This window comes from Phascolarctos cinereus, unplaced genomic scaffold (genome assembly GCF_003287225.1).
Source record: "Phascolarctos cinereus isolate Bilbo 61053 unplaced genomic scaffold, phaCin_HiC Scaffold_7;HRSCAF=346, whole genome shotgun sequence".
NCBI classification, from domain to species: Eukaryota; Metazoa; Chordata; class Mammalia; order Diprotodontia; family Phascolarctidae; genus Phascolarctos; species Phascolarctos cinereus.
Window position 1 is genome coordinate 169,039,256 of NW_027556180.1, and position 114,951 is coordinate 169,154,206.

The 114,951-nt window shown below is 38.1% G+C and overlaps 1 protein-coding gene and 1 pseudogene across 1 annotated transcript; both read left to right on the forward strand.

Annotated features, from left to right (window-relative positions):
* The first annotated feature begins 12,210 nt into the window (after nucleotides 1–12,210).
* LOC144454852 (uncharacterized) lies at nucleotides 12,211–71,498 on the forward strand. Its single transcript, XM_078147628.1, has 4 exons — nucleotides 12,211–12,293; nucleotides 40,886–40,969; nucleotides 68,146–68,281; nucleotides 70,672–71,498. Exons 2-4 carry the CDS (start codon nucleotides 40,894–40,896, stop codon nucleotides 71,345–71,347), a joined length of 888 nt encoding a protein of 295 aa, XP_078003754.1. The 5' UTR covers nucleotides 12,211–12,293; nucleotides 40,886–40,893; the 3' UTR covers nucleotides 71,348–71,498.
* Nucleotides 54,860–62,942, forward strand: LOC110193421 (glycoprotein-N-acetylgalactosamine 3-beta-galactosyltransferase 1 pseudogene; annotated as a pseudogene).
* Nucleotides 71,499–114,951: the final 43,453 nt, after the last annotated feature.

Consider the following 114,951-nt stretch of genomic DNA (forward strand, 5'->3'; position numbering starts at 1 on the left):
ATAACGGATAAAGAGCTGGATTCAGAGCCAGGAAGACCTGCGTTTCAGTTAAGCCTTTCTAACTCATGCTGACCCTAGGCCAAAGGGGTCAAACTAACAGCCCTCAGGCCGCACGCTTCAACAAAACTCCCAAAATCAGGTTAAAATGTAATGAGAAATATTAAACAAAATAAATAAAATATAGTACAATACTGATAATAATAATATGCACTTTTCTAAGTCAATATTCAGTAGCTAGGTGGTATGGTACATAGAGCCTGGAAACAGGAAGACTAATCTTCCTGAGTTCAAATCTGGCCTCAGACACTCAGTAGCTATGTGACTCTGGGCAAAACACTTAAGCCTATTCACCTCAGTTTCCTCATTCGTAAAATAAGCTGGAGAAGGAAAGGACAAACCACTCTAGTATCTTTGCCAAGAAACCCCAAATGGGGTCACAAAGAGTCAGACCTCATTGGAACGACTGAACAACGACAATAACAACAAATAATTTAGTTTTGGGGGCAGCTGGATTGCACAATAGATAGACCACTGCGATTAGAGTCAGAAAGACTCATCTTCATGAATTCAAATCTGGCCTCAGACTCTTATTGGCTGTGTGACCCTGAGCAATCACTTAACTCTATTTACCTCAGTTTCCTCATCTGTAAAATGAGCTGGAGAAGGAAATGGAAAAACACTCCAGTATCTTTGCTAAGAAAAGTCCAGATGAAGTCATGAAGAGTTGAACACAACTGAATGACTAAACAACAAGAAGTCAATATTCAGTAGCCCTGGGATCTGTTTCTGTTTGAGTTTGACACTTGATGTCTAGGGAACTCCCCAAGACTCTTAAGTTCATAGAAGACACCATCCTTTGCTGTTAGAGAGAACTTCTTAATCTGAGTAATGTTGTTGTTTCTTCTTCTTCTTCTTCTTCTTCTTCTTCTTCTTCTTCTTCTTCTTCTTCTTCTTCTTCTTCTCCTCCTCCTCCTCCTCCTCCTCCTTCTTCTTCTTCTTCTCTTCTTCTCCTCCTCCTTCTCCTTCTTCTTCTTCCTCTTCTTCCTTTGTTCTCAAACAGAACCAATGACATCACCAGGGTGTAGTAACACTGGAACCATAGATTCAGTCTGCTTTCAATCTCTTTGATGCCATGGTCCTCTTCAAGAATGAAGGACAAACAACAATAACAGCAACCAGAACAACAACACATGTGCATAGTGCTTCTGAGTATTGAAGCATTCCCAAAAAATTCCAACTTAATTTCTTTTGCTGACACATGATGTGTTGAAACTGTGATGAGGAAAGTCACAATGTGGAAGGGATAACTGTAGTGTCAGCTAACTTTGAAAGAGATTACAGTTTCATCATTTAAAAAGTGGCTATAACAAAACCTGCCTTATAAGTACTAAGTTAACCCAATTTCTTATAATGTTTTTTTTCCTTTTTAACTAATCCAGAAGAGAAGGGAAATCTATCCTCCAAAGTTTCATATAGAGAGAATGCAAAAAGCTTGAAAAGTTTCTAAGAAATTGCAGGTATTTCAAAAATAAACTTTGAGCAGAAACAGAAGAAGGTAGAGGTGACTCTAAAGTAATTAGAAAATACTTGGAAATGAAAAGTACTTGACACAACTAGAAAGTACTTGTTAAAGTAATTAGTGATAAAAATATCAAACTCAAGGTGCCTCTCAGTCTCTTAGCTAGAAAAATAAACCTAGACTGAGTCAGTGTTTTTTCCCTCTGATCAAAACTACAGCTTCTCTCTAGGCTGAAATCACAGAAGGAATCGTAAACCTTTAGAAGACCATAGGCAATGACAAATAAATTGGCTGCACAGCACTCTTCATTAATCTAATCTTTAACATCCAGACAGCATATGTTGTGCTATATATTCAGTCTTTGATGTATGTATAAGGGACTCAGGATTGTCATTTTGTTTACAAAAAAAAAAGATACACAGAAGTAACTGGAAGCCACAAGGACTCCTCATCCATCCCCATTTCTGTCCCTTAAATTTGTCTTCTCTTGGGTTTGCTGTCCATTCCATTGCCTCTGACCTGAGATCTCCCTCTCTCTCCTTTTGCACTCCATCACCATTTTTCATGAAACCCCATGGCCCTCTATCCATTCAGGACAGAATGGACAACGGCAGCAGCAAGGAGGAAAGCTAGGGAGGACAGATGAAAAACTGGCTCACCTCTCTACCCCTGCTGCAGGTTTTCCCAATCTCAATTCCACTGTCTATAGCAGTATCCCCAAGTCCCATCAAATCTCCCATGTCCCTCCCATAGATCTATTCCATCTTATTCTTCATCTCAGATACCCATACCTACCAAAGATACTGTGGTGAAATGGGCAGGATACCCTGGGTCTGGTTTTCTTCTAAAATGTAGAGAAATGTTGCCGGAATCTTTTGCTCACAGACTCACCTTCAGCAACAAAATATAACTTTGCCTTTCCCCATAAGGTCCAAGTGTCTGACAAAATGGCAGTTAAGACAAGGAGTAGTATGTCAGAAAAGGGGACATAGAATCAAATATGAGACTATCTGAAAGCCAAAGTCACCAGGCGTGTGCATTACAAGCCATCTTGAAACAATGGTAGACCATTGCAAACATTCCGCAAAAACAAACCTTATGTCTCCTCCCTACAAAATGTTGTCCTCCACTTATGTTACTATTCTTCCCTGAAGGGTTTTTGAATAAATTGATTAGCAACGTGGTCAGCCATTCAGCAGTTTTTTGTGGGGGAAAGTAGTCATTGCAGCTACTGGTAGAAGAGAAGAAAGTCACATCTGAAGTTTTTTTTCCATATAAAATTTATAGTAGTTAAAATATCAACATTTAAAAAAAGAAACAACATATGCAATTGAGATTTTCATTTATCATTTAATATAGCACTTGTCATAAGCCAGTAGAAAAATACATATTTTATATAGTAACTAGCTATTTATGTTCATCAGCTAGTTAAATGCCTAAAAGTAGGAAAAGAATTTCTACCTACAAAAAAGCTTGTAACATTCTCTACCATTTCCTACCACATATTCTTGTGAGCAAGTATTTTCACTTTGTTCTTATTTTAAATTAAAATACAGAAGTAAATTTGAGATTTGAGATCAGTCTTTGATGTATGTATAAGGGACTCAGGATTGTTATTTTATATACAAAAAAAAATACACAGAAATAACTGGATGCCACAAGGACTATCAGATTTGAGACCTTCAAAATCAAGTTTATATATGATTGTTATATTGTGTTAAATAATATAATTTCAAGTTATAAATGGGAATAACATAAAAATGTAAATATAATCATAAATATATAAATAGAACATTTCAAGTTACAGCTTATTTCATTAAAATGTCATTTATATTCAACAACATTTATAAAATAAAGAAATTTTGTGTAAAGTCTTACAGATATTAGTAAGCATATAAGATCTTGCTGAATTATTTGATTCTTACAGAATTACAGAATTCATTCTTACAGTATGGCCTACATAAAATATTCATGGTAATTTTATAATTTGAGCTTTATCATTTTAAAATTGGAATTTTCATAATTATAGGTAGAATAACATTTTATGTTTGATAGTTATGATTAAAATGTAAATTTCAATTTGCAGTAAAAAGTTAATGCAGTTGTTACAAACACCTAATGAATAAATCTAAAAGAATATTATGAGTAGCATATTAAGTTATTGGTGGGGGTGGGGGGTTGGGACAGGTTAATAATACAATATTTTTTTTTTTAGAAAGGGGTTTGTGAAACAACATTTTTCCTTTAATTCTATTCTAGGTTAGGAATGTTTCTCCATAGTTTGTCTTCCAGGTGAAGGCTCGGAAAGCCTCCCCGACATTCATCTATAGATCACTCTTCTTAAATTCATTGTATTTGATAAAGTAACATACAGTCATGTTGGGTGGTTATGGGATACAGTACAATGATGTCTGCAATACCGGCTTTAATATAGTTTTATGTTCTTTTCCCAAAGGCCAAAATCAACAGCATTTGATTTCTAAACAAAGACTACTAGCAAATAAAAGAATAGGGGAAACAAAGGAAAAATCAAGCTCAGAAAAATACAAGTATTCCATCTTTGATAAGTGTATACATATCCATAGAACTATAAAAAACATGTTGTGTGGTCTTATACATCTTTAATGTCTAGAAAGTTCTTTCTTCACAACAACCCTCTGAGGTTGGCAGTACAAGTGTTATCATCCCCATTTTGTAGCTAAGGAAACAGGCTCAGAGAGATGGTGACTTACCCGTGGTCACATAGCCAACAAGCATCAGAGGCAGGATTTGAACTCAATTCTTCAGATTCTAAATCCAAGGTTCTTTCTACTATGCCATAATGTCACTTTCAATGTGTTAAATGCTATGGCATCATATATTTGGTTCTAGAAGGGACTTTGAAGACATCTAGTCTAACCTCTTCATTTTACAGATGAGAAACTGAAGCCAAGAGAGATTAATTGACTTCCTCAGGTCATATAGACAGTAATTGTCAAAATTTGAACCCAGGTTCTGACTCAGGTCCAGGTTTTTTTCCACCATACCTAGTTCACTCCACCTATATTATCTTCAGATCGGCTACTAACATATAACTATTATTCTAAATGAGATACTCAAAAAGGTGAAAAAGAAGCCATCTCTCAAAACTATATGTATAATCTCCCATTCACATGGGAGTTAAGCACAGGTAACTAATGTACAATTTTGCATCTCTCTGGAGTGAACTTTAAGATACAAGTTGGGGTAGGGGAGGGTCTGACCGTCAAATTTAATCAGTGATTGCAAAAAGAAGCTTTCCAATGGGAAAAAAAAAACAAGACCACCATAATAATTTTACAGAACAAGAAATTTATATCCAAAATATAATCCCAGATCGAAAAAAAAAGTGGAGACCATGAGAAACTAGCTAACAGGCAAAAAATGTAGGATTGAGTATAAAAAAGCCTGATCTACACATTAAATTCTATTTATTCAATGACAAAAGCATTTGATTTTATAATTTAATCATGCAGAATTAACCAAGTTATTTAGCTTTGGGGAAAAACTACCTGGGGCAAGAGAATGGTGAGGGGTAAGACTGTGGGATGGGGGCATTGCAGAGGATAATCCCATCACAAGTGTAGAGAGGAAGTAAAATACTAACAAGGGAATTAATGGAAAAAAAAAGGTGCGAAGGAAGCTGGCCTAGCCTTGCCAGATCTCAAATTGTATTATCACTTGGTAATCATCAAAACAATCTGATACTGGCTAAGAAATAAAGCAGTTGATCAGTGGAATAGATTAAGTACACAATACACAGTAGTAAGTGACCATAGAAATCTAGTGTTTGGTAAATACAAAGATCAGAACTCAGTATTTGATGAAAATTTGGGGGTAAAATGGAAGAACAGTTTGACAGAAACTAGGTATAGAGCAACATCTCATACCATCTACCAAAAGAAGGTTAAAATGGGTATATGATTTAGAAATAAAGGGTGATATCATATGCAAATTAGGGAAGCATGGAATACTTTATCTGTCATATCTATGGATAAGGAAAATATGTATGACCAAATTAGATTCTAAAAATATTACAGATACGAAATAGATAATTTTGATTATCTATCTGATTAAATTTAAAAGGTTTTGTGCAAACAAAATCAATGCAGCCATGATTAGAAGGAAATCAGGAAACTGGGGGGAAATTTTATAGCAAATTTCTTTGATAAAGGCCTCAATTCTCAAACATATAGAAAAACGAGTCAAATTTATAATTTGATTAATGGTTAAACAATCTGAACAGTCAAAGGTCAAAGGATACAAACAATTTTTAGAAGAAGAAATCAAAGCTATCTATAGTCATAAAAATGTTCTAAATCAATCTCAACTAGAAAAATGTAAATTAAAACAATTCTGAGGTACAACTTCATACCTAACAGATTGGCTAACATGACAGGAAAGGAAAATAACAAATGTTGAAGAGGATGCATACCTTTTGACCCAGCAATACCACTACTAGGTCTGTATCCCAAAGAGATCAAAGAAAAAGGAAAAGGTCTCATATGCCAAAAATATTTATAGTAGCTCTTTTTGTGGTGGCAAAGAATTGGAAATTGAAGGAATGCCCATCAATTGGGGAATGGCTAAACAAACTATGGCATATAATTGTGATAGAATGCTATTGTACTATAAAAAAAACAATGAGCAGGACGGTTTCAGAAAAACCTGAAAGGACTTTTATGAACTGATGCAAAGTAAAATGAATGGAGCCAGGAGAACGTTGTACACAGTAACAGCAATATTGTATGATGATCAACTGTGAATAACTTAGCTGTTTTCAGCCATATAACAATCTAAGATAATTCTGAAGGACTTATGATGAAAAATATTAACCACCTCCAGAGAAAGATAATAAAGTTTGAATAATAAATAAATGATAAATAATAAATAAATAATATAATATAATAGTATAATAAATAAGTAATAAAGTTTGAATGTAGATCAAAGCATACTTTTTAAGATTTTCCTTATTTTTCTTCTTTTTTGTCTTTTTTTGTCTGTTTTCTTTGCAACATGGCTAATATAAAAAATGCTTGTATGACTGCACATGTATAATCTGTATCAAAGAGCTTGCCTTTTCAAGGAGAGGGGAAAGGAAGGAGAGAATTTAGAATTCAAAAATTATTTTTAAAAATGTTAAAAATTGTTTTTATGTGTAATTAAGAAAAATAAAATAAAAACTTTTTTTTTTAAGAATTGTAGAGAGGACAGTCTTCCCCAGAGATTCTGAATGACACTCCTTAAAGCACTGTCAGAGAAGATAAACCTCAGGAAAGGGGTGCCATAGTGACAGGAGGTACTAGTCCAAGGAGAGGGAATGGTGTCATGCTATGCAGTGTAGGCCATTAAAGAACCATGAAGAACAGGGATGAAGACCAATTTATAGAAGTACCTCCACAGCCGCTGATGCCTAGGGCAAAGTCCCAGTTGCTCTGCCCTTGTTGTGGCTGGGTAGTTTTGCATGAAGATGAGAATAGTAGATAGTGACTTGGGTAAGACCACATTAGTATGAGTCCCCAAAACTCAGAATCAAGGCTGCCAGTTTAAATGCCTTCTCCGAATTTGTATATTAACTTTATAATTTACATATTCAAATACAACTGGAAAGCCATTGTAGCAATTTAACTTAAAATTTTAAATAAAGAGGCCAAAAATGTGCATAAGTATAACCAAATATATTTCACACCTTTTCATGCTGCCAATTTTCCATGTTGTTTCATCAAAAATCTAGTATAGCTAATAGAATGTAAGCTTCTTGAGGCAGGTGCTATTTCCTCTACAAAGTCCAATTCTGAGATTTCCTTGTGATACAGACATACACCAAGGTTCTCAAAAGGTATACCTATGGGACCTTAGGCAAGTCACTCAGCTCTCTGGGCCTCAGTTTCCTCAACTGTGAAATTAGAAAATTGGACTAGATTGCCTCTTACGGTCCTTTTTACTTCTAAATCAGTGAGTCTATGTTCCCATGTTAGCAAAGCACAATCAAGTCATAAAGGCTCCCAATTGCTTGGCACAATATTTTTTTTCCAACTTTTTGTTATTATAAACAAAACTGTTCTGAAATACCTACGTATATAATGCACCTTTTCTTGAGGGAAATAACTTTCTCAGGGTACAATCCCAGTAATAGGTGCCCTGGATTATATACATAATAATTTAGTCTTATTAGTTTACTTGCATAAGTCCAAATTGTTTTCCAGAATGGTGGTTGTCAATTAACAAGTGTACCAATAATGCATTAGTTTACAGTAGGCAAGCTTTTAAAAATTACTTTTTTGGTAGTAGATCACATTTTCAAAATCACACAATTGCCTGAAAGGTTTAGGGAATGTTCAATCCTACTGTGATTGATACTTACAAAAAAAAAAAAGTCAATTGGCTTAGTAAAGCAACATGCCTCCTTAAAGAATGTCATTCAATAATCCATACATACATTAAACGTATATGTAATTTCTTGATAAGTATAACCACAGAGATAATATTATGTTCAATGATCCTCCGATTAACAATATCAAGCAAGTAATAAAACAGAGGTGCATGCATGCTGAAGGCATTTCTCATTGTCTCAGGGAATATTCCATGCTGAGTATTTTAATTCCTAGCAGGAAGGAAATAATAATGATAAATGATAAATGTCTTTTTCCTCAACATACTTAAAAATAGCATAGAATCTCATTCATCTGGACTGGTTTTGATATGACCGTACCTGAACACAGGTGTGTGGGCAAGATAACTTCTTCAGGGCTCCTTGCAGCCTTGGAATTCAGTGATTAAACTTCCCTAGAGTCCCTTCTTGAAATTAATCCTTCTCAGATTTTGTAATTTGTGGAGTACATTGACTTCTGTGAGTTCCCTGGAAGTTATAAATTAAATAGAGTTGAGTATCTTTTTGGTGCCTATGCTCACATTAGGAAACATTACAGGGCGATTTCAAGACTGAATGCACTATGCATGAGATATAATGGCCCCATTAACACAACCAATTTGCATTATACCCATTGTCCTCTTTAAGCAAAACGAAGAGGAAATAAGAATAGACAGAAAATATGTTGCAGAGAGAGACAGACAGAGGGGAATGGTGAAGGAAGGTTAAGAAGGGAAAGCGAGCATAAGAGAGTGGGAAAGAAGGAAGGATAGGGTGGGGCAAATTAAGATAGTAAGAAACCTTTAGAAAATGGAGTTCAAGTCACCAGGTGGATTTCTTCCCCTTTTGTCAGTGGAAAATATGTGTGCGAGGTCAGCTAAGGAAAATCAAGCTGCTTTCAAATTCCTTTAAGATTTCTCTCCCTACCCATTTTTGCTTTCTTTATACATGAAGCAGAATCACTTGGTGCTATAGTGCATTGTGATGGCCCAGATATGCAAAGGACTCTGTCTCTTGGTCCAATATTAATGGAGGCCTAATCAAAAATTCTTGTCCCCAGGGCAAAATTAGTAGAAGGGGAAAAAGAAGGAGGAAGGAGGTTGAAGCATAGTAAACAATGTATCGTGCCACAGTTGAGTCAGGAAAATAAAGGACATTCCCTAGAAAGTCCCCAAGACAGTGTATACAGTCCTTGATCTCCCACGCCCCAGGAGAGATGGAGAGAAAGTAGACAGGGAAGGAGTTTAGTGGTAGGGGAAATCAGGCCCTGGGAGAGGAGTGCCATGGAACCATGGAGCATATCCTTTTATCTTCCTACCTTAAGGGCATCCTAGGGCAATGTCCTCTTCACCCCCACCTAGTTAGACTCTGAATTAGGACAGGGTTGATCAAGTGATCTGGGTGCTCATTACCTTGCTGATCAATTAACAGGATACTGAAAACTAAATATAGTTCCATGAGGTGCTATTATGTTCAGTTTAGTTTTCTTCTACTAGGCTTTAGTACGGATTGGCTCTCCTACAGATTTTTAGAGACCTGGCCCTATGGACCACAAGTGATCTCCCCTAACATAGTATAGTTAAAACCCTGCTTCAGATGCATACTAAGTGTATGAACCTGGGCAAGTCAGTCACCTTTCCTGGGCCTCTGTTTCCACATCTGTAAAATGAAGGGGTTGGACTTGAAGACATGTAAGCTCCTTTCCAATCTGAATCTATGATCTTATTATCCTATGGTCTCAAGCAGAACCAACAGAACACAGTTGGACTGTCTCACATGTACATCTATGACAGTAATAAAGCATGGTACAAAATGAGTCTATGTGGGAATTGAACATCTGACAATAGCATCATCATTATTTCATATCTACTGGATGCCTTTTGAAGCCCTATAGAAAACAGAATAAAGGCATTTCTGTCTCGAAGCCCAAAGGCCATGGAACCTTTCCATCTGACTTGCAGCTAGAGCTTCTATATGTGTGTTTTTCCCATTAGAATGTGACCTCCTGGACATCAACGACTATCCTGCTTTTTCATTTGTGTATCCTGTGCTTACAACATGCTTTATACATAGTAAGCACTTAGATAAATTATACCTTCCTTCCTTCATTTGTTCATTCATTCATCCTTGGAGAACTTAAAAGACAATTATACCTATGCAAAAGGAACCTGTATCTGGCGGTTTGGGATAAATATTTTGTCATTACCCTCCTCCTCCCCCCATCCCCATAAAGACATCCACACACCAGCTAAGAAAACACATTCTTAATAACCTAATGTTAAAATACACAGTTTGCTGTGAGAAATCTATTCTTGGCCTTCCAAATCAATAAATACTGTTGTATTTTCCCATATCTTTTATAGCCACACTCACACAAATGAATATTAAAGCTGGTTTAGAGCAGATGAGAGCCATGGAAAGCTCTCAAGGTTGCCAGATTGCCCTCAATTCCCTTCTCTGTGATTTATCAAGGAAGGTTTTCCTTGAATTGAATGATCAAGTAGTAGCTTTGTCTCTGAAACACCCATAGGTTGTATCATACAAAGTGCATTAAATAGTGGAAATTATATGTATATGTGGGTGTATACAAACAGACAAATATTTACTTATTTATATATACACATATGCGATTGTTGTATGGTTTACATACACAACTTTATGTAGTAGGGAAGGTCCTGTAGTAAGAAGGTCCTGGTTCAAGTCCTTATTCCTGCATATCTTTGAGCAAATCACTGTGCCTAAGGTTTCTTATCTGTAAAATAGGGATAAGAAGGGGAAGAAGAATACTGATACTTCTAGAATGCATTAGCCTTGACAAAGTTCTTTACATATAGTATAATACTCCAGTTATCATTATAGAGTGGTTGTGAAGAACACATAAGATCAGAGAAGATAATGTGTGTTAAATGTGCTTCGTAATGGTCAAGTGCTATGCAACTGTGAAGTTCTAACACTTACTAGCTGTGTGGCGGATGGCAAGTCATTTAAAAAAAAAACTCTCTGTGCCTCAGTTTCCCTAGATGTAAAATGGGACTGATAATACATATAGCACCTCCCTCATTAGGCTGCCATGAGAATCAAATAAAATCCTGTAGGTAAAGTGGGTTGCAAACATTAAAGTAGTATAGAAAATATCAGTTATCACAATGAGCTTATCATTTTCACGTGTCACAGAGGCAGTGTGTGCCTCATAGCTAAAAAAAAAAAATTAAATCTATATCCCATTGGCAATTGCCCTCTTCTCTGGAGGAGACAAACCAGGAGCTGAAATGCCTGCAGCCCCATTCCCCTCCAGGGCAGTGACTTGTTTGCTTGACAACAGGCATTTCTCTGCTACCGTTCAGTGCGTCCCAACAAAAGACAGATGGCCTCTTACTAAACACTACACATGCTCAGAAATTGATGAACAGAAAAATTTCATGAGCAGTCGGGGCCACAAGGGACAGTATTCCTTCACTGCCCTTCCCATGCCTGCACTGTGGCAGGGGCTTGCTACTCACAAGTACACAGCAGTATATTCATTCTGCCCTTCTGTTCATCTCTGGGAAATCCCCCTGCCAGAGGCTGTGGGAAGGCCCCCTCCCTTATCCAGTATAGAAACTGCCTGCTGACCTGCAGACTTGGGTGCCTCCTCTGCCTTAGGCAGCATGCAGTGTATGATTTCATTGAGTCATTTCTTTGTTGGAGGCGGTTTACATTTGCAGCTCCATCCCCATAGTGTGCAGTAGCAAGAACCATGAAATCCAATTGCAGATATTCCATGGTGCCTTCCACTTGACTGGCTATGTAATTAATCAAGACAAAAGGCATCAGGGCTTGTTTCTTTTCAGCAGCAGTGCTCTTCTTCCTGGATCTGTCTAGGACAATTAAAGTATAAACAGTGAGAGTCAGAACAATTGGCCACTGGTGTTCTTTTCATCTCCATCTATCTCTCTATCTATCTATCTATCTATCTATCTATCTATCTATCTATCTATCTATCCATCATCCATCAATCTGTCTATTTATCTGATTATTTGATCTATTTGTTTATTTATTGAATTATGTATTTGTTTAGTTATCAGATTGTTTATTTGATTGCCAATTTATTTTTTTTAATCTTTCCCCTCCCCACCCCCCAATCTAGATGCAGCAGACTCTCTTAACGATTTTTGGATTAATCAAATTTTAAATACCTTGGAGAATCTCACAGGGCAAAACGGAAGGTCAGAAATTAATATCAGAATACATTTTTACTGAAATAAACAACAAAAAAAAAGCTGCCAGCTACTAATGTGCCATTAACATTCCTGTTTACAGGTTCCCAAGCAAATGTTTCTCAAGGTGAAGATATTAGTGAACTGTATAAAGATTTTCCACAGCCCACTGACCTAGATAAAGCATATGGTAGGTGAATTTTTCTAGCTGTCATGTTTTAATCAACACAGTTCTATATTTGAAACTCATTCTATATTTGAAATCTAAACACTTAGCATGAACATTTTCATTGTATTTTATAGACACGTTGCTATGGTCAAGAAGGTAATAATAATACGTTTCATTTGTATTATGTTTTATGATTACAATATTGCTCATATGCACCATCATCTTTGATTTTCATGACAAGTGTATGTGTTAAACAGGGCAGGTATTTTATATAACAAGTTGAAACCAGCAGAGAGAATTGGTATTTCATTGCAGACCACTGACATCTGAAAGGAGAGGGTAGGGTTTACCTTGTCGCCAGGGAATTCACACAAGGTGGTTGGAGTACTTTCTTTTCAGAGTGAATGGGCCCAGGGCCTGGAAGGACCCAGAGAACCAAAATGGAAAGAAATCACATTCTTCCCTTCATGGAAGGCCACACATCAATAAGGATCCTGAACTGACCCTTTCGTAGGGTCACCTTTACCATTTTAGATGACTACATCTGACCAGGGTGGACTGTCAGCCTGGGAACCAAAACGACACAGACCTTCTGGAATCAAAGGCAACATCAATGCAAGCTGTGCTGGGGGTATCCCAGGCTCTCTTTTCATAGTTATCATAGCTCTAGAGGCCATCTAATTAAAGTCCTTCTTATTACAGATAAGGAAACAGGTACTGGGAAATAATAACTTGCCCCAGGGCCACGGAGATAGTAAACTAGGACATAGGTATCTTGACCCACTCTTTTCAGCATGCCAAGCTGCCTCTGCCTCTTTAATATAATTTGCTCCTGCTGCCCAAATCCCCAGACATGGCCTGTTGTTCATCCTTTGTTTTTTATGTTACATATGAGGAAAGGGAGACTTCAAAGAGGAGGCTCCAGTGACTTTTCCAAGGTCACACGGGTAATACTAGAAGTGTCAGGACCAAGACCCAAACCCCACTCTTCTGATTCCAACTCCAGGACCCAATTACAGCATACGCATTTTACAGAGGGCTAGGCTAAGCTAAACTTGAGCATTTGGCAATCTTCATGTTTTTTAACTGCACACCAGGTGAGCTGTGTTAGTCAGAAGTATGACAAAAACAAAACAAAACACCTTTGTAGTACAGATAAAGGCATGATGGTTTTGGATTCATAGGACCTAAGTTTGAATTTTGGCCCTGTGTCATTCAACATTTCTGTGCCTCCATTTTCTCATCTTTAAAATGAGGGGGTTAGACTAGATCAGGCCTGCATAACATAACTTGCAGCCCACAGGCGGGTATGTTATGCAGGCCTGTTTTATATTCTGTACATTTTTTGAGGGTGGCCTGAAATCCTTTCACAGGCCTCAAGTGGTGAGGGCTGAATGTTGTGCAGGCCTGGATTAGATGATCTCTGGAGCCCCTGCCATCTCAAGTCCAGTCAAGAATATATTAAGTGCCAGCTATATGCCAGGCACTATGCCAAGCAATGGGTATACAAAGGGGGAAAAAAACAGTGTCTGACCTCAAGGGAGGTCCCTTAATGGGGGAGACAACATGTACACAGCTATGTACAAATAAGTTATAATATAGGATAAACTGGACATCATTATAGAAGAAAGGCACTAGCAAGACTGAGCATAGGCTTCTTGCAAAAAATAGGACCTTAGGGGCAGCCAGGTGGCACAGTGGATAGAACACCCACCCTGGATTCAGGAGGACCTGAGTTCAAATCCAGCTTCAGCTGTGTGACCCTGGGAAAGTCACTTAACCTTATTGCCTAGCCAAAAAAAAAAAAAAATGGGACCTGAAGAAAGCCAAGGAAGTTGGAAGGTAGAAATGAAGGAGAGAATTCCAGGCACAGGGAACAACCACAAATACACAGTTGGGAGATGGAGTGTCCTGTGTAAGGAACAAGAAAGAGGCCAGCATCCCTAGGGAGGACAGTTGTGAGAATTGGTGCAGCTGAGTGCTGCAGAATTGGTGGTTTAGAATTGTGGGGCTGGAAAAGACTTTTGAGAGTCCCCTGGACAGCAAGGAGATCAAATAAGTCAACACTAAAAGAAATTAATTCAGGCTATTCACTGGAAAGTCAAATACTGAAGTTGAAGCTTAAATATTTTGGCCACATAATGAGAAGATGGGACTCATTGGAAAAGACCTTGTTGGGAATGATTGAAGGCAAAAGGAAAATGGGATAGCAGAGGGTGAGATGGATAGATCGTGTCATGGAAACCACAAACATGAGAAATAGCGGAGCATAGAAGGGCCTGGCATGCTACGGTCCATGAAGTCATGAAGAGTCTGACACGATGAAATGACTGAATAACAATAACAATAACACCAAGGTACATAAAGACTGGAAAGGTAGGAGGAGAGCAGATTATAAATGGCCAAATAGAGGATTTAATATTTGATCTTTAAGATAAAGGGAGCCACTGGAGTTTATTGAATGATGTGGGGGGAGGAGGGAATTTGACCTTTAGGAAATCTATTTTGATGGCTGAGTAGAAGATGAACTGGAGGAAGAAGGCAGGAGGACCAGCCAGAAGACTGTTACAGTCTTCCAATTGTAAGGTGATAGGGGCCTGAAATTGGGTGGTGGTAGTGTCAGACGAGAGAAACAAGGAAATATGAGACATTTCAAGAAGGTGAAATTGACAGGCTTTGTCAACATTGCATATAGGAAATGAGAAAGGGTGAGGAGTCAGGATGATACCTTAAGTGAGAGACTGGGAAGATGGTGGTGCCCTTGACAAGAATAAAGAAGTTAGTGGGGCAGCTAGGTGGCACAGTGGATAGAGCACTGGCCCTGGAGTCACGAGGGCCTGAGTCCAAATCTGGCCTCAGATACTTACTAGCTGTGTTGCCCTGGATAAGTCACTTAACCCCTATACCCTCAAATAAAAAAAAAAGATGAAGTTAGCAAAAGGGGAATGTTCGGAAGAAAGATGAGCTCACTCTTGGATATGTCAAATTTGAGATGTCTATAGGAAATCCAATTCAAAATGTCAAATAGGCAGAGTACAGGTAGGTACTAAATTAAGAAAAACTTATATAGGAAAATTTATATAAACAAACAAATAGAACAAAAAAGGCCCAGGTAAATTAAGACATTAAATCTTTTGGAGAGCAGGTGTTGGTTTGTCTTTATCTTTGTCTTTGTACCCCTACCGCAATGTACCTAGAACATATAAACAAATTAGATATGACATGTACTCTGCCCTCAAAGGTCTTAAAATCAGGGGAAATGGCATATTCATAATTGATAATGACACAAAGGAGAAAGAGATGAATGTAAAGAGGTACAAAAAGTGCCATGAGTAATTCCAGAAAGAGCAGAAACCACTTTCAGGGGGGATGAAGGGGGCTAAAGGAATTGTGATGCATGTTTCTAATCAAGGGGCCCCCTGGAAAACACTGAGGCAAATGTGGCACTAGGAAGGACCCAGTCTCAGGCATGCTCTCCAGAAGGGCTGGTCACCGTTACATTTGACTTCCTCCTCTTCCTATAATTTTCTATTTCAAATATGCTCTGTCCTCCGAACTCCCTCCATAACTACCTTTGTTCAAGTTTTCATTACAGCTAAACTGGAATATTAAAATACTCTCCTAACCAGGCTTTCCACCTTTGTTAATCTATTATTTCTCCAAGTCATCCTTCACATACAACATAGTCTTAAAAGTCTCTCAAATATGCTACTCTGAACATGTCACCCCTCTTCTAAAGAAAAAACTATCTGCAACCCCTATTGTCTACCAAATAAAACATAAATATCTATTCTTAGCATTCAAGCTTCTCAAACTTTTTCACTTTTAGCTCCTATTACTACCCTTCACATACTCTTATCTGCATTCCAGCTAAGCTGAACTATTTTTATTGATAAATTCAGCATTTCTTAGGTACCTCTATGCTGGGCACTGTGTTAGGGTATAAAAACAAAATGCCTGTACCTGAGGGAGCTAACATTCTATGTGGCAGAAACAACATTTACGTGAAAAGTTCAATACAAAGTAGATACAGCCTAGATACAGAATTTCCTGGAAGTGAGTACTAGCAACTGGGGCATCAGGGTTGTTTCCTCTAAGAAGAAGCACTTGAGTAAGCTGAGCTTTGAAGAAAGGTAAGTATTCTAAGTTGTAGAGTCATTTGAGTGCGTGTTCAATTTTTTTTGACCCCCTTTGGGGTTTTTTTGTCAGAGATACTGGAGTGGTTTGCCATTTCCTTCTCCAGTTCATTGTACAGATGAGGAAACTGAGGCAAACAGGGTTAAGTGACTGCCCAGGGTTACATAGTGTCTGAAACTAGATTCGAACTTAGGGAGATGAGTCTTCCTGATTCCAAGCCCAGTGCTTCACCCATTGTGCTGCCTAGCTGCTTGGTATTCTACAAGAAGTCTTAGGGTCACAATCTTGGGGAAAACTGTACAAAGGCAAGGAGACAGGAGATGAAATATTGTGTAAGCCATGTAACTGGAACAGAGATCTAACTCATGAAAAGGAGTAATGCACAGTAAGTTTGAAAAAGTAGCCTAGGACCAGATAGTGAAGAGCTCAAAAAGACAAATATTTTCAACTCTCCTTATTCTGTCCCCCTTCCTCTCCATACCTTTTCACCTTGTCTTCCATGTCAGGAAGGGATTCTCTGTCCCCTATCTTCACCCCCTGATGTTCCTTCCTTCAAGGTCAAAATCAGGTGCTACCTTCACCACAGAGTCTTCCCCCAACTTCAAGTAAGCTTCCTTCTGATTTCTCATAGCATTTTGCTGGACATCTCGTTTATACTCATCTCACTTTATCTTGTATCTTTGTCATTTGTCTACATTTGTCCCTCATCAGACTTAGTTCCTTGAGAACAAGGAATGTACAGATAGATAGATAGATAGATACATAGATAGATGGATGGATGGATACATACATACATACATACATACATAGATGGATGGATGGATGGATAGATAGATAGATGATAGATAGATGATGGATAGATACATAGATGGACGGACAGATGGATGGATGGATGGACGGACGGATGGATAGTTGTATGTATATGTGTATATGTATATACATATGTATGTATAGGCATGTGGATGTATTGTATGTGTGCATGTATGTATAGATGTGCACATATGTGTGTAAATGTATATTTAATAGAAATGTGTTGGGTATACTTATGCATGCATGCATATACACACATATACGTATATGTATAGATATGCCATGTGTATATAGTGCCTTCTATGTGTAACTTGTGTGTGCCTGTGTGCATATGTGCAAATGTATGTGTATGTGTAGGGGCATGTATATTTATGCATGCACGTGTACATACAATATATGTATGTGTATAGATGTATGGATATATGTGCATGTGTGTATGCATGTGTTGTATGTGTGTGTATTGTGTCGGTTGTGTATTGCACACACATATACATGTGTATATGTATGTAGCCTCATACCTCCTGAATGTAGTAGGTGCTTAATGATTAGGTGAGTCAGGGATAGATTAGGATTAAGCCTATCAGATAGGAGTGAGAGTGGAAAGGAAGGGATATATGCCAGATAAGAGAAATATTGCCAAGCAGAATCAATAAGATTTGGTGAGCTTCCTTAAGGACAGGGACTGTTTTTGCTTTTTCTTAGTTTCTCCAGCACCTAGTGCCTGGTACATATAGGTACTGAGAGGGGCTAAAATGAGGGAATAAAGTATGGAATCTATTTTTATGTTGAATTCATTGCTTTCCTATTGCCTAATATTTTAGCTCCCACTTATTTGGATTCTACTTCTCCCTCGTTTCTAAGAGTTGTCTGTAACTAGTTCGTAACTTTAACTTCCATTGGACTTGGGGTCAGAGAGATTATTATTCCTGAAAACTGAAGATATAGTGGAGACTCACTCTTCTTTTAAAAATAGATTTGTATTGTTTTTTAACCTTGCCTAGATTTCCTGTATACTTCCCTCAGCCCCAAAAGAGAGAGCTATTCCTTAAAACAAAGAATTTCTGAAACAGTCAGAGAGAGGAGAAGCAGAGACAGAGAAACAGAGAGAAGAGAAAGACAGAGAGACAGAGGAGGAGAAAGATTTTAAAAAATCAGCAAAGTTAGTTAATATATTTTTAAAAATCAGATATGATATGCAATTTTCCATACAGTGAACCCCAAACTTCTGCAGAGCAAGACAATCTTTAAAGACATTCCTTCTGAAATCCCAGTCCACCCATGACAAATGGCTAAAGAAACAGGCTGAGCCATGATAACATTTCCAAGTATTTCCCTCTGAGTACCCTATGCCTGGAAATTATTACTTTCCTTCCTTCACTTCCTCCTACAGCACTTCTATGCCAGCCTGAGTCATACCTTTAAACTTTTAGAAAAAGCTAAATTGGGAATATTAAGGCAGCTCCCAATTTAGCTTTGCTCCTAGAGAGTAAAGGATAGATTTAAAGTAGAACCCTCTCTGGAAACATAATTCTAAACTGCTATTCTAAGGTCATAGTCTCACAACTAAAGACCACCATGAGTAATTTGGAATGGAGGAACTGGAAAAGAAATCTATGATGGAAGGTTAAAGACAATGAGATAATTTAGGACTGAGGTTATTTAACATGCTTTCCCATCCTTTTCCTCTCCTCCCATTCCTTTTTTTTTCAATCAACAGGCAATTATTAAATGTCAAATGTGCAAAAAAAAAATAAAAAATAAAAAATAAAGGGGCAGCTAGATGGCGCAGTGGATAGAGCACCGGCCCTGAAGTCAGGAGGACCTGAGTTCAAATCCGGCCTCAGACCAAACACTTGATACTTACTAGCTGTGTGACCCTGGGCAAGTCACTTAACCCCAATTGCCTAAAAGCAAAAAATAAAAAATAAATGTCAAATGTGTGCTAGGCACTAAGCTAGGTACTGAGGATTAAAATACAGAAACAAAATCCTTGCCCCCTAAAAACTGGAAATTTTTCCCCTCAGTTGGGGAAAGGCTGAACAAGTTGTGCTATATGAATGTAATGGAATACTATTGTTCCATAAGAAATGATGAGCAGGAGGACTTCAGAAAAACCTGGAAACTGATATGAACTGATGCTGAGTGAAGTGAGGAGAGCCAGAACATTTCACACAGTAATAGCAACATTGTGTGATGACCAACTTTGATAGACTTAGCTCTTCTCAGCAATGCAATGATCTAAGACAATTCCAAAAGACTCATAATGGGAAATGCCATCCACATCCAGAGAAAGAACTATGGAGTTTGAATGCAGATCAAAGCATACTATTTTCTCTCTCTCTTTTTTTGGTTTTTTTGGTCTTTCTCATGGTTTTCCCCCTTTGTTGTGATTCTTCTTTCACAACATGACTAATGCAGAAATATGATTAATATGATTACACAAGTATAGCCAATGCCAGATTGCATGCTGTCTTGGGGAGGAGGGAGGGAAGGGAGAGGGAAAAATTTAGAACTCAAAATCTCATAAAAGTAAATGTTAAAAACTTTAAAAAAATCCTTGCCCCCACAGAGATTACTTTCTATTGACAGAAAACAACAGGTATGCATAACAACAGACTAGAATTGTAGACTGAGGTCTTAGAAAGGCCCTTTCTTGGTAAGAGGCTCCTCACCTCTGAGCTCACATGTCTGGTTCAGTCTTAGAGGAACCTGACCTCTAAAGAGAAAGTCAAACTCTTTCTTGCATTGTCTGGCTTATTATGCCATACCCTGGAAACCTGAGGGGAAATCCCTGAAAACTTAAGAGTCAATGATCTCCCTAAAAAGAACCAGAAAGGTTCTCGTGGTACAATGTAGGTGAGGTATAGGACAGCTATTTATTTTCTCTATGCAAAAAAAAATTCTCAAAACCCAAAAGATTTATAACAATACCATCAGTAAAGACTTAGAACATGACACCATGCTCTGTAACACCTGGAGGTGGGGCAGCAGGAAGTTTTACTCAAAATGTTAAAACATGAAACGTTTAGTGGGATTGCTTAACATCCATTTTACCTTACCCTTGACTCTGCAATCTCTGAACAACTCTCTCAAGGTCCATGTCTTTGGGAAAGCTAAACACAGTCTTGGTCTCCTCCTCTTTTCTATGACGATCTTTTCTGAGAAGTATTGTGGTAGCTGCATTGCTTCTCCATTACAGGGCTTGGAGTCAGAAAGACCTAAGTTCAAATATGACCTCAGACACTTGCTAGCTATGTGACCCTGGGCAAGTCACTTACCCTCTATTAGCCTCAGTTTCTTCATCTGTAAAATGGATATTATAATAATAGCACCTATCTCCCAGTCACTCACCATAGTGCCTGATACATAATAAGTGCTATATAAATTTTAGCTATTGTTACAGAAAGCTTTTCCCAAAGTGTAGCCGATACCAACTGTGAAAAACGGAAACTCTGGAACTTAGAGGTAGCTACTCCAAAAGAGTCAATCTCATCTGTGCACAAGGAAAGAATGCAAAGTGAAAAAAGCAACCAGGAGCCCAAGGCCCAAAGCTTTGGCCCGCTCGAGCAACACATGTGTCTGCTGTTATATAGTAACAGCCATCATAGGTTTTGGGGAGAGGGGAGGTAAGGGGATGTTCTTCCCCTCCCCCAAGGGAATCCTGAGAGAGAACCTTTTTAGAAAGCCCACATACTTGGCAGAGAGGAAAAGAGAGTCTCACTTCTTAATCTCTTACAATCTGGCTTCAGACGCTCCTACTTAAATTCTAACAGCTTTCTCCAAAGTTATCAGTGACCGTAGGGAAACTTCCATTCTGACTGTCAATTTCCTCCTGGGTCCACCATTTTAGGAAGGACCTCTGCCGTGCATTACATCACTCATGTTTAGATTCTCTCTACCACTCTCCCCCATGTACGTACCCTTTATCCCTCACTTCCAGCTTTCCCATGTGTGTCTTCTTCCATCAAAATGTAAGGTCCTAGAGGGTAGGAACTGCCTTATTTATTCGTGTTTATAATTCCAATATTTAACACAGTGCCTGGCACAATATATACGCACTTAATAAATGCTCTATGTGACCTTTAATTGCTAAATCCAATGGTCTTTTCTCAGCCTTCATCATTCCTTGACTCTTCTGCAGTTAATGATACTATTGACCAACTCCCTCCTCCAGAATGCTCTCTTTTCCTTAGCTTTCATGACCTTGCTTTCTTAATGGTCTTTCTCTTACCTCTCTGACTGGTTTCTCTCAATTTCCTTTACCAAAATCACTATCTAACTATAGCTTCGTAACTGTGGGTGTATACCCCAAGGCATTGTCCTCTCTCTCTCTCTCTCTCTCTCTCCTCTCTCTCTCTCTCAATAACCTCATCAGTTAGTTTTCGTGAGTTCAATCATGTGGGTGACTCTCAAATCTAATATAGGCAATCCTATTTTCTCTCCTGAATGTCAATCCTATACCCCCATGTGCCTGACAGACATATCCACCTGAATGTTTTATAGGCACCACAAAGTCAATACGTCCAAAACAGAATTCATTATATTTTCCTCCAAGCCCATCCTTTTTCTAAAATTCCCCATTTCTGCTGATAGCACCATAATCCTTTGAGTCACCGCAGTTCAAAGCTTTGGAGCTATTTTTGACCCTTCCTTCTCCCAGGACCACGTAGCCAATCAATTGGCCAAATCATGTTGAACCTACTTCCATGACAAACTTTATGTTCATCTTCTTCACATCTATTCACACGTCCTCTACTCTTTGTTCACAGCCTTAACACCTCTTGCCTGAACTATTGAAATACCCCCTGAAAATTGTTAGCCCTGACCCCAGTCCCATCCCTCTTCAATCCATCCTCCATAAAGCTGCCAAACTGAAATTTCTAAAAGACAGATCTGGTCATGTTACATACTTCTCAAAAAATCTTTCATGATTATTATTTTCAGAATAAAATTCTTTTTAAAAAAATCCTTAGCCTGGCATGTAAGGTCCTTCACGATTTATTTTTTCCTCCCCTATCCCAGCCTTTCCAATCCTATTTCATATTCCTCTTATTTATTCACTGAGTTCTAGTAAAACGGTCCCAGTATTCAGTCTCTATATTTGGCATTCTATCACCCTATTTCCTGCCTTTGTACAAGTGGTCCCTCATATCTGAAATACACTCTGTCTTCATCTCTTATGGCATTTACACCTTCCTTCAAAGTGCTACTTTCTCCTCTATTGTTATCACTTACTCTCTTTCACTCAAAGTTACTTTGCATAGCTTTGTCCGTAATTCTTATTTTTATCTATGTATATTTTGTATCTTCTCAATAGAATATAATTTCCTCGAGGACAGGATCTCTTTCCTTTCAGTTATGTCCATCTCTTCATGACCCTATTTGGGGTTTTCTTGGCAAAGATACTGGGGTGGTTTGCCATTTCCTTTCCCAATTCATTTTACAAATGAGGAAACTGAGGCAAATAGGGTTAAGTGACTTGACCAAGGTCATATGGCTAGTAAGTGTCTGAATCCGTATTTGAACTCAGATCTTCCTGACTTCAGGCCTATCCCACTGTACCACCTACCTTATACACAGCAGGCACATAATAAAATGTTTTAAAATTAAACTAAATTGAGATAGTAAAACTACACAATGACTATTTTAATACCCGTCTATAAAAATTGTTGAATGATTTTTTTATGTAAGAGAATGCAATGAGCAGTTTTATTCATATCTGCAAAAGGCAGATGATAAATAAATGGATTTAAGCTGTTGTAGGAGGGATTCATATCAGTGATAAGGAAACACTTCCTAGAGAATGGGTTATCAAAATAGGACAGATTCTTATCTGCCTAGACACTGTACATTAGGAGATGTGCCGGCTCACAGGACCATAAGACCCTGACACACATACACACTTAGTGAAGGTTTATTGCCCTACTTTGTTGCCTTAAATGGCATCTAATCCAAGCTTTTTTTGTACAGATTAGGAAACTGAGGCCCATAGAGAGGAAATAACTTGCCCAAAGGTCACAAGGGTAGTAAGTAGCAAAGGGAGCGATCAAACCCAGGTCCTCTGACTCTCAATCCAAGATCAGGTCATTACTTTAAGGTCCTTCTAACTTTTTACTCTGGGAGAAGAAACAAAAAGATGTGATTGGGATGAGTGACCTAGACCAAAGATCCCACAAAGCAGTTTGAACAGATTCCTGTGATTCTTCTCCATAGCTTTGTAGGCCCGTAGAGTTCAAGCTGGAAGAGCTTATCAAGTCCACCCTGCTTCATTTTACAGATGAGGAAGTGGAGGCAAAGAAGTCAATTGACTGGTGCAAGGTCCTACAGACATAAGATCTAGAGCCAAAATTCTAACCTAGTCCTCAGCCTCTAAACCTTGTCCTTAGGTGGAAACACAGGTTACCCCAAAGACTCCCAGACAATTCAATGTAGCAAATATTTATTATGCATCTACTATATCATTCAAGGCATGGTGCTAGGTGCTGGACCAGTGACCAGCTCTCCTCTGAGACAATTAAACCTAAGTTGTTTTTCTTCATTTGGAAGACATTTTCGTCAATCATCTTATTTAGTATATCCTTCCCATGCCTGACCCCTCAGGAATTGGACTGCTTTATATACTTTTTCTTGAGCAAAAACTAAATCTCAACCCTAAAACAGTAACCAGAGTGACCATCTGCCACGGAAGAAATATAAGGCAGGAAATGTTGAGTGAGATACTATCCAGAGATGTTTTCTTTTAACTGCATTTTCACAATTTCTGCCTTTTAAAAAAAAATTGTGAGAGCCATAAGAAGAATTTTACTATCACTTCTTTTATCTTTCCTTCAGTGTTATTACTCTGAAGAGGGTTTAGGTCCCTGTCATGCAAATGGAATGAGCTAGTGATGAGGGTGGTGACCTGGGTTTCCTGGGGGATTTAAACAGTAGCTTGTGGTTGTGAGAAAGGCCCCACTGGTCCATCAGGAAATCGTTTTAAAGTAATCAGTGTCCAGCGCCCCATTAGAATATCAAATCAGTCATCTGAAGCTTTGTCTGAAGGGATTGTCTTTCTGGAAGGTGAAGATTTCAGGCTTTTTTTCTTCTTCTGAGCAAATTTTGCTTCATTTTGTCAGGTATTTTCTGTGGAGCACAAACCAGAAACAGGTTGTTTCCCACTATACTGTGTTGTCTCTCAATAAGAAGTTTCAAAATTGTTCTAAAAAACCCCAGCAACATAGGAGCTATTCAGTCTTCTTTCAGGGAGCTCTCTGCCTTTTCTCTCTCCTTCTGGTCAATTGTTTTGCCTTCTATGATGAGTTTGAATGAACTAGATGACTTGAAGATCTTATAATTCCCATGAAATGAGGACAGGTCTGAGTAGTTCCTGATGGATCACTTGGTAAAAATAGTAGATCTCAAGTCTATAAAATAAGTCATTATAGGTATTTTTAATCTTAGAAAACATGGTCCACATTGGACCCCATTTTTGCATCAACCCCCCCCCATTCATTTTTATGATGCTGGCAGCTGTCCTAGCAACACATTAGTTCCATTTTGGAGGTTTAGACATGTCTTTTAGTCTTCAGTCCTGTCCCTAGTTCCGGCTTTTCCTGCTTACAGAGCATTTTATTAGAATGAGCAAGCATAATGCTGACCTCGTGTTCGAGAGATCCAGACACTCGTGTTTTCCTCCTTACCCTTTCTAATCTGGGATTCTTCTGTAAGGCCCCTATGATATAAGCTGCCCACTATAGGGTAGTACTACTGTTGGGTAGTGATACAATGCTATTAGGTACTCTACAGACCTGAAAGTGTTAATGGTGAAGAGCAGATTTTATTCCCTATGATTCACAGGAGAATCATGAGGCTTTTATCACTTTTCTGAATCTGACTGTTCATTGGAGCCTCTCAGAACTGAAACCTTTGCTCTTCTAGATAATCTAACTAATAACAACATTCATCATCTCCCACCTTCCCCACACACACACCTCCCCTAGAAAATAAATTGCTCTCTACTAACTCATTTTGAAGAGCCGCTATGGGAATTACATTTTTAAAAATATAAAACCCTGCATCTTCACAATATATACAGTACAAGAATAGCCCCTTAAAAATGAATCAAAAATACACTGAATAATCATAGACTTGAGTAAATTCCAAAGGGTAAGATTCAAATAATCATTCTAATAAAACATGTTAACGTAATTAATTCAGTATTTATGATAATGTAATAAGGTATTATTGATTTAACTGGATCCATTTTTTCCCTTTGAATCTACACGTCATGATGTCCTTTTCCTCTTTGAGCTTAGGAGACTTGCATTGTGAACTTCTAAGCAGTAAGGAGGAAGAAAAGACATCCTTTTGTCCCTTCGATATTTCTTCTTCCACCAGGATCTCAGGGAGAATAATCTTCCAAGGATAAATTGTACTTGATACTCTCTGTGGTGCCACAGGTCTAATGTATCCCAAACCCAAGGGCATGACTTGTATTTTTATTTGAGTTGTAGCTGCTGTAGCATCTCCTATTCTAGACTAAGCCCCCTTTATACATAGGTTGACCTACAGGAGAAAACATAAGTATGTGAAAATGAGTAACATGGAAAAAAAGGCAAGAAAGATAAATGGAAATTAGTAGTAGAAGGCATTAAATGCCAAGTTGAGGTGCCTATGCCCCTATTGTCAAAAGGAAGGAAGGAAGGAAGGAAGGAAGGAAGGAAGGAAGGAAGGAAGGAAGGAAGGAAGGAAGAGAGAAAGAGAGAAAGAAAGGAAGAGAGAAAGAAAGAAAGAAAGAGAGAAAGAAAGAAAGAAGGAAGGAAAGAAAGAAAGAAAGAAAGAAGAAGAAAGAAAGAAGAAGAAAGAAAGAAAGAGAGAGGGAAACAGAGAGACAGAAGGAGAGAAAGAAAGAAAAAAGAGAGTGAGAAAGAAAGAAAGAAAGAAAGAAAGAAAGGAAGGAAGGAAGAAAGAAAAAAGAGAGTGAGAAAGAAAGAAAGAAAGAAAGTGAGAGAGAAAGAAAGAAGAAAGAAAGAACATAGGATTTAGGGATACTTATTAGAAGTCTATTAAAGGAGGCTGGGTAAGAGGTAATAAGAGCCCAGACTGGAGCTGTAGCCATATTAGTGTAGAAAAGAGGAGAGATGTCAAAGATGATGTTGAGGTAAAATTCCAAGGTCTTAGAGACTGAGAGGATGTGGGGAAAACTGCAAAAGAAGCAAAAAAAAAATCATAGGGAGACAGAGATGCAGAAAGAGAGAAAGCTACTTTTAGTTCCCCTGAAGCTGCAGAGGGTAGCAGGCAAGAAGACTAATTGGGGTTATATGGGTGGGGAGGGCTTAGTGATGAATAATATTGCTGTCCTGTGAAGACTAGCCTAGCTGATGATAATGTCTGAGATATAGATAGATAGATAGACAGACAGACAGACAGACAGACAGACAGACAGACAGACATAGATAGATAGATAGATAGATAGATAGATAGATATAGATATAGATATGTATATATGTATGTGTGTACATATGTATAAATTATAAATCATATATATATATATATACATATATAAAATTTTAAAGCATCAAAGCATTTTTCACATGATATCTCATTTGAGCCTCGCAACCCTCCCATAAGGCATTACAGACACTATTGTCCTCATTTTACAGATGAAAAAACTGAGACTCTGGTAAGTGACATGCCCTTAGCTATGCAGCAAGTAAGTGTCAGAAGTGAGAATGAACCCTAGATCTTCCTGAGTCCAAGTCTGTGCTCCATCCACTGCGACATACTGCTTCATCAAGATATCATTTATTAAGGGCCTGAAATGAGCAAAGCCCTGTGCTGAGTGCTGTGGGGCCAAGGGTAGAAATTCAAATCGTAAAAGGGTCTTGCCTTCCTCGAACTTACAAAGGCTTTCCTGCTGCCTTCTATATCATACCTTATAATAGATGGCTGCCTGTTTTTTGTTGGAGGCAATCAGGATTAAGTGACTTGCCCGGAGTTATACAGGTAGTAAGTGTATGAGGTCAGATTTGAACTCAGGTCCTCCTGAGCCCAGGGCTGGCACTCAATCCATTGTTCCACCTAGCTGTCCCTAGATAGCTGCCTATTTTGCCTATTTGTAGTCGTCCTTGCCTAACTAACCTAGTTCTCCCTCAGTGTTAGAAAAAGTCCAAACTGTAGTAGCTTCGCTGTGGGATGATAATATAGAATTGAAGAAAGTCAGCCCGACCCCCTTATTTTATAAATGAAAAGATTAAGAGTTAGACAAGTGAAGCAACCTCCCATCACACATTGACCTGATGTCAGAACCTTGACTAAAACTCAGAGATTTTGACTTAGAAAGTCCACTCAGAATCACACATGGGTGACCACAGGGGCCACTCCAGATTTCTAGCATGTAGGCAACAACATTTCTATAACTCTTTAAGGTTTGCAAAGTAAAACAGATAGACAGACAGATATATAGAGATATATATACACACACACACACACACACACACACACACACACACACATATATATATATGCATGTACATACACGTGTATGTATTATCCTGTGCATATATCATATGTGTGCATACATGTATATAGTTGTATGTATGTGTGTGCATATATGTGTACATTTATATGTGTGTATGTGTTATGTATGTAGCTTCATTTCATATATATATATGTATATACACACACACACATATTTTCTTATGTGTTTTAGAGATGGATAGAGCGTTGGCCCTGGAGTTAGGAAGACTCTTCCTCCTAAGTGCCTCTGACACTAGCTGTGTGACCTTCAGCAAGTCACTTAACCCTATTTGCCTCAGATTCCTCCTCTGGAAAATGATCTGGAGATGAAAATAGCAAACCACTCCCATATCTTTGCCAAGAAAACTTCAAATGGGGTTATGGAGAGTCAGAGATGACTAAAAAATGACCAAACAACATCAGAGAGTATATAACTGCCTAAGAAAGGTAGAATTGAGAGAGTCATGAGGGAAGAGAATATTTCCTTTGGGTAGTGTTACCTTTTGGATATGAATTAACTTTTATTAGAAACATCGGAACAAAACAGAATTATAGAATGTTGAAGCTGAAAAGGGTCTTGGATATCATCTGGTCCGACTGTCTCATTTTGCAGATGAGAAGGCGTAAGCATTCTTGCCAACCAGAGTTAAGTTTTGAAAGGTAATGTTGCAGGGATGTGCTAGAGTCAGTTCTAATTGACTAGTGAGAGTCAGTTGTTAAATCTTAAGCTGGAATATTTACACCTCTGGAATAGTCAAACGCTACAAAATCAGGATTTATTAATTTGTTGATTGTCCAGACTTAAGAAAGTGATGAAGAAAATGTTGGTAATACAGATTAAATCTAAAAGTATGTCCTGTGTAATTTTTTTCCCCAGAAAACCGGTTGCTAAACATTTACCAACACAGTTACGCACAGCCAATAATGGTATACAGGGGAGAAAAAGCCAGCCTTTGAGTAAAGAATACCAGGGTTCAGGGACAGTCTCTGACACAGACTAGCTGTGTGACCCTGGGCAATGCACTTAATCTCGGAGTTTTCCTGGTAATTCTCTAAGAATGTAATTTACTGATGAGATGCTCATCTGTATCATTTGAGGTATTTTCCAGAATAGAAGTTTCATATAACAGTGAAACTACAAGTCTGGCATCCCTCACCCTCAAAAAGCAGGATTAGGCTTAGAACTGTTCAAATCAGAATAAATTGCCCAACGTATGAATCACTGGGTCTGGAGTCAGGGAGCCCTGACTTCGGATCAGTCCTCAAACATTCACTAGCTGTGTGACCCTGGGCAAATCACTTAACCTCTGTTTGCCTCAGTTTCCTCATCTGTAAAATGGGGATAGTAGGAGCACCTACCTCCCAAGGTTGTTGTGAGAATCAAATGAGATAATAATTGTAAATCATTTAGCACGATGCCTACTATATAGTATATGTATATATATACACACATATGTATTATACATGTGTATGTTATATGTACATTCTATATACATATATAACATATATATATACATGTTTAAATATATGCATACAGACACACACATTGGAGAAAGAAATGGCAAATCACTCCAGTATTCTTGCAGGAAAATTTCAAATGGGGTCATGAAGAGTCAGACACAACTGAAAATGACTAAACAAGAAAATATATAACACATAGATTACTATACTTGTACTATTATATATGCTTACATATACGTATATTACTATATGATCATATATAGTAATTACTTATATATAATTATTACTTATACTATGTAATTATACTATATATTTACTTATATGTTAATATATTACATATATACATGTGTAATATCAAACATTGTAAATATTAAGCATAAGTATTATATAAAGGATAACTTATTATTACATCCTTCCTCTCTTTACAAACATTTTTCCCCAGTCAAAACATTATCTCTTTTTTAAAGACAGACATTTTTTCACCTTTTATCCTTTGCCCATAATCATTGTTCTAGCTACTGTGTAAACTGGAACATCTATAAGCAAAAGAGTTAATAATGCTGGCAAGGGACACTTTGGTTCATTTTCTTTCAAGAAACACTAAATTTATAAATACATATATATATATAATATATGTATATATATATATATACATATATATATATGTATGTATGTATTTATGTCTCTTTGAGGGACACGTGGAACCATTAAAACCTAGAAAAATATTCCAAGTGACCCATAGTCATAACTACCCACTCCTAATGTGTGACACTGTTTTGTTTCTTAGCGGTTAATTTTTTTAAAACTCAGGATAGTTACCCAAGGTCCAGGAGGTGAAAAGTTCTTCTTATTCCTAAGCAATTTCACCTTTGGTACAACTGATTCCACCTGGACTATGAAGCCTTAAAAAAATTGCCACAGGAGAACAATGAAAGGAGTGTTTTTCCTTTCAAGTATTCACTGAACAAAATCATTTTTATCTGCAGAGACTGGGAGCAAGCTACTTCCTGCCTTCCGTGCTGCGAAATTGGAAAGTATAATGACTTCACAATACCCTGCTGAGCTGAGTTCTTCTCAAAAACGTGTGACTCCCATTTCTCAGCCATTTAGGGCAGGCCCTCAGCCAACTTAATATTGGGTTGATTTCACTGGGACTTTTGGATGTTCCCAAAAATGAAATCACATCCTCAATAAAAGGTGTCCTTCTGCAGTAAGCATTATTGCTGCTTTCTCATTTTAAGACTTTTTTGGCTATGGATTTTAACCTATATGGAAGTCACCGCCCCTTCCCTGAATCTCAGTTTCCTTATCTGAAAAATGAAGGGTTTGGCCTAGACAACTTCCAAATTCCTTTCTAGCTATAAATCTTTGGTCCTACCCAAAGAGGTACAGACACATTGGCCAGTTTGGATTGAAATTTGTAGTCAAGGTCAAAGTCTGTTTGAACAAGTGCTTACATTAAAGAAATGTCAGCGATTATCACCGTTGTTGACAACAAAGTTTCAAAATGAGGAAATAGAAAAATAAACCTTCTGAAGACTAGCCTATTTTATCAATCTCCAAAACATTCAAAATGCTGAAGCCCATCTATGTACTGATGTGCCATGTATCCTGTTTCAAACCTCTTTGCTTAAGTATTAAAGATGGAGATGGTAAAGCCTATACAAATTTAGACACAACAATCTAAGGATCATTTTCCCACCTCGATTCACTCATTAGAAATTCAATAAAAACACCAGTGACAGCAGGTTCTAAACTTTAATATTAAGATGTTAAGGTCAATGTTTCTAATGGAATCCTTCCTTCCTGAGAATTCCATTCTTCCATGAATTGGACAAACCTGAATGTGTCAAACTTCACCATTCAGGTTAAGGTTGATTTTTACAACTGCCATTATGTAAATGTAGTCTAGCCTCTGGACTTACACCCCCAATGCCACCTGGATCACCGTAGTGAGGCTAGCCAAATAAAATAACAATAACAATGACTAGCATACATGTCTAAATCTAATGGCCTTTTTTCGTTCTCCATCTTCTTTGTCTTTATGAGCCTTTGACACTTTTGACCACTTTCCTTCCCCTTTGCTACTATACTCCCTTGACTTCCTCTGTTTTCTTCTGCCTCTCTTCCCACTCAATCTCACTGCTCCTTCTCATAGTCTCACTGGTTCACCTCTCTTTTCCTGTTTCCGAGGCATGGGCATCCCTAAAGTTTGGTCTTCATCTCTCTTTACTCTCTCTCTCTCTCTCTCTCTCTCTCTCTCTCTCTCTCTCTCTCTCTGTCTCTCTCAAGCTGTTATATCTATGCAATTTATTCCCAAATCTATCTACCCAGCCCCATTTTTTTTCTTGAGCTCCAGTCCCATATTTCTAATTGCCAGAAGGACATCTCCATGCAGATGTCCTTCTACCTTTTCTAACTCAACATAGCCAAAAATGGAAATAATATTCTCTCCCTTCTAAACTTGTGGACTTTCCCTATTTATTTTGATAGCACCACCATCTTTCTTCTGATGCAAGTTTGAAATCTCAATCATCTTTGGCCCTTCACACCTCCTCCTCATCCCACATGTTACCAAGTCCTGTCAATTTAACTAACACAATATCCATCCCCTTTTCCCCACTCACACTGCCTTCACCTCAATTTGGACCATCATTACCTCTTGCATTGACTATTATTTTAGTCTCATAACTGCTTTCCTGGATTCCAGTCCCTCCTGACTTCAGTACATCTTTTATACAGCTGCTGAAATACTTTTCTTTTTTAATTTTGTTTTTAATTTATGGAATAAAACAAACATTTCCCTAACATAGCACAATAAAAAAGATGATTGTACATGAAACTGGAAATCTACTATGCACAACTTGCTATTTCTTTCAAATATGTAACAAAATTAGCAAATACATTTCTTTTTTTTTCTTCCCTCCCCCCGTCCCCCGTCCTAGAAACAGCTACTATTAGAGGCAATCAGGGTTAATTGACTTGCCAGGGTCACACAGCTAATAAATGTCAAGTGTCTGAGGGCGTATTTGAACCCAGGTCCTCTTGACTCCAAGTCCAGAGCTCTATCCACTGCGCCACCTAGTTGCTACTCAAAGCCATTCTTAAAGTAATATTGCTGCTGTGTATATAATGTTCTCTTGGTTCTATTCATTTCAGTCTTTACTATTTTATGCAAGTCCTTTCATGTTTTTCTAAAAATCATTGATCTCATCATTTCTTATAGTACAGTAGTATTCCATCACAATCATATACTACAACTTGTTTAGGCATTCCCCAATTGATGGGCATCACTGCATTTTCCAGTTCTTTGATACCACAAGAAGAGCTGCTATTAACATTTTAGAGAATATAGGTTCCTTTCCTTTTTTCTTAATCATCTTTGGAAATAGACCAAGTTATAGCATCGCTGAGTCAAAGGGTATAGGTAGTTTAATAACTCTTTGGGCATAATTTCAGATTGCTCCAAAATTGCTCTCCCATTTCCATATTCAAAACCTTTCAATGACTTCCCATGGCCTATAGGACAAAATGCAAACTCCTTAGCCCGGCATTGTCAAATAAAGATATTAGTTTTCTATAATTTGGCTTCTAACTATCTATCTAGCCCTGTTTCATTCTACTCCCATTCATATACCCCAGATTCCAGCTAAATTGGGCTCCTGTAGCATTCCTCGAACCTGAAACACATTCTTATACCTCTTCTGGATGAAGTCCTCTTCTTCCTTCAAAGGCAACTCAAATGCCATGTCTTTGTCGAAGGCTTCCCTGAAAGAGATTTCCACTTCTCCATATTTCTTTTTCTTTCTTCCTTTTTAAAAAATAAGTGTGATTAATGATTTTGTTTTTATATCACTGCCAATTTTAGATACAGCATATTCTCAGACAAATTGAATCCTCACTCACAACAAAGAAAAACAGTTAAAAACAACTCATAAAAAATCCAGTCTCAGGCACTTGACACTTACTAGCCATGTGACCCTGGGCAAGTCACTTAACCTCAATTACCTCACTAAAAAGCAAAAAAAATTAAAAACCAGCTCAAACAGTGACAGATGACAATGTACACACACACACACGCACACACGCATGCACACACGCACACACATGCACACACATACACCTCTTTGCTCAGAGTGTGTAGGTACGTTATCTGTTCTCTGGTACTAAGATTGATTATTACAATTACTCAGGGGTCAGCTTTCTTTTAGTAATCTGCTTATTTACATTGAGTCATTATGTAAAGTGTTTTGCTTCTGCTTATTTCAATTATCATCAGTAGATAAAACTTTCCTACATTTCTTTGAATTCTTCATATTTATCATCTCTTAATGCAAAATTAATGTCTGTTACATTTATAAATCATAGTTTTAGGGCAGCTAGGTGGTACAGTGGGTAGAATGCCAGGTAAGGAATCAGGAAGATTAATCTTGCTGAGTTCAAGTCTAGTCTCAGGTACTTACTAGTTGTGCAGCCCTGGGCAAGTCGCTTAACCCGATTTGCTTCAGTTTTCATCTATAAAATGAACTGCAGAAGGAAATTGCAAATCACTCCAGTATCTTTGTCAAGAAAACCCCAAATGGGACAAAGAGAGTCAGACATGAGTGAAAAAGAAGAACAAATCATAGTTTTATACATAGTCCTCTAATCATTGGGCATATGCTTTGTTTCCAGTTCTTTGACACCACACACACACACACACACACACACACACACACACACAATGCTGCTCTAAATATTTATGAATTTTTACTTTTTGTCTTTAACCTCGTTGAGGTATATGAATCATAGTGGTAACACTAGGTCAAAGCATATAGACAGTTTAGTCAGGCCCTTGTTTTCCTGAAAACTCAGATAAAATGCTACCTTTTCTACAAAGCTGTTCCTAACTCTCTCCCTCCCAGCTCTTAATCCTGCCCCCAAAACATTGTTTTTATTTTGTATATATCTATCTATATGTTGTTTCTTTCTAAAGAATATAACTTTTATAAAAATGAATGCAATGATTGTTTCTTTTCTGACCTTGTATCCCCAGAGCCTAGTACAATGCTTATATATATTGGATGTTAATAATGCTTGTTGATTAATTAATAATTCCAATTTTTTTATCCCAGAATGGTTAAATCAATTTACAGCTCTATGAATAAGTGCAATAAGGCACCTGTCTTCCCACAGCCCTTCTTGCATTATTTTTAGATATATAGAGAGCTGGACATAAGAGTCGAGTTAGACCTAAATTCAAATCTGGCTTCAGACACTTAGCAGCCGTGAAACCCTGGGCAAATCACTTAACCTCTGCCTGCGTCAGTTTCCTCAACTGTAAAATGAGGATAATAATATCACCTACCCCTCAGGATTGTTGTAAGGATAGAATAAGATAATATTTATAAAGCAATTTGCAAATGTGAATACTAGGTATTATTATTAGTAGTAGTAGTAGTAGTAGTAGTAGTATCTATCAACATATAAGGTGTGAGGTAAAACCTCAAAATTTTAAAATTTACCCTTTTCTTATTATTAATCATTTGAAACAAGTTTTCAAGCAGTTGTTAACAGTATGTAATTCTTTTTTGAAAATTTTTTTCATACTCTTTGGCCTATTACATAGTTCTTCCCTGTATTATGGTACTTTGGCTAAATACCTTCTTTGGCCTTATCACATTCTTCTTTGGATTGTACTTACTTGAAGAAATTTGTCCTATTAGATTTTAAGCTATTGTTTTTCTTCTCTATAGACCCAATGCCTAACATGATGCGCATAAAATGGATGTTTAATTGGTTTTTGATTCTGTAATCTTTTACATTTTACTGTTATATCATTTTCAGTAAGATTTTACATACCGTGACTCCAAAAATCAAATGGTACTTAGCACAGAGTAGATGCCCAAAAATGTTTTTTGGCAGATAAAAGAAAAGGAACCTTTTGTATGAACACAGCTATAATTATCTTAGGGAGATCCAACTTTACAGGAAAGCTAGTTGGGCATTAAGATACTGCATCCTCTCTGTTTGACTGTGAGTAGAAAGAAAGCTGATTGATTGTAGGACACTTCACTTGACCTTGTTCTTCCATAGACTCATAGAATATTAGGGGTGAATGGAATCTTAGAGATAATTTAATAGCGATCATTTAGTCTAACACCCTTCTGAGGCAGCTAGGCGCCACAGTGAATAGAGTGCTGGGCTTAGAGTCAGGAAGACCTGAGTTCAAATGTGACCACTAGCTGTATGACCCTGGGCACTTAACCTTTGCCTCAATTTACTCACCTGTAAAATGGAGACAATAATGGCACCTACCTCCCAGGGCTGTTATAAGATAATAATTGTAAAGTGCTTAGCACAGTGCCTGGCACGTAGTAAGAGCTAGGTAAATGTTAGCTACTATTATTTTATGTAATTGTATGCACAAATGTGTTATATATAATAATTACACATATTGTATTATATTAGTAGATGAGGACACCAAGGGTCCTATGTGCCTATTTGCCCCATGAGTCCAATCACTCACTATTTCTAGATTTCAGAAGTCACACAAGTAGTTAGTGGAAGCCAAGATCAGACTCCAGTCCTTTTAACATTTTGTACTTCAGGGTTCCCAAGGACTAAATGATGTACCCGCATCCTTCCAATCAAACTGAGAATGCAAATCACAGATGTTGATAAAGTTTCCATGTTTCTTGAATCATTTTCTAAGCAATGCTCTCTAAATTATAATTATAGTTTTATTGACTATATGCTCAACAAAATGATAAAAATCCGGCAATAGGCCGCCAATGATGCATTTCTCTTGTTTCTCTCTATGTAGCTTTGTGAGGTATCATTATCACCCATAACAACTATTCAAACCAAGTATCAGGATAAACAGAACTTAGAACCAAGCTTTTGAAACTCTCTATTGAAAAATGTTAAACCAAGATTTGCTACAAATAATGAATATTAAATAATAAATATTCAATCACACTGCTTTTACTAAGATATTATTAATCATTTTAGTGAAAGCACAGTTTTGCCCAACTAATAAAACATAATAAAATTGTTTTTAAATATTATTTCAGGTATCCCATTTTTATTTATATTTTTGTGTATCTTTACTGATATACTTAGCCTACATATTATATACATGTACAACAGTATATCTATATAAACATATATTTTATACCTACAACTTGTATACACATACAATTGTATATATATAAAATTGTGTGTGTGTGTGTGTATATATATATACACACACACACACACACACACACAATTGTAAGTATGTATAATATGTAAATAAACTAATATATATTGGGTACTTGGTCAAGAACATTTACTGATCAAAGTACACTGTAGCTGTGTGACCCTGGGCAAGTCACTTAACTCCATTGCCTAGCCAAAAAAAACAGTCACTGCGAAAAAGTTTGGAGATCACTGGTATAGACTGAGCACAAGATGTTGGACCTGGATTCAGGAAATCCTTTATTCAGATTCCATCTCTGAGACTTACTAGCTGCGTGACCTTAGGCAAGCTCCTTAACCTATCTGATCCTATCTCCCCATTAGCAAAACGGGAACACTATCTATCACACCTACCTTTACAAGGCTGTTGTAATACTAAAATGAGAAAACTATAATTAGTTATTGAAAATTTAGATAATTAGTTATATAATGAAATACTTTGCAAATGAAGTGCTATGTAAATTCCAGTTATTATTATCATCGTTGTTGGTTGCTTCTTTTTTTTGGGGGGTGGCATCTAAAACTATGTTTTCATTGGTATAAAAACCTCTCATTATGCTTCCATGATGAAATATGCTTTCATCATGGAAGTTCCCTCCATCGGGTACACCCATTAACATGGATTTATAACTCATGTTTGATGGTCAGTCTAAGAAAGCTGCCCGAACGCTAAGACGTGAAGTGTCCTGCCCACGGTCCCATAGCTAGTATGAGTCAGAGTTAGGACTTCCTGGCTCCCAAGAGGATCCTCTCTCTACTACTGCTCATGGTCTCTCACTATTGCTCCATTCCATTCAATTATATAAACACTTCCATATTAAGTTTGACTAAAGGAGATCATGGCTTCACCGAAGTATTGAGGACTGTGATTAGGTTTGTACTATCCTATGGGATTACATTTAGACCCCCCCTAAGCTAGGTGGTACCATGGATAAAGCATTGTGCCTGGAGTCAAGAAGACCTTAATTCAGATCCTGCCTCGGACAGTTACTAGCTGTGTGACCCTGAGCAAGTTGCTTAACCCTGTTGGCCTCAGTTTCCTCATCTGTAAAATGAGCTGCAGAAGGAAATGGCAAACCACTTCAGTATCTTTGCCAAGAAAACCCCAAATGGGGTTAGGGGAGAGTCAGACATGACTGAACAACAATAATACTGTACTTAAAGAACCAATATCCTAGATATAGAGTTGGGAGGGAACTTAGAGGCCATCAAATCCAACCCTTTCCTAGTCCTACCATTTTATAGATGAGTATCAGAGAGGTTCAGCGAATGAGTTAACCAAGGTCACATTGGTAGTAAGCATAATAGGCAGTATTTGAACCCAGGTCTTTTGTCTCCAAATTCAAAATCATGTGATCCCTAAAAGCTTTCTCTTAGTTTTTTGATTCTTTGATTCAGTAAAAATGAAAGCATATTTATCTAAAAAGGAAAAATGAGCCACTCCTGGATGAAAATTGTTAGTATTAATCATAATTGTAGGAAGATTCACATGAAAGTAAGTTTTAATGCTATTTTCTGCTGGCCAGAAACAACTATGAAAGAGCCCCCTACTCAAGGTCTCATCCCACCTAAATTGTAGAGTACAATTAAGTGACTTGACTCACCCAGTGAATAAATGTCTGAGGCCAGATTTGAACTCGGGAAAATGAGTCTTCCTAACTTCAGGCCCTGCATTCTATCCGTTACACTACCTAGCATACAACTACATAGTATGTGCCAGTCACTGTGCTAAGCATTGTGTCAACAATGACAGTCTCTATTCTCATGAGTTTCGCACTCAATCAAACATGATAATATATAAAATACTTTGTAAACCTTATAGCACTATAGAAATGTTACTTATCATTACCATTATCAGCATCACCATCATCATACTGGAGTACTCATTTTTAAATAAATGAAGTAGCCAAATACCTACAGAATATGATTTCTAGGGAAACAGAAAGACCATTATCTAGCCCTCAGATAGAAATTCTACTCCATCTTTTAGATGCTATAATTTCACCATTACACAGTCCCTTTAAGTTAAAGATTGAAAAATGTCAATTTTCCTGAGAGAACTAGGGTTAAGCTCTTACCAGTAATTTGTGGCTTTGTCTGAATGAGTGTTCCTTTATTAATCCAGATAGCTCACCCATACAAAGTGATTTCTATACCTTGTTTCAATTGAAACTCACAACCTGGAAGGCAGGTTATATAAATGGGACTCTTGTTTTATAAAAATGAAAAAGCCAACATGTAGAAAAGTCTAATGAATTGTCTGAGATGAAGCAGCTGGTGACATGGAGGATAGGGAGCTGGGCCTGGATTCAGGAAGAGTCAAACTCAAATACAACTTCAGCTGGATTTACTAGTCGTATGACCATTGGGCAAGTCACTTAACCTCTGATTGTCTCAGTTTCCTCAGCTATAAAATGGGGATAGTAATAGCACCTATCTCCCAGGATTGTTGTGAGGGTCAAAGGAGATATTTGCAAAAGTTCTTAGTACAGGGCCTGGCACATAGTAAGTGTTATATAAATACCTATTGCCTTCCCTCCCCAATTAAGACCTCTCAGACCATGAAGGATAGTAGCTAGTCTTGAACTCAGGTTAAACTGTACACTAAGCCCATGGTCCTACTACTACATTGTACAGCAACTCAGGAGATAAAAGTGAGATGAAAACTCTCCAACAATGGGTGGCCATAGAGGGAAGAAGGTACTCCTAAGTTGAGAAAGGGAGGTTGAAAAACTAGAAGGTTGGAATTCTGAAGTCAAACTTAGCCTACTTCACAATTTGTCCAGATGAAGTTCTAGGCCCAAGAGCTATCCTCAGATCCAAGGCATTCCTAATCATACTCAGATGAATCTGGGCCTGTGAGGCAGAGATCAGGAAGAACTCTTCCAATCTGATTACACCAAAGGCAAACATCTATCCAGTTACATGCAACAGCAAACCAGCTCCCCCAGTAAAGCATATGGCTGGGTGGAAAGAAGGGTAATGGTAAACCAGCAAATGGATAGGACCTGGGCAAGTACTTCCAGTCAATGTCCAGCTATCCTGGCTGCCTTGTTGAATCGAAGTCTGAGAGGTTGGAAGTGGGTGAGGCTCAAGTCAGAGAACATGACAAGTTGCATATCCTCCTTACTTTCAATTTTCTTACTCTTAAGGCCTTTGGAAATCAAGGATCATATATAATTAAGTAGTTAGTTTAAGGACAGAAGGTCCCAGAATTTATACACAGAGAAAAGCAGGTCAAAAGCATTCAAAAACAGTAAATTTTTTTTTGTACAACACTACTCAAAGTACTTTCACATACATTAATCCATTTCATACTCATAAGGACACAGGCAAGTACTGTGCCCATATTACAGATGAGGAGATTGAGACTAAGAAAAATAACATGACATGACTAAAGTTATCCTGTTTTTTATGCCAAGTCCAGTGCTTTATCCATCATATCCTACTGCCCTACCTACCCACCCACTACAGTATGATACAAGACCACAATTTTATAAGAAAACAAACAAAAACATTTGTATGGTGTGGGGTCCAAAATTATTCAATTTGTAAGAAAACCCACTGAGGCAGAGCTCCAAGCCAATAGCACTTTATTAAAGCATCTATGACTCCTTCCAGTGAAATGGACCTCAGATCTTCTTCATGATCTCAGATGCCCCTGGTCCCTAGGGCTTTGTTTTTATAGGGTTTGATATGTAGACAATCAAGACAGGATAAAGCAAAACATGGAATCCCGTTGGTTGATAGGCTTCTCTCTTGACCCTCCACGAAGGCCAAAAATGATGCATCAGAATGAGTGGTCACAAGATAAGCAAGGCAAGAGTCATCTCCACTGACTAAGTGGTCACGAGATGGGCAAGGCAATAGTCATCTCTGGCAACTATGAGGTCATAAGATGGTTACCTGCTCATGTTGGACAAGAAAGAATGATCCAGAGATACAAAAATAAGTTGGGGGATTTTCCAAAGTATCAAGGCATCCTACCCATGCTGGATTTGGACATGAAATTTGAGCAAAAAAAGATGGAGATATCTTTGTCAGCATTCTTATGTTTGCTCAAGTGAGCTTCCTAACTGGTAAACAAATGGTGAATGTTGGATTAAAGTTTAAGGACTACTAGAAGAAACTAATTTATCTAATTATCCCTATATGATCTATGTAAAATATCAAACTGATTAATACTGATGGGAATAGAGTAGGAATCCAAGTGAATAAAGTAGGAGTCACAACAGCCTGGGTTTGGAATTACTTTGGAATTGTTTTAAACATTTTGTGTAAAGTTAAGGATATTATTTATTCATACCATGAAATTACTTCCCATTGTGAAAAAATGATGATTGACTGTAGCCATCTCAACCTTACAGTGAGGCACTGCAGCTGGGCCTTAGCAGAGTTAATTTCTAAAGTTGAAAACAAAAGTATTTTGGAATTAAATCCTAACTACTTGTTAAGGATTGATAATTATGCTTATTTTTCCCTCACAGAAGACCATATGCCTTTACCAGAAAATTCAAAGGACAATGAATCAAATATAGTATCTATCCTTCAAACTCTTCAAAACAAACCAGGTAAATGTAAATTTAATATCAAGTTAATGATACTGTAAAGAGTGAGTATTGGTAATATGGTCTCAAAACTTTTTTTTTTCTGGAGAAGGAAGAAGGAAAGTAAATTTTCTAATTAAGTCAAAAGAACAATGAAATCTTTTTCTTTTTTTTTACAGTAATGATAAGGAACAGGGCTAAATGTAGCAGATCAGACTTTTTCTCTGAATCATTGTCAGATTTGGAGGGGAATGTGATTTGATTCATGACATCTCCAAATCCAAGCCCAGCTCTGTCATTTAACTTTTCTGAGACTCAGTGTCTCAGAAATAGGACTCAATGTCCTATTCAGTAAAATGATCAAGATGATTCTCCCAAATCTTGTCCAATTCTAAATCTTATGATTGTATGATTCTCTGAAATAAGAGGGAATGATGAAGGGCTGAACATAGATTCTTTCATTTTTGAGGACCAAAAGAGGAGAGTTTAGAAAGCCCACTTTAACTGGCCTTTTAGATGAAATAGGAGATGAAGTAATAACAACCACTACAGCAAGCATTTGTTTCCTTCAATTAATTAATTATTTGTCTTTAACCATCTTTTAAAAAAAAATTTGAGTTCTCTCCTTCTTCTTTGTCCTTCCTCCACCCACTGGGAAGGCAAAAATTGTGATATCAATTATACATGTGAAGTTATGCAAAACATATTCCCATATTAGCCATGTTACCAAAAAAAAAAAAAAGGAAAAATTTTAAAGTGAAAAAAGTATGCTTCAATCTGCACTCAGAGTACATTAGGTCTCTCTCTGGAAGTGGACAGTATTTTCCATCACAAGCTCTTTGGATTTGTCTTGGATTGCTGTCTTGATCAGAGTAGCTAAGTCTTTCACAATTGATGATTGTTACAATATTGTTGTTACTGTGTACAATATTTTGGTTCTGCTTGCTTCACTTTGCATCAGTTCATGTAAGTCTTCCCAGGGTTTTATGAAACCATCCTACCCATCATTCTTATAGCACAGTAGTATTCTAACACAATTATATACCACGACTTGTTCAGTCATTCTCCAATTAATAGGCATTTCCTCAATTTCCAATTTTTTGTCAACACAAAAAGAGCTGCTATAAATATTTTTGTATGATGAATCCTTTTCCCTTTTCTTTGATCTCTTTGGGATACAGACTTGTACTGGTATTGCTGGCTCAAAGGGAATGCCCTTAAGAATGGTTGGACCAATTCACATCTCTACCAGCTGTGAATTAGTGCACCGATTTTTCCACATCCCTTCCAGCATTTAGCATTTTCCTTTTCTGTCATGTTAGCCAATCTGATAGGTCTGAGGTGGTATCTCAGAGTTGTTTCTCATTTCTCTAATCAATAATGCAATTCTCTAATTAGAGTATGGTTTTTTTTCTTGTGACTATTGATAGCTTTGATTTCTCCTTTTGAAAACTGCCTGCTCATGTCCTTTGACCACACAAATAGCATTTATATAGAGCTTTAAGATTTACAAAGCACTCTACAAATAGTATCTCATTTTATCCTCCCAACCACACTATGAGGTAGGTGTTATTATTCCCATTTTTCAGATAAGGAAACTAATGCAGACAGAAGTCATGACTTTCTTTCTCCTTCTCTTCCTCCTCCTCACAAATAATAAGATTAGATATGAAGTCAGGTCTTTCTGACTTCAGATCGAGCATCTCATCCACTGGGCTAACTAGCAGCTGAAAATGGCTCTGAGGAACTTTTAAAAGGCCTGAAATTCACTGTGGGAACTCTGATGGGAAGTTGATGGAGCAGTGAGATTAAATATTAACCCAAAAAGATAAAAAAGATAGGAGTAAGACCTAAGTTTGAACACAGTAGCTATATGACTCTTAATAATACCTGTGATCATGAGGAACAAATGAGATAAAGAATTTAAAATGTTTTGCACAATTTAAAGTGGTATAATGTCGATTATGACGATAAGGATGACTTCTTAGCAGTCCAAGGCAGTACAGTTTCATTACTTTCTCTAGCAATATTCAGAAACATAGAAATGGATGCCAGAAAAGGGGATGGTTCTGGTTGCCCAGAGTTGAGGACTAGAGTCACTAATCTTAGGCAAATAGGTCAAGTGACGCTAACATGTGGTTAACAATTGATTTAAAAAGCTGATAAGGGAGCATGAGCTGAGTAGAGATGTAAAGACCATAACATGGATGATGGAATATGATAATAGGAAGGATAGATGTCACAATGATGATAAAGAGGTTTAGTAAATAAGAAAGACAGTGTGTTATGGAAGGGCAGGAGATTGTGGTTAACTTTCCTGGCTATTCTCCAGAGCCCAACATCAACAGACCATCCAATCCTAGATAATATTATTCCTTTGGTTTCATGGATATTACTCTTTTCTGGTTCTTCTCCTTCCTCTAAACCTGCTTTTTCTTTATCTTTGGTTTCTCATCCTCTTCCCAAACCTTCAACATGGATATTCTCAAAAGGATTCTTCTCTGTTCTTTTTACTTGGCAATAACCTTCATGACCAACAGCTTCGACTGTCACCTCTATTCAGTCAGCTCCCAGATCTAGCCCTGACCCTTCTTCTGAATTATAGACTCTTATATTTAAATCCTTAAAAGACATCTCCATCTAATGTCCCATTGGCACCTCAAGCTCAGCATTCCCAAAACTAAGGTTACTGGCTTCCTCCCAGTGTCTGAGGCACTGCTATTCACCCAGTTCCCCATGCTCAGAACTCTGGGATTACTTTTGACTCTTCCCTCTCTTTCACAAATTATAACTAATCAGTTACGCAGTCTTGTGAACTTCACTTCCAAAATATTGCCTACATCTGCCCCATCTTTTCTATTCCCATTGGCACCATCCTAGTACTGAAATTTATGTAGCAATCACCATTGTTTCCAATGGGAGTTCTCTTCCTGGTACTTGTTAATCAGTCTGTCGGGAGAGGCTCTGTTGAGGGAGATGTCAGCTTATCTATCACATGTCTTTTTGATACCCTTGTCCTACCTTCTGTTTAGCTATAGTCACATGAGCTTTCATTCCATCTCCCTTATCTCAAATTACATTTCCCTTAGACATGGTAATTGGGGAGGAGCTGAGACTCAATGGCCAATCACTTTTTAAAAGACATGTACCTATCAGAATTGTTTTTCTCTTATTACAAAAAGCTGTATTTAAAAGCTATCTGGTTCGAATCCTCAGGACTGATCCTCAGTGATCCCCCCACCAACATATTTCTACCTTGACATTTTTTAATAAACTACTTTTTAATTCTCTTTCCTGAGTTTTGCCTCTTTTATCGGGATGAAAGGCCTGAACATAAAAAATTTCCTTTTAACACTTAGTACAAGGCCTTGTTACCATTCATCTGGAAATATTATATCGTACCTCCACTTTTTTCCTTCTCTAATCTGGCTTTCATACCATTTCTAGAATATTCTTTCTCTTATGTTGATCTGGTCACATCATTCCTTTAGCCAAAAATCTTTAGTAGTCCCCTCCGTGCTTACCAATGAAAATTACTTTGCCTCACTTTCAAGGCCCTCAATGCTCTGGCAGCTTGGACTTTTAAAGTTTTTTCTTATGTTATACTCCTCTACACATTCTGTGCTATAGACAAGCTGAAACTCATAAATTCATAGACTGTCAGAGATAGGAGGGAATTTGGACTATACTGCCCCCAAACCAACAATACATTCATACACATCGGGGCTTTTCTTAGGTCATGCCCCACATCAGTAAGGTTCTCCATTCCCTATCATCTTCTGTTGAATTACTCCCTTACTCAAATACCACTTCATCCATGAAATCTTCTCTTCATGAATCTGCCTCTTTTAGGCAGCTATTGGCACAGTGGAGAGAAATGGGTCTAGGAGGCAAGAAGATCTGAGTTCAAAACTGGCCTTACTAGCCATGTGACCCTGGGCATGTCACTCTTTGCTTCAGTTTCCTCAGTTGTAAAATAATAGCACCTAGCTCACTGGGTTATTGTGAGGATCATATGAGGCAACATTTATAAAAGCACTTAGCATAGGGCCTGGCACATAGCAGGTACAATATAAATGCTTATTTCTTTGTCTTCCCCTTCTGATGATCCCTGTTGGTTGTCCATCTTCGTCCTTATGTAGTTCTTTATTTTATAACTATCTAATGCGCTTACAATGTAATATTGTATATTACAGTTCTCTGTTTATATATTAACTCTTTATTAGACTGTGATTTCCCTAAAGGAAGTAACAGTGACTAGGAGAATGCTCTGGGCCTGGTGGGCACATAATAAATTCATGAATGAATGAGATTTCAAAGTCTTTCCAGAGAATGGTTCTATTCACAGGATATAACGAAGATGAAACACCAACCTATTTCCAGTAAAGACATTTTTCATCCAAGATAGCTAAGTAAATGAGGTTCAGGTGACCAGCTCTCAATCACTAGAATTGATGTAGCTATGGCTATGGGAATCCAAAAGCATTCTTGATAGTGACTAAAGATGTTCTTTTGGTCACCAAGAAAATACCTCTTGGTCAACTCTTGATTTACTTGATGTCACCAAGTGTCACCAAAATTCTTCTGATAAACTGGAATGAATTGTTATGCATTGATAATGGCTTTAAATAACTTGGCCATAACTCAAGGTATGGAAATCATTTTTGTTATATAGGGATTTGGTTTAAAATGGAGCTTATAATGTAATTAGAGGTGCATAGTTCTTAAAACTCTCATGAAGGTGACATCCTAGGCCACACAACTCTTTCTCTTTGTGGTAGAGTGTATTTCATCTATGTGATTTAAAAAACAGCATTGGAGCGACAGGTGGCTTTCAGGACCCTTCATGGAAACTGAACTTCGATCACTAAGATCTTCCACAGAATATCTTCAACATTCATCATCTTTGGCCATATCTTCTTTTGTTGCCTCCTTTTATCAAATCCCATTAGTATAGGTTATAAAAAACTAATACTGTGATGACTTTAAACTTTTCCTCTATTTAAATTTATTTTATCTAGGTTTAAGTGAATAAAGTCATTTTCTTTTGTTTAGAATTCTAATGCTTATTTTCCTTTTTGCTAAGCATATACAATCAGTTCTGCTATAATACAACGTATGTATTCCCCCCCCAAAAAAAAGCACTGGGATATGTAAAGTCATCCAATTAAAACAATAGGCCTTCAAATCCGGCCTCAGACCAAACACCTAACACTTACTAGCTGTGTGACCCTGGGCAAGTCACTTAACCCCAATTGCCTAAATATAAATAGATAGATAGATAGATAGATAGATAGATAGATAGATAGATAGATAGATAGATATGCCTTATGGGAAAAATGGGATTGGGAGCACAATGCTCAAAAACTTCATCAGTGACTCATAAAAAAAGATAGGAACTTAGTTTAAAAACTGTAGCACACTTCTATACATGTTAAATGGTTAAGAGACACATAAATATTATGAAAATAGTGGCTGTGAAGTCCATGTTCATGGGCTGCTGCTCTGTTTGCATCTGGGTTTGCAATCTGTGAAGTCAGGAAAGTTAGACAAGCCACAACTCCAGACCTTGGGGCCAGAGGCCATAGCAGGTAGGAGGTGCCAACTAGCTCTCCTCCAGCCACAGCTCCTACTACTACAGAAGATATACAATACATACAGTTCTTTACCTCTAAAAAGACCCGAAGTTTGCTTGTGGAAGTGGGTGTCAGTAGGGTTGCAGCTAGTGAGCAATTGTGAAGTGGTGCTGTTTTCTACTCTCACTATTCCAGCAAACTGGAAACCAGAATTATTCTCAAATTATACCCAAATAGTTCCCAAATATATGTTTAGCCTTAGAACAAATTCAGTTTTCAAAATAAGCATTATAGCAGAGCTAATGATATTCCTAATGGATCATCGAGTAGGAAGAAATCTTGGTTCTTGACTTGTAGAAATCCAGAATAGGAAAATATAAAGAGCATTGGACTCAGAGTTAGGCATTTTAGCTAAATTAACAAGCAGTCCCTTCCGGCTCTGGAAGCCTGTGATCCCATAATTCATAGGTATCATCTCCAAACAACTAGCAAATAATTGAATTGTATTCTCTCCTATCTCTCTTCTCTTTGCTTAGAAGCACTCTTTCTCCCTGATTGAAAAGAAGTGATTTCTGAGAAATGGCAGGGGCACCCCTGGATCCTCCTACCAGCCAGTCCTCATATTAGCAGACCCACCACACACAGTAGTCATGCTACTCCCTGTAATATAGAAGCTTCTGACCAGCTTAAAATGTGAACTTTTCAGTAACTGTTCCTCATCCATGTGTAGCAATAGAAAAATGTTCTGAAAGTGGAGGAGATGAAAGACCTCCATTTACAGATAAACAACCTTACTTTTTGACTCTTTAGCGTTGTCATTATAAAGCACTCAGAGCTGATCAGCCAGTCAGATTGCCGGACTGACTGAACATTCTTTACCCTATAATTTTGCATTTAGAGAACATCTCATGCTGTGGCGCTAATGGTTCTTAGATTGTTCCATTGTGACTGTTGGACTCTGACCTTTGGGGGGGGGTTATCCTGAGAGAAGGCAATGCTCTGAATGCAAGGAATATTTCCAATATTTCCCTGACTCAGGTGGCTTCTTGTTTCTGTGTTCTAGGAGGTGTATGGTGCCTTAGTGGGGAGGGACTGTTGTGACTGCAATAATTCCCAATGACCAGGAGGGCAGAATGAGATAGAGGTCTCAAACTGGAGTCAGAGCTGTTGAGTGGACCACCTTCATGGCCAAAGAACTGGTAACAGGTGCTCTTATAATGGAAGAGAGGGGAGGCCTCAAAAGTTATGTGGTATCTAGGATGGAAATGCGTATTTATTTGACTATGGTACTCTTCGTTGCCAATCAAAGAATGCCAGACTTAGAAGAGGTTTCAGAGGTCATGTAGCACAACCCATAGCAATATATATATATTCAGGAGGGCTAAATGGAGACTGTACAGCTGCTGTTCTTAAACTTTTCGGTCTCAGGAAACCTTTATACTCTCAAAATTTATTGAAAACTGCAAACGTGTGTTATACCTATTAATATGTATTGTGTTAGAAATTACACTGTCTTAACATTATAATGAAAAGTTTGAAAATATCTTAGAGCCCCAGGGGTCTCTCAATCACACTTTAAGAACCACTATTGTGCAGAATCAATATCAGTTTACAATACACACATACATATAACCAACATATATTCACATGTGCACAGACACATACATGCATATATACATCATAAATATGTCCCCTTCAGAAAGTCGTATGGGGAAAAGAAAGAGGCAAAAAAATGTAAAGGTATAAATATTCCTTTCAAGTATAAATGAAAGCATCTGAAGGGATTCTGAAGACCTTGAGTAAGGTAGTTGCATATGAAAAGGACAAGAGAGGCAATGAGCTTACCCCCAGAGCACAGGCTGCCCAAGTACCTTTGTTTTGAACTACTCACTCTAAGATCCAACAGGAAACATGAAATTTCCTGGAGTGGTCAACCTAAGTTAGAGAAATGTACTTCTGTGACAGAACCTACTTTTAACCAGAAAAAATGTTGAATAGGAGAAGCTGTCTTTCCCACCTCCTTCCTGAATGTTACAAACTTCAAAGCTGAGGTCCAAAGGAAGCCTCTTTGGGGCTTCTGCCAAGCTGGGGCTAGGGGGCTCTTTTGTGAAAGAGCACAGTAGCACTCCAGGTGAAAAGAACATTGTGATACTCCAACCGAAAGAGTCTGGCCACACCCACCGGAGCCTGAAAATGGAGGTGGTGGAGACTGCAGCTGCCCATTGATGATTATGCCCTGTGAGTTGATTAGATCAATTTCCCCAGCATGGATGCCACACCCTTACAAACAAGTCCAGTGGCCAAGCAGAGCAAGCCCAGCTGAACAGTAGAACAACTCATGTACCAAAACCAATGCTCCAATCTGAAGTGAATGATGTGAGGGCTCTACAGAGAGAGAGAAAAACATCAAGGCCCTCTGGCTCTAGAGTTGTGAGTTGGCTTGGCCACATGGTTTCCCTACACATGGGCCTCACTACAATTGTATTTCATGTTTGTGCCCACTCTGCTCTACCCCCCTGGGACTATGTATGTGTGTTTATGGGAGAACGTGTCGTAGGCTTTAGGGTAGGACGTTTGGTAATTCCTGTTCTTATTATCCCATTTGAGGATCTCTTTTTAAGGAGTTAATTGAATCTTCTTGTTGTTTTTCTGTTCAGTTGTTCGTTCATGTCTCACTCTTCATGACCCCATGGACCATAGCACTCCAGGCTCTTCTATCCTCCACTGTCTCCCTCCCAAAGTCTGCCCAAGCTCATGCTCATTGCTTCTGTGATGTTATCTATCCATCTCATCTTCTTCTGTCCCTTTCTCCTTTTGCCTTCAGTCTTTCCCAACATCAGGGTCTTTTCCAATGAGTCTTGTCTTCTAATTATATGGCCAAAGCATTTAAGCTTCAGCTTCAATATTTGATTTTCTAATGAATAGTCCGAATTAATTTCCACTGATCTGATCTTCTTGTTGTCCTGGAGACTCTCAAAAGTCTTCTCCAGTGCCACAATTTGAAAGTATTGATTTGATTGTGCTCAGCTTTCTTTATAGTTCCACTTTTACAGCCATACATCACTATTGGGGAAAAAAAACATAGTTTGGCTATACAGACCTCTGTCAGCAAGGTGACATCTCTACTTTTTAGTATACCGTCCAGATTTGGCACAATTTTCCTTCCAAGAAGCAAGCATCTTTTAATTTCATGGCGGCCATTACCATCTACAGTGACCTTTGAGCCCAAGAATATTAAATCTTACTTGCTTCCATTTCTTCTCTATTGCCAGGAAGTGATGAGACCAGTTGCCATGATATTAGGCTTTGTTTTGTTTTGTTTTATTTTGATGTTAAGCATCAAGCTAGTTTTTACACTCTCTTCTTTCACCCTCATCAAGAGGCTTCTTAATTCTTCTTCATTTTCTGTCACCAGAGTGGTATCATTTGCATATCTGAGATTGTTGATATTACTCCAGACAACCTTAATTTTGGTTTTTGATTAATCCAACCTGGCATTTTGCATGATGTGCTCTGCATGCAAGTTAAATAAATAAGGTGACAATATACAGCCTTGTCTTATTCCTTTTCTAATCTTAAACCAATCAGTTGTTCCATGCTGGGTTCTAACTATTGCCTTATGACCCACATACAGGCTCCTGAGGAGAAAAGTGAAATTATCTTGTGCTCCTGTCTTTGAGTACTTGCCACATTTTGTTATGATTCACAGTCAAAGGTTTTAGTGTAGTCAATGAAGCAAAGGTAGATATTTTTCCTGGAATTCCTTGTTTTCTCCATAATTCAGTGAATGTTGGCAATTTCCTACTTCCTCTGAGTCTTTGAAAACCAACCTGCTCTTCTGATAATTCTTGCTTCACATATTGCTGAAGCCTAGTTTACAGAATTTTAAGCATAACCTTGCTGATGTGTGAAGTGGGCACAATTGTGTGGTAACTTGAATATTCTTTGGAATTGCCCTTCTTTAGGACTGAAATGTAAACTGATCTTTTCCAATGGCCAATGTAGGGTTTTCCAAATTTATGGTGTATTGAGTGCAGCACTTTAACAGTATCATCTTTTAGGATTTTAGACAACTCAGCTGGAATTTCATCATGTCCACTCGCCTTATTATTAGCCATGCTTCCTAAGACCTACTTAACTTCATTCTCTAGGACGTATGACTCTAGAGACACACCATTGTGGTTATCAGTGATGTTAAGATCTTTCTTGTATAGTTCTATATATTTTTATCATCTCTTCTGCTTCTGTTAAGTCCCTACCATTTTTGTTTTTTATCATGTCCATTTTTGCATGAGAGGCTCCCTTGATATTTCTAATTTTCTTGAGGAGACCTCTTGTCTTTCCCATTCTATTGTTTTCTTCTATTTCTTTGCATTGCTTATTTTTAAAAAAACCCTTCTCATATTTCTTTGTTATTCTCTGGAATTCTGCATTCAGTTGGGTATATCTTTCCCTTTCTCCTTCACCTTTCATTTCCCTTCTTTTCTCAACTGTTTGTAAAATCTCATCAGACAACCATTTTGCTTTCTTGCTCTTCTTTTTCTTGGGATATTTTTTGTTGCTCTCTCCTGTACAATATTGTGAATTCGTGGTTCTTTAGGCACTCTATCTACCAGATCTAATCCCTAAAATTATTCATTACCTCAACTTCATATTCATAAGGGATGTTATTTAGATCATACCTATATGGTCTGATGGTTTTCCCTACTACAATTTAAGTCTGAATTTTACAATAATAAGTAGGTGATCTGAGCCACAGTTTGCTTCAGGTCTTGTTTTAACCTACTGCATAGAGTTTCTCCACATGTGATTGCAAAGTATACAATCAATCTCATTTTGATATTGGCCATCTGGTGATTTCCATGTGTAAAATCACCTTTTGAGGGGTTGTTGAAAAAAGAGTGTTTGCTATCAGCATGAATTATCTTGACAAAACTCTATCAATCTCTGCCCTGCTTCATTCTGTATTCCAAGGCCAAACTTGCCCATTATTTCAATTATCTTCTGATTTTATACTTTAGCATTCCAATCCCCTATGATGAATGTGACATCTTTTTTTTTTGGTGTTTTTTTCTAGATGTTGTAGGTCTTCATCAAACTGATCAACTTTGGTCTCTTTGGCATCAATGATAGACTTGTATTACTGTGATGTTGAATAGTTTGCCTTGGATTCAAACAGATACCATTCTGTTATTTTTGAGATTACGCTCCAGTATTGCTTTTCTCACCCTTTTATTGACTATGAGGGCTACTCCATTTCTTCTAAGGGATTCTTACCCCCAACAGTACATATAATGATCACCTGAATTAAATTCACCCATTCCCATCCATTCAAGTTCACTGACTCCCAAGACATTGATGTTTAACCTTTCAATCTCCTCTTTGACCACATCCAGTTTACCTTGGTTTATAGATCTTATATTCCAGGTTCCTATGCAATATTGATCTTTACAGCATCAGACTTTCCTTTCATCACCAGACATATCTGCAACTGAGCTTCCTTTCGGCTTTGGCCCAGCTGCTTCATTCTTTCTGGAGCTACTTGTAGTTGTCTTCCATTCTTCCCCAGTAACATGTTGAACACCTTGTGAGCTGAGGAGCTCCTCTTTCATTGGCATATCTTTTATCATTTTAATACTATCCACGAGGCTTTCTCGACAAAGATACTGGAGGGGTTTGCCATTCCCTCCTCCAGTGGATCACCTTTTGTCAGAACTCTCCACCATGACCTGTCTATCTTGAGTAACCCTGCACAGTATAGCTCATAATTCCATTGAGCTACTCAAGCCACTATGCCCTGATAAGGCGGGGATCCAGGAGGGGATTGAATCTACTAGCTGGTGTTAATAGAAGCATGCTGGTGGAGTAAATCAGTTAATGTTACCCACAAGGTTGCCTCTAGAACTAGAAGTAGTAATGGCTCCTCTAGGGACCTGACTTGCCAGGAGCAGTGCAAGTTGGGGGACGAGCCAAGAAGAGGCATTACACTTGAATAATAGATACCTGAATGCATAATAAATACATATGTGTATCTATACACATGTGCATATGTACACATGTGTGTCTTTGTCTCTATCTGTGAACTGGGGGAGAAGAAGGAAAAACAACTACACATGTGATTTCTTTGGTACAGGGATCTCTGAGTGAAGTAACTCCCTTTACCAACATAGAGCTGCAACTGCTCTTTAACCTACTGAATTAGAGGCTTGTCCAGGACACTGAGAGTTTAAGTGATTTGCCCAGAGTAATTCAACAAGTACTGTCAGAGGTGAGATTTTAATCCAAATCTTCCTGAATTCAAGGTCAGCTTTCTATACACTATACCTCTCTCTCTTATCTATTAGAAGAAACTATTCAATTTATTTGTGTATATGTTTGCTAAGCTCCTTTGAAGGTAGGGACCATGTCATTTTTCATTTTATATCCCAGCACTTAACCTGGCACTGTGCTCTGCATTTAATAGGCACTTAATAAAGACTTGGTTGTTGAACTGAACTGAACTGAACTTCCTCTCAGGGAGAATTGTTAGATACTGGAATAAACTGTTAAAGGCGACAATGGATTCTTTCCCTGGTTATATCCTAATGCATAGTAAGTTCTCATCCACCAGGATTGATTCAAGTGTCAGAAGACAAAAAGAGGTACTGGATAAGCCCTCAAAAGTGTTTCATAACCTTGAAATTCTATGCAGAATATCTACAGTAGTCATTTGTATCTCTCATGAGGAAATCCATGGGTTTCACAGGATGAGCAGACATGGGTGGGTTGTAATCTGCCTCAATGTAGAGACCTCTTAAATCAATGAGATCCTGCTGGAATGTTTTGAGTATGAGGAAAAGAGCATAGCTATTAAGAATACAGTAAAAGCCTGGAGAGAGGAAAGAAACTCTTTACCCATCATCTGTCATAAAAATTTCACATTTTAGAAAAAACACTGCTGATTAACTTACATGCTTAATGTATGATGAATAATTTAAATGACTAGCACATGCTTTTACTCATATGTAAATAAAATATTGTGGGCCATCACCAGTCATCTTGACTTATGTTTTGCCACTGGACTCCAATGATTCTGGAGGAGAGAGTGAGGCTGATGACTTTGCCTCATTTAAATCCAATTCACTTGCAAGTCAAAATATCATCCTCATGATATTTGGGATATTCCCATCATCCTCTTTGAGAATGAAGGACAAACAACAAACAACAACAAATATAATGTTACAGGTTCACTATCACCAGGACTTTGGTTGAGCTGTTTTCCCAGTAGTGAGGATGAGATGGACATCCTTATCCACTGAGTCATCCACATTCATCCAGTTGAGCATAGATAATTGGCTCATTCTACAAATTCTCTTGGAAATTGATGCTCACTTTTTAGCGGTCTTGAAGCTGATAAAGTCAGTGTTGCAAATTAATTGCATTACAAAACTGCATTACATTGCCCAAAGAAGGGGCTGAAGGAGAAGAGAATGGTGCTGTGTGTCTTGTTTCCATATTGACAGATTACTTGGTATATGAAGCCTTTTGCCTCCTTGGGCAGGGCTCCAGAATTTAAGGAAAGAAGAAAAAGGGGAAAAGAAACATAAAGGAAGCAGAAAGTTAACTTCTAACTCATTGAGAAGCAGGGACATTTTTATTAATTAAATTTCTATTGAATATGATACATGGAGTTCATAGATAGACAGGTAAGGAATGTTTTACTCCAAAAAAGTCCTTTTTTCTAGTGTATGAATTTCTGTCTTTGTATCCCCAGTGCTACTTAATTAATGTTGAATTGAATAAGGGATGGGAGTGGGAGTGGGAGGGAGGACCAATTACAGCAATGCATATGAACTTTTTCTTCAAATTTTTTCTAAGAAATTTGAATGATTTGTCACTTGTATTCTAGAGGAAGCTATTTCCACTAAGGAAAAGAACTAGGAATTCAGAAAATGGTAATTTTCCAAGCTCTCTTTCTTGCAGAGAGGGAATAAAAGAGTTAAATGAGGAAGAGAGTGACAATGATATATATATACCACTTCAACGGTCTTAGATTTTTCAGGCTTCAAATGAATCAGAAAATGAACTTCCTACAGGTGCCATATGCCTCTGATGGTCTAGACTTCAGTGGGGTTTTTTGAGGGTTGAAGAGCAGTTATCATACCACCCAGAGGTGATTAAGGAAATCAGTATGTTAGCTTTCTTTTCACTGAATTTTTAGCAAAATAACTATGTGTTCACCTTAGATTAACTTACGTATGTGTGTGCAAGCATTTTACCTTGAACTAATGCTAGAAATTCCCTACTTACCTATAGCTGCTCATGAACCTTTGGTGTTCTTTGTAACCACGAATGAGCCATGGCCCTCACTGAGGGATCTCCCAAGGTATAGGATGACTCCAATATTCTAGTTTAACTACACTTACTTGTCTACTAACTTGTTTATCAAGCCTAGGACAGCTAACCATAGAGCATCAAGTTGCTCCTGGAGTCCAACTCTGAGGAATCGGGGGCCTGTGAACATGTGCAAAAAAAAAAATCTGGTTCAGATAGACATTTGCTGTCCAACTGTGTATACTTATCATTCATCAGTTAGATCATATCTTTTAAGAAGTACTATCCCCTCCCTAAATGTTTTCTTTGTTATTGAAGTGATAGTCCCAGTGTGCTAGCTCTATTTTCAGGAGCAACCTATGGAGATATAAATGTGTCTAAAAGATGCAAGGTAAATTTGGATTCATCTTTTCCCATAACACAATTGTTAGTGCAACTTTTATATACCACCTCACACTTATCTGATTGGCTAATATGATAGAAAAGGAAACTGACAAATGTTGGAAGGGGTATGGAAAATTTGGGATACACACACTGTTGGTGCAGTTATGAACTGATCCAACCATTCTGGAGAGCTATAAAACTGTGTATATCCTTTGACCCAGAAACTCCACTACTAAGTCTGTGTCCCAAAATGATATTAAAAGAGAGAAAAGGAAAAGGACCTATATGTGCAAAAATATTTATAGCAGCTCTTTTTGTGGTAGCAAAGAATTGGAAATTGAAGGGATGCTCATCAATTGAAGAATAGCTGAACAAGTTGTGGTGTATGAATGTAATGGAAAACTATTGTGCTGTAAGAAATGATGAGCATGAAGCTTTCAGAAAAACCTGGGAAGACTTACATGAAGTTATACAAAGTGAAATGAGCACAACCAGAAGAATGCTGTACACAGTAACAGCATTATTGTACAATGATGAACTGTGAATGACTTAGCTATTCTCAGCAATACAAAGATCCATGACAATTCTCAAGGACCTAGGATGAAAAATGCTGATTCCAAAGAAAGAACTGATATAATCTGAATGCAGATCAAAGCATACTGGTTTTTATTTTTACTTTCTTTACTTTTCTTGTGTTTTGTGTCTGTTTTCTTTCATAACTAATATGCAAATATGCTTTGCATGACTGCACATGTATAACCTTTAACAAATTGCTTGTTTTCTCAGTGAGGGGATGGGAAAGGAGGGCAGGAGAGAATTTTGGAACTCAAAATTATAAAAAACAAAGCTTAAAAATTATTTTACGTGTAATTAGAAAAAATAAAATACTAAAACTTTTTTTAAAAAGGTAGTTGTTAGTTCAAGTATTTATTTTTATTATTATTATCACTGATAATAAAGTTATTATTGTAATTATTAGTAATAATAATTATAATAGGGCATTGAGACTAGACCTGTGTTTTTATTTAGTTATTTAATTCCATGGATGAGAAAACTCTTTGCACCAGTGGATGTAGGTTCCTTTTCTGCCACATACAGATTTAGGGAGTTGCCTAGACTATAGCAGCAGGAAGTTAAGTGACTTACCCAGGATTGCAGAGACATATAACATGTACAAGACTTAAACTTAGGTCTTCCTAGTTCCAAGGCCAGCTCCCTATTCCCTACACCATGCTAGCTCATTACTGATTTAAAAAATAATAATAACATGAGGGGCATGTAGGTGGTACAGTAAATAGAGCGCTGGTCCTGGAGTCAGGAGGACCTGAGTTCAAATCTGGCTTCAGACACTTGATACCTACTTACTGTGTCACCCTGGGCAAGTCACTTAACCCTGATTGCCTCGCAAAATAAATAAATAATAACAATAATATTAACCTACAACGTCTTGCATTTCTAAAGTGCTTTATGGTTTGCAAAGCACTGTCATTTCTACCTTTGTAAAATCTGAAGTATATGATTCCTTCTCACCCCTGATACTGCAGCCATACCAGTGCAGGCCCTCATCTCTTCACACTTGGACTACTCCCATAGCCTACTGCATGATCTCCCTGCCTCAAGTTTCTTCCTACTGCAGTCCATGTTCTACTTGGCTGCCAAATTCATCTTCCTAAAGCTCAGCTTTGACCATATCATTCCCTTGTTGATAAATTCTAGTGCTCCCTTTTAATTCCAAAAGCAAATAAAAAATCCTCTATTTGGCTTTTTAAAATTAGTTCTTTCCTACCTTTCCAGTTTTCTTACACCTTATTCCCTTCTACATAACTGACAATCAGTAACATCGGCCTTTTTTGTTGTTCACATGACACTCCATCTCCTGACTCCAGACAGTTTCTCTATCTGCCCCTCATTCCTGAAATGCTTTCCCTCCTCATCTCTACCCCCTAACTTCTCTGGATTCCATCAAGGCTCAAATAAAGTCTACTTTCTGCAATAAGCCTTTCTCATTCCTCCTTAATCTCAGTGCCTTCTCTCTGAGGGAACTTAGGGTATCCTATGGTATGGCGCGTGGGCCATATGTTGCACAGGTCAGAACCCGAACTAGAATGGAAATCATCTTCTCCTTAGTCTTAGAGAGAGGTAGTTTCTCATAGATGTTGCTTAAGATGATGCTCCCAACTTATCTGGTATAGATTGTATTTATATATAGCTGCTGCAGGTTGTCTGCCCCATTTGATTGTGAGCTACTTGAGAGCAGGGACGGTTTTTTTTTTATTTTTTCTTCATACTCCCAGTATTCAGCATGTGGCACATGATAGGTGCTGAATAAACACAGGTTGACACTTAACATACATTATCTTATTTGATATCCATGACATAAGTACTGCAGATATTATTCTCTTCATTTTATGGAAGAAGTCTAGTAAGTATGTGATGTTGAAGTTAAACATAAGTCTTCCTGATTCTTTGGGAAAGATTTGGTCATCATTTTCCTTGGGAAAAGTAATGATAGAGGCTCCTCTATTGCTTTTTGTAACAACACCATGATAACAGTATAAAAAAAATGTCACCCAGGACACCATCCATTTAGTTTAATTCAGCGGCTGTCAGAAGGAAAGAATGCACATGTGGGATTCTCAGCTGATGATTCCTGCCATTGTTTGTTCTGTGAAGTCACAGGGTCTTAAAACTATAGCCTTTTAAATGTAAAAAAGCTTTTAGAGTTCTCATTCAACCCACTTATTTAATAAATGAGGAAACCTAGAAGCCTAGAGGAGAAGTTACTTACCCAAAGTCACATGAATAGTAAACAGGAGAGAAAAGTTTTGAACCTGGGTCTTCTGACTTTAGACCCATTGCTCTTCCTGTTATATTAATGATGCCCAAGGGTCTGTGTGTAGAAATTCCCCCTCACAGCTCCTGATATTGCTACAAGATTGTTAGAGGTGAGGGCCCACCAATGAGCTATTGACCAAACATGGCCACTTAGCTTCTTTCGATGATCTGGCTGGGACCAGAAGAGTCAACGGCCATGGCTTGACTCTAAGTGTGCTAGGCTGGCTTGTCTATATGAGCTATGCTTCAGCCCATAATGGTGGCCCCGTTTGCCTCTGCAGTCAGTATACAAGCTGCATTCAAGCACATTGTTCTGTGCTTTGAGATACCTCTCCTTTGAAAAGGATTGAACAAAATCAGCCTCTATTCTAACACTAATGTAGGCATTAAAAAGGTTAGAGAAACAGTTTCTGTGCGTGTACAGTGGCCAATTTTCAAACATTAACTCCTCTATCCTTAATATTTTCTGTAAGCCCCAAAGAAGGTTTGTTCCACATGACAGACTAAATGGCTGCATTTTATTTAAGAGAGAAAAATTGATTTCGAGTTTATGAGAGGGCAAAAAAAAAAGTGACAGGTCCCAGAAAACATTTTTTTAAAAGACACGATTTTTAAAATGGTCAAATAGGCTTAAAAATATTTGTAAGAAAAATGTGTTCCCAGGCTAAGATCCTACATGATGTATTTCAAACCAGAGTGCACTTTCACAGCTCAATTCTAAATCACTGATAATAGGACTTTATAAAAGGCAATTCTGACAACCCTTTAAGAAAGCAAGGCACTAAGCAGATAGTATTAGAACTCCGGGAAAGTTAATTACTATGTCAGCTGTGCCAAGGGTTTAGGAGAGCCCTGATGCTCACAACTATGATTCTAGGTCAGCTTAATTTTGCTCCTATAATCTAGCCATGCGAATTAACACATACCCACAGAGCCAGGGCCTTCCTGGAGATCGGTCCGGGGCTTAGCAAATCAGAATGACTCCAGCCTCACCTCAATGAAGCCTTTCCCAAGTAGCCTGCTCACATCCATCAGTGAATATTTCACTCAAGTATTTATTGAGCACCCACAGGGTGCATGGCGAGAAAGTACCCCAGGGTCAATATTAAGGAAGGGCAAGCATCTCTCTTCTCTCAAGAAAATTAAAATCTAATTGGAGAACCAAGACCGACAAATGTATAATTTGCAGAAATATGTCGTTGTAATATTCACAGAAGTACAGGGAGAAGAAAAGTGGGCCAAGAGCTAGCACAAGCCTACTGAGGCCACTAATTGGGGCAAGGTTGCTGTAGGATGAGCTTTGGAATTTCCATGGCAACTTAAAATAATAAAATATCATCTTAATTATTTTTTAATGAGCAAAAATCCATCTTCTCTTTTCTTCTTCCCTCCACAAATGAGAATGAAAGAAAAACAAAATTTCTGTTACAAACACGTGTAGTCAAGCAAAATAAATTTCTGCATTTGCCATATCCAAGAACAAATTATCTCTTTTCTCAAATCCCTCTCGAATCCCTCACCTCTCTTGTGAGGTGGATAGCATGTTTCATCATTGGTCCTCTGGAATCATGATTGGTCATGATGCTGATCTGAGTTTTTAATTCTTTCAAAGTCAATTAGCTTTACAATACTGTTGTCGTTGCATACATTGTTTTCCTAGTTCTAATCACTTCACTTTGTACATACATGTCTTCTCAGATTTCTCTAAAACCATCTCCCTCATCATTTCTTACAGCACGATAGGATTCTATGATATTTATTACTATACCTGGGCCAGCCATTCCCCAACTGATGGATATCCCTTCAGTTTCCAGTTCTTTGCCATTACAAAAAGAGTTATGAATATTTGTTACATATCCTTAGAGTTTGTTTTCCTTAGGACTAATCCCTCCCTTAATCTGCCCTCCTTCTACTTGCTCCCCCTTCTTTCTCCTTTTCCTTCCTATTTTCTTATTGAATGAAATGTATTTCTGTATCCAGCTTTCTGTATATGTGTGTTCTTCCTTTATTTGACCAGATCAAATGTGAGGTTCAAGTGTTAGCTACTTCTCCCAACCTTCCTTTCTTGTTTGTATAGACTTTTACTTGTGAGCAGTTATGTGCAATAATTTTCCCTAATCTTCACACCTCTTTCTTCCTCTAGTGTATTCCTCTCCCCTCTCTTTCCATTCTTCTTTTAAGATCCTCAAGACATTATAGAATCACTCCTAGGCTTTCCATCTAATTAGACCCCCCTCTATGACCCCAATGATGATAAGGTTCAGAGGGGATACATATATCATGTCCCCATATTAAAATATAAACAGTTTGTCCTTTTTGGGGACCATTGTGATTGTTCTCACATGTTTATTATATTTCTCATTACTTCTATGTTTAAAATTCAGTTTTTATGCAGCTACCACGGTCTTTTCTACAGGAATGCATGGCTGTCCTCCTTTCATTAAAGGTCTATTTTTTTCCCCTGCAGAATTATACTCAGTTTTGATAAGTAAGTTTTTCTTGGATATAAGGTTTTACCTTCTGGAATATTTAGTGTTGCAAGCTCTTCATTTCTTTCTAGTAGACATTGCTAAATTACGTGTGATCCTGACTGTGGCTCCTCAGTATTTGAATTCCTTTTTTCTGGGTTCTTGCAGTACTTTTCTTTTTCTTTGAGCAAGAACTTCTGGATTTTAACTATAATGTTCCTGGAAATTTTCTTTTAGGGGTTTCTTTCAGATGGTAACCAGTGAATTCTTTGTATTTCTGCTTTGCCTCCAGTTCAAAGAGATCTGGACAGTTTTCCTTTAAGGTTTCTGGAAATATGATGTCTCGGTTCTTTTCTGGTCATGGCTTTCAAACAGTTGAATGATTCTTACATTTTTTTCCTCCTTGATCTGTTTTCCAGGTCAGTTGTTTATCCTATAAGGTACCTTACATTTTCTTCTATTTTTTTTCAGTCTTTTGACTTTGTTTTAATATTTTTTCTGTCTAGTAGAAGTTATTAGCTTTTACTTGGCCCATTCTAATTTTCATGGAGTTTGTTGGTTGGACAAGGTTTTGTATCTCTTGTGTCAAGTTGTTATTTCCCCTTCCAATTCTTTTCTTTTCCATAGCTCTAATTTTTTTTTCATTTTTTCCTATAATGCCTTCAGTTTGTTTATTTTTAAAAATTGTAAATTCTTTTTTTCACTCTTACCTTACTTTTCCATAAATTCCAGTTCTGTTTATGCCCAATCTCTGTTTTCCTTTGAAGCTTTACTCTTAAATGTTTTCAGAGACATTCTTTTCTTCTGGATTTGTGCCTTGAGTGTCACTGTCACCATAGTAGCATTTATAATGGGATTTGGCGTATGTGTGTGTGTGTGTGTGCTCATTCTTCCAGCCTACTTCCTAACTTTAGACTTCTTTTTAAGGCCGGCGTCTGTATAGTTTTGGAGGAACTGTCTGGGTTGGTCCTACTGCTGCTTTGGTGGAAGAGAGAGGGAGTATTAAGAATTGTGTTATTCCAGGATATCAGGAATAGCTCAATCTGGAAAACTTTAAGCTTTCAATTCTCCCAACATGGTCTGAATCACAACAAAGTTTAATCATTGTCTTCTTGGTCTGAGTTCTACAAGTTTTTGACTTGGGTTCCAGCCTGAACAATAGACCTTTGGGCTTACCTATTTGGAGTTTCAATAGATGTCTGCTGGACTCAGGCAACATTAGCCAACTGGAAAGTTCTGCTGGTTGAGTGACAGAACTTCAGGCTCTCCCCTTGGTCTGAAATCCAACCTCACACTGTCCATAATGATCCACACACCAGGCACTCAGAGGATGCTAGCCATGTGCACCTTGAAGGTCAGAATGGACTTCGGTGTGGACAACTGCCAGCATAGAGATAATGACAAGCACATGGCCAAGGAGCTCTACCGTAAGGTCAGCGTTCTCTGCTATGTCATGATGGGGCCTCAGAACCTCAAGAAGAAGGCAAGACACGTCAAGGCCACATGGGGCCAGTGCTACAATAAGATCCTGTTCATGAGCCTGGAGGAGAAGAAAGACTTCACCACTGTGGGACTGGACACCTGTGAGGGCCACAACCAGCTCTACTGGAAGACTGTCAAGGCCCTTCAGTACATGTGTGATCACCATCCAGACTATGCCGACTGGTTCCTGAAGGCCGATGACAACACCTGCATCGTTCCAGTAAACTGTCCCTGAACGACCTGGCCAAGCCCGTCTACTTTGGACAGTGCTTCAAGCCTTACATGAAGCAGGCTACATGAGCGGGATCCCCGGCTACATGCTCAGCAAGGAGGCCCTCAGGAGGTTTGCGGAGGCCTTCAGGATCAAACAAGTGCTTGCACAGCTCCTCCGTGGAGGACCCGGCTCTTGGCAAGTGCACAGAGGCTATTGGTATGGAAGCCGGAGACTCACGGGACCCCAGTGGCAAGAAGACCTTCCATGCCTTTGTCCCCAAGCACCAGTGGTTACCTGCACAAGACCTTCTGGTACTGGAACTACAAGTATTACCTTCCTGTTGAGGGCCCAGGTTGCTCTTCAGACCTCACAGTTTCCTTCCCCTATGTTGACTCTACTACTATTTATTAGCTGGAGTACCCCCTGCATCACCTGCATCCCTATGGTTATTCCTACAGATATCAGCCAGTCTTTCCCAAGGTGCCAGCCAAGCAAACAAGTGAGGCCAACAAAAAAGAAGACACCCCCCCCAAAAAAAAGAAATTAGGAAACTGGTAAAGAAGGAGTCCTCCAGAGCAAAAGGAGGCAACATAAGGGCCTTACGCACCAGCAGCAGTGCAGGGATGAGAGCTCTGTGGACACTAGGAGCCTGCCAAGGAATCAGCTTTGGTTGGGATGCCTGTCCTGCTTATTCTCTTCAGGCTTCAGCTTCCTCTAGAGCCTAGAACTGAGATCTTTCTCTACTCCTGAGGCTCAAGACACAGGGTGGATGGTTGCTTCTGAATTTATTCCTTGATCAGTGCATAGCCTAGGGCCTGTGACCATTCCTCACCCTGGAATGCTACCCCTAGGTATAAGTCCCCATCTTTGTCCACTCTGGATCTATAACCTGGGACTATTAAATGACAGAGCTGCCAGCTGGCACCTGTTCCTATACCCTACACAAGTTTTGGTCCTCTATGTATGATCTAGAAACTCATCTTGTCCTGATGCTCAGCTTCTCCCAACATTGGAATTTTCCACCACTGTACTCCAGTCCAGACCCCATCCCCAGTGTCCATAGATCTGTCTGCCTCCATTTGTCAGACTGGGCTAAAAAAAATACTCATTGTAATTTGTTAAAATTGGATTTCCTAGTCCAAGTTTAGTCTGGTGCATTTTCTAGATTTAGAGGAGTTTTTAGAGTGGAGCTCACTGAACTTTTTCCCATTACTCTCTCCCTGACAATTTCAAGGCAGGTTGGGGTGCAGTGCTACTACTAGGCAGAAGGCAAAAAATGTCAGGAGTGGGGCATAGTGTGAGCAACGGTCTGGCACCAGAAGCCTGTGATTTTCTCCTTTGGGAAGATAAGAATTGCAGAAGGAAAAGAAGGCAGAGAGGAGAAGTTACCTCTTCCTTCAAAAACTGGTTCCTGTCTAACACACTCCCACAGCTCTCTCCCCATGGAGGGTCTGGAGGAATTGATGAAATCTCAGAGATCCAGGAATTTCTATACCTGAGCAGGAGCTAGGTCTAATATTTCTTTGTGCCTTCCGCAGAACTTAACATATGTTTTGGACATAGTACTCAATAAATGTTTATTGAGAAATAAGGCTTTAAACGACTGATGAGAGAAATTTCAATCAAGATAACTCTTATGTTTCAACAATTTGGCAAAGATAATGAAATATGGGAAACATCCAAGTTGGAGGGGTTGTAGAAAGATGATTCACCAATGCACCATTAGTGAAACCATGGATTGGGCTGATAACTTGGAAAGCACTTTGGAATTATGTGAAGAAATTGACTAAAGTCTCCAGTCTACGTATTTTCAAAAGGTCAATGATAAAAAGAAAGAACTCATGTAAATCAAAATATTTATAGCTGCTCCTAAGAACTAGAAACAAAAACAATCCCTATTGATTGGAGAATGGTGAAATAAGTTGTGGTGCATTTGTTACTGTTGTTACATAAATGTAATCAAACATCATTGTGCCATAAGAAACAATGAATATGATAAATACAGTGGGGTATAGAAGATTTGTATGAACTGATGCAAAATGAAGCAAGCAGAGTCAGTAAAGCAGTATACACAATGATTGCCACAATGTAAATTGAAAGAACATCAACAAAAAATTGAAATCATAATGACCAAGCTTGGCACAGAGAAGAGGTGTGAGAAGGCATCCCTCTTTCCTCTTTGCAGAGCTGTGGGAGACTATGCATATGGAACACTATAAGTTAATGCGGAACTTTCTCATTGTGTTGGTTAGCTTTGCAGAACTGTGGTTTTTTTTTCTCTTTTATTCTTTGTTACGATGGATGGCTCTCTGGGTGGGGGAAGAGATGGAAGTGGGATAAATTGGGAAATTCTGATTGATGGAATAATTTATAAAAGACAGTTGGTCCTACAAAAAGCAGTCTCTATCATATAACATGTATTTTAATGGAAAAATCTATTTTAAAAGAAATTTCCTTTATTCATGCCTTCATTCATTCATGCAACAAAATTTTATTAAGCACTTAACAATGTACAATACTCTGTATGAGGCTCTGGCCTATTTATGCAAAACTAAATAAGAAGTATTATATGGCACAGTGAGAAGAACACTGAACTAGAAGCCAAGAATCCTGAGTTCTGCCACTTACTAGCTATGTGTATGTATATACATGTATATGTATATGTGTGTATGCATACATACATACATCACAGGAGCTAGGAGTATAACCCCTTCACTATCTGAAAAATCTGTGTAAAATTTTTTGGCCTTCTCTTTGCTCCAGAGAAGAAGTCTGAATTCTTTTTTCTTTTATGGGGTATTTACAATATCTTATTGTAAAATTTAGGTTAAGTATTTGGTCATAGTCTCCGTGTCATCTACTGGCCTTCATATGTTGTCCATAACTTCCACAAAACTCCCCAAAAATTTCCATTTGATTTCTTATGCCAACCTATAATATATCAAAACTGCAATGGGGAAAGTTGTGATGTGGAAAGGATACCTCTGTGTGTGTGTGTGTGTGTGTGTGTGTGTGTAATCTACACACACATATATAAATATATACACACATATATACATATAGTTATCTATACACAAATAGATATCTATATGTCTATATATGTCCATATATATGTGTGTATATATGTATACGTGCATGTATATACATACACTTTTACACACACATAAATATAGTTGTATAGATCCAGACCTGGATATAGATAGATAGATAGATAGATAGATAGATAGATAGATAGATAGATAGATAGATCTGTACTAGGTCATGCTAGTTTTCTATGTTTTATTTCCCTAATTCCAACCTTATTTGGAGTTGTATATAAAACTTGGGCTTGAGCTTTCATGGTGTTTTTTTTTTTCGAAGGGGTCACATTCCTTTCCCAGCTCTCTGTCTACCTCGGCTCCATTAAATTGAGTATTAATCTTTGGTAAGAGAAGACATTTGTCCATCTCTCACAGCCACTACGTAGTTCCAAAATCTCATAGGTTCAACTCACAGTTTACTATGTCTGCTTCTCTTAGAGATAGAAATCACCCATGTGAAGAAATACATTAGCTGTGTCACCCTGGGCAAGTCACTTACTGGACTGCCTACCAAAAAAAGAAAGAGAAAAAGAAAAAAGAAATACATGTTTGCAAGTCAGCAAAAAAAAAATACATTTGCTACTTAATTTTCTTCCTAGAATGCTGGACTTAGAATCAAGAGAAACATTGATTCGATTCTTGCCTCTGGTACTTAACTAATTTAACTTAACTTATCTAAGCCTCAGTTTCCTCATCTGTAAAATGGGGACAATAACACCTGTAGTTACGGTGTTATTGCTAGAGTCAGCAGCAGCTAAACTTTAAAGTGCTGTATAAAATGTTAGTCATTATTGTTATTAGTAGTCCCTCCCTATCCCAGGTCCCTACACACTCTGAACTCCCCCACCCTCAACTACTCCTGCCCAAAATAAAAGGCCATCGTGGCAGCATCTTGGGGTGAAAAGATGTAAGAAATGAAATGTCATTGCAGCAGAACATCAGGGTGGTCATTTGAGTTTTGCCTGTGGCTCCAGGAAATAGACTCTCTTGCTGTCTTGTCCTGTAGTCCTTGAGTAGTACACTGACTTAGTGAGATATTGCCATGCACTCCCTATTTTTAAACCCTTGATTTATGCCTTTCTCAGATGGGTCTTATTCAGCTAAGATGTATGGTGTGTATTCAGCTGAAAGAGAGGAAACATTTTTCTATGGCTACAGCAATTTGTTTGCCTAGACCTCAATCACAAAATTAACAGGGCAGATTTTGTTGTCCTTGTTGAACTCTGAAGATTACAATAAAAAGCTCTAATGAAGTGAGACATAAGTAATAAGAACTAAAGACAATAATAACAAGAAATGGTTTGTTTATTTATTGAAGTTGATTTAGTAACCCTGCCGCATCATTTAGGTTTCAGAATCGGCAAAGAAAATAATTTCTAAATTGCTGTTCAGCCCAACACTCTGCACTCAAGCAGAGAGTGTGTGTTAGTATGTAGGGAAAGGAAGGTGTGGGAGAGGTTGGATGCTGGCTGCTTAGTCTTTGACAAAGAAGCCTTTCCTGAAATAACTAAACATATTGACTTGGGGAAAATAGTATTGCTAAGTCATCTTATGGGGTGGAACAGGGAAGAGATAGGGACAAGGAAATGATTATCAGTACTGAGAGATTTGAAAGACCCTGGGTGGCAACAAATTGACAAAGCAAACAGTGTATGTACAATTAAGACCAAGGTCCTAGCCTTCCTAAATCTTTCCTTTTTAAAGTCTCCCTTTCGGCTTCTCTGCTCTAGAGTAAATCAAATTTACTCACTGATTTAATAAACCTTTATATTAAATACTTACTGTATACAGAGCATGATAGGAGATGATAAGAACACACAGAATTAAGAAGGGGATATTGCAAAGGCATCTGGAAATCCCAAGTGGAGTCAGGAGAGGAAACAGATTTTGGAGTCAACTTCATAAAAGTGGTAGTTAAAGCTATGGGAGTGAAGGAGGTTGCCAAAGCAGGAAGAGGGCCAAGGATAGACCCTTGAGGGGCACTCATATTAATGAGTTAGAAAGGAGATGAAGAACCAGTGAAGGAAATGGAGAAGGACCTATTAGAAAGGTAAGAGGAAACTTAGGAGTATGGAGTGTCTGAAGACAAAGGAAGAGAAAATATCCAGTATGAGGGAGTCAAAAAACTGCATCAAAAGCATCAGAAAAAGTCAAGGATGATTGAATTTGGCAAGCAAAAGGCTATTTAGTGATCTTTAAGAGTAGGTGCAGTAGAAGGAGTGAGGACACCGCCTTAGATAATGAGGAAGTAGAAGCATTAAACACTGAGAACTTTTTCAAGAACTTAGTGGTGAAATGTAAGAGAACGATTCCAGGGAACAAAAAGGAAAGAAACCAAGGGTCAGAGAAGTTAAAAGAGGTTATGTGAATTGGGTAATTTTTAAGATTGAGAGATCTAAGCACATTCGCAGGTAGTTGGAAAGATGCCAGTGGAAAGGGAGAGACTGAAGATTGTGAGGGAAGAGGGGAGATGACTATTGAAAAAGGATCCCAGAGGAAGTAAGAGGAAATGGGATCTAGAGCACAGATAATGTCTGAGGCTGGACTTGAACTCAGATCCTCCTTACTCCAGGGCCAGTATTCTATCCACTACACCACCTAGCTGCCCCTAATCTAAGCCTTCTCAATCAGTCAGTCGTTCTAGTATTGATCATCTACTACGTGTCAGGCAATTATGCTAAGCACTAATGGCATAAATACAGAAAGATAGTCTCTCCCTTCAAGGAGCTTCCATTCCAATGGGAAAAAGTAATGCAAGAAGGGAGCTAGAGCGGTATTTTTCCAATCAAGAATCACTCGCCATTGTGTCTCTCCTTTTCCTTTATGGTCTCTTGCCTTTTTTTTTTAGATTTTCAACGGGTTGCACCATCAGATTCTGTGCTAAAGAAAATCGTCACAATCTGTATGATAGTGACAAGCTCACTGTCTGCCTTATCTTTGATACTATGTATATTTTCTTCACTGCTTATGAAGAGTCATCCAAGGTGAGGTGGCTTTTAGCACTCAGTTTTGCACAGGTCACATTTTGTGTCCCAAATACCATGGCTAGAGAAGTATGTGACTATATCAAATCCCATTCCCAACGCAAACTGCTTTTCTCATCGATTTCATTCTTAGCACCTCCAAAGTTTACAACTAGACCATCATGAAGACCATGCCTCTTCCTAAAAGCCAGTTCAGATTGGGCCCAAAGTGATGTCTTCTGAGGCATGGCCATCTTTGGGAAACTAGTAGGAAAAAAAAAACAGGATTTAAAGTCAGAGAGGCTGGGTTCAAATCCTAGCTCTTCTAATTTCTACCTTTGTGACTTTGCTCACAGCACTTTATGCTTCTGAGTCTCAGTTTCTTTTTTCTATAAAATGGGGGTCAGAGGAGTTAAATTAGATAACCTGTGAGGTCCCTTCCAGCCATAAATCCTGTGGTCCTGTAATCTAGAAAAGAATTACCACTGGCAAAGGAAGCCACTGAGAGCAGTTCTAGCTATAAGAACATACCCAAACTAGATAGTTCTAGAGAAGGAACTGAGCAATTAGGGGAGGAGAAGTTCAGATGTTTACCTTGTTCTCCCCTCTATGCCTGAAAACACCCATCTCTGAACAGATATGGGGATGTGATGGAAATTTTTTTCCTCATCTCCACTCAGATTTCATCCCCCTACACATATTGCCAGAGATCACAGTGGCCTTCACAGGCACAAAGAGTAGGTAGTCACCTATATTATAAGATCTGAAGGTTGTTAGTAAGGCTTCTGGGTCCCCAAAATATTTCCCTGAGCCAGGTGCTACAGTGTCTGAAAGTGCACCATAAGAATTTAATTACTATTTTCTATGTGTCCTCTTTTCAAATGTCAATGGCACTGCCTGGAAGAATTGTGGTTTGGCTTATCCTTCGTTCTGGAAGAGGACAATGACATCAGGAAGGTGATGCCATGACTTGCAAGTCAATCGGATTTAAGTGAGGGAGTGTTGTGCAAAGTCACCAGCCTCACTCCCTCCTCCAGAGTCACCCTGGGTCCAATGGCAGGACATAGATTAGGAAAGCCTGGAGATGACCCTGGGTGCAGAGAAAGACCTTGGCCTTCTTAAGCTAAGGTCTTTCAGAGTTCTCACTTTTACTGGGAAGAATAAACTATTTTGTCACTACCACATTGGTGTAACTAATAATTGGCATTTCTGTAGCACTTTAAAATTCATGGGATCATAGTTTTAGAGCTCAAAGGGACCTCAGAAGCCATCAAGGAAAATCCCTCATTTTGCAGATGGGACAGAGAGGTTAAGTATCTTGCCCAGAAACACAATAAGTTTCTGAGGAAGTATTTGAACCCAGGTCTTCCTAATTCCAAGTTCAGTGTCCTATCCACTATACCATACTACTTTTCAAGGTTTGCAAGACTCTTTTTTTACAAATACCTTATGAGGGAGGTACTAGAAGTATTATTTCCCCCATTTTACAGAAGAGGAAACTGAGGCTCAGAAAAGTCAGATGACTTGTCCATAGTCACAAAGCTAATAAGTATCAGAGCTGATGTCCAATCCAGGTCTCCTCACGCCAAGTCCAGGAGTCTTTCCACTACATGATTCTCCCTCCAAATGAGTGTAATAGTTCCATTTTATGGCTCATTGCAGAAGACATCAGGAAACGAGAATATTGAATGGCTGAGAAAAAAGAGCATGTAAAAAGTAATAATAATAATTAGCATTTATATAACACCTATTATGTACCAGGCATTAAGCTAATAAGCTTGCAAATTTTACAATTTCAAAAGCTTTACAAATATATCATTTGATCCTCACAACAACCTTAGAAAGTAGGTGCTACTATTAGTTCCATTTTACAGACGAAGAGAAAGAGGTCAAGTGACTGGCCCAAAGTGACACACCTAGTAAGTAGAGGAGGCGGGATTAGAACTCAGGTCTTCCTGACTTCAGCCCTGGTGCTCTATCATCTACATCATTTTGAGGTCACAAAGTAAAAAGGGAATAAGAAAGATGAAGTGAACAGACACTGTCTCTTTTATGATTTTTCCCAGAAATGACTACACCATGTTCCTGTACTGCCCTGAAAGGACTTATTCCTTTGGTTTATTCCATGGAAGAATGGCAGTCACAGACAACCTCTTTGCCACCTATCACAGACATGTGATGGGGTGGGGCTGGGGATGAGGATTCATAGAGAATTTCTCTGCTACCACTTTGGGGAAAGATGAATTCTACATCTTTTCTCCCCAAAACATCCAACTACTGTCTTTTTACCTGAGTTTTACAAAGATCTGTCCCTGACTGGCAAGTCAGACAGTTGGTGTGATACATAGGTGAATATGCATATTTTACTGATTGGGAAAAACGAGTCATAACTTCTATGTATTTTATCATAGGGAGCCTCCAGTAAACAACACATGCAACATTTATGTAACTAAGGAAATGAAGAAAAATCCTGATGCCATTAAGGAAATATTCTCAGATAGAACAAAAGAAGACAATGATAGCTTGAGCTCAGATACCCCAAATCTCCAGAATGAACAGTCACCAAGAAATAGTATTAAAGAATCTGACAGCAAAGGGAAATTATTCATTCAGAATTCTAACTACAATAATAGAACTATTTTACCTGGGGATTTCATGAAGGGACATATAATGCCATTGAAGGGATTCATAGTTCCAAGTTATGGAAGCAAAGATTTTGTTTTATCTTCAGAATTAAGTGACTCGGATGCCTTCCAAATCCTATCCCTACCTGATCGATTGAGTGATATTCCACACCTTCTTTTGAAAAGGGAATATATGGAGAAAAAGGGTCCCAATAAGGTCAGTGGGTCTCACAAAGAACCAGAGAGCTTGAGTCATTCACAGCACAAGTTAAATAGTCCAGACCGGAAGCATCAGAATAATGCTTCCCCTGACTCGCTGAAGTATGCTCAAGAGACTCAGTCTGATACATACCCATCTTCAAATAGTACAGAGAACCCAGAACTGGTAGACAACCCCCAAAGAAATAAGTCAGCAATAGTGGGTTCCAGTATCTCTTCTAGCTGGTCTTCCCACTCAGACTAGGAGGGAGCAATGCAAGAGTTCAGATTCTCATTTGTCAGTGTTCTTTAAGCCAGTCCTTTTACCACCTGAAATCATGGTAGAGCCCTCATGGAATCCTGGACGTTATGTTTTTCTTTTGCAATTTAGCCCCAAAATAAAAATTATTTTTATATTGGACACATACACTTTTTTGTTTTTATGCTTAAGTTGTCTTTTGATGGGCTAATGAGTTTACAATGTGTGAATCTGTATTGTTTCTATAAGCTTAAGAACAAGGACAGAACTGTGTTGCCTTTCTCCCTCCCTCTTACATGTGTATGGAGCATGGACCAGGGGCATTCTGGCTTATCCTGGGGTAGACATGACTATTGGCCCTTCCCCTCTTTCTACAAAAGACTCCCCTCAGGAAAAGAGTCAATAGCAAAGATTACCCCAGTGTGGTGGCACATCTCACCCGTACACCAGATTTACATTTGGTCTTGGGTGTGAAAAATCTCAAGAAAATGAGTCAAGAACATATCAATATTTGCTTCAACAGAAGCACCAATCTAGTTTCTAATAACAATTCGAGAAAAAAAGATATGCTGAGTCTCTCCTACACAATGGAATCAGTGCACTGATGACATGAAATGCCCTACAGTGTCTGTATTGATGGAGTCTACAAAACATAGTCTGCCAAAACATTTAGCTTCATGACCTGCTACCACTGGGGCCTAATTAAAGACTGTGCACACAGATTATACCCCAGGGAGAGTTGTGCTACATAGTTCAAAGTAACATATACATAGAGTTGGAAAGAACTTTAGAGGTCACCTACCCCAACCTCTTCATTTTATAGATTAGTGAACTAATGCTCAGGCTAAGGGACTCACCCAAGGTCATACAATATAGGTGACAGAAGAAGCCTGGGAGTGGTGGCTGACTGTAAGCTTGCTACAAATCAATAGTGTGACTTGGCTGCTTTAAAAAAAAAATTAAAACTAAATACAATTAAAAAGCTAATGTAATCAGAAGCTAGATTAAAAGAGATATTGTAATAATTCACATATATTTAAAATCTGGCTCTCTGGGGAGAAAAGTACTTATTGTACACTTTTAAGTTTCATTTGCATTATTAACATTTTCTCCATCACTTTAAGTCTAGCTAATCAATAAAACAATAAATCAAGCCCTGATTTGTAGCCTTCACCAATTTCCAAGGTATGAGTGCTCACACTGAATATTTTCTCAAGCTGGTTCAATCTGACTTCAGAGCATACCTACTAGGTCTTTTCTGATGCCTGATGGGAGACCAGAAGAAATGTTGGTTTCTTGAGAGGTAAACTAGTGAGGAAGTGGACTTCTGGGTCCATGGCCAGCAAGATGGAGAGCTAGATATTCCCTCTGATTTTCACACTCTCTCAAATTTCTCCAGAATAGAAGTTATGTACCAGACACAAAGCAATTTCACCCATCTCCATGAGCTAGGACAGGGCTTCTTAAATGTTTTCCACTCGCAACCTCTTTTTGCTTTTTGGTAGTGTTCTTTGGGTGTTGTGTGGCCTGAGTGCATGCACAATGCAAAGTGCACATGCTTTGCGTCCAAAACCAAGGCTGCAGCAAAGTTGCAAGACGCAACGTGGGCAAGTGCTGCCAGAAACACCTAGGATTCATCAGGTGTTTGATTTTGAATTAATTTGTGGTCATTGTGTGTTCAGAAATCTTTTACTGTTGCCACATTTTTTGCTCCCCCCTATGGGGTCACAACACACAATTTAAAAAGGGTTGATTAGGATACCGAGAACCCAAATGAAATAAAAACTCTAGAAACTAATGCCTAAATCAAGTTCCCTCAGTAGCCCCCTCTCTCACCATATCCCACACTGCAGACAGCAGATTTGCACAAGCCAACCCATAGGCTTTCAACAGATTTCAACCCCACACTGCCCACATCCCAAGCCATCTTCCCAGAGCCATGGAGGTCTAAACTCCATGTGCCAGAAATTTGCATAGCCAGCAATAGCCAGATGTCAGTGTTCTGTGCTGATACAAAGCCCTGTTAGAGTGGAAGGAAGGAGGGAATAGGGCAGAATGCATGTAGAGGTTTGTAACCGAGCTCATCTCTCCAAGAAGAGTTGTATTTTTGCCCAGCCTAGGGATGAGAGGAATTAACACATGATCAAGACTGGAGAATGAGATTTTCCCTCTATAGCAGAAGCTTTGAGAAGACAATAGGGAGGTGGTGGGAAAGGGAAAAAGAATGAACATTAAATGCCTACTATATGCCAGACTGGATCTTTAAAACAGCCCTGTGAGGTAGGTGCTATTATTATTATCATCTCTCAGTGAGAGGAAACTGAGGCAAGCAGAGATAAAGTGACTTGCCTAGGGCCATACATCTGGGAAGTGTCTGAGGCCTGATATGAACTTGGGTCTTCCTGACTCCCAACCCAGTACTTATCCAGTGTACAACCTAGTTCTGGGGGGAAAGGGAGAAATCTTTTCCATGTACATGGAGCAACAGTGCAACCTCATTGCCCTGTGGTAATGACATCTGCTGTTACTTTCCTTAAACCTCAGAAGCAAAAGAGGTAAGTGAGATGGTGGGGGTGCTCACTCAGATGTCTAGAGAGCTGAAAAGAAACAGACCCCTATCCATGCTGGTGCTTATCCCATCCTTGCCTTATTTCAAAGGGGATGCTATCGGCACTTTAACCCCATTAAAGATTGTATCTGATTGATCAAGTTTTATTTTTCATAAACACCTAAGATTTACCTGTCCGTGCATTTCCTTGTATGTCACTGGTGGCCCTGACAACTGAACTGGTTCTAGGAACCACGTAGGAAAGAATGGCCTTTCCTCACACAGGGCTGGGATCCCAACCCCCATTCCATTGTTTGAGAATCTTCTGCAGTCATAATTATGAGCCATTCATGTTTTTCATAACTGTACATCCAAGGCCAGAATCACTTCAGACTTGGGACCTTTCAAAATCTGCTTCATCAGACAGAAAGCTAACATAGTCATTCCATACTGTTATAGGTATGTGCTTGAACCAATAGGGTGAATCATATGCAAGAACAGAGAGAAAGTGAATACCACTTAAATCCTTGGGTGGGGGGGGGGTAGGTGTGATGTGACCTTGTGTGACAAGCTCAAGTAAAGGTTATTCTTTTTTTTTTTTGGTTGGGCAATGGGGGTTAAGTGACTTGCCCAGGGTCACACAGCTAGTAAATGTTATGTGTCTGAGGCCAGATTTGAACTCCTGAATCCAGGGCTGGTGCTCTATCCACTGCGCCACCTAGCTGCCCCCAAGTAAAGGTTATTCTTAACAAAAATTATTTCCAACTTTTTAGAGGAAAATATTCCAGCAACCATCTCAGAGTACATCTTCCTCAGCCAGGGCTTTCTAGATATATTGGATTTCTCCAAAGAAAGATTCTTGAACAGTAGCTGGTTCTTGCCTAGGCCTACCTAGTGATCGCCATCTTTTTGTAGCCATATAAACACTTAAGCTACTAAAATATCTCTAAATCAACCCCTCCTCAACATCTTACCCCAAAGCTACCCAACCATTCCAATGTGCTCTCTGGAATACCTACTCCATTGCTAATAAATTTGCTTTTATCTTAAACCTTTTCCTTTCTTCCTCCTCCCATCTCCTGGCCTTCACTGCATCCTGGCTTCCTCCTGATGACACAGCTTTCCTAGACACCCTTTCTAACACTGGTTGAACTTTCACTCCCTACTCATTGATCATGGTAGAGAAGTTATAGTAGTCCTTGTTCTCCATTGCCACTGGCAGGGTCTTCCTCTACCACCTTCATTCAGTAACATCTTTGGCATTTACTCAGCTCCATATTGACCAGCCACTCAAGTTTCTGGCCGCTTTTCTCTAAAACCATCCAGGATACTTTTCTTCTTTCTTTACCAAGTTCAGTGCCTTGATCGGTTTTTGGTTGTTGTTTTTTTCTCTCTTCCGTATCCCCCAACTTCCACCCTCTAGATTTAATGAACTGCTGTTATTATTTGCCCTTCATTCTCCAACAGGATCAGTGACATCAGGTGGGTAATGTCTTGACTTGCGCATAATACACATAAAATTTTAAAATGTATGTGCATACATACCTATTGATACTCCCTCAAACACCCTCATGTCTCACATCCTCAACATACTGATTTCCCATGACCTACATGCCACCTCACCTCCACACAGAGACAGTCCTATCCTTGATCTTGCCACCACTCACAAGTTTCCATTTCCATGTTGATGGACTCTGAAATTCCCTTATCTGATCACAATCTGTTGTCACTCCACCTCTCCCCAAATCCCTTTTTTTTGTCCTCAACGTGACTTCCTGTAACTCCACCCCTCAGGTCTTTCCCAGGCTTTCACCCTCAGGTAGGCTACATTCTCCCTTGGCACAGTGCCTGGAATATCACATGGATTTAATAAATTCTCATTGACTGATTGACATTCCATAACAGTAAATTCGACTGACAATGGGAAATGCAGGCAAAGGGCCTCATTCCATTAGAAACAGAAAGCAATCCAGGTTTGAGCTCAGCGCTATACAAGGTCCTGTGGGAAATACCAAGTTTTTAGTGTGAAGCTGAGAAGGTAAGATGTACACAGAAGAAATGCTCAGAGAACAAGAATAATAGACCCACAACTCAGTGACTTTTCTTAGTAATCAGTTAACACATGTTTGGATTTAATTTAAATTGATTTTTTAATAAAAGTAGGATGAGATAGCATGGGTAGCAGAAAGCAAACTTAGACAGGAGCAACAGACCCAGGATCCATTCTCTGTTTAGCTCCTTTTTAACAATCCTATTCAACAAAAGCTTCTTAAATGTCTATGTGTCAGGAACTATGCTATATGCTAGAGATATGAGATCAAAAACAATCCTTGCCCTCAAGTAGCTTACACTCAGACTCCCCTTCCTGTGTCAGACCTGCTCTTTAATATTCCATTCTCAAGATTGAGTTCTTGGAGGGTCTTAGTCAGGGATATGCTGGAGCCAGCTAAAACAGATTGGGAGCCATTGTTAAATTTTCACTGGGAGTATTTGCACCTCAGAAATCAGCAGGCACTACAAATGAAGATTTTATTTTTGTTTTGTTTTGGTGATTTCTAGATTTAATAAATCATTGTCATTGCTTGTCTTTCATTCTCAAAGAGGACTGATGACATCAGGAGGGTGATGTCTTGAGTTGTGCATAATACAGGTTAAACCTATTTCCCTCAGAGACCCTAGTTGTCAAATATTTACCAGCACAGTCTGAATTACTCAATAAACATTGTTTGAGCTCAGCAAGAGCACAGTTGGAGTGAAGAAAAGGAATAAGCCTTCCTCTAGCACCTATTATGTACCAGGTGCTGTGTTAAGTGCTTTACAAATATTACCTCATTTGACCCTGAGAGGGAGATGCTGTTATTATCCCTACATCGAGGAAAATGAGGTAAACAGAATGACCTATGGTCACATAGCTTGTATCTGAAGCTAGATTTGAACCCAGTTCTTCTTAACTTCAGGCTCAGTATTCAATCCCACTGTACCACATAGTTGCCTATTGTTATGTGGTTTTGTCCTTCATTCTTGAAGAGGACCATGACATCAAGCAGGTGATGACATGATTTGCCATTGACTTTGATCTGAGTGAGGAAGGGCTATGCAAAGTCACCACCCTCAGTTTCTCCTCCTGAGCCATCTGGGTACAGTGGCCCGATATCAAACACTCAAGGAAGCCTGGTAACTAAAGACTACATAATAATAAATGCAATGTAATAGGAAGGCTATAATGAAATAATAACACATCTCTGTAGCAGTGCTTTAAGGTGTATAAAGTACTTTGCATCTGCTGTCTCATCTGAGTCTCACAGTATTCCTGGTCTGCACCCAAATGATCATCACACCTCACCCTTCATAATACTCTACTCTGGATCAGCATAATCTCAATACCTTCTCCACTCTTCATTCTCTCTTACACACAGCCCTATTCTACATCATTCTCTGTAGTACCTCAGGCTTCCTCAGAAACACTCAAGGACCAGATCTCACAACACCATGCCAAACAAGAATCATGAACAGCAAAAAGAGTGTCCTGATGCTTTTTTTTTTATAATGGGAAAATTAACTATTTTGGACAGCTATGAACATTGAAGACAGAATCAGAAAGGCCCAGGTTTGTGTCCCTCCCAAAGTCTATTCCACAGATCTAAGGGACGACAGAAATCATCCAGCCCAATCCTCTCATTTTAAAAATTAGATACTGAGACCCAAGAAGGCCAACTTAATCGCTCAAGGTCCCATAGGCAGTAAGTATCTATGATGGATTTTGGTATTTTTTAAAATTTTTTTATTAATTGATTTTGATTTATCAATAATCACTTCCATATGCTTTTGAGTTTTAAATTTTTCTCCCCCTTCCTCCCCTCCACCCTCCCCAAGACGGCGCACAATCTGATATAGGCTATACATTTATATTCCTATTAAACATATTTTCACATTAATGATGTTGTAAGTAAAAATTAAAACCAATAGGAGGAACCATCAGAAAGAGGAAACAAAACTCAACAGAGGAGAAAAAAAAATAGCAATTCAACTTCCACAGTTCTTTCTTTGGATGTGGATAGCATTTTCCATCCATGATGGATTTTGAACACAAGTCCTCAGAACTAATGTTCTCCAAATATCATGCTCTGACACATTCTGACTGAGTGATCCTGGACAAACTGATTAAGCTTTCAATACCCCAGGAAATTCTCTAAGACTTCAAATTGAAGAGCAATTGCATTGGTAGAGAGTTTCCACAACAGGGTTACCTTACAACAATAAAATTGCAGGTCTGAACCAAAAAAACGTTTTTCAATTGTGAACACTGCTCTTTGCCTGAACCAGCTATCTGCCTTTCCTTTGGAGTAGCTTTAATAAGATTCAAACAATAGGATACACATAGATAAATGTGATAAAAGGTACAATGTGAGAGGGGTAAAAAGGAGCTGCAAAGTTCCTTGAGAAAATTTGAATAGAAAGAGATCACATTCAGCAGGACATATGAAAAAAGACTTCATGGAGAAGATGACATGTGAGGTGGGCTTGAATCTGAAAAGAAGATTTCAACAGGTAAAAATGAGAAGGGAGTGAATTGTAGCCATAGGTGAGCACCTCGGCAAGTGTCTGTTGACAGGAACTGTTGGCAACTCTTCACGACCTCATTTTGGGCTTTCTTGGCAAAGATACTGGAGTGGTTTGCCATTTCCTTCTCCAGCTCACTTTACAGATGAGGAAACTGAGGCAGTAGGGTTAAGTGACTTGCTTAAAGTCAGTGTCTAAGGCTAGATTTGAATTCATGAAGATAAGTCTTCCCAACTCTAGGACCAGCACTCTATCCACTACATCATCTAGCTGCCCCTGAGAGGGGAATACAGGACAAAATTGGGAAACTGCTCAAGTAAACACCAATACAGAATAACCAAATTACCAAGTACATAAGCTAGTAAATACGACCTTCAATTTCTCTATTGGCTGACTGGCAAGTAATATCTCATCTCTCAGTGAGGGTTGAGGCCTTAATTAATGGGCATTTTCAAATCCCCTGGAAATCCTGGCACAAAGGACATTATACAGTAATAGTGCCAAATATTAAACATGAACATGCAGATAAAGCAGGCAAGCTAATGACATAGTTGATAAAGCATCTGCAGTGGGACAGCCAAAAGCCATATCCTCTGTTGGAAATGAGGCAGGTTCGGCTGTTGCGTCTCCAAAGGAAATTAATAAAAATATTTGCAGATTATTATGAAAAACATATTAGCTACGGAAGTGCTGTGGTTTTCTTTAAAGGAATAAATTCTCTACGTGCACCCAGTTTACATTGGATATCAAGATGGAGTCAGCCCAGATGCTGATTCGGAGTAAAGAGATACTGTCAGCTATTAAATATTCATTCAGGATGTGCTCAAGATGAAATGGTCAGCAAATATGTCTGCTTTATGAGAGTCTCTAGTTAGCCCTTACTTGCCACTCAGAGACCCTGCTGTCTTCCATTCATTTTGCAATTGTGACTCCAAGTGGCAAGTTCTAAGGAGTTTAAAATCACGACTTACACCCACCTTATCCACTGACTTCACCTTAGTGAAATAATAAGTTTAAAATGTGAATCGGTAGAGAATTCTCCAGTTTTCTGGATCTGCATCAAAATTAGCAAATGAGAAAATCAGCAATGGCTCATATCAGGGGTGGGGAACCGGCGGCCTCGAGGCCACATGTGGCGTTTGGATTCAGTCAAAGGGCCACACTGGAGGACCTAGAGGGCCATATGTGGCCTTGAGGCTACCGGTTCCCTATCCCCGTCCCATAGGAATTGCATTTCTATTCCAGGTTCTAAGTACAGCTGTTAGGACTCTCAATACCAATGCAGTCTTTGCTACTCTAATCATACTGAGACCTAACAGGCTTGTGGAAGTATACAGACTTGGTGCAAGTGGCTTTAAGCTAAGATAGAAATATTCCTTAAACCAAGGCTCTGCTTTCATAAAAACTTTCTGTATTTTCTTTAGTTACTGTCTCAAACACAGACGCTGATAGTCAGCAAAGTTTCAGGAAAGTCTGACAAAAATCTCAAGGTAAATGGAAAATGTTAACTTCTTGATGAAAAGGGCTATTATTGGTTTTTTGTATCCACAGAACCTAATATAGTACCTGGTACCTAGCAGGTACTAAATAAATACTTGTTAAATAGATGGATGGATGGACACATGGATGCAGGGATGGACAAATGGTCTGGCCTGCAGTGATCCAGGGTGGGTGGGCTATGTGATACAGGGAACAGGTAAATCCAGAGCACATGAGACTCTTACTGTCTCCATCTTGAAAACAAATATACTTTATCCTTCTAAGAGTATGATAGCTAATTGGTCTTTGACATGTAATGAATACTTACTATTTTTCCTTTTGTCTATGGGGGCTACCTGGGTACACCCCAATTACCAACTGTCATATATATATATATATATATATATATATGAGACTAGCATTCACTCATTTCTTATATGCATAGCCAAGGACTCCCATTTTTTGACACTCTATCCTGTTCATGGGTCTTTCCTTTTTTTTCTCCCAGGACACAGATTTCTCACCCTTATTTCTCCCCACTGATAGCAATAGCCTTTTATGTTCCCATATATGAGAAATCTATAAGCTATATTCCTAAACTAAAATAATCTAAGGCCTGCAGTCAAGTAACAGATGTATTTACTGAGCTCTTTGCTGTGCTCAGAGCTAACTTCTGATGTAAAAAGTCTTTGCTCTCAAAGAACTTTGCCATCTCATTGTAAGAGAACACAACAACAAATACGAAAATGTAAACAAAATATAGAGCGATAGCCAACATTCACATGGGCAGCCAGGTGGTGAAGCAGACAGAGTGCTGGGCCTGTAATCAGGGAGATGCGTCTTCTTGAATTCCAATGTGGCATCAGACACTTCCCAGCTGTGTGACCCTGGGCAAGTCACTTAACTCTGTTTGTCTCAGTTTCCTCATCTGTAAAACAAACTAGAGAAGGAAACTGGCAAACCACTCTACTATCTTTGCCAAGAAAATCTCAAAGTGGGTTGTGAAGAGTTAGACATTACTGGACAACAATAACCGCTAATATTTACATAGCTCTGTGAAATTTGCAACATGCTTTATAAATATTCTTATTTTTATTTATTTTACTAAATATTTCCCAGTTATATGTAAAAAAAAAGTCTTTTTTTAAACTTATGAGATATAAAATATCTTTCTTCCTCCTCAAGAAGGCTAGCAGTTTGCAAATATTCTATTCCTTGATCCTCAAAACCACTTTGAGGCAGGTGTTACTACTATCTTCATTTTACAGATGAGGAAACTGAGGCTGAATGATATTAATCACATAATAATCTTCGGAAACACGTTCGAACTTGTGTCTTTCCAATTCCAAGTCTAGAACTCTACGCACTGAACCACCTCTTCATAGTACAACTATAATGGTAAATACCACTGATTTTTTTCCCTGCTAGTATGGGCACACATATAGGTGCCATCTAAGGTGCCAAAAAGTTGCATATCTACCAATTTTCATTTCAACTGTTAAACCAAGTATGGAAGACGAAGAATATTTGCCTCTACAAATTCAGATCAGTCTCCACCCCTTGACCTTGTTTAGAAATGTCTCTCCTTTCAGCAGTGACAAGATAAAATAGGCCATCAGTTCAAGTTTAGAAAAATCATGATTGTACTTCTGAAGTTTAATTTGATGCTTAATTGTACATCAGATCGTGAAACTAAACATTATGAATCCACTGAACCTATTCCAGCCCTCTCCATCTACCCTAGAGAAGTTGTAGTAGCAGGATGGAGCTGATTCAGACCCACCACCCTCACCCAAATGCAGCACTGCCCCCTAACTCTACATAGGTTAGAGTGACTTGCCCAGCAAAAACATCCCTTGAACACTGCAAATTTTATTTTTGATCCAATACCTACTACCACCCCTATGACCAATGGGTTTCTTTCCTTGTCCCTGTCTTAATCAATTATCAGCTACATAGGAGAAAATTATTCCTAACTCCTACCTCCTGCTCTCTGATTCCCAACCTCCTCAACCCTACCTCATTCATTGTCCATTTGAATCCTACCTATCCATTCATCTTTGCCCTCTAGAATTCCTATTTCATAGTGAACAAACTTCCATTCACCTTGGAACTCTTTCTCCCACATTCCTTCTGTCTACTAATCCTCACTGAGACATGACTTCCCCTTAATGATATAATATCCCTGACCCTCCCCTTCATCACTAACTCTACCTTCATCTGAACACCCAGATCCAGTGGTCCTAGAGGGGAAATTGAAATACTCTCTGCTCCCTACTGTCACTTCTAAATTCTCCTTTTACCACCACCATTCACCAAATCCTTGCCTTTTAAAGTATACTGTCAAGATTTTCTACCCAATCCTAGTTATGGTGGTGGTTGTATATTGGTACCCACGTCATTTTCCCTCCTTTTTCAAAGAGTTCAGTACCTGGCTCACTATCTTTCTCTCCTCCTCATATCCTCCCCTTGTAGTAGAGCACTTTAACAGTCATTGCTCCCCAAAACTCCCTAGATTCGCAATTGCTCATTTGTCTTAAATACCAAGGTCTACTCCACCATGTTACCTCCACCACAAAATGAGAATATCATACACTGTATATCACCATCACTCACACATATTCCATTTCCTTCATTAAAAACTCTGACATTCTTCCATCTGACCATAACTTCCTATCATGCTTTCACTCCCTGTTTTATCCTTCCTAAATCCATTCTGAACTCTCATAGAGACCTCCGTCCCTTTTAGACCTCATGTAATGTCCTCCTCAGGCAATTACCTCTGCTTAGACTTCACTTCCTTCCCTCTCTAATCTTGATCTTATACTGAGCTGATTCAACATCACACTGTCCTCTATTCTTGAATCACTTGCACTTTGTCCTATCACCACCTATCTCTTGCCAAACCTCAGCCTTGGATTACTCCTACTGACTACCACCACTCTTACTCAATTGTTGCTAAACAGAGCTGGAGAAAACCACACAACCCTTCTTATCTCGTTTGTGGAGAGGGGGTGGGGGAAACATAAAGAAAAGTTTGGAAAAGTTTTTGTGGTGAGTGAGATAAGGAATTATCAACTATGGAAGAATAAAAAGATTAGCTGGCTTCAGTGGGACCAAATGGGAGTTGGATAATTAATCTGTGTGCTGATGGAGTACATTATAAATTCAGTTGTCCAACTTTGGTTTTCCAAGCCAGTCCTGTTATTCTTCCCTAGTTGACTTGGCATCTCACTCCCCAAGAAAGTTTTTCCAAACCTTCTCTCCTCTCTTCATTCCTCCCCATACCTCTCCCTTCTCTTCTCTTTAGCTAAGAACCTTGCCTCTGAGAATTTCTGAAGAAGGAAAAAATTACTGAGAAAAGTAAGGCTATTCAATGTGGCTGTTCTCTTCATCTCCAAACCCCTAAACATCTCTCACTGTCTCCTCCTTCTTCCCAGTGTCTGACAATGAGGTGGCCCTTCTTGCTACGGCCAGCTTCTCTACATACACCCTTGATTTCCATTACTTCCTGTCTTGTCCAACAGATGGCTACCTCAATCATTCCCTGCATCAGCACTGCCTATGTTTAGAATGAATGCCTATGATCCAACCAAACTGCCCTTCTCTCTCTTCTTCACACGTTATGCTACATTTCTCCTCTCTGTGTCTTTGCACTAGCCATCCTCCATACACCATGGCCCCAAGAAAACCACTTCCTTACTCCTGCCTCATTGAATTCCTCTATTCCTTCAAGATGCAGATCAAACACCACCTTTCTACAGGAAGCCTTTTTTACACTTAACTACTTTGTATTTATTGGCATTTATTTTCTTTATATTTACTCTCTCTCTCTCTCTTCCCCATCTCCTCTTTCTCTCTCCCCCCTCTCCTCTTTCTCTCTCCATCCTTTCTCTCTCTCCTATCTCCTCTTTCTTTCTCTTCCCTCTCCCTCCTTTTTCTCTCTTTCCTCTTTCTCTTCTCTCTCCCTCCTTTCTCTTTCCTCTCATTTTTCTCTCTCTCATTCTCTCTCTGTGTGTATGTGTGTATACATATGACTTTGTTGTGTAGAAATTGTTTCATTTTATTTGTATACCCAGTGCCTAGTACAGTGTACTTAGTACGTAGTAGGAGCTTAATTAATATTTGTTAATTGAGTAACGATTACTGAGCAATTTCCAAACAATATTGCATATACTCTTGCCTCCCTCTTCCTCCTCTTCTTCCCAAAAGAACCCAGACACTGCCCCTAGGCCTGGGCCCTGACAGGTGAGTGTTTACCTTAATTCACTTAGAACCAGGCCACTATACCACTTTTCCAGACATTTCTAAACCTCCCTGTTTCCAAATCTAGCTCCCCTTTATGTACTGGCTTCCCCTACTAAAATGTAAACTTGATAAGGATAGAAATCTAAATAGTCTTTCTGTATCCCCCAGAACTTGTCATAGTGCCTGGCATGTAGTGAGCCCTTACCACTAAACATTTCATTTCATTCCAACCAAAAAAATATTTTTTTCTCTTATTCCTTAGCTACTGAGGTAATTTATGATGATGGTGATGATGATGATGAAACCATGTGACCTTGGATAAGTGCCTTAATTTCTTTAAATTTCAATTTCTTCATTGTTGAAATGAAGAGGTCAGAATATGTGATCTTTAAGGTTCCTTTCCATCCTAAATCTGCAATCCTAAATTCCTAATAACCATCAGTAATATAGTACTTTAAAATTTGCAAAACATTTTTCATTCATGATCTCATTTCAAAATAATAATAACAAAATAAATAATAATAAAATAATAAAGTAAATAATAATAATAATAATACATGTAGTGCTTTAAAGTCTAAAGAATGCTTTAAAATATTCTCTTATTTGTTCATGACAACAACCCTTATGAAGTAGGTGCTATTATTATCCCTGTTTTTCAGATGAAGAAAGTGAGGCTGAGGGGAGTTTGGCTAGGAGGAGGAAGGAAAGATATTCCAATCAGAGAAAACCATAAGAATAGCAGGAAAGAAGTATAACACTGGGCAAGTGTGGAAGACGAGGAAGAAATACTGAAGAGATTAGCCTAGAAGGGACTAGGAGATAATCTATTCTAATCTCCTGCCTCTAAGCAAAACCTAAGTAAATCATGCTAAACAGAAGAAAATTTCTTTGTTCTCTGGCAGTTCATCTTTATAATCACCTTAACTTCCAAAGGATCCAATTTCAGCCTCTTCCTTCATCTACCCTGGTATAGATGTTCACACCCTGACAAGGCAAGGCCTGCAGCTATGTCAGGTAGCCATCAGATTGAAGAGCTTAGAACATATTTTTTTGTCCCACTTGAAATATAAACCAGGGGAGCAGACAGTCAGTTCTCAAAAGAATCCATGAGGGGAGATTATATTAAAATGAGTGATCATAAGTGGACAAGGAATGTACTCCAGAGACAGAAGTTACCTTAAAGCAGGAACTCTTGATTCTATTTGGTGTCGTGGACCCCTTTGGCAGTCTGGTGAAACCTAGTCTTCTCAGAAAAATGTTTTTAGATACATAAAATAAAATATACAGAATTATGAAAGAAATCAATTATTGAAATACAATTATCAAAATATTTTTAAAATAAAAACAAGTTTACTAATCACAGGTTAAAAACCCCTTTTTTGTTGCTGTTAGAGATAACAGTAATCTTAGATATAACAATCATAATAGTAGCTAGCATTCATGTAGGGCAGTTAGGTGGCGCAGTAGAGTAATGGGATTGGAATCAGGAAGGCTCATCTTCATGGGTTCAAATCCAGCTTCAGACATTTACTGGGCAAGTCACTTAACCCTGTTTGCCTCAGTTTCCTCATCTATAAAATGAGCTGGAGAAGGAAATGGCAAACCATTCTAACATCCTTGCCAAGAAAGCCCCAAATGGAGATGCAAAGAGTTGGTCACAACCGAGCAACAACATTTATATAAAGCCTTAAGTTTTACAAAGTGCTTTCTACATGTCAACTCATTTGATCCTCACAACAGCCCTGTAAAGTAGATATGATTATTTCCCCCATTATACAGATTAAGAAACTAAAGCACAGACAAGTTAAGTGATTTGTCTGGGGGTACAGAACTGGTAAGTATTTGCGACAAGATTCAAACTCTGGTCTTCCTAACTGTTAAGTCCTATACTCTATCCACTGTACCACCCAGCTGACTGATAATCTAGCCCTACACCTTTGTATTACAAATGAGAAAACGGAATCTCTTCTAGACTCAAGGAATGTCATCACATAAATGGAATTCGATATAGCAGGACATTTTTCCGGCTTTAGTAACCAGGAAGGGATATATTCCTACACCCCTCACTTCAGACTGTTCATTCAGATTCTTACAAAACAAAACTAGGCCCAGGGTGTGTGAAGAACTGAGAGCAAAAAGGGATGGGAGGAATTTTCAGTGACCTTTTGAAATATTGAGATCCAGATTTTGACATTCATCCCTCTGTGAAAGATTTCCCCTCCCCCCCTCCCCATAGTCTCTCCCCTGATTTTGAGAGCACTTGTTCAGACAGGTTGAGAGAATTATTCATTTTACTATTGCTGTGTTCCTGGTATAGAGAAAAGAGGATTCCCTGAATTAGGAGTTAGTAACCTGATTATGATCATTGTGATTTTTATGTTCTGTGCTATGGTTATAATGATAGGATTCCAATGTGGAGTCACTTAGGCTGAGAGGTCCTAATGTCCATAAAACATATAGACAATGACAGATAATTTCATACTTTCTCCCACTGTCTGAACTTCTGACTGAACAAATATCCTGGTCAACTCTTCTATTGCCTCAGCTAGTCAATTCAAACCCTCACCCTATTTCTGGTCTGAATAAAGAAACTCCCCCAAGCTTAGTCTGGTATTGAAAAGTGACCCCAGGAATTTTTCCTAATTCCTAATCAGACCATATCTGCATCTGATTAGGAATATGCCCTCCCACATCCAACATGGATTAAACTGCTCATGCCCATTTTTAGGTTCTAAGACTTAACTTGCAAGTGAATTAGACTTCAGTGAGGCAGGGCTACACAAAATCATCAGCCTCACTCTCTCCTCCAGAATCACTGGGGTCCAGTGGCAAGATGTAGGTCAGGACAACTGGCTACCAGAAGGTAAGAGGCATAGCATCAGTTTTCCAAAGTTATGATTGGTTACTGTATCTTGAAACACTCCCTATTACACAAAATCTAGATTACAAAGTCTCCTTAAGCAGCTTTGAGTAATTTTTAAAACTTTATTGATTTTAAATTAAACTGTAGATTCAAGAAGCAATACTATGCTGTGTCTAAATGCAATCTGCCGTCTTAGGAAGATAAATGACACTTGGTTTGCCCTCACCCCTCCCACCTTTATCTTTCACTGAGCATCCCACTCATGGACTCTGGAAACAAGTCCTAGAAAGGTCTGATGGGAGTGCTGAGTTATTCTGCTGTCTTTTCCTTGATCTGAATTCCAGAAACAGGATTAAGCAAGAAATGGATGAACTAAATATTATCTGAAAACCCTTTCTTGGATTCTGACCGAAAGCAATCAATACTCTAAACTAAAGCCCCCATGTATGACAAAACATTAAAGAGATGGTTCTTACCCACTGGTATCTCTAGGACTCAGGATGAAGAGTGCATTAAATGCATTAGGAAAATGAAATAGGCAACATGACATTACGATGATACCTAAAGCAACTAATATAATGGAGTAAGGAAGTATCATTTAAATGGACATTTTCTTAGTACAATGTTCTGAGAGACCTCACCATTCTGGTTCCTAGCCTAGCTATAACACGGCAAGGTCAGCAGTAGTCGATAGTGAAAAGATCAAGGAGCCCCCTTTACCCAGGTCATCTCCATTCCATATATAAGGTCTATAGATGTTACAGATAATAAAACAATCTAGTACTGGAGACAGCTTACAGACATTGAATAGTGAGTGCATGGTGTTATATCAACTTGTTTGGATAAAGATGTAATGCATGCTATGGATTGGCATTTAGGATGTTAAGTTTCAAACATGGAAGTCTCTGGTTTTCAGACAAGTTTAACAAACGACATAGATCTCTCAAGAACCATCTAGAAGTACAACACCTATGTTCTTCTTCTTCTGTTTTTCCATAATTGTTCTGTTCCCATCTCCCTGACCTTGGGAAAACTCAGAAGTTTGAATGATCAAGATCTGGGCTCTGAGGATTCCATGGAAAGTCAACTTCAAATATGTCCCAGGAACTCTATAACAAAGTATAATAGCACTCTTGTGTCTTACAGTTTTCATCAAACATCTCTCTATTACATCAAAGGAGAGAAAAAAAAATCCATAGCTTACTCACACTTTCCATATGAAATCATATTTAGGGTTAGGAGGGACCTTGGATTAAAGATCACCCAACTTAACCCATTCATTTGGTAGAACACAGGAAATTCGGGCCCAAAGATGGAAAGCTTTAAGGTGACTCAGTGGATAGAGTATAGACTCTGAAGACAAAAGACATGAGTTCAAATGTGGCTTCCAACACGTAGTAGTTGTAAGACTCTGGTAACCTCTGTCTGCCTCAGTTTCCTCAACGATAAAATGGAGATAATGATAACATCTACCTATCGGCATTGTCATAAGGACCAAGTGAAATGGTGTTTGTTGAATGCCTGGCATACAGTCAGTGCTTCTTTGTTATTGTTCAGTCATTTTTCAGTTGTGTCTGACTCTTTGCGACCACATTTAGGGTTTTCTTAGCAAAGATAGCGGAATGGTTTGTCATTTCCTTCTCTAGCTAGCTGCCCATAGAAGGTGTTTACCAAATGCTTATTCCCTCCCTTCCCTAGAGTAATTTGTCCAAAATGACATGGCTAGTAACAGGCAGAGCACAAATTTGAATTCAGGACTTCTGACTCCAAATCCATTGTTTTTTCCACTATACCTCAGTTCTTTCTTATTATTGACAAATTTCAATCACCCTTCAAAGGTCCTTCCACTGGTATATACCATACCAATTCTATAACTACTGGCCCTTCACTAGGGCCTAAGATTCTTAAAAGGAAAACAGCTCAAAAGACATAGAAATCTCTTAAAAATAAAATTCTGGTAGCATAGTCAAATGATTCCAGTAGTTATGTTGACAAGCTGGAATATGTCCACAGGAAAACAGGCAGGATGGTAATGGGACAGAGGACATTTAATATACAAAGTACCTTTAATGTGCAAAGAATATATATTCCTAATATGCTAATTCACTGTTGATGGGACTATGAATTGGTCCAACCCTTTTGGAAGGCAATATGGTAATATATGATAAAAGAGACATGCCCTGTGACCTATTTATCCTACTTTATATCCTTAATGTCCTTAGGAATATTGGAAGGAAGAAAAACCTGCCCATACAAAAATATTCCCAACAGCCAACTGGAAGTAAACTATGTGTCCAGTGATTGGGGAATGACTGAATAAATTGTAATACATGAATATAAAATAGTATTGTTGGGCCTTTGAGGGGAGAAAGGAACTGTGATTTTACTCCTATGAGGAAAAAACAGAAATTCTCTCTACAAATGTCGATTGATTCTTGCCTGTCAATTGTAGTCTTAGAGAGGTTTCTGTGCCACTGAATGGTTAGTGTCACACACGCACTTTGTGTTAGAGAGAGGACTGAAACTCAGGGCTTCTTGCATCCAAAGTTGGAGACTACTTGTCTAACTTCACCATAAGAAATGACAAACATGAAAAATACAAAATAATATAGGAAGACGTGAAATGATGACAAACCCAGAAAGCAGAATTAAAAGACCAATATACACACCAGCTACAGTTAGATAAATGAAGACAAATTCTTTTTTTTTTAATTTTTAGGCAATTGGGGTTAATTGACTTGCCCAGGGTCACGCAGCTAGTTAAGTGCCAGATTTGAACTCAGGACCTCCTGATGTCAGGGCTGGTACTCTATCTACTGTGTCACCTAGCTGCCCCTAAATGAAGACAAGTTTAAACAGAAATACGAACCATTGAATAAAATTGTATACATGTTAGCTGGTTAAAGTTAAAGCACATAGCTGTCATTTCCTTTAATAATTAGTAAACCATAGAAACATATAGTCACAAGTCAATCACTCACTTTGCATTGTTTTGATTAATTTTTGCACTCCCACTTGGCCATCTTCTTTCCAGATGCAGTTCAAACACCGTCTTCTGCATGAAGCCTTTCCTGATCCTCCTAACTTGTAACGCCCAAATTCGTGTATATTTAACTATTTTGTAATTATACTTTTTATATTTATTTTGTACACATACATATATAAACCAAGGACTTAAACATATGTGCATATGTTTATAAGTGTATGTGGTTATATGTACATATCACATATATATATACACATATGTGTTCCTATGTGTGTACATACACATATACATATATATGAATACGTGTGTATGCATATAACCTTGTTGGCTCCACTATTAGAATGTAAGCACTTTTCAAGTATTCATGGTCTTCATTGTATTTGTATCCTCAACATCCAGCACAGTGTCTGGCACACAGTAGGTGCTTAATAAATATTTCTTGTTTGATCGACTTTAGAAGAGATGATTTTTTGGGTAGGAGTTGGATTATATGCCTCTCAGGTCAATGAATCAATCAATAAATGCTTATGAATTGCCTATTAAGCACCTATTTATTAAGTGCCAGGCACTATACTACATGCAGGACCCTGAGCTTACAGCTCTGAGATTCTGTGATTATCAGCCTCTGTTGAATAATAATAGCGCACTTTTATGTAGCTTCTCTCATAGTTACAAAGCACTTTACATACATTATCTCACTGTAACAATCTAGTAACTGCTATTTATAAGGATGGTCCTGAGTCACAAAGAAGTGACATGATATGCTATATCATCCATTTAAGGTAAGAAAGTATGTAATAAATTTTAGAAAGATTTCCATCAAAATCAGTTCAAATTTTAAATTTAAAAAAAAAAAGGTTTCCACATTCAAAGTAGTGTTTCCGTTACCTAGAAAGCTTACCTATATAGAATACCTAACTCATTTCTCTACAGTAATGGGGGGGGGAAAGTTTATGTCTATTCTACGTATTTTTACTGCCTCTAATTCCCATAGACTTCCTTTCCCCAGAAAGAGATAAAGGTAGTTTTGGTTTCTGGTGTTTTTTTTAATGCCTTTCTCCAGCATTCAGACGCTACTCCAATAAACATCATTTGTAACGCACCTCAGCAGTAAGGACCTTCATTTTCTCCACTGAAATCTGCTCAGACTTTTAAATCTACCTTTTCCCCCTTTTCCCCCACTTTCTAGACTACCAAGGAATGAACCAAATTAGGGCCTTGATAATGGAAGCTAAAGAGTTTCCTTCTCTCAGCACATTTCATGTTACAGTATAAACAAGAGCTGACAGGGTCTCATATGTGAGATGAGATTTTTGGTTGGGAAATAGCCAACTTTAGCTCCTTGTCAGCCCATGTTAAGCTTAGTACTAGTCAACTGGCCTTACAATAGTCTTTTGCTGCACTTTTATTAAAACCTAAATCAGTTAAAGGCATAGACATACAAATTTATTTTTCTTCTTTAAGAGACACCTGGCAACACGTCCACAGAACAATATCATAATCACTTAGCCAAATTTCCATCCCATTTTACTCAATTTTCTCAAAAGCAGAGGTACGTTTTAGGAGAGTGGCTGGATCATTGTGTAATTCATACTTCTCCCTCCTTTTTTTCCTGTCACACCCACCCTCCACAAACAGTCAAGGCATTTTCACTAGCTTAGCTTTTGGAAACAGAGTTCAAACTTTGAAAATGCAGCTTTTTCTCAGTGTTGGCAGAAGCATGAACCTGCCGGTATAGAAGCACTCTCACCTTGGAGGTGTGCCCCATGTGCAGGGCTATTCTGCTGGTATCTGAAGCCCCAGCACTCAGTACAGTGCCTGGCATATAGCAAACACTTAATAATTCTCTAACATCTATCTATCTATCTATCTATCTATCTATCTATCTATCTATCTACCCATTTATCTACCTACGTGTCTATCCATCTATCTACATATCTATCCGTCTATCTACCTACCTATCAATCTACATATCTACCTATTTACATATCTATCTACCTACCTGTCAGTTTACATATCTATCTATCCATCTACCTATCTATCTATCTATCTATCTATCTATCTATCTATCTGTCTATCTATCTGCCTATCTATGTATCTACCAACTACCTGTCTACCTATCTATCCATCTATCTACATATCTATCTATCTGTCTATCTACCTGCCTACCTATCTACCTACCTACCTACCTATCAGTCTACATATCTATCTATCCATCTATCTATCTATCTATCTATCTGTCCGTCTATTTTTATTATCTTGAACATTAGAATGAATGGCTCTTTGAGGGCAGGGAATGCTTTCACCTTTCTCAGTAATCCAAGTACTTAGTACAATGCCTGACACATAAGAAGAATTTAATAAATCTTTACCATTCACTCATCATTCATCTTCTCCAGTGGGATAGGAAAACCAAATACAGAATAATTCAGTTTGAAAGCGATCTTTCACTTTCAAGAGTACAGGAATCACCCCTGCTATTCTCTTTGACTTCCCATTCTTAGTAGTCTTAGAGGCATTTATTTAGTTTCACATTTTATAAGTTGAGGAAACTGGGGCTTAGAGAAAGCAAGAGAATTGTCTAAAGTCACATAGCCAATTAGTGGCAAAGTTGAGACTTCAATGCATCTCTCCTGGCTTTCAGATTGGCATTCTCTCCACCACACCTCAGACTAGGTCTTAGACACACATATATCATTAACCCCACAAACATCCAAACTTTTCTTTGGTTATGGAGAGGGCTAAGGAAAAAATGCACACCAGTTCTGGGTATAACGTGATCTACTGGTTTCACAATAGAACCCATACCTCAGAAAGATCTCCAGTTGTAACTGATTAGTTCCCAATTCAAAAGATCACGAGAATTGTCGTGGCAATGTGAAGAGTAAAAAAGTTATTCTGCATGCTTTGTGTCTTTTACAAGAGTTGGGGATTGAGGGAAAGGGTGGGAGAAGAGATTGCTAAAAATACTTGTGTAAGTCAAGATGGATTTTACCCTTTACAGATCACATCAGCCATACAATTTACTGACCTAAATTGAGAAGCACAAGGTAGATTCTTGTAAGACATTCAATAGGTCTTTAAATATCCTTAAACTGACTATGCTCTTCTGAGGACAATTAGCAAAAAGCTTGTAGTGTTTTGGAACAGCAGGGAGATGACAAGCTGAAAACACAAATTCCCCAAGAAAAATAACATTACTGGTGCTTCAATGTAGCTTAAGCAGATACAGCATGAATTGAATGCATAAATATCAGAGGAAAAATGTCGTTCTAATACATAATGATTCAAGGCACTCTAGACAGTTACATTTCTTCTTGATCTCCTTTATCCTATATGCACTGAAATGCAACTTTTCTCCTATGTAATTTTTTTCATTCTACCAATAAATTCTTAATTCCTAAATATACAATTTCAGTTTTTAAAACCGTGGTCACAAAATGGTCATTAGGAAGCCTTGTATAAATCAAATCTTCATCATTCAGGCGCAGTTCTTAGTAAACAGTGTCCTGCGATTTTCTTTTTGGTTTTTTTGTTTTGTTTTCAATGGCAAGTGATATATTTTAGATGAAACTCCGCTGTCTTCTCCACCTCACTTCCAAAGTGTGACTCAGTTTACAGAAATATAACTTGGGCAGAATCTCAGACCAAAAGGAAGCCTACAATTCTACCACTCTGAACCAACAGAGCCTTCCGGTTGGAAAATAAATGAGAGCTATGGAAGGAAGAATTAGAAAAGAAATCATCAGCTTAGCACAAGAATACAAAATCTTTCCCAAACAACAAACTCCTTAAAAATTAAAAAGGACAAATGGAAGGACTTAGAATGCAAAATGAAATATTTTTTAGGACATGGTCAATGTGGAAATTTTTTTTGAATGACCATACACGCTTGAAACAGGGCTTTTGTTTTTCTTGCTTTCTCAGTAGGAGGGAGGGGGAGAAAGCTGATCTTGTTTGAAAGTAGGAATCAATTTTTTAAAAAAGTAACTAAAGTGAAAAAATGAATGCTAAGTGAAGGTTGATTAAAATATATTATAGACTCAGATTCTTAAAATCTAGGCACTGCTCAGATTCTTAAAATCTAGCCAATAGCTCACTAATGTTTAGACCCTTAAGAGTTTGCCCAATATGATGGATGTTCTAATAAACCTTGTCTTTGGCTGAAAGAAGGCTTAGGTCTAATTCTTTCAGACAGGACCCGCATGTCATGATCTCAGGGTCCTAGCACCCCTAAACTCCTAAACCGCAACATTTTGGTGGCCCATATGGGGAAACTGCCTAACCCCAAGCTTTTCTCTAGTCAAGACTAGAAGGTATATAAGCTTGCCCCCCCTTTCTTACTCTGCAGTTGGGGTAGCTCTCCAAGCACCAAGGCTTGGAGGTGCTTTTCAGGCAGACAGTTATGAGGCACTCCACTGCCATGGACATATCCATCGATCTATCTATCTATCTATCTATCTATCTATCTATCTATCTATCTATCTGTCTATCTATCTATCTCTCCATCTGTCTGTCTGTCTGCCTATCTATCTATCTAAGTCTATTTTTATTATCTATCTACCTGCCTACCTCTCTGTCTATCTAGGCCATGGACCTGGGTATGTCTTCCGCAGTGTAGAGGACAAGGACACATGCCATATCTGGAAGTGTATGCCCCTTTCTGTCAATTCTCTAGGCACTAGGGAATTGGGGAAAACTGCAGTTGCTTTTTGGTTCCCTGAGGCTTACTTACTCCCTTCTCTCTGTACCTCTGAATCCTCCTTCATGGAGGTTACAGGGAAGAGTTAGAACAGCTAAAAATATCTAGGCAGATTCTAGAGGTTTTGTAATTGAGCATTAAGGAGTTTTGAAACACCTCTACACAACCCTGGTCACTCCTTTCTTCTACTCCATTCCCTTGAGTCAAGAGGGCATCTGTTAACTCCTCTCATAGGAGAAGAGAGTTTCACCCTTTACCCCTCACCTTTGATTTTGCCCTCCCCAACCTAGGAAAGGACAGAGTGGGGAGGGGCAGCAGCTACAGCATGGGCCCCCTGGCAATGGTCTTGGTCCCTAGGGCAACATTTGCCTGGAAGCATCACCGAGGTTCAGCACATACTTCTCAAGGTAAAGAATCTGGCCTCTGAACTTGGGTAAGCATTCTTTTAAATTTGTAGTTTTTACTGTTAATGATGAGATGTTGATTCTCTATGTAAAGTAATTTGGAAATGAATTTAACAAAATTGAAGTCACCTGACAGGTAATGGGTTTGTTTCAAGTTTCAAAGTGGCAAACTTTTTGTATCAGTTATGTTGAGCAACTTTTCATAATTTGGTTACCGCTGAAATAAGTTGGCTATTGTTGGCTATTGTTTTAATGTGTAAACTAGCTGAAAAGCTTGTTTGGGTTATGGCTTGCTGAGATTTTGCAAGTGTATAGAAATCTCTAATAATTGGCTTTTTACACCAGGACAAATTTAAGTTTGAGATGTAAATCCTGGAAAAGTTTTTCCTAAGCTGTGATTAGTGAAACTTGCTGTGTGAGGTAAAAGCTCATAGGATTTTATTTTGAGTTGTCTGATGGATCATAATAATCCGTCAATAATCAATAATCCACCCTCTGAGAGAAATGCCACAAGCTCAGAGAATGTGATACTGGTAGAAGTCAGTATCGGAAAAGCCGAGAGGACAATTTTAGCCTCAGTCTAAGATGGGATCCTCTTGGTTCAGTTTCCCCATTATGTTTCTTGAAAGGGAATGTTACCCACCTGGCTATTCCTGAGTCTGGCTATGAGGAGGATTTGATATTGCATGGTTGGAAAACTGAACTATCTGAATCCAAACAGAGCTAAGGATGTTTTATCTTGTCATATCTGGGCCCTGCAATCTTTTCTGTCAGATTTGTGTCTTCCAGACTACAAGCCATTCACCTACAATTGATAGCAAAGAGCGGGTACCAGCCAATGTCCCCCCCCCCCACTGTTCCCTGGATGCAGCCTGTGCTAGATTCCAGTAGAGGACTCCCTCGAGGCAGGGACAGCTCTACTCCCCTTGCCAGCAAGAAGCAGTTTCAGAAGCCAAGGCCTTCACCCCTTACCCCAAAAGAATTTGGATCCCACTTGTTTGAGGGGGGAATGATGAGGATGGGATCTAGACTCCAAAAAAGGAAAAATCCTGGACTTTCCCACATGGCCAAATCTCTGGCATTTGCCAGAGGCTATAATCCCATCAACTGGCCTTTCATTGTGGCTAAACCCCAATCTCCCAATTCTGTTACCCTTATCCTAGCCTAGCCCTCCATTGTTTTACCTCCTTATGGCCCCAGTTCATTTCCTGTCCTAAATCCTATCTAGGCTCCATTCTTCCTTGGCCACATGGTCCAGGTCCCCGGAGTTCTGTTACCTCATAGACTACTTGGCCACTCCAAGATCCCTCACATGGTCTTTCTGTATAGAAGGTCCATCTTGTCTCCATTAAGATGCTCAGATTCTTAGAATCTATCCACAGCTCAGATTCTTAAAATCTAGCCAATAGCTCACTAATGTTCAGACTCCTTAAGAGTCTGCCCAATATGACAAATGTTATAATAAACCTTTTCTTTGGATGAAAAAATAAATAAATAAATAAATACATAAGCAAGTAAATAAATAAATAAATAAAAATGCATTATGAAATTCTGGGTACTTCTCCAAAGTTTCGAATGTACATTTGTCAATCTATATATGTAGACAAATATGTATATATATGTACACATATACAAACTCTGGAACTGGTCTGCCCCTATATTTATGTAAATGTGTGTCTATATGAATGTGTATTGAGACACAGAGAAAGATCATTATTAATAATTAATTCAAAAAAAGTCATTTTTAAAAGATTAAATTAAAAGAAAAAAGCAGTGTCCCAGGCATGAGCTCAACTGTCAGTCAACCAATCTAGTCAGAGAGATTTACTATAGCACTATATAGTTTTCTTCAAAGAATTTTATATTTTTAACTAACCATCATTTTGCATTTGCTCTTTCACTTTAGCTCACTTACTTTTCCAAATATTTGAAAGGTATGTTTGTTAATCTGTAAATATATGCAAACACACACACACACACACACACACATATACACACACATAAACACATACACACACACACACTGTAACTGATCTGCTCTTTTATCTGTGCAGGTGAGTATATGTGTCCCGTCTAGGACATGCCACAGAAAGGATGCAGGAGCTTGATACAGATAAGAGTAGGAGAGCCTCCAAGGACGTGTCTTGGATGTCGTATATACCCTGACGATGCAATATCCCAAAGTCAAAGTACTCCAATTTTAGCAGGTGCTGGATAGTCAATTTAGTGGCATCAAGAGTATAGAGAGGGGCAGTTTGGTGGCACAGTGAATACAGGTACAGTGGCCCTGGATTCAGGAGGACCTGAATTCAAAGCTGGCCTCGGACACCTAATACTTACTAGCTGTGTGATCCTGAGCAAGTCACTTAACCCCATTGCCTAGGCAAAAAAAAAAAAGTATAGCAGACAATTAGGGAAAGTTCCTAACCATTTCCTGACAGGGGTTAGACAAGCCCCCTAACTTTGTGTTAAGGGTAGAAGGGTAGCTTTGGAGTCAGTGATTAGAAGGGCAGGGAGTAACTGGGGAGCCCATGAACAATGCTACATTGGCCCAAGTGATAAGGGAAATGTACATGAGGAAATGCTATGGGTGCACTTAAGACTGCCCAAGCAATGAGAACTCTGACCATCACTCAGAATTAGTATAGTAAAGTTGACACTGATAGACAGGAAAGAGTATTTAGACAAAACCAAAACTGGTCCTGCCTGGAAATCAGTAAATTCCCTTAGCAATGAACCACAGAAATTAGATCTCCTTAAGCCAAGTTTGTTAGGAGCTGGTCATTTTTAAGGAAGGTAGGCCTAAGCTTATACTCAGTAGTTTAACTCCTTTCCACTAAACAATGGTTCCTCCCCACCACGCCTCTGCAAAAAAAAAAAAAAAGAAAGAAAGAAAGAAAAGAAAAAGAAAGAAAGAAAGAAAAAGAAAACAAAACAAAGCATCAGAAATAGTGAATAGCAAGTAAACACATGTATTCAGGTAAATAGCAAATGGAAATCAGAGAAGTTATACGGATTAGAATATACCACAGAATACACAAGAGTAAATACACTCTTCTGCAGGAGAGGAGGTCTCTGCTCAAACCAGGAGAGAAAAAAAAATCACCCAGAGGAAGTCCATTCTAGTGGTCTCTAGAATTTTAAGCAAAGCCAGAGACATGATGAAGTTGATTTCTCACTTAGGTCTGCAATTCCAAATTCTTCTGCTCTTGAGGAATCTCTGGAAGCAACTCAGTAAATCCCTTGTGCAGGTCTGCAGCATCACATTCAGCTTTCTCTCCACCAATCCAAAGTCACATCTCACTCTCCATATAGAGCAGCATGCAAAATGCCTCAGGCTTGTGTTGTAGCAGGGTTGAATGAATTAAGTTGTCTGGGCTTCCCAAAGGAAATTATGAGTGTGTCAGCAAGAAGATGGTGGACTGTGGACCTGCTGTGTCCAGGCCCAAAAAACATAGTGTAGATAAGATAGATCTAGAACTGGAAGGGACTCAGAGACCATCTAGTTCAACTCCATCATTTTGTAGTTGCGGAGACTGAGGCATTGGATTTGGGGGGTTTTTTAGGACTAACTAACTCAAGACTATTCATGGGCAATTAAGAGGCGTAATGGATAGAACACCAGGCCTGGAATCAGGAAGACTCCTCTTTCTGAGTTCAAAACTGGCCTCAGACATTTACTAGCTGTGTGACCCTGGGCAAGTTACTTAACCCTCTTTGCCTCATTTTCCTCATCTGTAAAATGAGCTGGAGAAAGAAATGGCAAACACTCTAGTATCTTTGCCAAGAAAATCCCAAATGGGGTCATGAAGAGTCAAACACAACTGAAAAACTACTCAACAACCCAAAGAGACCAGTGAGAGTATTGGCACGATGGTGCAGAGAGGAAGCAGGGATTCTATGTCTAAATACTTATCATCCATTCCTCCTGGGCAGAAATGATGACAGTGTTGGCAAGCAGAATCATGGAAGCACTGAAAGGTATAACTTGGAGGTGGATCTAGAAAAGTTCAACTTTGGAGATCTTCCATTGGCCAAGTAATGGACGATTCACCTGAGGAAGAAACTCAGCATGGGGTCAGTGAATTCCCACTACCTGTATGGATGTGGGATATGTCCAAGAACTGACAAATCTCAACATTTCAACACCTCCTGCACTTCCTCAAGGGCAGTCTCAGAAAATTTGTTTTGATTAGTGATGTTTCATGATGTAATTTGAGACTTGGAGGTTTCATTCATATTTTTCCTTTATTTCCTTTGATTTTCTAGAGTAGACCTTTTATTTCTCCAAATGAACTTTATTATTATTTTTAACTCTGTAAATTCTGTGTCCCTTTGGTAGTTTGCATAACACTAAATCTGGAAATTAACTTTAGTAGATTGTATTTTTTTTTAATTGGCATAGCCTAAACATGAGTGCAAAACATTCCCATAGCTATTTAAGTTGGAAATTTATTTCTTTAAGGAGAATTTTGTAATTAAATCTGCATAGGTATTGAATATGCTTTGGTAGATTCACTCTCAAATGTTTTATGCATTTTGTAGTTTTTTTTTTCTAGACCAAGAATTTCAGTCCAGTTTATTTAAGATTATTTAAGAACATGGGTTATCTCTTTAGCAATACCTTTTTTTGTAACTGCATAATTGGCTTGTGGCCATTAAAATATTCAATTCAATTAAATTCAATGTTTTTTATACAATTTTGAAATATATATTTGCAACCAAGGACAACAACAAAATAACAACAGACTGTTAATAATTTTTTTCTAAAAATACACAAGGAAACAAGGGTGAAATCAGAAGTCAAATGGAATTGATGATAGATATACAGGCCTGAAACATCATCAGCTAAATCTCCCAATATCATGCCTATAGGCAAATCAGTGTTTTTATGGTACTAAACTGAAGAATGAGAAAATGTATAGAATGGGAGAGGGGAGGAAGAATATAGAGGGCAATCCCCAAATCAAATCAAAGGTTAATAGTGAAGGGAAAATGTCTCCTATAGTCTCTAAGGAAAAAAAGAGGCTCTACAAATAAATAGGTAAGGAGGCAAAGGTAGAGTTGAAACAGGGGGAAGGAGATTAGGAAATATCATTTCAGTGGTGGAGGAAGATCCCACTGATGAATGGTACCATGAGGAGAGAGGAATATTTTCGTTTCTTTTTTTTTAAAACATATGTTTTTAAAACTTTAGGTTTCAAATCTTCTCCCTTCCTCCCTCCCCACCCACCCTCATTGAAAAGGCAAGCAACTCAATATAGGTTATACATGTGCAGTTATGCAAAATATTTTCATAGTATACATGTTGTGAAAAACTAATTCTATTTCCCTTAATCCTATCCTGCCCTCCCCCACTTATTATATTCTTTCTTTTGACCCTGTCCCTCTTCAGAAGTATTTGCTTCTGATTACCCCCTTTCCCAATCTGCCCTCCTCTCTAACATCCCCCTGCTCTCTTGTCCCCTTCTCCCCCTATTTTCCTGTAAGGCAAGACAGATTTCCACACCCAATTGAATGTGTATGTTATTCCCTCCTTAAGCCAAATCCTATGAGAATAAGATTCACTCATTCCCTCTCACCTTCCCCCATTTCCCCTCCATTGTAAGAGCATTTTCTTTTCTGTTTTTTTTGTGAGATAATTTACCCCATTCTACCTCTCCCTTTCTTCTTCTCCAAATATAATCCTCTCTGATCCCTTAATTTTATTCTCCAGATATGACCCCTTAATCTTCAACTCACCCTGTGCCCTCTATCTATCTATCTATCTATCTATCTATCTATCTATCTATCTATCTATCTATCTACCTATACATACATATAATTTTTTTCCTCCAACTACCCTAATACTGACAAAGGTCTCATGAGATCTATCTACCTACCTATACATACATATAATTTTTTTCCTCCAACTACCCTAATACTGACAAAGGTTTCATGAGTTATAAATATCATCTTTCCATGCAGGAATGTAAACAGTTCAACCTTAATAAGTCTCTTATGATTTCTCTTTCCTGTTTACCTCTTCATGTTCCACTTGAGTCTTGTATTTGAAAGTCAAATTTTCTATTCAGCTCTGGTCTTTTCATCAAGAATGCTTGAAAGTCCTCTATTTCACTGAGTGACCATTTTTTCCCCTCAAGGATTATACTCACTTTTGCTGGGTAGGTGATTTTTGGTTGTAATCCTATCGCCTTTGCCCTCCGGAATATTATATTCCATACCCTGTGGTGCTTTAATGTAGAAGCTGCTAAATCTTGTGTTATCCTGATTGTGTTTACACAGTACTTGAATTGTTTCTTTCTGGCAGCTTGTAATATTTTTGCCTTGACCTGGGAACTCTGGAATTTGGCTACAATATTCCTAGGAGTTTTCCTTTGGGGATCTCTTTCAGGAGGAGATTGGTGGATTCTTTCAATTTCTATTTTGCCCTCTGGTTCTACTATATCAGGGCAGTTTTCCTTGATAATTTCTTGAAAGATGATGTCTAGGCTCTTTTTTTGATCATGTCTTTCAGATAGTCCAATAATTTTTAAATTCTCTCTCCTGGATCTATTTTCCAGGTCAGTTATTTTTCCAATGAGATATTTCACATTCTCTTCTATTTTTTCATTCTTTTGGATTTGTTTTACAGTGTCTTGATTTCTCATAAAGTCACTAGCCTCCAATGGCTCTATTCAAATTTTTAAGGAAGTATTTTCTTCAGTAATCTTTTGGACTTCCTTTTCCATTTGGCCAATTTTTCTTTTTAGGGCATTCTTCTCCTCATTGGCTTTTTGGACCTGTTTTGCCATTTGGGTTAGGCTATTTTTTAAGGTGTTATTTTCTTCAGTATTTTTTTGGGTCTCCTTTAGCAAGCTGTTGACTTGTTTTTCATGATTTTCTTGCATCACTCTCATTTCTCTTCCCAGCTTTTCCTCTTCTTCTCTTACTTGCTTCTCAAAATCCCTTTTGAGCTCTTCCAAGGCCTGGGACTGATTTATATTTTTCTTGGAGGCTTTGGATGTAGGAGCTTTGACTTTGTTGTCTTCTGGTTGTATATTTTGATCTTTGTCACCAAAGTAAGATAATACAGACTGACTGTTTTTGTGCTGCTTGCTCATGATCCTAGTCAATTACTTGAGTTTTAAACTCTTTGTTAAGGTAAGAGTCTGCTTCCAATGTGGAGAGGGTACTGTCCCAAGCTTCAGGGGTTTGTATAGCTGTTTTCAGAGATACTTGTAGGGACCTGTAAATTTTCAGTTCTTCCAAGGGGGTATGATAAGGGGCGAGGTGTTTATTCCTTTCCTGTTCTGTGCTGTGGTCTTTTAGTGACCACAAGCACTCCTTTCTGTCCTGGAATTGCGAGGAAGTTTTCCTGTTCACAGCCACTACAAGCTCCTCCACGCCAGCGCTCCTCCTCACCCCTGGACCTCGGTCCAGAACTGTGACCCAGATCCAAGCACGGGCAAAGCAAGAGATTCCTGCCTTAGCACCAGCAGAGAGATCCCTGCAACCCCACTCTGATCAGCCACTCGATTCCCCCTCAGTCTGTGGGCAGCAAGCTTGGGAAGTAGCTGCCTACCCCAGGGCCGCATTCTCGGGGAACTGGAGTTGAGACCCCGCCTTCCTGTCTCAACACCGCAGAAACAGACTTTTCTCACTGACTTTCTAAGTTGTCTTTCGCATTCCTGGATTGAGGAGTCTGGAAACCGCCACAGAGGCCCGTGATTCAGTCCTCTGAGGTCTGTTCCAGGTTTGCTGTGGCCTGCGTACCTATGCCGCCCTGCGCTACTCCTAGCCCAGCGGGATATACCTTTCTGATCAATCATCCAGGTTGTCTTGAGCTGGAAATTTCTTTCATTCTGTCTTTTTGTGGGTTCTGCTGCCTTAGAATTTGTTTAGAGCCATTTTTATAGGTATTTGGAGGGGTTTGGGGGAGAGCTCAAGCAAGTTGCTGCTTTCACTCCGCCATCTTGGCTCCAATGACAATCATTTTGTAGTTATTTTAAACAGGTTCCCTTTCTATTACAGCCAAGAGGATTTTGCTATTATTAGGTAGAAATGCAGTTGGTTTTATGAATTTATTTTGTAGGATGCTGCTTTGCTGAAACTACTAATTTTCTCAATTCGTTTCCTTGCTGATTCCTCAGGATTTTCTAAGTAAAAGGTCATGTCATCAGTGAATAGGGATTGTTTTGTATCCTGCTTGCCCATATTTATATCTTTAATTCCTTTAATTTGTTTTATTGCTACGTAGTATTTCTACAATGATATCTAATAGGAACAAGGGAAGTGGGCATCCTTATCATATTCCTATATTTACTGGGAAAGCGCCTAGTGTTTCTTCATTGCCCTTTCGTTTTATAGATACATTTTTCTGTCATATTAGGAATATTCTCATGACTCTGGGCAAGTCACTTAACCCCGATTGCCTCACTAAAAAAAAAAAAGAATATTCTCTGTGCCTATATTTTGTAAAATTTTTAGAATGAATACTTTGAATACTTTGTCAAATGACTTTTCTACATTTAATGAGATAATCATGTTTGTGGAAACCTTTGTTTTTAATATGATTACTTTGTTTTCCTAAGGCTAAAGCATTTTTTTTATTCATAGTATAAATCTAACAGTTCATTGATCGTTATTAATGTTTTTTGGATAAATTGCTATAATTTTTCCTGCCAGGATTTTATTTTAAATTTTGAATCACTATTCCTTAAGGTTACAGTCTATTTCCTTTGCTTTCTTTTCCCCAGATTTCAGTATTAGGGCTACATTTGTTTCATAAAAGGAGCATGGAATGGGGCAGCTAGGTGGTGCAGTGGATGGAGCACTGGCCCTGAAGTCAGGAGGGCCTGAATTTAAATTCAGCCTCAGACCAAACACTTGACATTTACTAGCTGTGTGACCTTGGGCAAGTCACTTAACCCCAATTGCCTAAAAATTAAAAAAAAAGAGATTTGCAAAAGGAGTATGGATAGAATGTTTTCTTTCTCAGTTTTGGAGAATAATTTGAGTTATGTGATTAGTAATTGTTATTTACAAGTTTGATAACATTCTGCTGGAAATACATTTGGACTAAGAATTGTTTCTCCCTTTGTTAGTTCCTATATAGCTAGTTCTAGTTGATTTCCTGAGACTAGATTATTTAAAATCACTATATGATATTCTCTTAATTTAGGTATTTTATATTTTTTAAAGTAATGTCTTCTTTTGGGTTCACAGTTCTCAGGATGTATAACTGTATAGTGGGTTCTGATAAGTCTATCATTTCTTCTAAATTCATTGTGACTTGTTTGTTCATTTCAAATTTTTGTGTATTTTCTGCCCTCTTCTGATTAAAATCAGATTAACTAACAGTTTATCAAGGTTGTTAAGTTTTTCAAAGAAAGAGCTTTTTATTTTGTTTATGAGTCCTGTGGATTTTTTTGGTTTCTAATTTGTTTTTCTTTTTTACTTATAGTGGGGTTATTTATAATTTTTAAATTATAGTTAAATTTAATTCAAATCATAATTAAATTGTTAATTGATCCTTTTTCCTACTTTATTAGTATATGGTATTAGGTATATTAGGTTTTAGGTTTATCTGACAATTGATTTAGCTATATAACAGAAATGTATGTTTTCATATGTTTGTATGCTCTCTCATTACCCTTGTTTTTCATATAATTATGATTTCTATGATTTCTTTGGCCCGCTCATTATTTAGGTTTTGTTATTGTTTCCATTTAGTAATTTTATGTTTGTGATCCTTGATTGAATTCATTACTGTTTTTTTCATTGTTATAGTCTATAAAGGATGAATTAAAAATTTCTGTCTTTTTACATTTTTTTTGAAATTTCTCTACATGGTCTCCTTCTGTTAAAGTACTACATGTTATTGAATAAATGTATATTTTTCAGTGGTCCCAATAAAAAGGTTCCATAAATCTTATAGCTCTAAATCCTCCAACAATTGGTTCAATTCTGCATTCCATTTCATTTATATTTCTGTTACATTTATCCAACTCTAAGAAAGGAACATTATCCTAATCTCCTAGTATTATTGTATTACCATCTATGTCTCTTTGGAATTCAGCTAATTTTTCCTTTATTCATTTTGATGTTGCCCTATTTGGGGCATATAAGTTTAATGTAGGACAGTTAGGTGGCAGAGTGGCTAGAGCAGTAGGCCTGGAGTCAGGAAGATCTACTCACTCACTGTGTTACCCTGGGTAAGTCATATAAATCTGTTTGCTTCAGTTTCCTCATCTGTAAAATAAGCTGGAGAAGGAAATGGCAAACTACTTCTGATTTTTGTCAAGAAAACCCCAAATAGGGCCATGAAGAGTTAGACATGACTGAACAAAAATTTAATATTGTTTTATTGTCTATAGTTCCTTCCACTATAATGTAATTTCCTCATTTGTTTCTTTATCTTATGAATATTTTTTTTTGTTTTGTCTGATAACAGGATTTCAGCTCCTGTTTTTTTAGAATCCTATAATCCATAGCGAATTTTGCCCTTGGCTCTCATTTTTATACTGGGTGTTTGTGCTTTTAAGATGTGTATCTTGTAAGCAACAGATTGTTTTCTAATCCGATCTTTCATTCTCTTTTATTTTTTTAAAATTTATTTTTAGTTTTCAACATTCACTTCCACAAGATTTTGAGTTCCAAATTTTCTCCCCATCTCTTCCCCCACCCCAAGATGGCATGCATTCTGAATATCCCATCTCCCAATCTGTTTCATTCTCTTTTATTTCATTTTTTTCCAATTCATTCATATATGTTGTGAGTTAAACTGTTGTCTTTGATTTTAAACTCCAATATTGTTTTTGGGTAGTATTTTCCCCTTCCTTTTTTAAGTCAATACTTTGTCCCTGTGATTAGTTTTTATTCTTTAATGCAACTCTATTGCCACATTGTCTCTTCTTTCAGCACCTCCCATTGGTCAACTATGCTCCTGGTTTTGTAGTTTTACTTCTTTGATCTATTTTTCTTCATTTACTTTATTTAGTTATCTTATTCTTCCCTCTCTTTCCTTTATTTTTTCCCTCATTTCGGGGGTTAGTTTCAAATCTCTCCTCTCCACACCAACTTTTATTTGTTAAGATTCCCCCCCCAAAAAAAAAGAATTTATCTTCTTTATTCTCTTCCCTTTCTACCTATTCTTAACTTAAATTCTTTGATATACAATCCATCTACTTATTTATTCCTTATTCAGCCATTTTGTATTCCTTGCAGAATTGAAGCTTTTAAAATACCAAATTTGAAATCTTCTAGCCAATTTCAATGCTATTTTGGGGGGAATTTCCTATTGTGCCTCACTCTTAGAAGTATCCATGCACGAAACAGTTAATAGGGATTTGCTTTCGAATTGCACTTTGTCATCCCCAGGATCTTCCTCTTTCCCATCTACTGTTAACTCTTATTTTTTAATTCATGGCCTCCCAGACTTTTGGGTGCCAGTTGCCTCCAAGATCTCTACTTTCCCTGCTTCTGAGGCAGGACATTGTCTATGGAGGAACAACACTCTCTCAGAGGAAGTGTTCTCCCTATATATCAACTATCTCTAGAATAGACCCATTGTAAGATCTCTCTCTCCCATTATAGAAACATACTTATTCTCCCATAGGAGTATGTTTCAGAGGGATGTCTTCTCCCATTGAGTTGAGACTTGCATCCTTCATTCTCCCCTTTTCTAATTTCTCCCTTTTGACAGTTCACTTATAGGACTTTCTCTTAATGAGAAAATACAAGAGTTACTTCACTTTTGTTGTTCAGTCATAGACTTTATGGAATGAAAGAGGGAGGGATGAAAGTAGGGAAGAGTGGAATTGAGGTGGGGCAGAAGGAAGAAAAGAAAGAAAAATGGAGGGAAAGAAGGAAGGAAGAAAAGGAAGGAAAGAAAGGAGGAAAAGAGTGAAGGAAGGAAAGGAGGGAGGAAGGAAAAAAGGAGGAAGGGAGGGAAGGAAAGAAGAAAAGGAAGGAGGGAAGAAAGAAAGAAAAGGAGGGAAAGAGAAAGGGAAAGGAAGGAGGAACAAAGGAGTGAAGGAAAAAGAGGAAAAGGAATGAGGAAACAAGTACTTCTTTATTGTTTGCCAGGCACTGTCCTTAGTGCTTTATAACTATTATCTCCTACGGGAGAATAAGGGTTTTCTTCTTTCTTTTTTTCTCAGTTGAGGGAAGTGGGAGTGAAAATGCTCATTAATTTTTTTTAAAGTAAAGAAAATAAATTCCACATTTATCTCTATCCCATTATGTACTTAAAAAAAAAAAACCTCTTAACAGTTCCTCTGTTGAGGTTTTTTTAACTTCTAGAGATCACTTTTTCTTAAAAAAAAATCACTAGAGATGAGTAATTTATTTATTTTATTCTTTCCTTGGTAGTTATCTTTATTTACCTTTCATGTATTTCTGTTGTTTGGGGTATTTGCAAATCAAAGACTCTGTTCTCTGTCTCTGTCTCTGTCTCTCTCTAAGAAAGCCCCAAATGCCATTCTTTTATTGAATGGTTTTTTTTTTCATTTATGATATGGCTCATCACTGCAGAGTACATAATTTTTGGTTGCATCAAGTTCTTTTGCTTTATGTTATAGTCACACATTATGCTTATGATATTTTATATATTGTGTTATATCACATTATTCCATTACCTTCTGTAGTTTGTAGTGAGTAAATAGTCTTGTATTATTAGAATTTCCTTTCCATTATATTTGAAGGTCTTTCTCTTGGTCACCTGAAGACATTTATTGTTCATCATCAGAATTGCTAAATTTAACCACTATGTATCTTAGAGTGTGAAGCATAGGTTTTTTGTTTTTGTTTTTGTTTTAGCTTGAAGATGATCTGTGGATTCTTTAAATTGCTAATTTGACTTCCAGGCTATATGAGCAACAAGGTGGAAAACTAGAAATTGCTGTGATCCCCACAACCTCTTAAACCTCTACAAAACAGAAATAATCTGCCAAAGATAAAACAATTTCAGCTGTCTCCATGATCTAGGACATCTAGAACCTAAATGGTTGAAAAAAACCTGAAACTAATAAACTAATACTGACCCTGAGTTCACTCCCCTACCTCCCACGTTACTGGCAATAAAAGTGCACTAGCAGACCCAAGGACTTAACACAGACTTACAACAAAACCTGCCTCCACACCCCAGTCCTTCCCTTCCTCTTTCCCATGTCGTAGAGATCCTGGGTCCAATCTGTGGGAATTTGCCTTGGTCAGGAGTCAGGCAGCTACAACTCCTCACAACCAAAAGTCTGCTCCAGGCCATAGCTCCATAGCACCAATGCTACAAACTCCAAACTGCCAGTGATATAGACCAAAGAACTAAGGAACAAAGGGAATTGGATAGGACATCAGAACAGGACACTGTGTTGGGGCAGGGGAGGGGAGTTTTGAGGAGGCAGCTGTGCAGAACTCCACTAAGCTTGAGAGAAAGAGTACAACATCCCTCTGGGGCAAATTTGGACCACCTAAAAGTTACCTGAGGTGAAAATAATGAATTGCCCAGGTGTGGGAGCAGGCTGAGACACTTTGAGATCCAGATCCCATGGAAACCACAATCAGAGAGAAGGTAGTAAATGGGTGACAGGGGAAAATAAGGAAGAAAAACGGAAATTACTAAATATTTCAAGAACAAGAAAACTCAAAGACCTTTAACATAAAGAGATAAATTACCAGGGAAAAAAAAGTAACAACTGAAAGGAATATGGTCTCTAGAGCTAGCAAATGAGTTTACACATCTGAATAAATACTGCAAAAAAGGAAAATGATCCAACACTTGATGAGACAAAGGACTCAGTGGAATTTGAGGAGAGGAACCATAACACATTTTTTTTGAGTGGCTCAAAAGAGAAATGAGAATTATGAAAATAGAATTTACAGACTACACAGCAGAATAGAGAAATGGAAATCTATCTACAACGGCAAGCCTCACCAAAGAAACAAAAAAGAGAATAACAGTTTAGGAATGCAAATACACAGAAATGAAGGATAATGTAGAAGAGAAGGAAAAAACCCAGTAACATTAGGAGAAAATATAACTACTATGCAAGCAAAACATACTGATCTCAAAAACAAGATGTACAGAGATAACCTGAAGATCACAGGTCTCCCAGAAGAACATGAGAGGACAAACAAAAAACCTTAACACTATAATGAAGGAATAATGCAGAACTTTTGAATACAGAAAATGAAATGCCAATAGAAAGAAATGACAGATCATCTCCAGAAGAAAAAAAAATTTCAAAGCTGCAAATACACAGTGGTTAAAATAAACAATTCCATTCAAGAATAATTAGGCTTGCTGCTTTGTTTTCTGTATTCAGAAATTCTGGGAATTTTTTTTTTTATTCCCCATGTTATGGTATTTCAGCTTACATACTCCAGGCAACCTGTGATCCTTAAGTTGTCTTTGCATGCACTTGCTTTTAAATCAGTGACTTTTGCTGCTACAGAGATTATGTGCTCTTTTAGTGTTATTGACTTTTGCTTTTATTCTTCCAGATTGTCTTTCACTGAATTATATTTATATGTCAAATCTCTGGTTCTCTTATTTGCTTCTTTGGAGACACACCACTGTGTATCCAAATGTTTTTGCTCTGCTAATTTTTTCTGTTGTCAAGGCTGTAACTTTTGTCACTTTTTTTTTATCTAATTGATTCCACTTTTTTCTTCTTTTGAACCATTCTGGAACATCTCATTTTTCCACGCTTTTCTGGGATTCCACAGCATTCTGTGTTTCACTAGCTATTGGGTCAATTTCATTTGTCATTTAATATACATTTGGAGAAGTATGTAATCTTTTTGATGTTTTAGTACTCATCCTTTCTGCTAGCTTTAGTACCTTCTGTTTTAATATTTTCTTCCTCTTGAAATCTTTGGTGGTTTTAACCTTTAAACATATATTTATGTATATGTGTGTGTGTGTGTACAAAACACATGTATATACACATACAAGAACATCCACACATTATGTATGTATAAAAGTTAAAATCACCAAAGACATAGATAGATGATAGATAGATAGATATAGATAGATAGAAGCACATACATACATCCTCCTGTCTCTTACTTTCTGATTTCTCTTTTAATGGTGGGTTGAGATCCCTCAAAAGCAGCAACTGCATGAAAAACTAAGAAGAAGAAAGAAACTGAATTTCCAAGAGGGCTATATGAATATCTAGAAGAGTAGGAGTATAGGTATGCCATGCCAAGCTCTCTTCAGGACTGTACTTTTATCAACTATTTTTTTTAATGTAATACTGCACAATTTTCTAACACCCTCCTTAGCGTTTTTTCAAAGAGCCTTGTACTTTAAACCTTCATCATCCCTGACTGTTGTATCTCTCTGTTGTGGAAAGAAATTATGTTTACTAACTAAGGTGGTTTTCTGGGCTTTCTTCTTTGACCATTTTACATTTATAAATTTCTCTATGAAATGGTCATTTCTTATCACTTTCCTCTTGGAATCAGAGATCCCTCCTTTCCTGGCTAGGTTTTTGGTAAAGTGGACTTACATAAGGACCTCAAATTTGTAACTTGTGTGTCATCAATGATGATGTGTGATGCAATAATTTACAGGACAACTCTGGTTTTAAAAATCACAAGTTAGCTTGCAAATCACAGAGAATTTGGTTATGCTGAAATGTTTATTAAGGAATATGGCTGAAACTAATAGTTTAAATGAAGTTTGGAGAGCAGGGCTTTTAACGACATGCTAAAAAATTACCACAGATATATTTAATTGGGGGAGAAGTACACACTATGCTTAAACTTTTAGGAGGTGGCTAGGTGGCTCAGTGAATAGAGTACTGGGCCTCAAGTCAAGAAGACCTGAGCTCAACTCTGGCCACAGACATTTATTAGCTTTGTGACGCTAGGCAAATCACTTAATCTCTGTTTACCTCAATCTACTGGAGAAGGAAATGGGAAACGACTCCAGTATTTTTGCCATAAAAAGCCCATAGACAGTACTGGTGTGATAGACATGACTAAACAACATTTAAACTTATTTCTAATGGTTCTTAATATAAATTAGTTCCATTTGAATTACTTTAAAATTTTTATAATGGAAATATATAAACAAATTTTGAATGATACATAAAAAGCAATGATACATATGAACTCAATATATAAAAATAGTTCTATAATATTTACAAGTTCTTCCCTGATAACTGAAACAATAAATGTTTAAATACAAAGTAAATTCTCAGGGGTTTTTGTTTCTTTCATTTTTGTGAATGCCAATTTTGGAATGCTAAAATAAAATTCACCATTAGGAGACTTTTAGGAACATAGTCCAGTTTAAACATATGAATACATTTTACATTTTTATTTTTACTCATCAAATCATCCATGAGAGTACGTATTGGTCCAAAGGCCCAGGACCTAAAAATAAATGGAAAGAGAGCTAATGGAAATAAAGCGAGTCTATAAAGCAACTTAATGGCATCTTTTCTTTGTAGTACTTTAATTTTCATGGAATAAAAACCCTACAAACAGTCTTACTCCATCAACGTGAAGGAGTACATGACAATGAATGATAGGTGATATTGGCCAGTGCCACTGGGGTTAAGCTAATGTTTTTTATATCACAGAAGGGAGCGTCTAACAGCTTTTAAAGAATTTTTTTTAAAAGCATAAATGCCCTTAAGTCTTAACTTACATCGATCAATCATCCTGCATTTATTAAGTGTCTAAAATAGTAGCAGGCAGTGTGGCTAGGTGCTAGGGGTATAAAGACAAAAATGAGGTAATCCTCACCTTCAGGGAGTTTACATTCTACTGGAGGGATATAACATTTACAGATAAATACAAGATAGCTAAAAAAATAAAAACAAAGGGCGTTTTGTTGCTATTGTTGTTTGATGGGAGTGGGGTGGTGGGAGGGCTAACAAGACCCACGCTTTGAAAGGAGCTAGGGAATTCAAGAGGCAGAAACTAGGGGGCAAATTCTGAGTACAGTGTGTGCAAAGCTATGGAGACAGGAAATGGAATGCCATGCAAGGAACAGCAAGTAGCTACACCTGGCTAGAGTTTAAAATGCATGAAGGAGAGTAATGTGCAATCATCCTGGAAAGAAAGGTGGGATCTACATTAGTATTATTAAATGACAGAGCATGTTCATATTTTATCTAAAGGGCAATTAGGAGCCACTGAAGCTTCTTGAACAGGAAAAGTTATATGGTCAGACCTGCGCTTTAGGAATTTCAATTTGGAAGGAAGAGAATGAATTGGAAAGAGGAGATTCTGGATGCAAGGAGACCAATTGAGAAGGCATTGTTAGGCTGACTTCAGAAAAACCTGGAAGCACTTGTATGATCTGATGCTGAGTGAAGTGAGCAGAATCAAGGGAATGTGGTACACAATAACAGCCACATTGTACAATGACTAATATTGATAAACTTAACCCTTACCAGCAATACAAGGATCTAAGACATCTCCAAAGACCTCATGATGGAAAATGCTATCCACATCCAAAGAAAGAACTATGGAATTTGAATGCAGATGGAAGCATACTATTTGCTATTTTTTTTCCTTTTCTGTCGAGTTTTGTTTCCTCTTTCTGGTGGTTCCTCCTATTGGTTCTAATTCTTACTTACAGCATCACTAATGTGAAAATATGTTTAAGAGGCATGTAAATGTATAGCCTATATCAGATTGTCTGCCGTCTTGGGGAGGGTGGTGGGGAGGAAGAGGGAGAAAATTTTAAACTCAAAAGCATATGGAAGTGATTGTTGATAAATCAAAATAAATTAATTAAAATTTTTAAAAAAACTTTTAAAAAGAAGCTATTGTTAGAATAATTGGAAAGTTAGGGTGGGTTCAATGGGAAACAGAATGACTTTGGTTTGGGATCTATTTATTTTGAGATGCAGTAGAATTCAAGATAAAGGGACATATCCAATAAGCAGCTGGCAATGTGAGAATGGAATGCAGAGAGATAAGGAATGGATGTGTTGATTTGGGAGTCATCTATACAGAAAGGATAGTTGAATCTATGAAAACTAATGAAATTACTTGGAGAAAACAAGTAAAGAAAATAAGCGACCAGGGCATAAATCTGGAATATACCAATACATAGAGGGTGGGATACAGATGATAATTCTGCAAAGGAGACTAAGAAGGGTCAGACAGAGAGCATCAAAGAGGGAGTGGTCAAGAGCATTAAGTACTATGGAGAAATTAAGCAAGATAGGTACTGTGAAAAGGCAATTGGATCAAAAAGAGATCATTGTGACTTTGGAGCAAATTTAGTTAAGTGATGAGGTTGGAAGCCAAATTGCCAATGTGCAGGAGGTGACGAGTGGCTATAACGAATGTAGGCAGATTTTGTTGGAGGAATATGGTGGTGAAAGAGAGAAGACATAGGATGAGAGGTTAAAGGGAATGGCAGGTGCAAAGAAAAAAGTGTTTTTAATATGGGGAACATTTGAACATATTTGTAGGCAATGGGAAGTAATAAGTTTAAAAGGAGAGAATAAAAATCTGTGGGGAACAAGGAGGTCATTGACAAAAATGGTTCATGTATGCCAAAATATGTAGAGCAGCACTTTTTGTGGTGGCACAGAATTGGAAACAAAATAGATGCTCAGGGTTTTTTTAAATGGCTTCACAAATTTTCATACAGGAATGTAATGGAATATTACTGTGCTTTAAGAAACTGCAAATGTGAAGTATACAGAGAAGCATGGACTTAAATGAACTAATGGAGAGTGAAGTAGAGCCATAAACACAAAATACAAGGTTATAACAATATAAATAGAAAAACAAGTATAAAACATTCTAACTTGAATGTTGTGAATGTTGTGAAACCAAGAACCAATTCTGACAACAAAGAAGAGCTAGGGAAAGACACTTTTCCCAATTCTTTTGCAGAGTTGGGGATCCACAGATATGAAACATTGATTATCATATCATTTTTTGTTCAATGTATTTACTGATTGGATTTGCTCAGTCTTCTTTTTCAAATATTGTTGTTGTAAGGTATGAGTCTCTCCTAGGGAAAAGGGAAAGGGGAGATAAAGGCAATGTAAAAATAAAAAGTATTAAAGATTTCCTTAAGGAAAAAGAAAATTAGGGAAGAAAGGAAGATTAAAGACAAAAACAGGAGGTCATGGGGTCAAGGACACAAGTACCGGAGGTGGAGTTGATGTTGATAAGAAGAGTCTCTTAGAGAAGGCCCAGAAAAAGAGAAAATAGGAGATGATTGTTGAAGTGATTTGAAAAGTGGCAAGGGAGCTCTTATTGGATGGCCTCGATTTTTTCACTGACGTATGACGTGAAGTCCTCTGCTAAGGAGAGAGCAATACTAGTAACTCAAAAAGAAAAAGTTTGTAATAACTGCTGTGGAAAGTATGACAGTGTCAATAAGGGAAGAATAAAAGGATTGAAAGGAAGCAGTGAAGGCCCACTTGAAATTGGATAACAAATTTATAAATGGACCATTGTATGGTTTCCAACTGTAATGTTCTGTTACAATGGAAGTATAAGGGAAGAGGGTCAATGGTAGAAATAATCCAGTGTTGGAGTTCAAAAAGAATGAACAGGAGTTCTAGGACAATGGGGTAAAGGAGTTCAAGGGTACGGAACAGTGCAAAGCTGAACTGGTTAAATAAAGGGTCAAGATTTGGAAGGTTCAATAGCAATATATGCTACTATATTTATAAATTATCCATATTTTGGTGGATTAAAGAATTCATTCTCTATGCTATTTTAAAAACTATTACCAAATTAGAATTATCATGCCTTCATATTTAAACTATTAAGAATTCTAAACTTCATTGAGAATTTAGTTCTGTACTGCCAGAAATTGTGAGGCTTCATTCTCTAATTCAAATTTC

Bases quoted from the DNA above. Each gene is read 5' to 3' on its own strand.
- LOC144454852 (XM_078147628.1), top strand. From the start codon at position 40,894: ATGCCTTTACCAGAAAATTCAAAGGACAATGAATCAAATATAGTATCT. The intron at 40,970-68,145 runs GTAAATGTAAAT...TTTTTTTTTTAG, and splicing joins AACTCTTCAAAACAAACCAG to ATTTTCAACGGGTTGCACCA. The intron at 68,282-70,671 runs GTGAGGTGGCTT...ATTTTATCATAG, and splicing joins CTTATGAAGAGTCATCCAAG to GGAGCCTCCAGTAAACAACA.